Source organism: Pan paniscus, chromosome 1, assembly GCF_029289425.2.
Source record: "Pan paniscus chromosome 1, NHGRI_mPanPan1-v2.0_pri, whole genome shotgun sequence".
In the NCBI taxonomy this organism is placed as follows: Eukaryota; Metazoa; Chordata; class Mammalia; order Primates; family Hominidae; genus Pan; species Pan paniscus.
Window position 1 is genome coordinate 34,709,689 of NC_073249.2, and position 121,896 is coordinate 34,831,584.

General features: G+C 40.7%; 2 protein-coding genes, 1 long non-coding RNA gene and 1 pseudogene across 5 annotated transcripts; 3 read left to right on the top strand and 1 right to left on the bottom strand.

Annotated features, from left to right (window-relative positions):
* Positions 1 to 29,011: 29,011 nt before the first annotated feature.
* CENPF (centromere protein F) lies at positions 29,012 to 90,175 on the bottom strand. 2 transcript variants are annotated; one of them, XM_003814155.5, is made up of 20 exons: positions 89,974 to 90,175; positions 79,436 to 79,638; positions 78,316 to 78,512; positions 74,665 to 74,786; positions 74,139 to 74,230; positions 72,417 to 72,708; positions 71,082 to 71,284; positions 64,409 to 64,534; positions 62,908 to 63,036; positions 60,982 to 61,104; positions 55,614 to 55,749; positions 50,291 to 53,694; positions 46,212 to 49,055; positions 44,787 to 44,939; positions 41,731 to 41,907; positions 40,592 to 40,753; positions 38,179 to 38,341; positions 36,172 to 36,648; positions 34,557 to 34,735; positions 29,012 to 29,998 (listed from the first exon to the last, which is right to left on the bottom strand). In XM_003814155.5, the coding sequence occupies exons 2-20, from the start codon at positions 79,595 to 79,597 to the stop codon at positions 29,795 to 29,797; spliced, it is 9,345 nt and encodes a 3,114-aa protein (XP_003814203.4). In that variant the 5' UTR covers positions 79,598 to 79,638; positions 89,974 to 90,175; the 3' UTR covers positions 29,012 to 29,794. The 2 variants fall into 2 exon arrangements, with proteins under 2 accessions (XP_003814203.4, XP_034802737.3); XM_034946846.3 differs by lacking the exon at positions 41,731 to 41,907.
* Positions 79,955 to 80,394, top strand: LOC100993212 (ubiquitin-conjugating enzyme E2 variant 1-like; annotated as a pseudogene).
* LOC117977121 (alpha/beta hydrolase domain-containing protein 17A-like) lies at positions 84,114 to 89,494 on the top strand. Its single transcript, XM_034946859.3, has 2 exons — positions 84,114 to 85,001; positions 87,247 to 89,494. The coding sequence occupies exons 1-2, from the start codon at positions 84,478 to 84,480 to the stop codon at positions 87,638 to 87,640; spliced, it is 918 nt and encodes a 305-aa protein (XP_034802750.1). The 5' UTR covers positions 84,114 to 84,477; the 3' UTR covers positions 87,641 to 89,494.
* Positions 90,176 to 90,321: 146 nt separating the features above from the next.
* On the top strand, positions 90,322 to 120,087 carry LOC106634153 (uncharacterized). Of its 2 annotated transcripts, XR_010110093.1 has the most exons (4): positions 90,322 to 90,453; positions 105,140 to 105,301; positions 107,036 to 107,219; positions 118,210 to 120,087. It is a non-coding gene; the product is annotated as an uncharacterized LOC106634153 (long non-coding RNA). The 2 variants fall into 2 exon arrangements; XR_001337519.5 differs by lacking the exon at positions 118,210 to 120,087 and having other exon boundaries at positions 107,036 to 107,438.
* The last annotated feature ends 1,809 nt before the right edge of the window (positions 120,088 to 121,896 follow it).

Genomic DNA, 121,896 nt, shown 5'->3' on the forward strand with positions numbered 1-121,896 from the left:
AAAATCATTCAACAAATATTCATGTACTGCCTACAGTGTGCCACGTATAATTCCAATACTTGGAATATATCAGTGAATAGACAAAATGTCTGCCTTCATATAGCTTACATTCTGCAGGAGTGGGGGATGAGAGACAGTCAATAAACATGATAAATGGGTGAATTACATATTGTGAAAAAAAGCAATTAGTACTGTGAAAAATTGATCAGGCTAATGTCATTGAGAATGCTAAGGAAAGATAGCCTGTCATTTAAATCAGGTGTTTATAGTGGGCTTTTCCGAGTGGGTGATTGCCTTAGTCCACTTGTATTGCTATAAGGGAAAACCTGAGGCTGGGTAATTTATAAAGAAAAAGTGTTCATTTGGCTCACAGTTTATTTGGCTCACAGCAGGCTGTACAAGAAGCATGACACTAGCATCTGCATCTGGTGAGGGCCTCAGGAATCTTCCATTCAAGGTGGAAGGCAAAAGGGGGCAGTTATCACATGATGAGAAAGAAACCCAGAGAGAGAAGAGGAGGTACCAGGCTCTTTTCAACAAGCAATTCTTGTGGGAACCTAGAGTGACAATTCACTCCCATGAGAATGGCACCAAGCCATTCATGAGCGATCCATCCCCACAATCCAAACATCTTCCACCAGACCCCACCTTCAACACAGGGGATCAAAGTTTAACATGAGACTAGGTGGGACCAAACACACCATCTCTGAACCATAGCAGTGATATTTGAAAAAGGAGGTTGTTTTAAAACGTAAGTCTGGGCCGGGTGTGGTGGCTCATGCCTGTAATCCCAGCACTTTGGGAGGCCAAGGCGAATGGATCACCTGAGGTCAGGAGTTCAAGACCAGCCTGACCAACATGGTGAAACCCTGTCTCTATTAAAAAATACAAAAAATTAGCCAGGCGTGGTGGTGGGCACCTGTAATCCCAGCTACTTGGGAGGCTGAGGCAGGAGAATCACTTGAACCTGAGCAGCAGAGGTTGCAGTGAGCCGAGATTGTGCCATTGCACTCCAGCCTGGGCAACAAGAGCTAGACTCCATCTCAAAAAAAAAAAAAGTAAGTCTGATCATGTCACTCCTCTGCTAAAAACTCTGCAATGGCTCCTAAACTCTGACTGCTGGGTCAAGAAACTATAAAGAGTAAAGATGGAAGCAGAGAACTGCTGAGTGGCTAGCGTAATACTAATCAAAGTGAGAGATGGTGGTGGCAAATGGTAACTGTAGGAGAGTTAAGAAGTGGACAGACTGGAGATATTTTGAAAGAGAATTTCCTGACTGGGTAGATGTGTGATGTGAAAAACAAGAGTCAAGGTTGACTCCCAGGTTTTGGGGCTAAGCAACTGGAATGCTGGAAGCAACTGGAATCTTGTCCATTGGGACACCAAGTGGAGTAGGATCGAATACATGGATCTAAAGTCCAAGAAAGAGATCTGGGCTGCAGTTACAAATTTGGAAGTAGAGATTAGAATTATCTATAAATTGCAATAAAACCCCCATAATAACAGAAAGAGCAGCCCATGGTAAACCAGCTTCAGTGAATAGTGAGATATCCAGAACCTAGATAGAAAAGAAACAAAATTGATTTGCATAAAATCTGAACAAAGATTTCGGCCATATCTCACTACTCAAAGAAATCTTGTATGTTTATACTTTGGTAATTTAGAAAGTTTTTTCATACTAGCTATTCTTCTTAAATGCTCAGGGTCTTTTGGCTTAGATTTTTGTTTTTTGATTTCTTAAAATGGGAAATGCCATGTATCCTCCATACTGAAGGGAAGGACAGACTGGCTAGGATGAGAAGCAGCTAGAAAATGTAATAAAACATCTCTACCCTCTACATAGAAAATGTTCTCTTATTCAATTTCTCTCTCCTGTTTCATCTATTCCTCTTTACTCTTAATTGACATAATAATCTGCCAATCATATCAGTGGCTTGCTGGTCTTGGAAAGGTGAGAATCCCACTGTGTCCCAGTGGCCTGTTTTTCTAGGGAATTAACAAGGCCTTCACAGAGTCCCAGCCTGCTTTTTGAGGTGAATATCCTCCTCTTCATCATGCCATCCTAATAAGCTTTATCAGAGCCCAGCCAGCTCTGTATCTCTTGCAACACAACTGACACAACATTTTTTGGTAGAACAAAAGAAATAAACATCCAAATCACTGTTCTCAATAAAACTGAGTAGGATGACTGCCCTTGCTTAGAAGTTGGGGTGAGGTCCTTCTCCAGCAATTTATTTAAAACTTAGAACACCACATTTCTCTTAAGTACAGACAGAATTTTTTTAATAGAAGAGTGTGTTAATTTCTTCAAGCCAAGTCAGTGAAGAATATTTTTGAAGTCTCCTCTGTCTATAAAGTATCACTTAGTTATTTAAGAATTTAGAGCTACATTCCTGCCACTGTTCCTTGGTGAGACCTCTAACCACAATAAAAAAGGATATTTTGTCTCCCTCTGTGTAGTTCAGACAAAGAAAATTGCAGCTAGAAGTCAGAGGGGCAAACTAAATGTCACTCTGACCCAAAGATCTGGAAAAAATGTAAAAATTCCATTACGAAAAATGAGGTAGCAATGAAAATGGTGCTAGTAATATCATACTAGGTATCCTCTGGAGCTGATTATGTTTTCAGGAAGGATGGGGATCAGTACACAGCAATATATAGACAGCCTGCTCAGTTGAATTCCAGACTGGAGGCAAAGAGACAAATTATACTACCCAGTCCTTAACAGTCCTATGGCTCTGAGACGATAAGTAATTAGGGTTATAGATTGTTATAGATCATTTTCAGTGAAACAAACACTGAAAAAAAAAAATAGATGTGAGAATAAACATAGCCAAACAAAGAAAAACATTTGTCATATATTCAAGCTCAGAGGACTTAGCCTCCACTTTGAAGGCAGTAGAACTGATTCCAAATCGGGCTGGGAGGGTTGTTTATTTTGCATCACTTGAGTCAGATCTAATGATCCTAATGACTTTAAATGTTCCTAAATTATTCCCCAGAGTGGTTAGATTTTGTATTTGGGCCATAGTTGAGACAGAAAATGCTGATTTATTTAGCATTCAATCAACCCAGCTTTCCATTTGCCAACATTCTGGCCCTCTGTCAGTACAGTGAGTATTGAAGTCATACTCCTACCCCTAAAATATTTCAAAACTATAACATGCCTTCAGATTTATGAAAGTACTATTTTAGAGGTAACTGTATCAGCTTCTTTTTTGTTTTCTTTCCTTTCTTTTTTCAAAGGATATGTGGTATTTCTCAGTTAACCAGAACAACCAACTGAATAGAATATTTCATTCTCTAGAACAGCACTGTCCAACAGAACTTTCTGCAATGATGAACATGTTCTACATCTGTGGTGTCCAATACGGTGACAAGTCATCATGACTATTGAGCACTTGATATCGGGCTAATGTGGCTAAGAATTTTTAATTTAATAATTTGAATTGAAATTTCATTTTAGACACCCACATGTGGCCAATGGTGTTTTGGACAGTGCAGCTCTAGAATAGCAGAGAGGGCATTATACTGTATCTAGAATCCGTATTGTAACATGGAAGGTGTTATCAGCCTATAGCTGAATACTGATTTTGTGTCCAAATGTGTTGGCAATATACTCTCTAAGCAGAAGCAGCTTACTTTGTTTTAGTTGGCCTGTGGTAGGCTGTAGGCTGACCTGCTGTGGGACTGTTGACAAAGTAAAGGAGGAGTATTAGTTTTCTGTGACTGCCTTAGCAAAGTACCAAAACACTTGGGAGCTTGAAACAATATAAATGTATTGCTTCACAGTTTTGGAGGCTAGAAGTCCAAAATCAAAGTGTCGACAGGGCCATGTTCCATCTGATGGTTCTAGAGAATTCTTTGCCTCTCACAGCTTCTGGTGTTTGTCAGCAATCCTTGGCATTCTTCGAATTGTAGATGCATCACTCCATTCCCATAACCATCATCTGCCTGTGTATCTTCACATTATCTTCCCTCTCTGCGTGTCTATCTCTGTCCCAACTTTCTCTAAGGACAGCATTTTATTAGATTAGGGCCCATCCTAATGACCTCATTTCAACTTGGTTGCTCCTGTAAAGACCCTACTTCTAAGTAAGGTCACATTCTAAGGTACCAGGGTTAGGACTTCAACATATCTTCGGGGGATGGGGGGCAAAATTCAATACATAATATTTGGTATGGCAGTAATTTCTTTATATGGCAGTAAGTGAATCTCTGAAAATTGACATGGCCACTTTCTCACTCTAATCCTTTAAAGGCAACAGGACCAGATCAGAGGTCCTGGCACACCCTCATTTCCATGTAAATAGCCTTGACCACAGAAATCTGGGAAAGAGACACACTGAGGAACGGCATCCACTCATCTACCCTTACCACATGTCTTCTCTGCTTGACTTAGTGCAGGTTTGGCAGTAAACTGGGGAAAAAGCAACTTGAATGGAATCCAAGGCATCGTTCTCTTCCACCTGTGAAACGGACCAGTCTCTATGGTGTGGCCTGCACAGAGCTGCTTCAGGACTCACCACTGTTCACAGCCTCTTAGAAGTTTAGAAGAGGGAAGCCTTTCCTTTTAAAAATTATAATTAAAAGTACATTTACCCTTCTCTCTTTTGTCTTTTTCCCCAGTTCCTTTTGCTAAGTCAGTCTGGTGCTCCTTTTTGTCAAGCAGCGTCCTTCCCTTATTGGATGTGGCATTTCACAATGCACCTAATCCTTTAGGAAACGTGTTAACAGTATGTCCCGGCCAAGGGCAGAGGGCACGGATCTCCCCAGATGAGGTGTGATCTCAGCTATAAAGACTCAGAGAAAGCCATAGGCCTTAGTGCACTGGGTTGATGAACATTTTCCTGGTGAAGTGGGAGATCTGAGGGTGCAGGAGGGCTCAGCAAGGGAAAGGGAATTTGGATTGACCAAGCAAGTCTGAACACCACAAAGGGAAAGGGGGAGGGTGCGGAGGGACTGGGAGATGACATGGTCCAGGGACTTCATAAGGACTATGAGACACAGAACAAGAACGAGGCCGTTGGGATGGTTAATTTTTTGTACTGCTGTTAAAACATTATTTCTGGGTGTGTCTGTGAGAAAGTTTCCAGAGGAGATCATCGTTTGAATCAGTAAACTGAGTAAAAGAAGATCTTTGCTGGGCATCATCCAGTACATTGAGGGCCTGAATAGAACAAAAGGGCAGAGGAAGGATGAATTCTCACTCTCTCTCTACTTGAGCTGGGACATGCATCTGCTCCTGCCTTCAAACATCACAGCTCCTGACTCTCAAACCTTCAGCCTCAGACTGAGAATTCTACCATCAACTCTCCTGGTTCTCAGGCCTCAGATTCAGACTCAATTATGTCACCATCTCTCCTGGGTCTCCAGCCCACAGATGGCATATTGTGGGACTTCCTGAGCTCCACAATCCTGCAAGCCAATTCTCATAATAAATCTTCTCATATATATATATATATATATATATATATATATATATATATATATATATCTACCTATGTATCTATTTCTCTGTATCCTATTGGTTCTGTTTCTCTGGAGAACCCTGACTAATACACCCCTGATGTGAGATGCTGAGGAAATCACTATGGTAGCATGAGGAAAGAGGGTAAACAAAGAGAGAGAGAGAAGACCATTCAATCAGCATCTCTAAGGATTAAATAAGACGATGGCAGCCAGAACCTCAATAAGACTTTGTCGATGGATAGTTGAGTCAAGTTTGACAGCAAGCTCCTCGATGGCTATAAGAAGCTGTCTTATAATTTTTTTTATACCAGCACCTAGCATGGTGCCTTGTGCATGGAAGTTGTCCAATAATTATTAAATGGAAATACAAAAAAATGAATTTTGAGAATAATAAGCAAAATAATAAGCATCACTGTATGATGTCAAAGTGCAGGAAAGTAAGGCTAGGTACTGTTCTGAGAGTTAATTGGGAGATGGAGATGGATAGCCTAACAATAAAGGTATTAGAAAATAAATGAAGAAATGTAAGGAAAAAGAAGTAGTCTTCAGTAGCGTTGGATAAATAAATGAAGAAATAGAGAAATGAATGAAAAGGTTAAAAGAAACCCTGAGGTTTCTTACTTGAAGCATTGGTGTTAAAATTCATTAGCTATTAAGATAGAAATCTGGGTATGAAGTCTCATGTAATGATGAATGCCCATGACCATCCTGCATATGTGTTTTGTTTCATCTGCACAGGGTTAAAGAGTCATTTTAAAAAAGGATATTTCCAATGCACATACAAATCCACTGGACTCCGTTCCAATGCACTCAGGGGTGCAGGCTGCGCAGGCTGCTCAAGCTTACTACAGTCGGCACCACACTCTATAGTCTCCTCATAGAGCCCACTTTACCCATGTGGAAAGTGATAGCTCTCTAGCACACATCTATTTAGCCAAACAGGTTGTTAAAACATTGAAATAATTTAGATGGTTGGTAAATGTGATGGTTCATATTAAGTGTCAACTTGATTGGATCGAAGGATGCGAAGTATTTTTCCTGGATGTGTCTGTGAGGGTGTTGCCAAAGGAGATTAACATTTGAGTCAGTGGACTGGAAGAGGCAGACCCACCTAATCAATTCCAGCACAGCTAAAATAAAGCAGACAGAAGGTGAGAGAAGCCCACTTGCTGAGTCTTCCAGTCTTCATCTTTCTCCCATGCTGAATGCTTTCTGCCCTCGAACATCAGGCTCCAAGTTCTTTAACTTTTGGACTCTTGGGCTTACACCAGTGGTTTGCAAGGGGCTCTCCGGTGTTCGGCCACAGACTGAAGGGTGCATTGTCAGCCTCCTTACTTTTGAGGTTTTGGGACTCAGACTGGCTTTCTTGCTCCTCATCTTGCAGATGGCCTATTGTGGGACTTCTCCTTGTGATCGTATGAGTCAATATTCCTTAATAAATTCCCCTTCATATATATTATACATCTATCCTATTAGTTCTGTCCCTCTAGAGAACCCTACTAATACAGTACATCAGCATTGTACTACAATGAAACACCGCCTCCTCCCTTTCTCTGGACTTTTCCCTACCCCATGATTGCTACTTTTTACTGTATTTGAATACTGAATTCTTGGGTATCTTTTGTTTACCTAAATGTATCTCTCCAAATGTACCTCTGCTTTGCCAACTGTTCCTGACCCAACCTCTGAGCACCCTCCAGACTCCCCTAACATTCAGCAGATAAAGAAGAAATTCTAGTGGCACAGGGAACCCATTGGCCCGGTTTCTGATTGGGAAGTGTTGGTGACTCATCAGCTGTTAGATGTTATCAATAGTATCTCTGCATGTAAGTCACCTCTGCTCCTTGCAGGTATTTCAGTTTGTCATCTTTGCTTAAACTTTAGATGCCTCTGACCCTTATCCACAGGTGCTTATCTGAAGTCCTGTCGTTCTTCTACTACCCCATAAATCTCAAAATATTTGTCTTGTTGACATTATCCTTAAGTGACCTTTAGAACATGGTTTTGTTATAGACCTCCGTCCCATGGAGGGCCCTAAACAACTTCTATGCTCAGTGCTCAGCGTCTCAGCACAATCACCCTTCTAATTCACTGCATTGCTGGTTGTCGATTTTTATTTGACATCTTCCCAGAAAACCCCCCCACCTCCTCCCTTTTTCTGGACTTGTCCCTACCCCATGGTTGCTACTTTTTACTGTATTTGAATACTGAATTCTTGGGCATCTTTTATTTACCTAAACTGTAGGCAAAATAAAGCAGGAAGAGGAAGGTTTAATTATAGACAGAGTTTCATCAAATAAAAGGTTACTATCAGTTTTCTAATGAAACTCCAATAATCTGAAGATAGGAAGGGAAATCAAAAACATCAGTTTTCTGTCCAATGTTTTAAGTGTTTCTGCCTAAGCCAAGAAAATATCTAATGTGTTAGGAGCTTCATCTTAACAGTGGACTCCTGTGGTGGCCAGAATTTGGCTGCATTTCAAAATAATAAGCATTTGCTTCCGAAGGCTGTTTAAAGGAAATAAAAAGGCATAAAAGCTCCACCATCCAATATGGTTTGTATTAGAATAAATTGATTATCTAAAACCTAACGTGATCAGAACTCTGCCAAAAGCCTGGCAAGCAACAATTGTTGACATAGCCCAAATCCTAATCAGCTATTTGTAACAAGTGATTATTTAATAAGCATTCACATTCATCTGTGCTTCTTCAGCCAATAAAGGAGGAAGAGAGGGGGAACCCTCAGAGGAAATCAAAAGAGCTGTAAGCCGATGTTTTTTTCTTCTTATGAATATTAAAAAATATGTCCATAGGCAAAGAAAAAACTCAGTGTTGTCAGTCAGACACTGCGCAGTTAAAAGTCTGTCACTCTTTCCATCTCTGAAACTCCTAAAGAGCAGTTGACTTACTAAACTGTTTCTAAAAGTAGAACTAGCGGGTGAGGAGATTCCACATCATGATGCTTTTCCTAAAGCACAAATTCTTTTTTTCTGTTGTTATTTATATATATATGTGTGTATGTATATATATATATGTATGTGTGTGTATATATATATATATATGAAACTATAGAATTACAAAAAGAGGTACAGAAAATATACAAGATGAGCCTGGAACAAGAAACAAGTTCCAGAAAATAAGGAAGTGCTCAAAGAAAAAAAAAGGCATTGATAAAGGGTTTGTTAAAGAGACACAGGGACCAACTGAAAGAGCTCCCAGTGTCCAAAGCTGGAATCATGTAAGCAAAAAATAAAATGGTACTGGATTAAAATCTAAAGGATGAAAGAAATACCCATCGTTCCACAATAATATAAATAAATAATTGAGTGCATTAATAAATGAGAGAGAAAAGTCTCCCATGCAGAAGAATTCCAAATAATTTATTTAGATATCTCACCCTCAAGGAGCAAGAACAAAATTCTCCACTCCTTAAGTGTGGGCTGCACATACTGACTTCCTTCCAAAGAGCAAGCTACGGAAAGGGGCCGGGGAAGCAGCTTTACAATGGAGAAACCTAACAAGCACTACCTTAGCCAGGTGATCAATGTCAATATCAACAGTCACGAGTCATGTTGATAGTATGTGCCCTTGGTATCATGTGATGAAAATGTCACTTTACCTCTGTGATCTTCTTCCCAGAAATCTATAAACCCATTCAAATCATGAAAAAAAAAATCAGGTAAATTTCAGTAAAGAGATGTCCTACAAAATGCCTGACCAACAATCCTCAAAACTGTCAAACTGTCAAAGTCATCAAAAACAAGGAAAGTCTGAGAAACTGTCACTGCCAAGAGGAGCCTAAGGAGCGATTATGACTAAATGTAACATGGTGTCCTGGATGGGATGCCGGAGCAGAAAAGGGACGTTAGGTAAAAATCCAAGGAAATCTGGGTAAACTATGGATTTTAGTTAATAAAAATGTATCAAGAGTAGCTCATTAACTTTAACAAATGTGTCATACTAATATAAGATGTTAACAATAGGTGAAACTGGCTGTGTGGTAGGGTATGTGGGAATTCTTTGTTCCAGTTTCTCAATTTTTCTGTAAGTCTAAAACTGTTCCAAAAAAGTGAAATTTATTTAGAAAAATGGGTGGGCCATTAGATTGTGGATCTCCAACACAATGCCCATGTTTTTTCTTTTCTTCAGTATTCCAAATAATTTTCTGACTCGAAGAACGTTCAAAAATTGTTAAAGCCAATTATTTTCCCCGTCAACATGCACAAGTATGATATAGTGGGCAGAATGCGGGATTTAAAGAAGCACAGGCCCGTATTAAGGAACATGTCTGTCCTTGACTAGAGGGATGGCTTTCAGTTAATTAACTCAAAGAGCTTCAGTTCCGTCATCTGCAAAATAGAGATCAAACCATTACTTCACAGAATTATTGTCAAGAAAGCCCCCAGCTCTTGTATCACATAGAAGACACTTAATAAACGTTGCATTTTCTCCTTTCTGTAACTCAGCTGTGCCTTCACTTAGTAAATTCTATTAAATTTACTGTGAATGAATTCATGCTTACCAGCCCACAATGTGGGGGGCGGGGGGGGAATCTGATGGAGGAGCAAAAGTAGCTATCAAATGTTTAAGAGCCACAAATACCACCTCTGAGCACAGAGCACAGATTTCTCAAGGGAGAAATTTTCTTCTGACCTCAGAATAGCCAAGTTCAAGCCAAAGTTTCTATCCTTGAAATCCATTCACGCTCATGCTGAGCCACATTGAAAGGAATATTTAAGTCAATTCTATTGCTCTCCCTGGGGCTACTCCTCCCCCTGGCAGGGCTAAGAAAGGCCCAGGGTCATCCGCTTCCTGGTGGTGATGAATTTCAGTGGCCTGTGCTGCTCCCTCCTGTGATTTGGAAATGTCACAAGAGTGGGGCTGACTTGGATATTACTGTTCCAAGTCATCCTCTCTCTCTAGGGTGTCGGGGACAGGGCAACACAGAACAATAGCAATTTTTACTTGCTGGAAATGGTAATTTTTGGATTATTTTTAAGTCTTGAGGTACAGTATTAGCATCAAGCCCGTAAGTAGGTGATTATAGAGAGGGAAATAATGACTTCTACAATATGGCACTAATTCAGATATATTTAGTGGAAATTTGGAAAGGTGAAATATATGGATTAAAGGATTTATTTAAAATAATTTTAAGCCAGGCACAATGGCTAACACCTGTAATCTCAGCACTTTGGGAGGCCAAGGCAGGAGGATCCCTTGAGCCCAGGGGTTCAAGGCCAGCCTGAGCAACATTTTGTAGAGACTCTGTCTCTACAAAAAATAAAATAAAATAAAAATAGTTGGGCATAGTGGTACGTGCCTATAGTCCTAGCTACTTGGGAAGCTGAGGTGGGAGGATCACTTGAGCCTGGGAGGTTGAGGCTGCAGTGAGCTGTGATTATACCACTGCACTCCAGCCTGAGTGACAGAATAGGAGTCTGTCTCACATACTCATATATATGAGAGACAGAAAAATATATATTAATATATATATAAACCTTCAAATACATAAGACAACCTATATGATCTGTATCAGTCACAGTCCAGTCAAGAGACAGAAATGCTACTAGTTATTTAAACAAGGTGAATTTAATATAAAGAATTGTTAACTGAATATTGAAGAATGGAAAATGCAAAAAAAAAAAAACCCACAGAGGATTCCCAAACTTGCAACCACACTAAGCAACTACTACACTCTTAAGTCCAAAGGAACAAATGGAAGGTGTAAAAATTATTAAAAAGCAAAAACTAGGCCGGGTGCTGTGCCTCGCACCTGTAATCCCAACACTTTGGGAGGCAGAGGTGGGTGGATTACTTGAGGTCAGAAGCTCGAGACCAGCCTGGCCTGCATGGTGAAACCCCATCTCTACTAAAAATACAAAAATTAGCTGGGCATAATGGCACATGCCTGTAATCCCAGCTACCTAGGAGGCTGAGGCAGGAGAATTGCTTGAACCCAGGAGGCAGAGGTTGCAGTGAGCCGAGATCATGCGACTGCACTCCAGCCTGGGTGACAAAGCTAGACTCCATCTCAGGGTAAAAAAATTAAAAAAGCAAAAACTTGGAAGAAGGACCTCACTGTTGCTGGTTCTGTAAGGGAGTACAATGAGGCTGGTGATTGTTGGGAAAATTGTAAACTAAATCGAGATGCTGCTACTGAAATAGACTGCCACTGCCAGAGTGAAGAAGAGAGGCTGAGGGTGATGCTGACCAGCAGCAAACAAGAAGGAGCTAGTTCCTTCTTCTAACTTTCCAGTATCCCTCAAGTGCTTATTACTGAGAAAGCCAAGTGCCAAATCACAAAACAGAAACATGGTTTCTTTCACAAAACAAGGATAGAAGGGGAGGTCTGAAGCAGAGAAAATAGGTTTTATAAACTACTATAGATGAAAGAGGAAACCTTTTTTTTTTCTTTTAGACAGGGTCTCATTCTGTCTCCCAACTGGAGTGCAAATGGCACAATCTCAGAGCTCAGTGCAGCCTCGAACTCCTGGGCTCAAGCAACCCTCCCACCTCAGCCTTCTGAGTAGCTGAGACTACAGGTGTGTACCACCAGGCCCAGTTAAATTCTTTTTAGAGGTAAGGGTCTCACTATGTTTCCCAGGATGGTCTCGAGGTTCTGGCCTCAAGCAATTCTCCCATCTTGGCCTCCCAGAGTCCTGGATTACAGGCATGAGCCACCATGCCTAGCTTAGGAAAAAAATTTAAAGCAAAGATGGAATCTTAAAAAATAAAAATAAACTTTAAAAGTTAATGTGATAAGCATTCCTCTTGATCTTATTTATCATTTTTAATTCATTTGGAAAACATGTTCTTCCCAGATAATGCAAAGACAGATGGTAATCTGTCTAGAGTGTATCACACATTTTCACAAATCCAATAGTTATGAGGAATGGATATATTAGGTCCTATTGTACTTGCAAAGTCATGTAAGGTAGTCTTATTAAAAGAGAAAAGATGAAATACATGTAACTCCCCGGGCATCAATTTCTTGACCTTTCTGTGATTCGATCCTTGAACTATATACTGTTTGAACTTATCTGAAAGAAAAGGTGAGAATTAGTTGTTCTGAGTGGCAAGTAAACAAGTGGTTTACTTATTTGTAAATAAGTAAATGGCAAGTAAACAATGGCTAACAAGTGGAAGGAAAGTGCTTTTCTGTGTACCTTTCTCTCTATCCAAGAGATAATGAGAATAACTCTGTGGATTCTGGGACAAGATTAATCACATGAGAATTTTCTGTGAGATGTTCGCCCAATCCATCAATTGAGGCAGCTATGGAAAAAGACGTGGTTGTTTAAGATGTATTTAGTCTGGCTTTAACAAAAACAAATCCTGTAAGGTAGCTCTTGCTACCAGCCAGGGCTAAGACTGGGAAGTCAGTACATCTTTGTCAATTTCTCATGCTTCTTGTGTCCAAGTAAAAGAGAGAAGCAACTGTCATCCAGGTAATAATCATCAGTAAATATTTATAGACTGGTCCCTACACTTGAACTGGGAGTATAAAAACATGTAGGACACTCTCCCCAAAGAAATGATGAGGAGGTAGAAATATACAGAGAAATACAGCATCTGTTACACTGTTGTGCTTAAACTGAAAACCAAATGGGAGGCCACTGTATCATCCCAGGAGGAAGTGATAACCAAGGAGGTGGTTGCAGAAGGCTATACCAAAAAAGCAAGACTTACATTGGGCATTACGGGATTAGGTAGGACTTGGAATCAGGAAGAGTCCAAGGAATGTTAGAAATAGTTTAAATGCAGGAATAGAAATGAGTAGATTAGGGAAGCATAAACCATCTAATTAGGTTACAGTAAGTGTTTGTTCTAAGGTTTAAGTAAAATATAGTGTTTTGAGAGGTGATCATGTTTACTGCTGCTTTAAAAATAAAACTCACATAACTCTGGAGTTTTCTTCTTTTTATAAAAATCTAAGACCACAATTACGTTCTTGATTTTCCAATTGGAAAAAAAAAATCTATATCTAGACTTTGAGCAATTATGGTTCAGTTTTTCAAAATTAATTGTTCAGCTATAGAGTGATCAATAACTATTTATTAAAGCTTTCTCCATGCAGGGTAGTGTGCTAGGGATGACCAAATCTACAAAAAATTTTAGGGTATGTTCTATTTAGTGACAATGGATGTGACAGGATAAGCAATACAAATTTAAGCCAATGCATGGTAAATAGAGAATGAGTAATGCAAGTAGTGATGCTTGCTGTGTTTTATAGCATGTCTGAAACTTAAGTAACTGCCACCAGGTGTACATTGGTCTTGGACTAAGTATAAGCCAGTATTGTGCCAGAGAGGAGGACGAAGAAGAAAAAGAAGGAGAAGGAGAGGAGGAGGAGGAGGGGGGAAGAGGAGGAGGAGGTGGAGGAGGAGGAGGAGGAGGAGGAGGAAGAAGAAGAAGAAGAAGAAGAAGAAGAAGAAGAAGAAGAAGAAGAAGAAGAAGAAGAAGAAGAAGAAGAAGAAGAAGAAGAAGAAGGAGAAGAAGAAGAATGGAGGCTGGGCACGGTGGTTCGTGCCTGTAATCTCAGCACTTTGGGAGGCCAAGACAGGCGGATCACCTGAGATCAGGAGTTCGAGACCAGCCTGGGCAACATAGTGAAACCAAGTCTCTACTAAAAATACAAAAATTAGCCGGGTGTGGTGGTACACACCTGTAATCCCAGCTACTCGGAAGGCTGAGGCAGGAGAATTGCTTGAACTCAGGAGGCGGAGATTGCAAGGAGCTGAGATTGTGTCACATCACTCCAGACTGGGTTACAAAGCGAGACTATGTCTCAAAAAAAAAAAAAGAATGGATGGAGTTGGTTAGATGGGGGAGACAGGGCATGCAAGACGACAGCAAGCCAAGGGATACAGGCAGACCCATTAAAAAGCTGGTGTGGTGAGCAATTCAGGTGGCTTGTACTAGGGTGGTGTCAATGGTCATGAAAATGGAATAAAGAGATTTTTAGAGAATAGAATCAACAATCTTTAGTGATTGCTTGTATATGGGATATAAGGCAGAAAAGCAACCAATGATGTCTTCTAGATTCCTAGCTTAAGACACAGAGTGGACGGAATGGCCATTTAGTCAATTGGAGGAGGGGGGTGAAGAGTGGAGGGAAAATGAGGCCATCTCTTAATGATAAATGATGAGACCACTTTTTGTGTTTATTTTTCTATATTTCCCAGATTTTCCCTGTTGAACACTCATTATTTGCACAATAAAAATTAAAAGGAGAATTCATATTTAAAATATCAATATATAGAATAAAGAGATTAAACAGGTGTTTGAGTCATGACTAAATGTTGGAATAATATGTGAATTCTTTTATTCCCACATTTTAAAAAAATTTTTAATTTGCCTACAATGAATATGTATGCGGAGAAGTTTTGTTTTTAGTTAGTCTGCTTTCTTAGGTAGAAAGTCAAAGCCATACTTGGGTTCAACAACAAATAAGTCAGCCTGGTCAGGAACAGATGAGTCACAGGGTCCAGGCCAAGGGAAAGATAAAAGGGAGCAGAACAGACAGACAGCAGCAGAGAACCAGGGTCCAAATGTTACATTCAGATGGCCTTCATAGCTGAGCCACCACCCTGTTGACACAAGAGCCAGTTCCTGAATGACTGTAGCCCTCCAGGCTGCAGAGAATAAACTGAGAGGAGTTTCTCAGAGAAGGGAAAAGTGGGTACACAGAAAGTTATCAAGTCTAGAGTCCAACTTTTATATGAAATTTGCCTTCCCTGCCTCTAGCTTTATTTTCTAATGAATGTTCGATTTCCATGGAGTGGATCTCATAGGTAACTGCTGCAATCACATGAAGATGTTAGTTTTCAGCATCACTTAAGGAATTATGAATCTTTGTATTAGTGAGGATTAGTTTTGGCTTCTGAAAAGAAAACAAAATAGTCTTCAAACAAGAAAGCAATTTAGTCCACAGTTAGAAGGTCCAGGGCTCCACAAAGCCACCTGGGATCCACCCTCCTTCTATTTCTCTGCTCTCCCACATATAGAGTGTAGCTCTCTTTCTCCTGGCCTAAGTCGGAGTTCTAGTCACCATATCCATATATTAGAAGCACAAAGGATGACAAACAGAAGAAAGCCATGTCCCCTCTCTTTAAGATTTCCCAGGAGTCCCAAAAGACAATTTTGCTTATATATTATTGGTCAGAACTTAATCACGTGAGCCTACGTATCGGCAAATGAGGCCGATAAAAATTTTTAATAAAGGCAGTAATATGCTCAGACAGAAAGTGGAGTTCTGCTGATGAAGGGGGAAGAAGAAGAAGGAGGAGGAGGAGGGAGGAGGAGGAGGAAGAAGGAGGGAGGAGGGAGAAGGGGGAGGAGGAGGGAGGAGGAGGAAGAATAACTATTGGGAACAACTAGCAGTCACTTACATAAGCTTTGATACAAAATATATCTCTCAACATTTAAATAAGGAATAATGTAATTGTAAAGCAGGTTGTGGAGATAGAAGAGTGAAATCAAAGGTAATTCAGAAGAATTCTGCCCAGAAAAGTAGCAGAGAAGGGATATGGAAATAGGAAAATTAGATGAGGAAGCCTTTGAAGGTTAAAGAGAGAAATAATACATTCTATTTTAAGGTGATTACAGGTCATTTTTCTCAGTCCTTTAGGGATTATCTGCATCTTCTGACTTTCCTCCTAGTTGTTTCCTAGACTATGGAAAATTGAATAGAATAAAGACTGAATGAAGAGGGTAATAGAGAAACTTCTTTTAGAAAATTAAGTAGTACTAGGGTGGAAGAATCTAAACTAGTCCAAGTCAATACTGGAAAACATCACTGGTCAAAAATGTGGTGGCAGAAGCTAAAACTATTAGGTTAGAGTTTGGGTTGAATTAATCTGATTTTCAGTTCAAAGCTAACCTCTTTAAATAAGCTGAGGGTTTTTTTTCTGTGCCCGGAAAATAGATGAGAGTAGAAAGAAATCCAAGGAGAGTGATGTAGTGGCCTCCATGTGTCTGTAGTGGTAAAATAAGGGTCTTAACAGGAAATAGCTATTAGATTGAGGTCCAACGTCTTCCCTTCCCAGTCTGCAATTAGCAGTTCTCCACAAGACAATCAAACTTCCAGTTCTTGAGCTGAAACTGGAACAGAGCAAATGCTCCTTTATTTGGGATAGGCATATCTCACCCCAACCTTGCATTCCTTTCTTACCCACATCGTGCCTCCTCTTCCCATCTGCTCAGTGCTCCTCTTTCCCACCTTGTGTTTTGTTTTGTTTCTTTCCTCACTGATCATCTCTCAGCTCTTCCTGACCCATCACCATTCATAGATCATCATTCATAGATTACCACCATTCAAAGATTATGACCACCATTCATTGATTATCAATTACTTGTGAAATGGATATGGTATCAAAGCAGACCAATCTTTAAAAAAAAAAATCCCTGGCTTATTTACCTTAATCAGTTTTATTTTATTTTGGACACGAGAAACCAGTTAAAGTGGGAATTTAATGCAGAAAACCAGAGAGCAAAGACTTCTTTAAAATGTTCATCTTTTTCAGACATTAAAAAAGTAACAATAAACAAAGGTCAGAGGAAACCCTGGTAAACAGCTATCTCAATAGACCATGTGGTAAAGATCTTGTAGTGGTTTTTTTGTTTTTGTTTTTGTTTTGAGATGGAGTCTCACTCTGTCTCCCAGGCTGGAGTGCAGTGGTGCGATCTCAGCTCACTGCAACCTCCGCCTCCCGGGTTCAAGAGATTCTCCTGCCTCAGCCTCCCAAGTAGCTGGGATTACAGGTGCACACCACCATGCCCAGCTAATTTTTGTATTTTTAGTATAGATGGGGTTTCATCATGTTGGTCAGGCTGGTCTCGAACGCCTGACCTCAAGTGATCTGCCTGCCTCGGCTCCCCAAAGTGCTGGGATTATTACAGGCGTGAGCCACCACACCCAGCCTTGAAGTTAGTTTTTATATATTGATCTTATATCCACCAACATTGCCAAGCCCTTACTTGTTCTAGTAATTTGAATGTAAATTCTTTTGGATTTTCTATGTAAAGAATTGTATCAACTGTGATTTATAAAGGCTTTTTTTCCTTTTTTTAATTATTATTGTTATACTTTAAGTTCTAGGGTACATGTGCACAACGTGCAGGTTTGTTACATATGTATACATGTGCCATGTTGGTGTGCTGTACCCATTAACTCGTCATTTACATTAGGTATATCTCCTAATGCTATCCCTCCTCCACCCACCCCAGGAAAGGCCCTGGTGGGTGATGTTTCCCACCCTGTGTCCAAGTGTTCTCATTGTTCAATTCCCACCTATGAGTGAGAACATGCAGTGTTTGATTTTCTGTCCTTGCAATAGTTTGCTCAGAATGATGGTTTCTAGCTTCATCCATGTCCCTACAAAGGACATGAACTCATCCTTTTTTATGGCTGCATAGTATTCCATGGTGTATATGTGCCACATTTTCTTAATCCAGTCTATCATTGATGGACATTTGGATTGGTTCCAAGTCTTTGCTATTGTGAATAGTGCCGCTATAAACATATGTGTCCATGTGTCTTTATAGCAGCATGATTTATAATCCTTTGGGTATATGCCCAGTAATGGGATGGCTGGGTCAAATGGTATTTCTAGTACTAGATCCTTGAGGAATTGCCACACTGTCTTCTACAATGGTTGAACAAGTTTACAGTCCCACCAACAATGTAAAAGTGTTCCTATTTCTCCACATCCTCTCCAGCACCTGTTTTTTCCTGACCTTTTAATGATCGCCATTCTAACTGGTGTAAGATGGTATCTCATTGTTGTTTTGATTTGCTTTTCTCTGATAGCCAGTGATGATGAGCATTTTTTCATGTGTCTGTTGGCTGCATAAATGTCTTCTTTTGAGAAATGTCTGTTCATATCCTGTGCCCACTTTTTGATGGAAAGGTTTTTTTTTCAACCCCTATATCTGATTTTTTTTTAAAAATGCTTTTGATGTATTTTTGTCATTATTATAGAGTTTTGATTGCTTAATGGGGTAAATAAATTTCCTTTCTATTTCTAGTTTGCTAGAAGCTTTTACCACAAGTGAGCATTGACACTTATCAAATGCTTTTTTGTTACCTGCTAAGATGATCATATGGGGTTTCTTTCATAATTTATTAGGTGAATTGTCTCAGTAGGTTTTTTGTTTTGTTTGTTTGTGATAAGCAAAGCTTGCATTTCTGGGATAAATCCAATTTGGTCAGAAAAAAAAAAGAAAGAAAAAAAACATACGATAAAGACCTTTCTCTATGGATGTGTCATGAACAGTTACATGAGAAGACCCTGTTCTCACTATTGATATTACAGATAAAAATCATAATTTTTTGAGTTGGAGTGGGTTGATAAACAATATTTTTTTCTATTTTCTGAGTTTTCTGTTGCTATAATATTGACCAAAAAGATACTTTGCTTTTCCAATGAACACTGCAGAGACTCTTCATTTGTATTTCAACTTGATCTTCAGTGGGGTACAACCCTTTAATACCTTACTGTTAAATTTCTCTCCAAAGCCCAATCTTTCTGTCAAGTGGTTAGCTATTTCAAAAATAATATGGTAGGGCTCATCCACTATTATTTAAAGGCCATACTAAGCAATCAAATGGAAAGGTCAATATTCATCCTCTGATTTTCCTCTGGTTTTCATAAATTGAATCTAATTCAAGTAAGTTCTATGCATAAAGGGAAGGAGTCTGGGGGAAGAAAAGAGAAGGTCTTATGGAGTCAACTTACATGCCCATGAATGGTGGACTGGAGAAAGAAAATGTGGTACATATACACCATGGAATACTACACAGTCATAAAAACAAACTAAATCATGTTCTTTGCAGCAACATGGATAGAGCTGGAAGCCATTCTTTTAAGCCAACTAATACAGGAACAGAAAACCAAATAGCACATGTTCTGACTTATAAGTGGGAGCTAAACATTGAGTACACATGGACACAAAGAAGAGAACAACAGACATCAGGGCTTACTTGAGGATGGAGGGTGGGAAGTGGATGAGGATCGAAAAACTGCCTATTAGGCACTATGCTTATTACCTGGGTGACAAAATAATCTGTATGCCAAATCCCATCCCCGCACCATGCAATTTACCTGCATAACAAACCTGCACACAAACCCTTGAACTAAAACAAAAGTTAAAAAAAAAAAAAAAGAAAAGAAAGAAAGAAAAGAGGAGATCTTAAAATTCTGACAGGCTTTATCCAAAGATATTTTTAAAAAATGTAAAGCCCAAATTGTGTAAAAGGCACACACTGCCGTGTTTGAAAACTACTAAAAAGAAGCCCCGGGATGCATAAAGAGGCTGGCTTTTAGCATGGGCTTTGGCTTGGGGAAAAGCCTGGCAAAGGAAGGAAAGGTTCTGTGATGCTGCCACTATAAACACTGGACATTCATACTGAGAGGTGACAGACTGCTGGCAGTCCCCACAGCCCTCGCTCGCTCTCGGCGCCTCCTCTGCCTGGGCTCCCACTTTGGCGGCACTTGAGGAGCCCTTCAGCCCACCGCTGCACTGTGGGAGCCCCTTTCTGAGCTGGCCAAGGCCAGAGCCGGCTCCCTCAGCTTGCAAGGAGGTGTGGAGGGAGAGGGGCGAGCGGGAACCAGGGCTGCGCGCTGAGCTTGCGGGCCAGCTGGAGTTCCGGGTGGGCGTGGGCTTGGCGGGCCCCGCACTCGGAGCAGCCGGCCGGCCCTGCCGGCCCCGGGCAATGAGGGGCTTAGCACCCGGGCCAGCGGCTGCGGAGGGTGTATTGGGTCCCCCAGCAGTGCCAGCCCACCCGCGCTGCGCTCGATTTCTCGCCGGGCCTTTGCTGCCTTCCCGCGGGGCAGGGCTCGGGACCTGCAGCCCGCCATGCCTGAGCTTCCCACCCCCTCCATGGGCTCCTGTGCGGCCCGAGCCTCCCGGACCAGCGCCACCCCCTGCTCCACGGCGCCCAGTCCCATCGACCACCCAAGGGCTGAGGAGTGCCGGCGCACAGCGCGGGACTGGCAGGCAGCTCCACCTGCAGCCCCGGTGCGGGATCCACTGGGTGAAGCCAGCTGGGCTCCTGAGTCTGGTGAGGACGTGGAGAACCTTTATGTCTAGCTCAGGGATTGTAAATACACCAATCGGCACTCTGTATCTAGCTCAAGGTTTGTAAACACACCAATCAGCACCCTGTGTCTAGCTCAGGGTTTGTGAATGCACCAATCGACACTCTGTATCTAGCTACTCTGGTGGGGGCTTGGAGAACCTTTGTGTCCACACTCTGTATCTAGCTAATCTGGTGGGGAAGTGGAGAATCTTTGTGTCTAGCTCAGGGATTGTAAACGCACCAATCAGCGCCCTGTCAAAACAGACCACTCAGCTCTACCAATCAGCAGGATGTGGGTGGGGCCAAATAAGAGAATAAAAGCAGGCTGCCCTAGCCAGCAGTGGCAACCTGATCGGGTCCTCTTCCACACTGTGGAAGGTTTGTTTTTTCCCTCTTTGCAATAAATCTTGCTACTGCTCACTCTTTAGGTCCACACTGCCTTTATGAGCTGTAACACTCACCGTGAAGATCTGCAGCTTCACTCCTGAGCCAGCGAGACCAGGAGCCCACCAGGAGGAACCATCAACTCCAGACGCGCAGCCTTAAGAACTGTAACACTCACCGCGAAGGTCTGCAGCTTCACTCCTGAGCCAGCGAGACCACGAACCCACCAGAAGGAAGAAACTCCGAACACATCTGAACATCAGAAGGAACAAACTCCGGACACGCCGCCTTTAAGAACTGTAACACTCACCGCCAGGGTCCGCGGCTTCATTCTTGAAGTCAGTGAAACCAAGAACCCACCAATTCCGGACACAATACTTTATGTGTCAGTCTTCATGACTATCCCATTAATATGTGCACACATATATCTCTCCAAGCTGGCAATCTGATAGTGGTTTCCCTACTAGTAGGGACTAATATATCCCCTGGTCTTAAAGGCAGGGCAGAGTAGAGAGCTATTCCACCTGCAGGGAACTCAAGATCCAATTTTCTTAATGTCATCAAAACTTATTACTCCTTCCATTGCCACAAATGATCATTTCTAGAAAAGAAAATGTGCAAATAAGTATTCACATTGACTGGCCATATGTTCTATTTCTTAAAAAGCACCATTCTGGGCAGCTGGCATATAGGTTTTAGGACATGGTATGGGGTGTAGAAAAAAACTATTTCCCACTTAGGATCTCAATTTCTTCATCTTCAAAGTGATAAGAAAAACCTAGATAATTAAACCATATTGTTATAATAGAAGTATGAACTCTCCAAAGTCATTTGATTTTGGATTTTTAGTGATTATAATTTAAATTATGTGATGTTTAGTAAAATCACAATAGGCAGAATAATGAATCGCCTAGTTTGAATCAAGTTTGAATCAAGAGGCATTGGAAAGTTGTATACTTCCTTCATCTATTGCCCTGTGTAACTCAGTCCATTTCAGAGGGTAAAATTAGGTTTCAGACAGGTGTCTTGTACCAATCTAAGTAGAATTGCTTTTCAGGACAGACTTGGAGAAATTAAGATCATTAAGCAACTGGGTTTTCAAGTGCTCTCTTGTTCAGTAGCAGGCCAAACCCAAAGCAAAGGTAAAGAGAGTAGATGTTGACTAACAAAAAATCTGAAAACAGGATTTGCAATTCGATCAGGAAGTTCGTGGGTGACGTAACAGGATTTCCTACTGGAAGTTGCTTTAGAAAATAATTTTTCATTTTCTGACATGACAAGTCCAAGGTTGGTTCAGAAGCTTAGCAAAGTAATCGAGGACCCAGTCTCTTCCGATCTTTCTGACCTAGCATCCTCAGTGTCTTGGAAATGCCTCATTTCTAGTCTCAAAATTAGTCATTGTAGGGTGGTTATCATAACCAATCACTGGCAAAAGACAATGGGATCACCTTAATTGGCTTGTGCTAATTATCCTTTACTGGGAATGGGTCCATATTCTCTGAGCAAACTGCTGCCCAACCCAATAGTGGGGTTCTATTGACAAGAAAGAAGGCAGAAGTGACCGTTGGATAGGCAATCACCATCTCTGCCACAGCAACAAAAAAATTTCTGTCTGGGGACAATTAAAAAATAGTTGAACTTGGTTTAAAAAACATCTCTTCATTGACTGCAATCTACACCAGATTTGGGAAATCAGTATGAGATGCTTCCTAACCAACATATTCTCTTCTTAAATGAGTTTATGACAATCTCAAGGGGGAAATAATCTAATTTTGCTACACATGTTGGAACAAGATTTAGGATGTAACTTGGGCTTCTGGTTTTCATATGAACAGATTGGTAGGCAGAATTTGCAGTAAATTTCAATAAGAACTTGTTCAACAAGAACTTGTTTTAAATTCTAGGAATGATGGGTATCCTCCATTTATTTGTCCTGCCATTTAAATAGGCTATATGCAAGTCCATGAACATCTGCTGTTTCTACATGGATCGAGTCTCTGATGGTCTCATAGGTTGAATGTCCAACCTCTGAAAAAGCTAGCTGGGCAGAGCCAAGATGTAGCTCATGGATATGGTCAAGTCTTGGCTTTTTTGGAAGGAAAATCATCTCCACACTCAGTACACCTGTTTACAAACCAGAGCATTGGCACTTCTTTCCTTCCCCACCTGTTTATGCTTCCAAGGAAAGTGACCATGCCTCTGTGTAGGCATACAATGTAGGCTGTGCATAAATAGCACAAAGGGAACAAAGCATTGTGGGTGAACACAGGGCACCCTCATGACCCTCTGCTGGTCTAAATCCAAGAAGATGACCGTTAAAACAACAAACAGCTGGTATCCAGGACAAATAACACCCTCATGTGAACTGCCCAAGGAGTCAGGGTCTAGCAGGAGGGAGTGGGCACCCGGCCAGCAAATGCTCTGTTAGATAACACAGCTGTGATTTCAACACCAAGAGGATCTATTCACATTTAAAACTCAGAAATATCCCAATGTTTCTCTAGAAAGTCTGTAACTATAGAAAGCTGCTCATTTTTCCACACTCTTGCAAAAGCAGTGTTGGAGAAAACAAAAGTAGGAGAAGTGAAATTTCTTATTATTACAACAGTGTAATTTTTGCTAGGAACCTGGATGCCAAATCAAAAGGTTAAATGAAGCAAATTTTCCTTTGGCATGGAGTTGACCTAAGCCCTAATAGAAGGAAACTTCCCCTATTGAGCTCAGAATTGGGTTCTGAAAAGAACCTACCAGGCTGGTAGTTTTCTTCCTAGACCAAATCCCCTTACTCTCTACTGGGAAGTTGTACGGTCATATATGAAGAACTTTGTGCTGCGGTCCAAGACTAGAACCCTCCTCAGTTTTGTTTTGACACAAACTTAACAACTTCATTGGGTCCCTTCTTAAATCAGGACCCACTTGACAGCATTATTAAATATCAAATGAGATAAAGCATTTGAAACTTCAAGCATTTGGTTTGGCAAATGGGGTATTTTTATACATTATTCTCAGGTCATCCTCAAGGCATCCTAGAAAGGGAGGAATAACAAAGTATAGTAATTTTATTCATCTGCCACCATCTTTGAATTGAGGGGATGGAGGCTGGTGGAAATTTTGGGGGCTGGAAGTCGACTTGCAAGTCAACAAAAGTGTACGAAGCTTGGGGATATGTATTTCCTTGTAATTTTCTAAAACATCAAAAATGTTAAGTAGTTTAACAAACCACTTAAATTTACACACACAAATACACCAACATTACATAAAACTGGCATTGCCTGCAGCATAAAAACTATCACTTTCCCTTTCAGCCTGGGAGCAGCTGCTGTTCTAGAAATGTGGTGGACAGGACTCTACATCTCGATTTCTCCATCCTGAGACTGCTAAATCATTGCTGTCCAATATCACAAAATAGAAAGGGAAGAGTGGGATACACTGGGAAGACAGTTGAGGAGTAAAAAATTGAGTTTATGGCAACTTCATCCTTAAAATACACTTTTCCAAAGAAACAATGTTATCAATGTAGGTTCCATATGGTTGAAATAAACTTAATTGTCATTTTAACATAGTAAGAGCTAACTTGGCTTCCTGGGCTTACACTTATGCACAACTTACAATGTTGTTTCTACAAGGAAATGTATTCTGAGTTCCAAACAACTAATTTATATTTGTACTTCAGGAGCACAACCCATTTGTAAATAAAATTGTAGTGATTGTTTTCTTTAGATATTTTTAATGACCCAAGCAAACAAAAACTAAAAACCTGTAAATGATTCATTTGCAAGATCAATAATCGAATGATATGTGCAAATCTGTAGTGATTAAACTCATTTGCAAGATAAGCATTATGGTATTGACATTAGTGAAGATTTCAGATCAGAACTTGACCTGAAAGAAATTATGTGTAATTATACAGAATAACCAACATTCTATTGAGTGTAAAATCATAAGTGTAAAGTATTAACAAATTAACTAATCATCATGACAACTCCAAGAGGTATTATTATTTATATCCAATTTTAACAATAAAGAAACTGAGGCCAGGCATGGTGGCTCATGCCTGTAATCCCAGCAGTTTGGTAGGCCAAGGCAGGGGGATCAGCAGAGGCCAGCACTTCAAGACCAGCCTGGCCAACATGGTGAAACCCCGTCTCTTCTAAAAATACAAAAATTAGCCTGGCGTGGTGGCGGGTGCCTGTAATCCCAGTTACTCAGGAGGCTGAGGCAGGAGAATTGCTTGAACACAGGAGGTGGAGGTTGCAGTGAGCCAAGATTACACTACTGCACTCCAGCCTGGGCGACAGAGCAAGACTCTGTCTCAAAAAGAAAAAAAAGAAAAGAAACTGAGGCACAGAGAATTAAGTAATTTGTCCAAGGTCAAATGGGACCCCAAGGCATTCTGACACCTTTCACTTTTAATGTCCACATTATACTAAACATTTGTATTTGAAATATTTTGTATTTGGTTTTCCAAACCAAACTTTTTTTAATACATAACTTCCACTTTTTAGATACAGGCAGTACATGCGCAGGTTTGTTACATGGGTATATCTCATAATGCTGAGGTTTGGGATATGATCTATCCCATCATCAAAGTAGTGAACATAGTACCCAATAGTTTTTCAACTCTTGGTCCCCCCTTCCTCCTTCCCCCATCTAGTAGTCCTCAGTGTCTATTGTTCCCATCTTTATGTCCACATGTACCCAATATTTAGCTCCAACTTATAAGTGAGAACCTGTGGTATTTGGTTTCCTGAGTTAATTTGCTTAGGATAATGGCCTCCAGTTGTATCCATGTTGCTGCAAAGTACATGATTTAATTTTTATTTATGGCATCATAGTGTTCCATGGGGTATATGTAGCACATTTTCTTTATCCAGTCCACTATTGATGGGCACCTAGGTTGATTCCGTATCTTTGCTATTGTGAATAGTGCTGTGATGAACATAGGAGTGCATGTGTCTTTTTGGCAGAATGATTTATTTGCCTGTGGGTAAATACCCAGTAATGGGATTGCTGGGTAGAATGGTAGTTCTATTGTATAAGTTCTTTGAGAAAGCTCCAAACTGCTTTCCTGAGTGGCTGAATTAATTTGTATTCCCACCATCACTGTATAGGCGTTCCCTTTTCACCACAACCTTGCCAGCATGTTAATTTCTGATGTTTTAATAATACCCATTCTGACTGGTGTGAGATGGTGTCTTATTGTGGTTTTGATTTGTATTTCTCTGATGATTAGTGATGTTGAGCAATTTTTCATGTTTGTTGGTCACTTGTATGTCTTCTTTTGAGAAGTGTCTGTTCATGCCCACTTTTTAATAAGGTTTCTTTGTTGAACTGCAAAAAAGACTCTTTGAAAGGATTTACCTCTACATAAATAATGCGTATGCATTCAGTTAGTAGACAACTTTTAGTTGGTAGACAACTTTTAGGAGTTAAAATGTATAGCTAGTCCCATTTTACATTTTTGAAATTAAATATAAGGTAACCCAAATCAGATGCAGACAGCCTAGATATCTTCATTGCCATTGCACACAGAAAGTGGAAAAGCTACTTAATATCATCTGAAAATCTATACTATCAGAATTATTCTGGAAAAGACTGCTTCCAGAGAAGCTACAGGACAAACAAGAGAGAGAATGGGCTTTGTATTTGCAAAGCTGAGGTCGAAACTCAACTCTGCTACTTCTGGGCCAAATACGCTGAGCCTATTTTATCTTCTGTTTGATAAGGATAATCTTCATTTTGCAAGGCTGTGGGGAGACACACAATTATCATTAAGCAAGATCTCCCCAGGCCTATGAGTGAGAAGTTTGACCTCTGTCTCTTACCTCACAAAGGTGGAAGTTTCAGCACACATGAAAATACCTTGTAAAATGTAAGACTTTCCATCCAGTATTTTAAGTAGCTGAGCCAAAGCTAAAGTGAGTAGTAGCATTAGATACATAGCTGGGCTTGCAGGTAGGATGGCAGCTTCAGGTCCTCAGACTTTTCAAATGAGAATAGCCAGGCTCTTCTGAAGCACTCAAGGCTCTATTCTCTCCTCAGTCAGTGAATTAGCATACAACCCCTTTCCCTTCAAAGAGAAGTCAGCTCACATGAACAGAAGCGGGAGAGCACAGAACTCTCAACTACCAAGTGGTAGTTAATTTTAGGTACTTACTGTTCTCTTCAAAAATAATTGTATCCCCCTCCTTAACTATAGAAGAGAAATATGAAAAACATGCTAATGATCAGTGCAACTTCCGACTGTGGTGCAATAAAACTATGGCTTACAAGAACTCATCAGTTTATTTACTATTTAAATTTCTTTCACGACATACTGCCCATAGCCTGAAGGATTTTGGAAGAACTTGGAAATTCTAAAATAACAATTGGTGTTGAGCCATGCTAAGAGAATTTAGAAACTTTTGCAGACTCAAACCAGTTGGAAAGTGGAAGAGGTCTCCCCTCCTTGAGTTAGGGGCCCCCAGGAAGAAGTGCCCTGACTTCTTCCCAGGTGCAAACAAATCTGTGAAAATTTAGTAGTTCCAACAACATAAATAAACTGGAATCAAATGAGAAAAATCACAAATCTCAAAGAAGGCAAGTGAGAGGGTGAGGGGAGGAGTGTCTCAAGAAATAGAAATCAGGCTACATTTAAATTTTGGTTCTTATTTCTTTCTTACTGAAGATGCAGTCCCCTTAGACTGCCAGCAACTCCCAATAACACAAAGGTCCATTTCAGCTCTTATCCAATATTTACGGTAAAAGAATCATCTCAACCAAGCTCCTCATTGTACAGATGAGAATCTGATTCCCAGATCTCTGAACTTGATTCATTTTCCCATATGATTTGTCAGCGGGGATCTTACTCATGACTCAACTGGCTTATAAGGTACTTGAAAGTTGGAACGGTAGCATGTTTACTTTCATCCCATATGCAGCTCAGCTCATAGCAGAACAAGTATTGTCAGCTTGAGGAAAAGAATGTCCTGGCTGTCCACTTACAAGATTTTGAACAATTCTCTACAATTATAAAGATGATCAAGACCAGCCTGGCCAGCATGCTGAAACCCCATCTCTACCAAAAATACAAAAAAACCTGCCAGGCGTGGTGGCACATGCCTGTAGTCCCAGCCACCTGGAAGGCTGAGGCAGGAGAATGGCTTGAAGCTAGGAAGCAGAGGTTGCAGTGAGCCGAGATCATGCCACTGCACTCCAGCCTGGACGACAGAGCAAGACTCCCTCTCAAATAAAAAAAAACAAAGAACAAAAAAACAAGTATCCAAGTAATAAGAGCAGCAGCTATGGCATACCTAGGAAAATACGAAGAGATGCTTTCAAGGACCCACGACGCTACCCAGCAAAGCCTACAGAGTGGAATCTTCCAATCACTGGAGACAGCCAATAAAGCTGATGGCCTGATCCCAACAATGTCTGCTCGGGGTCATGCCCTTGAGCACATGGCGGCCCTGGGATGATTTATGGTAAGGATATTGCACCAGACCTCAACCCCAAGCAACTGAAGAAACAAGAGGAAAGTCAGGATATCACTTTCAGCTGATGAATACTAAGTAGCTTAATATTATTGAAGCATTATCCAACAACAGAGGCCACCTTGCAAAGGACAACTTTTAAATATAAATGACGGTGCTTATCGGAATTTGTGCATCAATTTGGACTGAAAGCCAAGAACAAATGATCTTTTACTAGCGCATGCCCTGGGAAACTTTTTTACCCTGATTCAAGGATGTAAGAACTTGTTCAAATGTTTTTGGATCTGACATGGCTTATAATGCCTGCATGCTTTCAAAACTATATTATCATCAAGTGAGCTGGGAAATACCACATACTTGTATCCTTGATGATGTGGTTTAATGGGGACACAGAATGTAGGAGGCACAGGGCTGGACGTCTTATATTCCCATATACTCCTTATGACCGATATTCCAAATTGTGTCTTTTAATACAGCTAAATATGCTAAGATCATTTGTTTAAAGATCTGTATCATCTGTTCAAACATTTTTACTTGTATAAGAGGCTGTTGTAATTAGCAAGAAATAGTACCAATATTCGAATACCTTTACACTTAGGAATCATTCTTACAGAAAACGAAGGCAACTATTTTATTAGAAAACAAAGGCTACATGTTAATACATCACCAGATACGACAATGCTTACCAAAGAACTGTAAAAAATTGGTCTAAAAACAGAAAAAAGCACAATGACAGACACATGGTATAGCACACCTCTAGGAAGCCTGCAGCCCTAATTGGAAATAAACACATACCCACACACACATATGTACAGGTTACATAAGCAAAGATGTCTAAAACAGATTGCAAGAGAAAGATAAACACTCCTACATGTATATGTGTGCACATTTTCCTTAAAAACACATAACATGCTTTTCCTTCATTTTACTCAGCTCTGAGAAATTCCCGATACAAAACTATTCCATGCCTAATACTACAGATAGAATATCATAAAGCAAAAGTCTACATTTTCCTAGGAGCTGTTAATTAGAAGAATAAAATGTGTTTTGCATTTTTTTAGTGTAAAATCCACATACAAACAGAGATTGTTATACAGTGCTTGTCATTTTAATTGTAACATATTACCAAAAAGCTTTATATACATAGCTTTATACTATTTACATTACAGTAGAGGAATGTCAATGCTAACAGGTGATCAGTGCTTCCAAACTTTTTCAATACCTACACATGGGAGATCTAAAGAGTACAATATATTTAAGACTTCTAAGGAATTGTTTTCTCCTCACTAATAAAGCATGCCCTGACTAAAGAGAAGTCCTGTAGGCACAGCCTTATCTATTCAATGACTGGCACCTCCCAGGGGTACTGACACACAAAGTGCCTTCACTGGACCTTACAGTTCTCACTGCCCTTGGACTCCAGTCCAGCTTTGGGGCTGGGGACAAGTCGGCCTCGCTTGACCCTCAGGCCCTCTCTGGGGCTGTCAGTCGGACTTCTCTCAGGAAGATTATTGACTGGGACGGATTTCGTGGTGGGTTCTCGGAGGATGGTGCCTGAATCTACTGGGCTCTGCTGAGCAACTTTGACCTGCAACACAAACATCTCTGTTAGAGGTTCAATCACATTCACATTTCCACAACATGAAAAATAAAGCACTATGTCACTAAGTTTTAAATTAAGTTCTTCTTCTCTAGGAGTTATATATAATTGTAGTATTTCCTCTTCCTTGAGAACAGGCCCCATCTGACAGAGAACTTAGGAGGATACCAGGTACAACCTCTAACCAGTCATCAGACGTCCCTTGGCACCTCTGATGGCAAAGACTATGCCCTATTTACCTATGTATCCCTAGAGCCCACAACATGCTTGACCACATGGTACACATCCAGTGAATTCCTAAGTGAAAAACCTGCCTCTGTGGTCCTAACTAGCCATTCCTGTTGTTTAAAACAAGTGTAACCCAAATGAGTAATACTACCTCCACAGGGTGGAAAATTTTAAAATGACCGAGGACCTGTTCAGGGTATTTTAATCATTCTCCCTTTATGGCTGGCTGTTTCCATATTGAATTTGGACTAGAGCAGAAGGGCAGCTATCTAACAATAAAGTCCGGAAAGAATAAATCCCCTCTCAAACATCCTGCCTTTTAAAGGAAAGAGATATCTCAGAAAATTTGAGACTTTAAGTAGATAAGAGAGTAAGGTAACTGGTGAGTGAAGATTTTTTGAAATTCGGTCAGGCTTAGTGGCTCACATCTATAGTCCCAGCTACTCAGGAGGCTGAGGCAAGAGGACCGCTTGAGCCCAGGAGTTTGAGGCTGCAGTGAGCCGTGATAGTGCCACTGCACTCCAGCCTGGGGGACAGAGCAAGATTAAAAAAAAAAAAATGGAAATTTATATAGTAGTGAAAAAAGATACACGGTCAAAAAAGAGAAAAAAGTGCAAGAAAAATGAAGTATAGGAAAGCTTCACCTAACCAAAGTTAAAGGCAAGAGTGGAAGATTCAAGTAGGAAGATCTTTCAAAGAGAAAGGAGAAGGGCCTCTTGCATAATGGACACAAGGATCTGTGTCCAGCACAGTTGCTGGGAAGTAACTACGTGACAGACACTCCCTGAGCAACTGACTTCCAGGGATCTCCTTCTGATGCAAGAAGAAAAGGGAATGGAAATTATTTTCCCATTTATATTCTTTCCATAGGAAGCATGTGGTTTGAAAAAGGCAGTTAAATACTTTTCATTACATGAAACATAGTAAATCTGGCCAACAGATCAAATCCCAGGAAAGCTCACTTCTCCCTCAGAGTGTGTCCAGGACACTGAAAAGACGCAGCCTTGGAAGGTCAGGACTTAATGGAAAATTACCATCCATGGAAAGTTGAAGGAAAAAAATAAAACAAAGTTTTGCTGGTACTTTTTTTTTTTTTTTTTAAAGAGAAATAGTGATTCCAAAGACAAGGTTTCCCTGGAACCCACCAGATGTACAAGAAACAAATCTTTAGGTTTGCCATTTAAAAAGAGAGAGACAGATAGCCCATAGGAAACAGAAAGTTTGAGCCTATAAGACTCTTTATCCCAATCAAATGGCTAACGTCCACTCTTTCTGGCTTCTCCCCTCTAGACTCAATTTCTGATACTGAATTGAGGACACTGTAGCTGTGATCAGAATTTAAACTGTGGATTTGACCCTCCTGTTGGTTAGTTAGCTTCAGAATGGTCTATAACCAGACAAAGTCAAATTCACCAAGTATTTAATCTATTAAGATAGTACATCCTCCTAGAATAACACAGGGGAGGGAAAAAAATAGTGCAAGCATACCCTAATTGTCTCATAAATGATTCTGCAGTAGCAACAGAGAGAGGGCAAATATGCAGATAGTTCAGTGAAAATGACCCTCACAAGTAGGAAAAAATGCAAGATCCCCACAAAACTAACACCACCATCCACGATGGGCTCTACAGCTTACTGGCCGGTCCTCTGGAACTGATCACAAAGCCCAGGTTCAGGAGATCAGGTCTACAAGCGCTGTCTCCCTTGTTCCCAACAAACGAGGGGTTCCTGAGCTAATCCATCCCAGTGACATAATAGAGAATGATCCTTACCTCATGTGCATTTTGCCAGTTTTTTCCCCTTTGAACTTGTCAGATGTTACTAAAGGTCTTGCTAAATGACCTAGGAAACTGTCTCTCATAACCCAGCCAGTCACCTCAAAGGAGAACTCACAACCCTGAGTTTCTAAGCAACTGCTTTGGGAAATAATACCTCATTCTAGATTCTTAAAACTAAGTGATGTAATACGCTTAACAGATGAGGCAGCAAGCATTTTACAGGGCAACTCAGAAAATGCTGAATTAAATTAAAAATTACTGGGCTAGGTTTTGAAGAGTTTGAATCTAATCATGAATTCTCCTATAACTGCTCTCAAAAGGTCCCCCTCCTCATTTGCAAGTGCACAAAATTGCTTAGCCATTCATAACTGCTGGTGCCTACTGAACAGCATGTAGCTAATGCACTGAACAAAATCTGCAGAAACCATGGTTACTACTCCCTACTCAGCAGATTCAACAGCAGTGAGGAGAGCAGGCCCCCTAGCGTGCAAAGCTCTTTTTCCTAGATAGTAAGTCTGAACGCCGCATGCAAACTGCTTTTACCATCAGTTCTTCGCAACAGAAAAAAAATGACTCTGAGACCATTTCCTAGCATGCCTTTATAAACATCTATTAATGCAATCACTTCAGGACATTCACAGTTCCATTCATTCAGTGAATATTTGTTGAATGTCAGACACTGCATTAGACATAAACTATAGATGTAATCAGTAACCTCACAGAACTCAGATTGCAAATCAGAAGACAGATATTTAAACAAGAGATTACAATAAAGTGAGCTGCCTAAAGACAGCGGAGGCATAGAGTACCAGCTATATGTCATGGTTTTCTGTTCTAAGAGAGTCAGACAAATACTTCATTTGATCTCCATAAGTGTGAGACAAACAGGAATGGATGTTACTTTTTACTGAGGTTTGGGAAAGGGTGGCTCCCAGTCACCCTTCTAAGAAAATGGTATGGCCCATATCAGGACCCTAAACCTGACTCCTCCTGTATTCAGTATCCAGTGGATATCTTGTAGTTGACAGCTTTGGACAAGCTTGGTAGCTCCACTGTTTAGGGGCACTAGTTGCTTAAAAGAGAAGCTGTTCTCATGTTCATTGGAAAGTCAGTATATTCAGTATATTAAATATATATTCTCCAGTATATACTTCAGTATTTTGTTGTTGGCAGCATGCAAAAGTTAAATCCAAATGTGAGTAACAGAGAATTTGGTAGGGGAGGGGAGAAAAATTTGCACAAAATGGTAGACTATTTCTAATAAGAGTAACAAATGGGTCCACTTTAGTGAAAGAAAATCTCAGAGCATTCTTCTTCATACTTGAATAAAAATTTTATTATAATGTATATGATGAACAAATTTATTACTAAGCATAACTCCTTAATGCTTATAGCTCTTACACATCAACAAAAAGAAATTTGCGAATCTGTTGTTGTGATGTTTACATCAAGAAATCTAAATATATTGTACTCTTTAGATCGCCCACGTGTAACCACCAATGTGTTCATATTTGGTATCCCAAATCCTAAGAACGTGCTTGCTCACTTATGAATTATCACATTACACAAATAGGGGTTATTACACTTTCAAAGCTTTGTTTTCTGGTTCAAGGTTATCAGCTCGCATACTTGATCAAACTCTGACAAGTGAGCAATCAAGGTAAAATCACAGACTGTTCAAACTCTTTGAAGCTATTCCAGCAACTTCCAAAAATATCCCCCTAGTCCCCAGTCTGAGAAACACTGGTATCGTAGAAAGATCAAGACTGTGGAGTTGAGAGGAAGTAGGGGTTCACACTGGGAGGTTAAATCTTTATGAGTCTCACGTTCTTCACTCTTTTATAATACCACTTACTGTGAGAGTTCAATAAAATGAGAAAGATAAATAAAATGCATATACTTTGCATACTTAAATGGTAGCTGCTGGTATGGATCATAGTAACAGGAATAAAGATCTGTTAAGCAAATATTCTCTAAGCTCTACATAACATTTTCTGGGATGTTGTAGGGTACACAGAAGTCACTAAGATCCTGTTGTATCCTCAACAATCAAAATAGAGAGATCTATAAACAGAGTTCCTTTCCTTAGATATCTATTGAAATATGTGCTTTTTTTTTTTTTAAGAAAGTAAAGGATTAATAAAAACAATAAAGAATTAGCAGCTGGGGGCAGATAAGTGAGAATAAAGTTTGAAACAAACAATGACTAATACCAGTGGCGAAAAGGAAAATTACCTCTTCAAATCCTTCATCAGTAACGCCTGAAACTTTCTTAGAAATCCACTGAGTTTTGATGTAACAATGCCATTTTCCATCAAACTACATATAAGTGGCCTGTTGACTCAAGGATGAGATCATGTACCCTGATACTGTAATGCTCACCCGGTCACTTGCTCACTACTGACTGACTTACACCACACCAAGAAGGTCAGACTTTTTGAAAGCGCTCCTGAATCGGGGGTGCAGTGCCCAATCCTCACCCAGGTACTACTGCAATTTTCTGGATCTCAAACAGTAGACGGATGTTGACAGTAGTTTACCTTTTGTGATCTGCTGCCACCAGCTGTTGGTTTGGAGGACTCTGCAAGATTTTCTTTGCCGAGACTCAGTGGGGATAGCGCTAACTTCTGTGCAGCCAGGCGGGGGCTGGTCCGAGTTGCCATGGTTGTTCTTCGCAGGATATATGGGCTAGTCTTTCCTGTCGGGATGTCAGCAAACCCTAAGGGCAAAAAAAATAACTGTCAGCACTGCTAGGTCCAATTCTATCTACAGTGGAAAAGATATTCATTAGGTGGTTTTAACAAGGATAATGCAAACTCCAAAAAATACTTTGTCCTAGCCACTGTGGTCAATGGATTACACTTCACAGTTGCCCTGGGAGTCACCAAATTGAATCAAATAACTAACAGGTTTTCTCTTATTAGAAACATAGAAAACAACAATAGGAGAAGAAGGGGAAAATAACACTACACAGAAAAAATTTTTTCTGCTTCTATCTTCTATGTAGATGTTTTATTTTGCATTTTTCTAAGATCTAAAGAATGCCAGCAGGCCTTATTGTAAAATTGGGTTGGGGAAAAAAGGAGGGTATAATGGAAAAATAAAAGATAAAGAAAAAAAGAAAGGGAAAGGGGGGAAATGTAAAATGGTAACAGCTACTTCAGGCCAGCACTCTCATGTAGGTGGGAGGAGAGAAACTGACCTTTCTAAAGGTGATTTCACACTCACTCGCGTTGTCTCTTTCCACAGAAGGAAGTGACATGACTTTGGATGACCCAGGAAAGAAAGTCAATCCCAGGGATACTAAGAGTTAGTGTATCAACACACACTCCAGAACTGCATTCAGGGCTAACTAAAGCAGCATTTGTTTTTGTTTTTTACACTTTAACTACATATAAAAATTACCAGTGAGAGATAGATAACTATTTTTGGGCTAGAGTTACTCAGAACAATGCTTTTCAAACCATCAATGGCAAAGAATCAGTTTTGATATTTGGGGGCAGAGGGGGTTCGAAGAATTTCCAATCTGCTGTGGAATAATATTTTTGTATAATATAATGAGAACAAATCAATAGAAAACATGATATGTGCTTGGATGTTACAAAAATATCAAGTTGCTATGAAAATTTCTAAATTCCTACTTAATTACAATACATTGTTTCAGTTGGGAACCAATAACAAACAGTTCCTAGAATGGCACCAGTCCTTGGGCCAGACTTGGGGGAAAACCAAGATTAAAACAACAAAACAAAAACAAAACAAAGTGTAGTCAGTGGCTCCAGCCAGGGGGCCAGCATCACAGGGTGCACCCTCCAGCTCACCTGCTAGCTGGGTCAGACATGACCAAAGGGTAGGAAACTCTGACGGGCGTCCTTAATTTAATGATTTTTTTCAGCATTCAAATAACAAATTCCAAACAGATTTTAGACAGTCATTTTTCCAATCTACCAGCTCTTTTGTTAATGTGACACAAGTAATTAGATCCTAGAGGAAAATATATGCCTCATCCATTTAAAAGCAGACTATTGCTTATGAACGTCAATGAGATTATTGCACAATAATGTAAAAAAGCAAATACTTTTGTCTTTTTATATGTGAACCATTATATGGAATTTCAAAAGAACACAAATAATTTTGTTTTTAAATTAGGCATACCTTTCTTTACAACTTCTGGAAGTCCCTCTGGCTCAGACTCAGTACCTTCCATGTCTTCTGCAGGGTGAATACCACTCATGACTGCTTTCTTGCTTTTTTTAGAAAAGCTCTCTGGGGTAGCAGGTGTTGGTCCTCTACCATTCTCCCATATTCCACTGGATCTTTGCCTCTTGCCTGAAGCTTTATTTTGGCCAGATGATAACCTCTTTTCAGTAACAGAAGGGATTGGAGATGGTCCTGGAACAACTGGATCTAGCAAAGGAGACCCTCGGGAATCTTGTTTAGATTGCTGTGAACACAGATGGGCCACTTGTGTCTCTAACATCTCTTTAGCTTTCTCTAACTTTTCATGGCTTATAAGCAAGGAACAGTACTTATCCAAGTATTCATCTGCCTCCTTGGTTTTTTCTTCAAGAGTTTCTTTCAATTCTTTGATCTCAGTTGTTAATTCATCGACCTTGGTATCCATAACAGTACCTGTCCAAAGTAAAGCAACACATCATGTGCAACTTGATGCTTCTCTAGTTAACAATGGGCATCGTGAAGCAGATAATCTTAGACGTGTTCTTTCTTTGATTTTTTTTTTTGAAGAGGTTGGGGAGATATATCTGTATATGTTCTTATAGTTCAAACAACTTTTGTTCGGGAGGTATATCATATCAAGGCAGATATTCTAGTCCTGTGACACTCATTGGGACAGCTTAAATAAAATCCACCAAAGTCTCAAACTCGTATTTCAGCCAACTCGTTAAACGTTCTTGCAGCGTCAGTTATATCCAATCAAATAAATTCATTTTTTTACATCCTTATTTTCCCCAGTCCATTCTGTCTACCATAAGTGGATGAACAGAAGTCAGCAAAGATTATGAAGCTTCTGTTGTATGGCTTTGGGAGACAAGATTCTAACAGATGACCAGGCAAATCCAAAAAAACACTCTGAAAGCATCTGAAGGCAATGGAGGGTCTGATGAAAAAGGGTTTGGGGGAACACTATAAAGGTGGGAATCTTGGTCAACTTGTAGCTGCCATGGGTGTATTAAATCCATTAGAAAAATCCCCTGAAGCCCCAATCTACCCTGAGCACTGTTTCCAACAGGGAAGACTGTTGACCCACATCCTGCTACACTACAGACCAGAGAAGCCAGTCAGATTATGCTTGTCATCCTCTATCCACACAGTAAGCACATGCCACTCCAGGGGTATAAGTGGATAAAAGTGACAAGGAGAGTTATCATTTCTTTCCTTTTCTATTTTGCCTGCACAACTAAAAATATGCCTCCCACCCTCACCCGTTCCCTTTAGTTGACCCATACGAATGGACTGAGGATAACCAGAATCAGCTATTTATAAATTACCAAAGCCAATTCTGATGCCAATCTATTGACAAAGAAACCACGTAACTGGACATCGACATAAAAAACTCTTCTTAGAATGGCTCATTAGCAAAAAGTACCACCAGTTTTTTCCATGTTTTATAGAATGGAAGATGCGATAATTCTATTTCAAAATGGCTTCATTCAGGCCAGGCATGGTGGCTCCTGCCTGTAATCCCAGCACTTTGGGAGGCCAAGGTGGGCAGATTGCTTGAGCCCACAAATTCAAGACCAGCCTGGGCAACATGGCAAAACCTTGTCTCTACAAAAAATACAAAAATTAGTCGGGCGTGGTGGCGCCTGTCTATTGTTCCAGCTACTCGGGAGGCTGAGGTGGGAGGATCGCTTTGAGGTCGAGGCTGCAATGAGCCATAATGGCACCGCTGCACTCCCACCTGGGTGACACAGCAAGACCCTGTCTCAAAAACGAAACAAAAAAAGGCTTCATTCTGAGTCCTATAATGATCCCAAGATAAGCACAAAATTCAGAAATTGGAAAATGGATTAATGGTAAAAAATCAGCACTCAGTAATAGAACACAGCAATAAAAATAGTTCCTATGCACACACACCATATGTTATTTCACTATTGGAAAAGAGTTCTGGCTAGTTGATGTGCCCCAGTTAACACCCACCTGTTTTCTGCTTCTCCTGTGCAGCTTGAAGTTGAGAGAGTTCTTTCTGCAGTATCTCCTTTTCCTCTTCCAGCTGTTTACAGGATTTGATCAACAACTTCATTTTCCCCTGGGCACGTTCATTTTCCTTCTTCAACTGATTTACATATTTTAGATTGTCCATCTACAAAATAAAAGTAATTCCATTTAAAACCTTGAATTTCTTTTTATAAGCATATGGAAAAATAATTATGAGATATAAGATTCATATATTGTAAATTTAAGAATTATTAGATTCAATACAAAACATCTAAAGATGCACAAAACCATTCACCTTCTCTACTCAGTTTCCTAAGTCCCCCCAACTGACAATGTGGTTTTGTCATTCTCTTTCTTAGTATCACAAGTATAAACTACGGTTCCTGAGATATCTATTAAGTGCCCACTATGTCTGTATTTATCCAGTGGGAATCGCATTGGATTACTGGACAGGGAGACAAGGAACATATTCTTGGTGAGTCCAAAATTCTCAATGACAGAATTGTGTTCCCATTTGTAATCACACTGTTACAGTTTCAATACCTGCCTTGGTATTTGTTTTAGCCATACCAAGTGAAGGCCAAATGATATTCTAGCTCACTATACAAATTTAAATTTCATTGTGGCTCGAGTAGAAAGACAACAGAATGATGGGAGAATTGTGTCCTCATACGCTTCTCAGTGGTACAAGTTCACATTCTTATTCACAATTCCCAAATCAAAAAAACAGAACTATGAAAATGATTTAGAGGCAAAATCCAACCTGAATAGATATAAAGGTGTTCATGTCTTTATTAATTAATTAATTTACTTATTTTTAAGACAGGATCTCCCTCTGTCACCCAGGCTGGAATGCAGTGGCACCATCATGGCTCACTGTGTGACCTCCTGGGCTCAAGCAATCCTCCCACTTCAGCCTCCCGCATAGCTGGGACTATAGGTATGTGCCATCACAACCAACTATTTTTTTTTTTTTAAGAGATGAGGTCTCACTATGTTGCCCAGGCTGGTCTCAAATTCCTGGCCTCAAGTGATCCTCCTGCCCTGGCCTCCCAAAGTGCTAGGATTCTAGGCATGAGTCACCACACCTGGCCCAGTATGTATAGTCTCTATTTATCCTGCCTTGTGAGAGTATCCACACATTTTGCTGCAGAAATATGAATTTGATTATGCAATATTATAGCAGATCCCACTGGGATATTATATATGGCATATGCATTACATTATTAAAATGCAGAATTCTAAAACCATCTGATATGGCATCATGAATTTCCAAAGGAAGACCAAACAGCAGCAGGAGGAGGAGGGGGAACGAGGATGGCGGACGGAGAAGAACCCAGTACCATATTCATGTTGCAAGTAAACGTTAGAGCTTGGATCTCATCTTTGTATATTTCATCTTGAAATTATTTATTAGCAATGTTGCAGTAAACCTTACCCTTTCAGAACTCGCGACTTCTGATTCCAATCACAAATGCATTCAAGACCCATTTAATTCTATTTCAACAGTGCTACTTCCTTCTATTATTAAACCCAACATCTCATTTTGTAGCAGCAGAACATTATTAATTATTGTGATTTTGAATTTTACTACTTTGTATTTAATTGGTAAATTTCCTTTACCTTGATAGTTGTAATAAGAGCCATAAACATAATAAATTTATACCTAGTTTTCTGTTTGTATATATTCAATTAATCTCAAAATTTTAAAAATATAATCGTCTTCTAAGTAAAATATTTGCTGGAAGATATTTATTATCCAGGTTCATTATTATACACTGTGGGTATTTATCTTATGAAAAATATCTGTAGGAATGAAAACACCTCCTTTTCCAAGTAGAATTACAGTGGTACCATCTTGAGACTAGCAATCCTGAGACTAGGGTTCACCTTCATTGTTCCTAAAAAAAAAAAAAAAGTTCTATGATCCTTGCGTGAAGAGGAAGAGGAAAATATCCACACGTCTGCCTGACCAAGGTGCTCTGCCACACTTTGATCTCCCCGTAAGCCACAGGAAAGTGAGTATGGTGACAGTGAAGTTGGAGACAGCTCATTCAAGATTTGGTATTGCCCATCAGACTGTTTTCTATAGCTTAAGAAGCCTGCCCTCATCTGCTGTGTGGCTGGATCTTCAAATCTATCTCAAGAAGTCTTTAACATCCTCTAGTTTGAGAGGATGCATGAGGCAATGGATAGCTTATTCCAGCTATGAGACTGTAGGTGACCCACTGATTTTTTTTAAAGATAACTCAGCAGAGAACTGATGAATGACATCATTTTTGACTACCAAAAATTTTCATAAAATGAAAATGAAAACATTTAATGCTATACCATTAAAATCACTACCACCTGTATAAACCATTCGAAATCATGAAGCAAATTAAAGTGAACATACCTTGGTTTTCTTCAATTCTTCCAAAATCTGAGTAGTAGCTTTCAATGAATTATTGAGCTCTTCTTTACTAGACTTTAAAAGGTCTATCTCCAGCTTCTGTGAACTGAGACATTCTTCTTTAGAAGTCAATTTCTCTCGGTATGTCTGGATTTCTACTTCATACTAGAGCAAAACAAACAAAAAAAACCAAAATGTTACTTTAGCCAGGAGGCACAGCTAAAAAAACATAGTAAGAAAAACAAAAAACGGCTGGGCGCAGTGGCTCACACCTGTAATCCCAGCACTTTGGGAGGCCAAGGTGGGCAGATCACGAGGTCAGGAGTTCAAGACCATCCTGGCCAACGTGGTGAAACCCCGTCTCTCCTAAAAATACAAAAATTAGCTGGGCGTGGTGGCAGGCGCCTACAATCCCAGCTACTCGGGAGGCTGAGACAGGAGAATTGCTTGAACCCAGGAGGCGGAGGCTGCAGTGAGCCAAGATTGTGCCACTGCACTCTAGCCTGGGTGACAGAGTAAGACTCAGTCTCAAAAAAAAAAAAAAAAAAAAAAAGAAAAACAAAAAAAAACCCCTGCCTTTCCAAGGACTATTTCGACTTTGCAACTCTCCTATTATTCTACTCCAAAATGGAAATATACCTTTTTAAAAAATCAACTGGGCCAGGCGCAGTGGCTCACGCCTGTAATCCCAGCACTTTGGGAGGCCGAGGTGGGCAGATCACAAGGTCAGGAGATCGAGACCACCCTGGCTAACACAGTGAAAACCCATCACTACTAAAGATACAAAAAATTAGCCGGGCGTGGTGGCGGGCACCTGTAGTCCCAGCTACTCGGGAGGCTGAGGTAGGAGAATGGTGCAAACCCGGGAGACAGAGCTTGCAGTGAGCTGAGATCATGCCACTGCACTCCAGCCTGGGTGACAGAGAGAGACCCCGTCTCAAAAAAAAAAAAAAAAAAATCAACTGATAAAATAAGAGAGGGACCTGGGGAAAAGATCGTGAAGTTAATGTAAGACCTTTTATAAGATTATATAGCATAGTAATAACCCAGAATATTGATTTTTTTTTTGGAAAAAAAAAAAAGCCTTACCATGATCAAAATACACTCTCCAGCTCCCCTAGTAACCAAACCCCACATTTCACCTGTTTGTTTGTGTCCAAAAGCAAAGCCTGGTGTTTCTTTTCAGCTTCATGAAGCCGTAGCTGATATTCAGCTATTTCCTCTCTCACTTTCCCTTCCTTTTCCACCTGGTCTTTGTGCATGCAATCTAGGCTCTTCTTCAATTCACTATTTTCTAGTGTGAGCTCCTTCAATTGATCCTAAACAGAAAAATAATAAAATCATAATAGCACCTCCTCATAATTAAGAACCTGGAAATATTTTTAGGAAATAATGTGTACTGTGTGGAAAAAAAATGTTTATGGGCAAGATAAAATCTGTACAGAATAGTGCTATAATCCTTAGCAATGTATTCACTTTTAATTGTGACTTCACCTCCAATAACACTTTCCTCTGCTCCAGCCCAACCACCTCGCAAGGTCATATCCAGAGACCACAGAAACTCTGAAACCTTGAATTCAATTAAACCACTCTGGGACCACACCTTCCTATGCTTCCAACCTTGTTTATTAAAGTACTTCCATTGCAATAATTCCTGACTTCATCAACAGAACCACTACCATCTTCACACCAAATCCCCTCCGGACTTGCATTTTCTTCCTTGACCAGCTTAGACTCCAGTTCTGTCACTATAAGAATTTCCTTCCAAATGCCCTCCAATCTTTTGCCCCGTCCCTTCACTGTGAAGAACTGGCCAAACTCCAACCCTGGAAGCATTTGTCTTCTCCGTGCCTGACCCTGAGTAGCTGTCTCTGTATGTGTTTCTGTATGTGTGGTGTCTACTTCCTCATCTCCAATTCTTTAACCTGCTCCAATCAATTGGTCCCAGCTCTTCCTAAAAAAGCTTTCCATGGCATCATCAACCTCCACGCTGCAAATTAAAGGCACACTCTTCTAAGCTCATCTCAATCGATGTCTAAGTAGTATCTGGGGCTGCTGACCACTCCTTCCTTCTTTTGTTTTTTGTTATTATTGTTGTTGTTGTTGTTTGGTTGGTTGGTTGGTTTGGCTTAGTTTTCTTGAGACAGGGTCTCACTATGTTGCCCAGGCTGGAGTGCGGTGGCACAATCATGGCTCACTGCAGCCTCAATCTCCAGGGCTCAGGTGATCCCCCACCTCAGCCTCCCAAGTATGTGCCACCACGTCTGACTAATTTTACTGTTTTTTTGTAGAAACAGAGTTTTGCCATGTTGCCCAGGCTGGTCTTGAACTTCTGGACTCAAGTTATCAGCCCACCTCGGCCTCCCAAAATGCTGGGATTACAGGCATGAGCCACTATATCCAGCCACTCCCTCCTTCTTGAGACATTCCTTCCTCTTGATTTCCAGAACATGAGACCCCCCTGGGTGTTTGCCTCATCAAGCCTTCTCTCTGTCTTCTTTGCTGGCTCTTCTTCCTCCATCTCACCTTGTGTGCTAGAGTTCCTCCAGGCTAGGCCCTGAGCCGCCTTCTCTTCTCCATCATTTTCTACCATTCCCATAATTTCTAAATACTCCCTATATGTTGAACTAGCCAAGTGAATATTCCCATCCCAAACCTTTCCCACCCCCTCCATACCCTTCCTACCCCTCCAATCTTTGTGCATGTCATTTTCCATCTGGCTCCAGCCACAATGGCTTCCTTTCAATTTCTAAAAAAAATACAAAGATCTTTCTAGTCCCAGAGCTTTGACCACACTGCTCTCTAGACCTAGAAGCCTCCCCCAGACTGCCTGGTCGTTGCATAGCTGACTCGTCATCTTGCAAGTGACATCTGCTGACCACCCTATCTAAATCTGCTGACCACCCTATCTAAATTAGGTTGTTTCCTACCCTGATATCCCCACATCCCAATTATTCCACAGCAAAGAATCTTATTTGTTTCCTTTATAGTATTTATCCGCTTATTTGTTACATGTTGCCTATTTCATGATTTAGTATGTGTCTAGACTGTAAGCTGCATGAGTGCAGGAAACACAGGATAGGTATGGTTCAATAGTCTATCCCCTGACCTTACTAGCACTTATTATTTAGAGAATGAATAAATGAATGAATAAAGCCAATGCAAACTAACACATTCGTATGTATGGGGCTGAGGCCAAACTTCTCCTCTCAGTAGTGCCTATACATAAAATACAATAATGACGCACTTGGGACACTCCCAAGCTACTCAACACCAAAAGAGATTTCAGCAGACGCAATACACAAATATCATTCAGAGGAACTCCTTCCATGCATTATGGCCAGAATATGGTCTAAGTCCATTCCTGAGATTCGATGCCAAAACCTTTCCATTTTCATAGATTAAATACTATATTTAAAGAAAAGAACAAATCTCTCCAACTCTTTATACAGAATATTACATGTATCATTTCGAATTTCTGTGATTATTCAGGGTCGCAATCATGACTATCTTATTTTGCTGTTCTTTAAATACTACTCAGGGATGAAGTTGCATGACGACTAAACAGCTATAGGGATGTTTATAATTTAATCAGGTATGACAAACAGGTTTCATTTCATCTGCCAGCTCTCTCTGCATGGTAGCAGCTACCCAGAACACAGTGTTAGGAGACTCAGGAAAAAGGGAGGGTATGAATTAGTAATATCTACTATGGAAATGGCAGTGGGCAGTGGCAGCCCAAGTGCTATAGGTGTGCCACATTAACCCTGCCTAAAACTATGACTTTAGTTCTGTTACTTTGTTAGTTCCTAGCAGATCAATGAATGTGTTTCTAGCAACATTCCAGCCTGTAATATGTGGCAAGCTAGGAAGGCAGATAAACTTGTTGAAAGCGGCATGAGATCTACTTCTGTTGTGCGTTAATGTGGTCCAAGGGTCCTCTTCCGTGGAAACGTATTTGGGCTCTGAGACAGATATTTTCATGTGTTCAGAGGTTTCTCACGACTCCTTGTGGGCTCATGATAGTGCTGGATGGTAGAGATTACTATAAATCAGATTATGACATAAGCACAGGGCTATTTTTTTCAAGAGCTAAAAATAAGTTAGGTAAACAACAGAAGGTCTTACAGAAACCAATAAGGAGAGTGTGCACAATGAATTAACAGATCATAATAACATTTGTCACAAAGAAACTTACTTTGCTGCTCTTTATTTCTTCCAACAGTAACTGTAACTCTCCAGCTAGCCTATTTTTCTCTCCACTGAGTTCTTCTTGCAGCTCTGCTGTTTTCTGTGCCATCTCATGCATTTCCCTCTGCAGCTCAGTTTCCTTTGCAGTCATTTTGTTTACCTGAAATTTCATCTTTCATTAGAATCTGCTTTTTGGTGGTCTGTTTTGATCAGATCGATCACTCTGAAACAACATATTCATGCCATTTATTTTAGCCTTCAATCATAAAATGGAAGCTGGCTAATCCCCCCTTTACTAATCCACTCAACTCAACATTCTCAAAACCTACTAGTAAGCTTACCTTTTCTTCCCAGAAAAGATTTAATAGAAGAATAGCAATAAGGGAAGGAATGACAAAGAAAGATAATATCCCTAAGTCTTAAAATCTTTCACAAAGGTATTAATTTGAATTAAACTTAAACATCAAAGATTATCGTATCAGGCAGTATCTTATCAGTTCTTGGATCTCTACTAATCCCCCAGTGTCATACTAATCTGCAATAAACATGCTTATGATTAGTGAAAAACAGTTAAAAAGCTATTGTTTACATTTGTCCCTTGAAGTGAAACAGCTTGCTATGGTTTGTCTCATCATCTCTATACTGACTGCCATCTCTTGCAAGGTATACAAAACCCCAAAATTCTTAGAAAATACAGGGTGGAGATGAATTTTGTGGATACTCCTTTTATTCTTTAATATTTGTTCAGCAAGAATTAAGTGTGACAAAATCACTTTCCTAGATCACTAAGTAAGCTCACTGGGCCAAAACTTAATTTTTCTTTAATAATTGAGCCTCTTGATGGCAGATCTTCCCTTTAATCATCAACTAATACATAGAAGACTGCACAAAGAGAAGGTATAAGAGGGACTGAAAGCACGAAATCCCCAAAACACACCCTAGAAGCCCTGAGTGCTCTGTTGGTTACAAATCTATCAGTATCTTTAAAAGTGCTTTGTCCTGAAGGCAAAAAAGACACAGTAAGGCAGGCAGATCCTTTCTGATCCTAGATAATGTCTGTTATACTCTCTATAGCAGTGAGTCTCAACTGGATATGGGGAGGCCACTATTCTGATGTACTCTGAGAAAAGGAAATATAACTAGAACAAGGAACTGTGCACAAACCAAAGCTTTGCCCTTATGTAGGTGCCACATTAAAAACCTGGTCCAATCCATGAACATGTCCCAAAGAATCAGCCAGAATAGTGACTACTGCCAGAGCCAACTCAGTGTTTCTGCAATTCAAGACCCAGTAAACATAAAGCCTTTACAAAGTTTGGTCCAATATAGCAGACACGGTCTAGAAGTAAATATAATTCACAGTGTCTAGAAGAAAATATGGTTTCCTGCCTCATGACTACATATTTAAACATAAACAGATATAGCCACTTACTTTTTCAACAAAGGACATTTTGTCCATTTTTGTCAATTCAAGCTCATTCTCTAGATTCTTGTAAGAACTCTGCAGCACTTCTAATGTGTCCTGCAAAGAGGCATTTTTGGATTGTAGCACTTGGATCTTCTGCTCCAATTCCACTGTCAGATTTCTCAGTTCTAAGTTTTGCTCCTTCCAAAGTTGGTGCTCTCCTTCCACCTGGGACAGTTTAGAGACGAGCTGCTCTTCGTCTTGAATTTGATTTTTTAGTCTACTGATTTCTTCATCCTTCTTCTCTAGTTTCTGCTTGCCATCTTCTACTTCTTGAATGAGGCCATTCACTGAAGATTGCAAAACAATATAATTATTTTTGGCCTCATCAAGGCCTTGTAGCAACTGAGCCTTCTCAAGTTCAAGACACTCTACTTGACTACTAAGATTCTGCTCTTTGGCCTTACAGGCCTCTTGGTCATTATGCAGGGCTGCCACTCTCTCATTGAGCTCTTTTAATTGTGTTTGAAGCATCTCCATGGCAGTGCTTGATTTTTCTTTCATCTCTACTTTCTCTTGCTCTTTTTCTTGCAAAATATTTTCAAATGATGCATTTATTATTTCTAATTCAGATATTCGCTCTTGCTCTTTTTGTAATTCATTTGTCAGATTTTCTTTTTCTGACCTTATAGTAACAAGATCTAATTCCAGATCTCTCAGACTTTGGGTCATCCCTTCTATTTTTGCTTTTAGGGCCTCTACCTCTCCTTTGGAATTCTCTGCCTCATGAGCTGCATGCTCTTGGTTTGTCCTGGCTATCTCTAGCTCTCTTTCAAGGTTCTCCACTCTACCCTTAAGTAAATCTGCATGATGCTCACTTTCCTTCAGTTGTTGTAAGACACAGAGCTGCTTCTTTTCATCAGCTTCTAGGCGGGCTCTTAGCTTTTCAATGCTATTTCTCAGCTGATGCTCTTCCTCTATTGGTGGGTCTAGACTCTGTTCTGTGGCCTTCATAATTTCTTGGTCACCACACAAGGCTGCTACTGCCTCATTTAGCTCCTTTAACTGATTCTGAAGCATCTCCACTGCAGTTTTAGATTCTTCTTTGATCTGTATCTCTGCTTGCTCCTTTTCTTCTAACAGACTTTTAAATGAAGAGAGTAACTTGTCTAGTTCTGACAACTGACCTTGTTTTTCTTGTATTTGTTTTGTCAGATTTTCTTTTTCAGACCTTAACGTGACAAGGTCTAATTCAAAAACTTTCAGGCTTCTGGCCATCTCTTCTATTTGTGTTTTTAGAGTCTCTACTTCTGCTTTGGAATTCTCGGCATCAAGAATCACTAGCTCCTGGTTTTCTTCTGACATCTGCAATTCCCTTTCAAGGTTCTCAACTTTATCCTTAAGTGAATCATTCTCCCGCTCGCGTTCTTTCAGTTCCTCTGCGACGTGCAGCTGCTTCTTTTCATCGGCCTCAATGCGAACTCTCAGTTTCTCGATGCCTCTTCTCAGCTGATGCACTTCCTCCTGTGTTGAGCTCAGCCTCAATGCGAACTCACCTTTCTCCACCAGTGCGGCCTCCAAGGCCTTGGAGACATTCAGCTTTTCATAATCTGATTCACTCAGTCTGGCCTGCAGGCTTTCAGATTCCTTGACAAGCAATTCTTTCTCTTTATTCAGTTGTGCAATTTGGTTTTCCAGCTCACATTTTGTCAAAGACAGTGCCTGTGAGTCCTTTTCCAAACTCTGCAGCTTTTCCTGGAGATGAGTTTTGTCTTTTAACAGCTCACTCACATCAGAGGACAAAGTCTGAAGGAGTTCTGTCTTTTCCTTCACCTCTGCCTCTGCCACCTGAATGCAATGGAGACACTCACTTTGATGAGACTCAAGCTCTCGTGTTTTCTCCTTCATTTTTTCAGACAACTGATCCAGTTCCATGGTTTTTTTTGACATAGTATCTAATTCTCCACGAAGCTGGTTTCTCTCACTTGTGACCACTGAGAGTTCTTCTTCAAGGCAGACAATAACCTTCTGCTTATTTTCATTGTCTTTTTCTAAACATAGCTTCTCTGTTTGAACTATCTCTAAGTCAGCCTCCAGGTAGAGGGCTTGATGCTCAATGTTAGCTTTCTCAGATCTGATCCTACTCAGCTCATTTTCCACATCAAGAAATCTCTCCTTCCAGCTGTCATTCACCTTGGCTACATTATCTTCAATATCTTCACGTGATGATTTATCTGCATGCATTTCTAAATCAGAATTGAGGCCTTCAGAAGTTTCTACTCTCTGGAGTAACTCCTGGTTATCACAAGAAAAATATTCCAATTTTTCACTTAAATCTGAGTTTTCTTTCTTAAGTTCCCCAACTATTTTTTCCAATTCTATGCATGCTTCAATTTTGGTCATTAGTTGTACCTCCTGTAAATGGAGTTTTGAGTCTAATTCTTTCATTTCATTTAGCAAACTTTCAACTTTTCTGTCACGGTCCTCTATCACATGAAGTAATCTCAAATTCTCATTTGATGTCTCTTTTACCCGCAGTTGAAGATTTTGGATATTTTCCTGATTCCCCAGGAAATCCATAGGTACCGAAGCATTAGGACCAGAAAATGACAATTCAGAAATGCATTCTGAAGAGCCCTGGGTTTTATCTTCCCCTGGAGGCTCATAATTGGTGTCTGGGGACTGTTCCCCAGAGCACTCTCCTGTGGGTTTCACTGCACCAGTCTCAGTTATTTTCTCAATGTCTAGATTGAGGTCCTGCTGAGCATCTTTATCACAAATCTGATGAACATCATGCTTTGGTGTTCTTTCTGTAGTTTCTGAAGTATGTTCTTTTGATATGTCACAGCTCTCATTTCGGCCTTGAATAGCCTGTAATTATAATACGTAACAAGCATGCATTTTATTTTTCAAAAAGAATCAAAATAGAATAGTTTTAGTTATTACTTTTTAGAAACTGATGCGTGGCCTCTGCTAAACACTTCTCTTAAAGTGGTGAATTTCCCACTACATCTTTCTCTCTTCATTCAAATGTTCAACATAATTATACGTTCAGTAAGTGGCCCCTATGGGCAAGACACTGGGGTTAGGCATTTATCTTGAAGACAAACCCTTCGGCTCAATTACAATTTGTAATGTATTTAAATTTCATATTTTTCCCTTGCTAAGAATATTCAGGTAGCCTAAATATGAAATCTCTTTGTAATTATTAAATAAGAGGCTAACAAAATGCTCAGCTTCCACCTTCAGCATTTATGATATTCTTTAATAAGGCAGTAAAGTTTCATAACCAGATTCCCAGTCCAAGGACTTAATCCCCAATCCAGCACTTACTGTACATTATTGGATAAATTACATATTTGAGCTTCACTTTCCTCTCATCTGTAAACTGGGGATCTGCTGTTGCGCCTACACCTGCCATCACCTCACCATGACCTGCCTTCTCTACCTCACAGAGACAGACAGAGGAAATCAAGTGACATGCATACACTATATAGCATTATTAATTAAGCTAGCAGGCTAGAAAGGACAAAGTTATAAGCAATTAAACAAATATGTATTCAATTTTTTAAAAGTCCTTTTAAATGACTTATACCAAATCATATTTTTGTACCACAGTAAATTGTTAGAGAGAAAACTGTTTAATAATACATAAAGAATCTCCTGTATTTAGTTTCATGATGATAATGCCATAACATCAAAAATAGTCTGAAAAGTGGGAGAGATTAAAAATTTACATCATATTACCATTTGTAAGTTCTTAATTATTTCAGTATACTTTATTAATGCACAAAGGGTGGAAACACACATTCTAAAGACTTTCTGACTCCATAATATAATTTTCTCCAGACTTTAAAAACATCTTTAGTAATATTCTATATAATGCTATGTAAATCTAATCCCTATAGAAATTTATTCCTCAAATAAAGTTTACTCATTTTCCTCAAGTTCTGGTTTGTTTTGAAAATATTTTGGTGTATTTTATTTCCTTGAACCCTAAAAATATTTTAACTTAGGTTTAATGTACATTTCAATTAGACAAACATTTACTGAGTGTCTACTAGTCATGTAAACCGAGAAATGGCATTTAAATCCCAGGTACTTACATCTTCTGTGTCGATGCCAAGCAAAGACCGAGAACTTAAGTCCAGACCTTGTAGCTGGAGTCGTGCTACTTCCAGCTCAAGTGACAGTTGTTCCGTCTGTTTCTTTTCTGCCGCCAACTTGGACTCCATCTCCAGAGTCACGCTTGTCAGCTTCTGTTGCCACTGTTCATTTTCTGACAAATACTGCTTCCTAAGGCAGTCAAGCTCTTGCCTTTCAGAACTTAATAACTGCTCGAGCTCTTGAATTTCCTTATTTTTCATAATCCCTTGACTTTCCATTTTCTCTTCTAGCTTCTCGAGGGACTGCCGGTACACCTCACAGAGGGACTCAAGCTCTTCAACACCCTTCGCTGGGGCCGAAGGGGTTTCTTTCCTGGTCAGATTCTCCTCCTGCAGACTGCTGCAAAATACTTCATCTACACTGCACTGGTTTGCTGACACAGTCCCTTCTAAATTACTCAAAAGAGACATATCTCCTGTCTGTTCTAAAAGAGCTCTGTAAAAGCAGGAGTCTCCCAAACTGCTAAGACTAGAGCTGTCAGGCACACAAGAGGATGACAGGGATGGAACGAGCCCCTCCTCCAAGCCCAGCTGCATCTCCTTCACCAAGTCACCTTGAAAGTTTCGCAGATTCGTTGACAAGACCAAATTTTCGGCCTTTAATGAGTCAACATAGGTCTGCAGCTCTGACATTTTAGAGCTCATCTGACAGTGCTGATCATGTAAAATTTTGTGTTCACTTTGTAAAGATGAGAATTTCTCTTGCAATTCGGCAAAGTGCATTTGAACTTCTTTGTCTGACAATGTCAAGTGCTCGTAGGAATTACTCTCGTCCAATGGAGCCAAAGACACAGGGTGCTGTTCATTTGGTTGTTCACCAAATTCACCTCCTGGTATGTCTTCCACTAACTCACCATGGAGAAGACCACTGTCATCATTTAATATTTTAACTTCATTTAGTAGTTTCCCTACCTCTTCTGCCATTTTCCTAGTTGCTGTGATACATTCTGACCTTGAATCATTCAGCTCAGTTACGAGTTCATACTTTTCAGCCTGCAGTATTTCACATATTTTCTCTAGCTCATTCAGCTTGTTCATTGTTGTTTGCAGAGAGCACTGAAGGTGTGCATTGTCGTTTTGACTTGTTGACAACTCATGAGGCCCTGAAATATACTTTTCTTCCGCATCTATTTCACAGTCTTTAAGGCCACTAATTTCTTGTGACTGCATGTCTTGCAAATTGCTGGTTTCAAGATCTCCTCTAATTGTCTGTAATTCATGCTGCAGGCACTCCTTCTCCTTCTCACTTTCCTGAAGTTTTAATTCCTTACTTCTTAGCATAGCTTCTAATTGCACCAACTGCGCATTATAACTATCTAGAGAAATTTCTTTAACTTCAAGATCCATCTGAGGTTTAAAATTACATTGATTTCTCTCACTCTCTCTTTCTTTCACAGAGTTCCTAATTGGTTCCGATTCTAGATTTTGACATTCATGTTTAGTCTTCATTACCTTCATCAGCTGTTCATTCTCTTGTAATAAGTCATTAACTTCCTTTTGCATTTTGTTTTGTTCTTCCTTTAAAGTCATGATTTCTTGCTTTAAACCACCAGGCTCGCTCTTAGAATTGTTTTGGTTATCTGTCATCTCAGATCTCAGAGCTTGCTGCACTGTCTCCAACTCTAGCATCAGATTCTGATTTCTTTCTTCAGCAAATGCTAATTTTGTTAAGAATTCTTGGTGTTCCTTTGCAAATGCTTCCTTTAGCTGTTCCAACTCATTTTTTCTATTTTCACAAAGACTAGTGCATTCATTTAGCAAGCATTCTAATTTAGAATTCTTTTCTTGTGCTGCTTTGTATTTCTGACTAAGATCCTCATATGCATTTCCGGTTTCTTCACATCTTTGTAGTAAAATAAGTTTTTCTTGCTTGTACTGATCAGATAACTCTGAAATGCTTTTCTCCCTTTCATCTATATAGTTTGCAAAACTCTCACTTTTCTGGATTAAGTTCATCTTCTCTTGATTTAAGGATGCATTCATTTCCTTAAGAGTCCCATTCTCTTGGGTCAGCTCTTCAATTTCTCTTTTATTTAGAGAAATGATGGAACTCATTTCTTTCTTCTCCAAGCTTAGGGTTTCGGATAAAAGTTGTAGCTCCTTTAGAGAGTCTTCAAGTAGATGGTTGCTCTTTTTTAATTCTTGAATCTCTGCCTGCTCAGTTTCTAACTTATCATTTAAAAGTTGCAGCTCTTTTTCCTTGTTCTCAAGGGCACTTAAGGTTTCAGCAACAACATTCTGGTGAGCAGAAGTGTCTTCCTGTAACTTACTAATGCGCTGACTTGTTTCAGCCACAAAACTTTGATGCATCTGTTCTGCTTTCATGAGATTTTCTTCTATTTCTCCTTTGATTTGCACCAACTCTTCACACTGCTTTTGCAGGTCTGAGTTCATCTGTTTTTGAGACTCTAATGAAAATTCAAGTGAATCAACTCTATTTTGTAGGATGGCAGAATTTTTTGGACTTTGGTCTGCTTCTAAATGACATTCACTCCTCTCTGAGGGCATGCTTCCTTGTTCTCCAATTATATTTGCAAAGGAATGATGCATGGCAGGCTGCTGATCAAAAGCCAAAAGACTTCTCTGATGATCTTCATTTGTCACCAGAGAAGCATCTTTGGATTTTAGCAGATCCCTGAGGCTCTCATATTCGGCATGCAAGTCTTGGTAACACTGGTCTTTGTCCATTATTTCATTTGACAGTAACTGAAGCTTGTGTTCTAGATCTTCGACTTGCCCAGTAAGCTGAGAAGTCTTCAAACACATATTTTCTATTTCCTTCTGATGTTTCTGATCTGAGAACTCAGCTTTCTGCTGTAGCTCCACATAAGCTAGTTTCTGGGTCTCTACCTCCACTGACTTACTGTCTAACACGTTGTGAAGGTTTCTGATCTCGACACTTAGGTTTTCTCTGTCCATCTCCAGCGTTCTTACTCTCTCGTTGTATTCATGACTTTTTATTTGCTGTGTCTTCAGACAAGTTTCCAAGTGATTAATTTTACTCTGCAAGTTTTCCTTTTCTGATTCCATCTGAGTTAAAAGTTTTTCGTTTTCACTTTTCCAACAAGAAAACAGAGTTTTCTCTTCTTTCAATTCTTCATATTCTTTCTTTTTTAACTCCAAAGCACTCAGCAAGGCTTTGGACTCTTTCTCTGTCTTGCTTAACTTATCATTAAGTTGTTCAATGTGATGTTCTCTTTTCTTCAAAAGGTCTTGAGAACAATCTCGCTGCTTTTCCAGATCAGCCACAGCAAGCTTCAGTTTTTCTAAAGTCAAGGAGTTTTCTTGCTGATTTATTTTTTCTTGAAGATCTCTTAACATGGTTTCCTGAGAGGTATTCTTTGCTATTTAAAAATAAATAAAAGTCGTCAATGTTTGTAATAAATGTTTATTCTACAGAAACGCTAACCCCTCCCCCCGCCCCCTGGCAAAATCCAAACAAACTAACAACTACTCAAGCCCTGGAAAAACTGGCATTATTGCCTGGGTACCTCCTAGAAAGTGGATCACTTGGTAATTATCTTATATAAAAATGAGAAAAATGGTCATCTTAAGGAGAGTAACACATTTGTTCATCTTCTTTCTAGCAGCTTAAGAACATGTTATTGAATAAAATGCCAAGGGATGATTTTCCTAAGCACTGTTTCTTTTCTTTGTATGTGTTTACATATGTGTATATTTTTACCATCTTTTCAAATATTTATTCCAAGAGAGAAAACTGGGACAAGAACAGCACTGAAATGGGAACATCCCACTTTATTGTAGAGTAATTCTGATGTCTCAGAAAAGTAAATAAGTACTCCACCATTTTAGCTAAAACATCCATAGGATTAGACTTAAGTAGAAAAGAGTAAATGATGCCATATATCAGTAATTCTCAAGGCCTATATGTGAATATTCCTGAGGAACATTATCACCCCCATCCCAGCCCCTCATAGTAAGGGTGGCAGTGTCTATGAATGTCACAGTCATTTGGAAGCTTCTTCAAACTCCGTTACCCCCTGTCTTCTGCCTAATGACTCATCTATACATACTGGCCCCTCCTGGTTGGGAATAACCACGATGTTTTCATTAAACAGTGATAAGAAGGCTTCATGTTGCTCAAGTATGTTGGGGGAGATTGAAAGTTGAGAACCTCCACAGTAGATGATAAAGGTAACATGTATTACAATCTCAGACATCATATCAAGTGGAAAGCAGTATGAACTTCTAAGCTGTCAATCTCAATCTGCCTACTTATAGTTAAGGGCTTGTGTAGACAGCACCACAAGGGCTTCATCCCACTTTGCTGTGAGCAACTCAAACAATCACCTGGGTGATCAACATTGAAAAATGCCCCAACTGTTCCTTTTCTTACAGTTTCCCTTCAAGAAAGCTGAAGACTGACATTTCTATCTGCTGCTGTGGAAAAACTGACAGCTGTCTTGGGGAGATTGGGTTTTTGTTTTGTTTTATTTTTTTGAGATGGAGTCTCGCTCTGTCACCCCGGCTGGAGTGCAGTGGCGCAATCTCCGCCTCCTGGGTTCATGCCATTCTCCTGCCTCAGCCACCCGAGTAGCTGGGACTACAGGCGCCTGCCATCACACCAAGATTGGGGTTTTAAAAAAATAGTCACAGAGAAGTGTGACACACATTCCACAGGACAGAGTTCAAAGAAATCCTAGATATGCAAACACCCCAGGTGAGAAAATAAAGGGTATGTAGAAGACATCCGGCACAAACATACAAATATGAAACCAAGAGTGGATTCATTTGATGTGCAGAGCAGAATTCTTTGGCTTTAAAATAAGAAAATAAAATCATTCAGTCAAGTAAGTCATCAAAAAATAATGGTCATTAGGAGCTTGGAAAACATGCATTTAATATAGGGTTTTTCCATTATAAGGGAAATGGTAATGAGTCAGGAGACGAGCTGTCTGGATGTAACTAACAAGCACACTAGAGACACAGAGAATAGCACTCGGGGGTGAGAGACAGCACTGACAATTTAGCTTTGTGTGGAAAATATTTACCCTTCTGATTTCAAAGTGCTGAGCATCAGGCGTTTGGGACTCAATATGTTCCAATTAAAAAAAGTCCCACTCTCACTCTGGAAACTAAAAACTAGAAGAGGGAAAACTCTTCCACATCAACTGCGCACATCTTTTTGAGGGAATATATGAAAAAAAATCCAAAGAGTTTCTCTAATATGTTAATGCCAACCATCCCCTCTCACGGGAATAGTAGCTTAGAAAGGTAACTCTAAAATACTAAGTTTACTTACCTTTCATTTCTTCTGCAAAATTCTGGCTCTGATTTAAACACTGTTTGATGTTCTTGAGTTCTGCCTCCAGGTGGCAGACTTCTCTGGCCTTTTGCTCAGACTGACTCTTAAGGAGGTTGTTTTCCTTCTTCATTTCCTAAAACACACATTTAATTGGTTATAGCCAAAACGAATGCTCAAGTAAGTTATGACTTCTGCCTTAATAAAGGTCCCTAGCAGAACTGTTTGTGTATCTCACTAGGGAAAGAATCACAATTTCCCCGTTTGAGTACCTAATGAAGTCAGACATTCTTACTTAAATAATGTTATGAACAGAAGACAACAGCATCATACCCAAATCTGAAGATAATTTTTTCTTTCAAGAAGTTTCATTGAACTTTCTCATTGTTCATATGCCTATTAAAGAGTAAGCTCAAAAGGAAAATCCTATCTACAAGATCCTCAAGACAAAACCTCCAAGTTCCTATCACACCTGAATGGCCAAATATACCTTTGCAAACATTTGATTTGTTAATAAACCAAAAAAAAAAAAAAAAAATCTCAGCACATATGTTTACTTTTCATTGCAAAACCATCTTAAGGTTTGCTGTTACAGGAATGATTTTGTGGGAAAAATTACCTTCAATAAATGCTTATCAAGAAAACCAACAATATTCAAGATGCTGGAATGTGCATTACAAAAAATGCAAATATACATAAGACAGAGTCTCTGCCCTTGGGGCAGACATCCTCCAGTGGGGGAAGATGTGATACTAATCATTTAATACACAATAGGATGTGCTAAATACTAAAGAGACATTGAGTGTGCTATGGGCTGGAACACAGAGGAAGAATTAATGCTAGCTTCTGAGCTTTCACAGTGAAAACAGGTTCTTTGGGCATCTGATTGAAGAGATATCCACGCAACAGCATGCAATAAAGTAACACAGGTACATGTGTAGTTCCATTCTACTACTAGGGAGGCCTATATGTTCTGAATCTGAAAAGCAAGCAATATTTACATGCCAAAGAAAAACTTTATTGCTTATTAACCACATAAGACTCACATAACAAACAAGTATCTCAACCTATACTGTATGCCACCCTGTGGACCACAGGGAATTGGCATACATCATTACAAGCTAAGAGAACCAAGCACCTCACATCCTTAAGCAGGGAAAAATCGTATAAAGCTAACCTTTTTTCTAAACTGCATTTCAAACCTACCAAAATTACCCCTTTGTGAAGTAGAGGAAAAATTCTGAATCTTAAAGAAACAATTAAGACCCATCCTCCAAAACCCTACTGCACTGTTAGAAAACAGATGGCCATGGCAATACTGTGTTGGAAGGCTGCCTTCAATTATCAGTCTGGTTACTACCAGCAGATGGGTACCGATGTAGCAAAGCCAAATTCAAGAAGAGGGAGAATCTGGCTAGTAGAAAGTACTTGAAAACTTGCTGGCAGCTGCTCTGTTCATGTATATGCGTTCATTTCATCATTAAAATAAGACAGAACCTGTTGTAGTTATTATACTCCCATCTACCGTGTCCTGATCCTGCTTCCCTGCTGCTAAACTGACACTCTATCGAATTAAGATATCAATCAGAACTAAAGGGCAGCTCCAACCGATCTCAAGATTGATAGGCTAACATTCACACTAGTCAGTGTTAAATTTTGCAAAGCACGATCATTAAGGTGCAACAATGTTATTGATTTAAATTAGCATCATTAAACTATGGAACCTATAATGACTGGTTTGTTCTTCAGACTCAGAATAATCACCCCTCAAATGAGATCACAGATGTGAAAGGACAAACATCTTAAAGCACTTTGACAGGGGCAATGTAGCATTATTAGTAGTATTTCTTCCCAAAATTTAACAGTAGCCAGATCTCTGTAATCAATGCTAAGATCAGCTGAATGAGGTCAACGTAGAAGAGGAACTAGAATGTAATTACCTGGGTCTACTTAGCATTTTTATTTTGCAAATGAAAAAATATTTTCTTACTCTAAAAAAAAAAAATTTTAATCAAATCAAATGACACCTGCATCTGGAGGCTTGACAAGAAAGCTGGAAAGACACTGTGCAAAACTAGGAAGGAAGGAAAAAAGAAGAGAGAGAGGGCACCAGGGAAAGATGGGGAATTTTATGTTTATGTGTTTGTTGGTCTCGATCCATGTCTGTCCATAACTGGAGACATTTAAATGAATAGTAAGCTCAATGGAAAGATTAACATGACTTTCTCTATTCTGGCATTAGCTCCGTAAATATTTGTTTCTAACGAAGAAATGTTCAGCCAATCCTGGGACCCAGCAGGCTTATAATGCTATGGCTATGACCAACCCAAGAATTTTAAAAGGCCAGAATTTAGAAAATGAACATCTGAAAATGGATGTGCAAGCTGCCATCCATCAGCAATTAGTTTTCCACGAGGCTACAGCCACTTAAGACTTGATTGGCTATCTCATTATCAACAATGAGTTAAGCATACAAAGATACATTTTCCTAGGCATCTCCTGCATCCTCACATGATTTGCAAAATTGGGTACTATGCTGGAAAAGCACAACAAAAATCCCTATAACCACAAGCCAGCATTAGAGCTTAGCAAGCAATTCCACCCAGATCAACTTCACTTTAGGAGCAGCAAGGGAGGCATCATTTCCCAGGGCCAGACAAAACAAATTTCAGCTACTGTGGCATTTCATGATCCCATCCATGAATATAGCTTAATACGTCCCCTGCTGGGTGAAGCCTATATACTTGGATAAGGGATGGATGCAAAGAATGTGTTTTTCCCTTTCCTCCTCATCTCTCTTGCTTGCCAGAGCCAGCTCCTTAGAGGACCTAGTGTAATACAGATCCCTATGCTTGGAAAGGTCCCCAGGCAAGTGTTCCCTCATCTTGACTGTCAAACGATGGTATTTTATTGCCTAACCCCAATGCTATGGGGCTGGCACTGGATAGTGGATGAGCAGCTTATCTAAACCCTCCATTCACTTTGATACTAAATGTTAACTTTACCCTTGATTGGGCCATTAAATCACATTTCCAGTACTGATAATTTCTCATTGTGAGCAGCATGTTTACTAAACACAGACAAGGAAAATTTCAGTACAACTGTCACATTATTTCGGCATCCAAAACCTATAAGCGTCCTAAATTTGTTAGTGCTTACATATAATTAGACACAGAAAGATACCCAGAGTGACACAGTAATAGAACAGGCAAAATTATAAATATGAGAAATCTCAAGTGCACCGTCCCCTGATCACACTTTCTGTGCCTGTAGGTGACAGCAAACAATGCTAACATCAAAAGGTCATGGCAGTGATGAAGACCAAGGCAATGGGCAGGTGTTGGACTGCAACAACTGACTGAGCACTTATGTGCTGGGCACTGGGCTAAGCACTTCACATACAATATTTAACTTAACCAAGAATACAGCCTTGAAAAGGCAGGAGAATGATTTGTCCCTATATGCAGATGAGGAAAGTCAGACTGAGAAAGGGTAAGCCATTGTCTCAAGGCCACATCGCTGTAGGTGGCAGAAAAGCAACGCAATCTCAGATCTCGCTCACTCTAAAGCCACTACCATTTTCCCACTAAGTTACACCACCACTCTAACTGGGTTCATCAGTTATCTGGTCCCAATCCCAATGCAAAACACAAGAGCCAGCCAAACTCTTTGAAATCTTGCTATCACCCTCAAAAGATGACATATACATAAACATAACCATAAATTAAGACAAATATTAACTTCATCCCCAGGCCCAGTGCTAGACACAGATGCCCTCATTTGACACAGACATCAATGAAATACCAGTGAAATGTGATGCATGCACCTCAGTACAGGCTAGGGTTAACTGAGGACAGTGCTACAGCTCACGGACCAGACCTCGTGGGGATGAACGAGTCTTCAGAAACACCTGCAAGACAATGTCCAGCCCACTACTGCGACTTGGCCAAGCAAGCAGTTTTTAAAGTGTTTGGACTCTCTTAACCAGATGATTGCTTTTACAAAATGTTTCCACCAGGCAGCCAGTGGAGTCGCGGGAGAGTTCCTGGCTGAAAGGGAAGCTCACAGAGGGAAGAGTTCGATGCCAGTCTGCCTGTGGAAATGTTAGCAGAAGCATCTGTTGGTTGGTCCCCACTGGCCAAAAGGCAAACATTTGTTTTGCTGAAACAAACACTTCCATTTGAAAACGTTTGCTGATGAAACTATCATCTGATTTGAAGTCTTCTTCCACTTTGGTGGCTGGAGCTGCAGCCCCCTATCTCCAGCAGTATTGCCCCTTTGGGGTTAGCTGATTTAACAATCGCCTGTCTGCTACTGACAGATGTTCTGATTTTACCATCATGATACACTCTGCAAAGCGGTGGGGATAAATACATTTAGACTTTCCTCACCTGAACAAATAACTGTTCTTTATGGACAAAGTTTTCTTAATCTTTACAGCCTAAAAAGTGATCATAGAACATTTAAAGAATAAACAGAAAAACATTCTTTCCTGTGGGGTTTGATGGAGAAGAAATTTCTACAATTCTTGTGTTGTTCCTCTTCTTAAAATTACAATGTTGATTTATGGCTCTCTTCAAATTGTTTCAGTCTATTAACTGTCACTGAATGGTTCTTAATTAAGCCCTTTAAAATAAAATCCAGGCCACTAAATAAATTCAGAGAGAAGCCAAATTGAAGTATGTATGCATAAAATCCCATCAGGGCATCCATGCCATTCAGGAACCCTCATCCACCACTTTGTGGACGAAACAAAGTCTCCAAAGACACCGTCAACCAGGGCATGCACAGGCTGAACATTAAGGTCAGTGTCCACTTTTGAAGCCAGAGTCATATAATTGACAATTGCTTGATGTTTTTATAAGAATTTTTAATCTACAAACTCTTTATCTGTCACTACTTTTGTTTATTTAAATCTATGACTTTCCACGTGTTTTTAATATTGAAAGACACAAATGCCAACAGTTAGAAAAGGGATTTAGATGATACTTCCAATTTTGTTTCTTTCCATTTAAAAAATCCCTTCCTTCCTTTCCCATCTTTCCACCTCCCCAGGGGTCTAAAACAATCTTTAAGGAAGGACTACATACTCTTAATACAAGTCATGTTGTAGACACATATTGCTAGATATGCTATAATTGCTAGATGCATATTAGTAATTATATACAGAATAGAGAGTAGAAAAATAAGCAGTCATATTCTGTCATGGGTTATATACAGAAAATTCTGTAATACTTACTTCTGGTGAATAGAAAAGAAAAAGGCACATAGTCATGACAAGCAACTGACAAACGGAATAGGAATATTCTTTTCCCCTTGCGCTTGGTTCTTACATAAGTGGAGAAAATTCGGCATCCTCCTCCCTTACCTCCATGCTTCTCCTCAGCTCATTCTCCTTGATCTGACTCGCCTGGAACGCCTGTTCAGCTCTGCACAACTTTTGCTTAAACTCTTCCAAATTGTTTTCTAGCTGTTGCTTTACTGATGTGAGCTACAAAAAGAAAAAGAGACCAAGCGTCATTTTCATGTTCTTTACTTTTTCATTAATCATGTATTCTTAAACAATAAAATGGTCATGGAATATCAAAATGGATGCCATCTATTTTGGCTGAGATACAGTATACGTCATAGCTAAATATGTCGTAAAATACCATAATGTGACCTTGCGACGTCACTCAGCGGCAGCATATAGGAGATGCAAGAGGCTGGGTGTGGCAAGGAGACCACAAAGGAAAAAGATTTAACCACAAAAAATAAAACAGCTAGGTATTAATAAACAACCAAAAGGAAAATAAGTTGAGATAAGAAACAGGCTAAGAGAACACACTTTCAATATAGATAACAGAATAAAAGACAGTATATCTGTAATACAACATATACAGCGCTCTATGATTGAACAACAGGGCAATGGCTAGAAACAGAAAACTTTATACAAAAAATACAAATGGCTACTGAAAGAGATAGCTTCAATGGTAATCAAGGAAGTGTGAATTAATGATATGACAGTATTTTTCACTCCTTGATTAGCAACAATTTAAAAACCAAGACTACCTCCAATTAGCAAGGATGAGAGGAAACAGGCCCTCTCTTGTACCTGGTAGAAGAGTAACTGCTACAGCTTTTATGGAGGGCAATTTGGCAGTAACTGTCAAATGTTAGGATGCTGCCCAGGCAGGGCGGCTCACGCCTGTAATCCCAGCACTTTGGGAGGTCAAGGTGGGCAGATCACCCAAGGTTAGGAGTTTGAGGCCAGCCTGGCCAACCTGGTGAAACCTCGTCTCTACTAAAAATACAAAAATCAGCCAGGCGTGGTGGCAGGCGCCTGTAATCCCAGCCACTCGGGAGGCTGAGGCAGGAGAATTACTCAAACCCGGGAGGATGAGGTTGCAGTGAGCCGAGATCGTGCCACTGCACTCCAGCCTGGGTGACAGAGGGAGACTCCGTCTCAAAAAACAAAACAAACAAACAAACAAACACACAAATATTGGGATGCATATGTTCTTTAGGCTATAAATTTCACATGCAGAAATCTGACCTATAGAAACATCAGCACACATACACAAAGATACCTGCCCCGTGATATTACAAACAGTGCCACAGGGAACAAGAAAATGTTGATCACCTAAGTAGCCATCAGTAGAGTCAGCAGTTTCAAGTGTAAGAGAAAAAGAAGAATAGAAGTGACATGGAGGTTTTGGTCCCAGCAATGCGGGGAATGCAAGTGCAAGTTAGCAGGGTAAGGAAGACTAAGGGAGGAGCAGTTTTGAAAAAGAAAAATACCTAGAGTTCAATTCTTAGCATGTTACTATGAAGTGCCTTTAGACATGTGAGTGGACTGTCAAGCACACACCCACACACCTGAAGTCTAGAATAGACATCCAGGCTGGGCAGAGTCATCATCACATAGATGATATGTAAAGCCACAAAACTGGATGAGACCACTTTGGGAGTGAGTCTTAAATAAGTAAAGTGATTATAATTTTCAGTGCTTTAACTACTTGGGGGCATAAATTACTTGGGACAGCTCCCACCTGGTCATGGAACCAAGAACCAACAGATTATGAGAGAGCTCCACAGACTTTCGGATCTGAAATCCTAACTCACCCCCACTGTTTCTCTAGATGAGGAAACCTAGAGCCAGAATGGTTCTGTACATTCTCCACTTTGATAGGGAAAGTGAAGGTGGAGCGCTTTTTCTTTCAAAGTATCATATGTCAGTTATGGTAGAGAAGTAACAAGTACAAGGAACAAGAGGGGATGATTAAGGAGAGAGAGAGAGAGACATAGCCCCTACTTTATCCAGTTCAGCCTGCAGGACGTTGTGCATATTCTTGGCTTGCTGTAACTCCTGGGTGAGTCTGGCCTTCATCTGGATGCACTCCTGGTCCAGTGTTTGGAAAGAACGCTGTTGACGGGAGAGCTCCTGAAAAACAAAGGGCAGGTGCATCAGCCTGATGATGGTTCGCTAGGGAGACTCCAGGGTGAGGCATGAGCATCCTAACAGGCGACTGCACAGAGAGCACAGGAGACAGCAGGGAGCTGAGCCAACTGTCCACTTAACGATGAACATAGTCAGCCTTGGTGCTCCATGCTGCCCTCAGGCATCAAATCCAGGTCTCTGAGGGAAAGGGGAAGGACTCTTATCAGTTCACCACATGGAAAGTAGCCTGTTTCCACCTCATCTTCAGTCTTAAATTAATTACCTCTACTTTGAAGGATCAGGGGCAAGAGAGAAGAACTGAGCTACAACAGTCAAAGCTCAACTAAGAAACCAAACATACTCAAAAACGGCGTTTAAAACACAAAAAACTGTATACCACTTTAAATGGGCTTAAATGTAGAAGGACAGGAAATATATGCTACCCATTAACTTTAATAACCACAGAAAGATACCAGCTAACATTTCCAGGCATTCTTATTTAAAATCTATAGACTCTTAATCTGTATGGTACTTTTTCAGGCTAAATCACCTGAAAGAACCAAATTGGCAGATACTTATGGAAGGGCACCTTCCACCCTCACTCTTCTGCCAACCACTTTTCCCCACCACATCAACTACCCTCCTAATTTATTTACCAACCCACAGGTTTAAAAACAACTGGAGTTGGCCAGGCATGGTGGCTCATGCCTGTAATCCCAGCACTTTGGGAGGCCGAGGTGGGTGGATCACCTGAGGTCAGGAGTTCGAGACCAGCCTAGCCAACATGGCGAAACCCCATCTCTACTGAAAATACAAAAATTAGCCAGGTGTGGTGGTGCATGCCTATAATCCCAGCTCCTCGGGAGGCAGAGGCAGAATTGCTGGAACCTGGGAGGTGGAGGTTGCAGGGAGCCAAGATTGTGCCATTGCACTCCAGCCTGGGTAACACTGCGAGACTGTCTCAAAAAAAAAAAAAAAAAAAAAAAATACTGGAGTTATAAAGGAAATAGAGTGAAAGAAAAAAAAAATTTTAAAGCCTACTGGAAAATGTAATACAATTTCCTTCACAGCAGAGAAAATGTCCAAAAGAAGAAAAGTGATCCTTTCCTACTGAATATCAAATCTCAAACAAATCAGAAAACATGGATGAATTCTGAATACTAATTCCCTTCTCTAATCAAAAACTGAAAGATTAAAAAAAAAGTGCAAAAGTGAAGATGTGAAAGAAAATAAGATGACCTTTAGCTCACAAAGCATTTCTCCTCTAAGAGAATTTCCCAAATTGTGATAACAACTCCCCTTTCCAAGTAATCAAACTATGAAAAGCCCATAAAAAGCCTTTCAGACAAACACCTCATGAATCCATTTACCTTACCTCTTGAAACTCCTTTTCTTTTTCCTTAATTTTCTGTTCCAGAGAACATCTGGCACTTTCTGCATTTTGTCGCTGACAACTCAAATCTTCCGTCAATTTTTTCAGTTTTTGTTCCAATGCAGTATACTAATAATGAATAAAAATGTTCAAGACAAAATAAATATTACTCACGTAAATGAACAAATATTTTGTGTTTTAGAAAAACTGCTATAATTGTTTTAGCACACAATTTATGTTTAGGAACTATTAGCAAGGATGTAAAGCATTAGCCCACTTAAACAAATACTTCCTAATTTGTGCCATGAAAAAAAAGATCAGCATGTCTAACGATTCATCTAACATTTTGTTGCATGGAAATGAGAGGTTAAAATGCAATGGTGTTAGCCTATGTAATTTAAAAGCTGTAAAATCATCAGAGGGTGCCCATTACCCTCATATGATAGTCTGTTTCAAGCATAATGGATTTTGTGGGAAATTTTAAATATTAAAATGTTTCTTTCCACAATGTTCCAAATGCTGAGGCAACATGGTGAAACGCCGTCTCTACTAAAATACAAAAATTAGCCGGGTGTGGTGGCGCATGCCTGTAATCCCAGTTACTCGGGAGACTGAGGCAGGAGAATTGCTTAAATCCAGGAGGCAAGGGTTGCAGTGAGCCAAGATCGTGCCACTGCACTCCAGCCTGGGCAATTAGAGCGAGATTCTGTCTCAAAACAAAACAAAACAAAAAGTCACTGCTCAAATGATGGTTCAAAGTTTAACAAATCTCAGGAAAAAAAAAAAAAAACCTTGCACCACAGAGTAAATGAAATGAACCCGTGGCGCCCTCTACTGGCACTCCTTCAAACTGCAATACAGTCCACTAAAAGGGTCCTGGAATCAAGAATCCTTTTCTACTAAACACAGAAGGTTAAAAGAGTCTTTAGAAGGTACTTACATTTTATTTAAAAATTTTTAAACAACATTCTATTATCAGTGATACCTAATTCATATAAGAGTATCTGACCACTAGGTGTCATGAATGCTCCATAATACTCTGAAACAGTGCCCAGAGCTCAAGTCCTTGAAAATATGTAGCACAACATGACCCTGGGCACTCACTCCGGACCTTTTTATCTGTGAACTGTGGGTGCTGAACTCCAGGTCTGCTGCCAGCTCAACACTCTGTTTCTCCATGAATTCAAGCCTTGTATCTCACAACTTGTAAATACTTGGAAAAGACACTCTACAAACAGCATATGTTCACTTAAGAACACGGTATTGATTTTTGTTACAGTAATTCCATTTCATTTAATAGATAAGTCTAATGTTAGATCTGGAACCAGCATAAATATAGCATAATTTTATTTCAGTTACACATTTGACAAGGACATACTATCCTTAGGGACAAGACAGAAAAGAGTAGACTGAATTTTCAGTTAAATGGATTTCTAGCTCAATGGAAAAAAAGAACCCAAAAAGCACAGAACAAACAAGTATTAAGAACCTGGAAGGGCCGGGCGCAGTGGCTCACGCCTGTAATCCCAGCACTTTGGGAGGCCAAGTCGGGCAGATCACCTGAGGTCAGGAGTTTGAGACCAGCCTGGCCAATATGGTGAAACCCTGTCTCTACTAAAAATACAAAAAAATTAGCTGGGCATGGTGGCATGCACCTGTAATCCCAGCTACCCAGGAGGCTGAGACAGGAGAATCACTTGAACCCAGGAGGCGGAGGTTGCAGTGAGCCAAGATTGCACCATTGCACTCAAGCCTGGGCAACAAGAGTGAAACTCCATCTCAAAAAAAAAAAAAAAAAAAAGAGCCTGAGAGGGTTGGGTGCGATGTCTCACACCTGTAATCCCAGCACTTTGGGAGGCTGAGGGGGGCAAACTGCTTGAGCCTAGGAGTTCAATACCAACTTGGGCAACATGGTGAACCCCGTCTCTGCTAAAAATACAAAAATCAGCCAGGTGTGGTGGTGGGCGCCTATAGCCTCAGCTACTAGGGAGGCTGAGGTGGAAGGAGCCCAGAAGTGGAGGCTGCAGTGAGCCAGGATCACACCACTGCACTCCAGCCTGGATGACAGAGTGAGACCCTGTCTCAAAACAAAAACAAGAACCTGGAGGGAAGACTCTAATAGAAAGCCAGAGCTGTATTCTCAGCAGTATCCTAGTCAAAAATATTAATTCACGATTTTATGTGAAGAAACTTCATTATATGTGTCAGACAGAACAAGGATTTGGTGAACTTGTCACTCCAAAACCAAAGAAGTAAAGTGTAAAAGGAGAAATGTAATTCTTACACACAGGAAGGCCTAGCTTGGTAGAAATGCAACTGAAAATTAGCTTAATTAACTAGGAACTTGAAAATAAGCCATGATAATAACAGCTAATATTATTATAAGTTCACCATGTGCCAGGAACTATGCTAAAACCTTTACAAAAATTATCTCAATCTTTACAACAATCCTATGACACAGGCATTATTAACACAATTTTATTGATTAGACAACTGGGGCTCAGAAGTTCATTAAATAACTGAAAAAGCAATCAAACTGAGATGTGGCAGAGCCAGGTTCAAATCCAAGTCCTTCTAACTTAAAAGACCAAATTACTATTACATAGTGAGACTGCATGAAGATATTAAATGCATGGATCAAAGGAGGTCATAGTTCCACTGAAGTGCCATTGTTCCTTTATATATCTAATCAATCTTTTTCCAGAATTTCTCTGTATAAGGCACTGCACTAGGAGAATATATAAAAATGAACCTGATTTTTACTTCCAGGAAGATGGAATAATCACACTTTTCCCTATTCCTCCTAACTAGAACAAATAAAAACCCTGGACATTATAGTAAAACAAACAAGTTTGAAAGGTGGAGAGAAGAAGGCAGACTGACTAAGGAGCTGAGGACCTGAAGAAAAACACTATGGCACTGGGAAAAAAGGACTGTCAACACAGAATCCTATACCCAACAGAATATCCTTCAGGAATGAAAAGAAAATCAAGACATTCTCAAATAAAGGAAAACTAAGGATTTGTGGCCAACAGACTTACCCTAAAAGAAGGGCTAAAGGAAGTTCTCTAAACAGAAAGGAAATAAAGGAAACTGGAAGGAAATCTAGGAGGGAAGGAAGAACAGGCTTAGCAATGATTTTATATATATATACACACACGTATATATACACACACACACAAATATAATAGGCTTTCCTTCTCTTCCTCAGCTTTTTAAAATATGTTTAAGAGTTGAAGCAAAATGTAGTTCTAAATGTATGTACAGAAAACATTTAAGACAATTCTATTATAAATGAGGGAGGGTAAAAGGACGAAAAGGGAGAAAACAGTCTGTAAAATTCACTGGAACTAGTGAAATGAAGACACCAACAGACTGCGATAAATGTGTATAAATAATGTAATATCTAGAACAATCACTATAAGCTCTACAAAGAGATTCACTGAAAAATATATAGACAAATCAAAATGGATTTTTAAAAAATGTTCAAACAACCCGCAAAGGCAGGAAAAAAAAAAAAGAAAACAAATGAAAAAGCAGAAAGAAATAGAAAACAAAAAATAAAATGGCAGACTTAGGTCACAATATATCAATAATCACATTAAGTATAAATAGCCTAAATATACCCATTAAAAGATAGACAGTGGAGGACAGGTGCAGTGGCTCACATCTGTAATCCCAACACTTTGGGAGGCTGAGGTGGGTGGATCACCTGAGGTCAGGAGTTCAAGACCAGCCTGGCCAACATGGTGAAACCCCGTCTCTACTAAAAATACAAAAATTAGCCGGGCATGGTGGTGGGTGCCTGTAGTCCCAGCTACTCCTATTCAGGAGGATGAGGCAGGAGAATCACTTGAACCTGGGAGGCAGAGATTGCAGTGAGCTGAGATCACGCCTCTGCACTCCAGCCTGGGTGACAGAGTCAGACTCCGTCTCAAAAAAAAAGACAGATAGTGAAAGAGTATATTGAAAAACATGGCCCAATTATATGTTGTCTACACGAAAGTCACCTCAATATAACAAAATAGGTTGAAAGTAAAGAGGAAGAAATACATCATGCTAACAATCAAAGGAAAGCTGGAGTGGCTATATTAATAACAGACAAAGTAGACTTCAGAATAAAGAAAATTACCATGGACACTAAATAGTGATAAAAGGGTCAATCCACAAAGACACAGCAATCCCAAATGTATATGCGTTCACCAACAGAGCTGCAAAATATGTGAAGCAAAAACTGGAAGAAATCAAAGGAGAAACAGACAAATCACAGTTATAGGTGGGGACTCCAACATTCTCTCTCAACAATGAATTGAACAACTAAACAGAAAATTAGCAAGTATATTAACAAACTCAACAACATCATCAACCAACAGGTCCTAATGACATTTTTTTGAGCAATATAAACCTAAAGCAAGCAGCAATCAATGAAATTGAAAACAGAGAAAAAAAAATCAATGAACCAATGGGCTGATTATTTAGAAAGATTAGTAAAGGTCAACGAAACTGACAAATCTCTAGTAAGACTGACACAGAGATAGAGAGAAGACACAAATTACCAACATCAGAAATGAACAAAGAATATCACTACAAATATCAAAAGAATAAGAGAATACAGTGAATAACTCTATATACATAAAGGTGACAACTTAGATGAAAATACAAACTATCCTAATTCCCCCAATATGAAACGGATAATTTTAATAGTTCTATAACTATTTTAAAAATTGAATTTGTAATTTTAAAACTCCCAGAAAAGAAATCTCCCGATTCAAATGATTTCACTAGAGAATTCTACTGAATATATAAAGAAAGAAAAAAAATTCTACACAGTCTCTTTCAGACAACTGAAGAGGAAGGAATACTCTCTAATTTGTGAAACTAGGATACCCTGATACAAATATCAAACAAAGATGGCAGGGGAAAAAAAGAAAGCCAACCAATATCCTTTATGAATACAGACACAAAAAATCCTTAATAAGTTATTAGCAAAAAAAAATTCAGAAATATATTTTTTAAATTATACACCGTAAGAAATTAGGGTTTATTCCAAATATGCAAGGCTCATTCAAATGTGTGAAAATCAATCAGTGCAACCCACCACATTAACAAGCTATTATTTTGTACAACTGCATATGAATCTACAATTATCTTAAAATAAAAGTTTTAAGTAAACAAATGAAAGAACCTGCCCCAAGAAAGCAAATAATAGAAGTATGTCTACTACAATGGTTTTTACCTAAAGCCTCAGAAATATCTAAAGGGTTTATTAAAAGTCAAATAATTCATTTTTCTCTACAATACTTATTACCATATACCGTACTATCTATGTTACTTTATTTTTGTTATTTTCTGCCTCCCTCTATTAAGATGAAGCTCCACAAGGCAATGATTTTTGTTGATTTATCACTGTTCCAGCTCCAGGTCTGGAGATTTTTGTCTATTTATCACTGTTCCAGCCCCAGGTCTGGAACAGTGCCTAATACATAGCAGGCACAAATAACAATACATGCTTGTGAAATGAGTCAGTAAATGAATGAGTAATAGAAAAAAGAGAAGAAAAGACTGGCTAGAGAGGTAGGCTGGGACCAAAGCAACAACAAGAACAACAACAACAACAAAATAACAGGCTAAGAAGCTTGGCCTCCGTTGGAGTCTTAAGAAGATTCAATGGTGGGTGTACAGTCATCCCTCAGTATCCATGAAGGACTGGTTCCAGGACTCCCTGCAGATACCAAAATCTGAGGATGATCAAGTCCCTGATATAAAATGGTATAGTGTTTGCATATAACCTATGCACATCCTCCCACACACTTTAAATCATCTCTAGATTACTTATAATACCTAATACTATGTATATGCTATGTAAAATTTTTGTAATAATGTATTTGTTTAGAAAATAATGACAAGGAAAAAAAGGTCTGTATATGATCAGTACGGACAAAGCCATTCTTTGAGACAGAATCTCACCCTGTCGCCCAGGCTGGAGTGCAGTGGCACAATCTCTGCTCACTGCAACCTTTGCCTTCCAGGTTTAAACAATTCTTGTGCCTCAGACTCCCGAGTAGCTGGGATTACAGGTGTGCACCACATAGTGGAGACAAGGTTTTGTCATGTGGGCTAGCTGGTCTTGATCTCCTAGCCTCAAGTGATCTGCGTGTCTCAACCTCCCAAAGTGCAGGGATTCGGGTGTAAACCACGGGTGCCCGGCCTTTTTTTTTTTCCCCTAAATACTTACAATCCATAGTTGGTTGAATCCATGAATGCAGAACTCATGGGTACAATGGACCAACTATATATACGATCCCAAGAGCAGATTAATTAAATCCTATCAAATGTCCTAAAACTCCTTTAAAGTGCCATTAAGTGCCTATTTTAATGTGGCACACATCATGCTAGATGCTGTATATACATTTTCTTCATTCTCTATTACCCCCTGCAACATAAAAGAGATCAGTGACTTGCCCAACGTCACTCAGCTGGGAAAGTACGGCACCAGGCTTGATCCCGGATCTGCCCAACTTAAAACAGCTTTCTAGTTCAGTTGCATCAAGAGTACCTAATATATATTAACAAAGAACATTACTGACATTTCATAAACTTATGTATAAAATACTCTTTCTAAATAATTATATGAAAAGATGAAGATTTCTCCAGTAATTCACGAAAAGTCAAGTACCTTGGTTGACGCCTGGTCGTATTGTGCTGTTGTTCTCACTAGTTCATCCCTACATTTGTTCAAAACTTTCTCTTTTTCAATTAATTCCACTTTTGCTTTCTCCAGTTGGAGTTGGAGTTCTTGAAACTTATTCACTTGGCCTTTCATTTCTTTTTCATGTCCTTGCAGGCGTAGTTCCAACTCATTAATCTTGTTTCTTAGCTCTTAAACCACAAACAAAAATCACACTCCAATTCATATATATCTTTCCCAAAATGTTCATAACTTATCATTTGTTTTATTCTTTTCTGAAATCTTTGACGAAACAAATATTTACACTAAATACAGAAGCTACTTTAATTGGATTTAATTTCAATAGTTAGTTTCTATTGTCATTTGCATTCAAATACTCTATAGAAAGCAGGAGAAACAGATTTTCTTACATTTTAACAAAGAAACTTGGTGGGGGGAATGCTTTTCTAAAATCAGGAACGCTATCTTCTTATTGAGACTGTGAAAAGTACATCACATATGACACCCTTTGTTAAAATTACCATTTAGTTTTACACAACAGCAAACTATATTTGTTTTTTGCCCATATCAATGCAAATCAGTGCTAAGCAGTGAAAAGTTCACCCTCCTATATTCTCTGGTAGTTTTACCTCCAGTAAACATCAAGACAGTGTGAACCTCCCATACTGCCAAAATTAACAATGATTTTTTTTCCACTTTTTTCCCACATACGCACAACATTGGTTCCAATGGCATTGGCTAGGTGACAGCTCTCACCAGTGAACACTGACAGTGATTTTCAATATATCACAGCACTGGAAATTATCATCTTCTACAGAGTAGATTCCAAAACACCACCTGGTACCCTTGGCTGTCAGCTGCAGCGTGGCACAGCAGCCAAGGTTACAGGTTTGCTCCCATATGGACAACCTGGCAGGGCACAGCAAAGCTGTTCTGCAGACACACACACAACCTCTGGCCAAAGCTGGTCAGACCACAGCCTGGTTCTGTGGGTCACAAAAGGAGCCAGATGAGAAGCATGGGGAGTGTAAACTGTAACCAACCCACTCGCCCTGCTTCTGGAAAGATAAATCAAAGCCTCTCAACCTACTTTAGAGGCTTCCAGGCACCAGCTTTTCAATACAAATAAAACTACATTCCAACACTATGATGCCTTTTATCATTATTGAAAAGACAGTATATTTCACATAACCAGTCTAGGATGTTGAACACCGATGTGCCTAACAAAACACATAAGCACTTTATGGGATTAAAAATATCTGAAATCACCTGTGAAATTACCTCAAGCAAAGTGAATTTAAACTTAACTTAGCTCAATGTTACCTTGATTCTGCGCTTTTAATTGATCCAAAAGATGAGGACTGCTAGAATTGTCAAAGAAACTGCTATTAGCATCTCTTTTCCCTATTTGCAAAGTTGATCGACTTGGAGTCACCTCTTGTTCCCCAGAAAAGTAAGATGCAGAGAAATCTCTCCTAATTGGAGTTCTTTGAGAATTAGATGAAAGATGACTTGGGGTCTTCTCTTGCTGCCATGAGAACACAGATGATGAAGCCTGATGCCGGGCAATGTCGCGGTGATTCATAGTGGCTTGTGGAAGAGTCTGGCTTGCTTTCTGTAGAAACAGAATCTCTTTAGAGGCCTTTAAAGATCTTATATACTCAAGGCTATTTATTTTCAGATAGAATATAAAGCCATAATCCCAAGAAGTTAACAGTTGCACTGCATACCAACAAAGAACATTCATCAAGTCAAGTAAACCATAAGTCTAATACCCAGTGATGGAATGTTCTAATGCTCGACTTCTTAGCATTGAAGGAATAAGCTACTACCATCTCATGCCCAATCTATTCCAAATAGGCTAAGTCTTAGTATTTATTCTGCATCCTTCTTAGAACCCATTAAACATATGTGAGTATTCACTTTCATTCTGAATTCCAAAACTGGCTTTTCTTTGCCTGTCCTTGGTTACCTCCCCCTATAGCTTTGCCCAAGAGAATCAAAGTTAAACATCACACTAAAGAACTATTTCAAAAATCTCACATTCCACCATATCACTATCCCAAAAAAAGTCACATCGAGTGTTTAATAGTATATAATATACATTTGTGGATGATCTACCGCTTTGCATTGTTCTATGCTTCTCTCTGCCTCCATTCTGACAAATATCAAGACATGGAGGTGAATGCAGCATTAGATTTTTACAGCAAGCACTTTTTTTTGCCATAGGAAGAGGGTTAATGTTTACTAGAGACTCAAATTTTCCATACAACATCTCTAGGAATCAATGTCAAGGGAAGAATTGATACAAATGACAGAACTGGATGACAAAGCACACGATATTTCTAGGACAAACTAGAGAATGAGTACTTAATTTTTATTCATCTTGATAAGCAATGCCTTTGCTACATATCAGAATCCTAATGACATCAAAATGAGGGTTAAAGTCATGAAAAGAATAAAAATTGTTAAAGCTCTAAGCCAGAGGTACTTCTGCATTCTCAGCATTTAAGGTACCTACTTATAAATTCAGCCTTAAACGGCTTGCTGAATTGTGCCATCTCATCAAGTCCTTATGTTTAGTGGAAAGCCACCAGTAAGTGCCAAACTGGAAACTGTTTTCAGCAAATAACACGTGAACAAAAATGGTAGAGGTAAAATTCAATAGATCAAAAGGACTATATAGGAAGCAACTGCCTCCAGGTGATAAAGCCAGGCAGGGAGCATCACGACTAATTCTCTGGCCCCACTGTCTCCAAGAATAGCCCTGATCACTAGGTCTTAATAGGGAAATAATTAAGTGGACATTATATGAACATTTAATATTTAGGGATAAACTAACCTCCCCACTCTATTTTACTCATTCCACCCTATTTTTAAAACTAAAAAATAATCACCTCCACTGAGCCCAAAACCTTTTCTCAGCACACACACACACACAAAGGCCAGCTCTATGTAAAACAGATTTTCCTCTAACCTTGTTCTATTCTATATCAAAGTATTCTATAACTGCATACTCTATTATAGGGCCCATAATTAACTTACTTTAGCCTGCAAGGCTTTAACCTCTGCCTCTAATCTTTTTCGTTCTTCAACCTCTTTATTATATTTTTCTTTTAGATCTTCATACTTGGAACCTAGAAACAGACAATCAAATACAGTTTTCTTTCAGTCATTGATTCCATGAAGGAATTCACAGATCAACAACGATTTTGACAGTCTAGAAATGAGTATCTTAGTAGAAACAACATTTTGGTTAGGGAAATAGATCAAACTATTGATCAAATTACTCAAATATCAAAACACATAAAAACATAAGTGTTTTAAATATTCTGAAATTGAATTTCTTTGAAAATATACCACAGAAGGATAAAGTAAAAAGCTTAAAAGCTCAATCCAGTAGCTCAACATAATTCAACAGATATGCAAATGGATATGTAACAAGTGGCTGCAGTTTTTAAACATATACATTAAAAGTTTAATTCAAAGTTGAATTAATTCATTTATTTTGCAGAATTAAAATCTCAAGCTAAACAAAAAGCTGTCTATACCAAGGAAAAAAATGCATTACCACTATAATATTGACTTGGTGTTAGTGGAGTTGTAAAAATTTTTTGTGGTGTATTGCATGGATTCAGAGAGACATCTGCAGACTGCGCAGCTTGTTGGCTTCTTTCAAGCTCAGATTTACACCTGTTAGAAAAGGACCCAAGAGGCAGACAAATCAGTTAGAGCAAAGGCTACAGAATACCAATGCCTTACATTCCCAGAGAGTAATAAACTTACAAAGAAACCCATCCACTAAGAATTCTTAACCATTTCATTTATCCAACAGGCATTTCATAAGGTCTAACTTATGTGCCAGACATAAACACAGTCCTGTGTCTTCAAAGGAACTCAGTCTAGTAAAAGAAACAGAAATATAAACCAGTAAGTACAACGTTATAAAGGCTATAAGGAAGATCTATAATAACCACTATGACAGTGATATGGTTTGGCTGTGTTCCCACCCAAATCTCATCTTGAATTGTAGTTCCCATAATCCGCATGTGTGGTGGGGTGTGGGGGACCTGTTGAGAGGTGATTGAATCATGGGGGCAGTTTTCCCATGCTCTATTCTCGTGATAGTGAGTTCTCACAAGATCTGATGGTTTTATAAGGGGCTTCCTCCTATGCTTGGTTCTCATTCTTCTCCTTCCTGCCACCATGCGAAGAAGGGTGTGTTTGCTTCCCCTTCCGCTATGATTGTAAGTTTCCCAGCAGAAAAGAAAAGCCCTGTGGAACTGTGAGTCAATTAAACCTCTTTCCTTTATAATTTACCCAGTCTCAGGCAGTTCTTTATAGCAGTGTGAGAACAGACTAATACAGACAGCAAAGAAGAGTTGGAGGATTGGAATATATTCCAAGCAAATTTCATATTCTAAGCCAAAGACAGGGACATAAAAGAACCTAGAACTTCAGAAACACGGGAAGAAAGTGGTGTCATTGAAGCATGGGCTCAAATCGTGAGAATAAATTACATTACTTAGGTTAGTCAGTTATTTCAAAAACATAGACTTGATATATAGATCATATATTATATGACATTTTTAAAACACAGATATAAAAATTAAATCAATATAATGCATCTAGAAAAGATATGGCTGGAAATAGTTACAAGAAATGGGAAACATAAGTTATATATTGTATATATGTATACCCTGTATAAAGGTATTCAGAACTATCATGCAAGTAAGCTCTGAACACCTTTCAAAACCAAAAAACCCACATTAAAAGAGGGCTCAATTCTTCCAACTCTCTTAGTCTCTGACTTTAGTTTAACATAAAAAATAAAATGAAAACTCTTTTAGAATGGCTAATGGTGTGCACCGGTCTCTTTGCCATGACATATTACTTAAAACAGGAAGTAAAGAAAGTAATGCCGGGCCCAGTGGCTCATGCCTGTAATCCCAGCACTTTGGGAGACCAAGGCGGGCAGATAACCTGAGATCAGGAGTTCGAGATCAGCCTGGCCAACTTGGCGAAAACCCCTCTCTACTAAAAATACAAAAATTAGCCAGGCATGGTGGTGTGCACCTGTAGCCCCAGCTGGGAGGCTAAGGCAGGAGAATCGCTTGAACCCAGGAGGCGGAGGTCGCAGTGAGCTGAAACTGTGCCACAGCACTGCACTCCAGCCTGGGCAACAGAGCAAGACTTTGTCAAAAAGAAAAAAAGAAAAAGAAAAAGAAGAAAGAAAGAAAGAGAAAGAAAAAGAAAGAAAGAAAGAAAGAGAGAGAGAGAGGGAGGGAGGGAGGGAGGGAAGGGAAGGGAGGAAGGGAGGGAGGGAGGGAGGGAGGGAGGGAGGGAGGGTGGAAAGAAAGAAGAAAGAAAGAAAGAAAGAAAGAAAGAAAGAAAGAAAGAAAGAAAGAAAGAGAAAGAGGAAGGAAGGAAGGAAAGAAGGAAGGAAAGAAAGAAACAAAGAAAGCAAGCAAGCCCTTAGCTCCATTTAGCTCCAAATTTAATCTGAGAAGAGGCAATGTATGAGCTAAAAATGACTTCTCAGCAAATCAAACCACCACATCTGAGCTTACAGTAGGAAACAGCAAGGTCCAATGGAAATGTTCCACTAGTATTTAAAAAGCACCGAGAAATAAGTAAAATTAATATTTAATTTAACTTGCTATTTTCAAGATACTCTCATTTCAACTTGTAATTAATAGGAAAGTTACTAATAAAATATTTTACATTTTTTCATACTAAATTTTCAGAATTTGGCATCCGTCATACACTACAGCTCATCTCAATTTGCACCAGCCACATATAAAGTACATCATAACTGCCACATGTAGCCAGTGACTACCATATTGGACATTGCAGGTCTACAGATTAGCAAAGATGTCACAAATCTGCTGATTCGAGGTGAATTTTGAAGAATCTTGCAAAACCAGTGTTTCTTTTCCACTTTAAATTCGTATCTTATTCTCTTTTCCCTATCCTTTCATTTTAAACAAAGTTATTTATTACTTAAACAAAAGTATACCCTATTATTTTCATAAACCATTTTTTCTTCTTCCCCCTAAGAAGAAAAACACAAACACCATCACCAAAAAAGCACTACAAAGCTAAAAGCATTTTCTACTAGGTTGAACTATATGAGATTGCCAATCTCCACAGTTTTAACAAACATTCCAAACGGTTCAACCTCACTTGTTGAAGACCTTCCAGAAACCTAATCAGTGGCAACTGATGGAAAAAATAAGTTTCTGCAATGCATTTGGAAGTTAGCAGTGTACATTTTAAAACCATATTCAGTAGTTTTTGTAGTCTACTAGATAAGAAGAATATTTTAAAACCAAATGTGCTATAAGGATATGGCACGAACTCGGCTCACTGCAACTTCCGCCTCCCAGGTTCAAGCGATTCTCCTGCCTCAGCCTCCTGAGTAGCTGAGATTAGAGGTGCCCGCCACTACACCTCGCTAATTTTTGTATTTTTAGTAGAGAGGGGGTTTCACCATGTTGGCCATGCTGGTCTCAAACTCCTGACCTCAGGTAATCCACTTGCCTCGGCCTCCTAAAGTGCTGGGATTACAGGCATGAGCCACCTATCCCAGCCAAAAGGAAACATTTTTTAAATTATCACACAACCTTGCAGATTGGGCCTGCTTATATTCTGTCTCCAATCTCAACTGGGCCCTCCATGCTATTCCATCCTTTTATAATTCCCTAGTTCTCCCTCTCATTCTCTACAGCAGCTTTTCCACCCAGAGAAAACACGAGCCATCAGTATGCTTCAACTAATTTCCATCTTTTCGGTAACAACTGTCGATAGTTTTATTTTAACAAGTACTATCATACTATCAAATAATGCTATGTAACCAGTATTATCATACTATCAATTTGATAGTATGATAGTACTATTTATTATCGTATTACCCAGTGACCAACAGTGTCTGAATCATGGTACAGCTTAATAAACATATACTGAATGAATACATGAGTAATGCAGCAAACATTTGATAAACTTATATCGTACTGAGCTATGCAATGATAAAACCAAATCACTGTTTGTTTGTTTTTAATCTTCCACTCTTTCAAGTTACGGTACAGAGACCGAATCATTACTTATTCTACCGGGAAAAAAAATTGCAAAGTATAATAATTATATTGTTAAAGGAAAAGACAAACGCATCTGATTAATACATACAAACATCATCCCTATAAATACCATCCCAAAATATTACCTTTTAAGTTCCTGTTCCAGTTTTTCTATTTGTTTTTTGCCTGAATTCAGTTGTCCTTCCTGGAAATTCACTTGTGACTCCTTTACTTGAAGTTCATGAGAAATCTTCTGCTTAGTTTTCTCCAGACTTTCACATATTTCCATCAATCTTTGATTCTCCCTTTTCAGGTTTGTACCCTCGGTTTTTTCATTTTCAACCTAATGAGAATTGTTCAGAAGACAATAACTCCCTTATTTTGTGAATTTAGCAAGTATTATTGGTAAACCTGAGTCTAACATTGACTACTAAATTCCTGAGATACAGCTGCAATAAGCCATATGAACACAGAAATTTTAGGTGATCACACTTTGAAGCCAATAGATAGGAAACTTCTTTGAAGTCATGTAGTATATCATCTTTGGCCAGACACACCCATCCTAGAAAGGGAGTCTTTACTATCCTTTCAAAAATTAAAAAATAGGAAATAAATCCTATAAATCTCCCTTAACAATTCATTTTCAAGTTTGGCTGCTAAAACCAGTTATTGTTAGAAACCAGAAAATTCTCCCACAAGCAAAATCCTTTTAGAAGCAATGACTGTATCACTATTTAGTTGGCTAATAGAGTGGTAATTTTTAAAAAGTACTGTTTACTTTTCATTTTCTAGACCTGAAAAAGTTGAGGAATACCAAGGTAAAAAGCCCAGTCTAAGAAAGCCACAACCATTTAACTGCAAAATGCTCTAATACTGTCCCCAGATTAGGAGCAGACACCTTTTGCCTTGCTGCTATGCAGTGCAAAAGCAATCCCCAATTCATGGTCCCACATGGAAGTTGAAATGGAACTCAATAGCCCTAAATATTAGCAGGTAAGCAGAAATGAGGACAGAAATGGGGAAAATTAAAAGCAATTAAAATAAAAATGACTCAAAAAAAAAAAAAAAAAAAAAGAAGGGGATTGGGGCCTGGGGCAGGGGTGGGGGAGGGGAGAGGAATTACCACCTGAAGATAGCAAAATCATTTTTCTCTAAATGTAAAGAAGATGAAATAATTAATCCAAAAATGAGTGAACAGTTTTAAATACCAGCACTTCTTTGTCAATAATGAGTGAACAGCTACAAATACCAGAGCTTCAGGGGTACCTTCTGTTTTTGCTTCTGCAGCGCAGCCTCCAGACTGTCAAGCTGAAACTGCCTTTGCTGCTTTTCCTTCTTCAGTTTGTCAAGCTGTCCTTCAAGCTCTTGAATTTTCTGAAGAGCTCTTGTAGGCAGGCCTTCTTTCCATTCTTCCAAAGCCCAGCTCATTTTGTTCTGCCTTCTTTATTACTCCAACATTTGTAAATAAACTGAAAAGAATAACCAGACTGTTGGTCTTACCATAGTAAAAGGAAACAAAGTCTCAGAAATTAATGAATCTATCTAACCACCCCTAAAAATCAAGTTTCAAGACCACATTTCAAAAGATAACAAAGTATAATACCTATCTTCTCCATCCTCTGAAAGGTGGCAACCAATAATTGATTCTGAAGTATATACTGTCCTGCTTAGTTTCCCTTTGCTTTCTGTTTTTCTTATTTCTCGGTGTTGACTTCTTATATCACTACCTGCTTTCTATTGCTCAGTTTTTTCATTATACAAAACATGGGGCAACAGTGATGCAAGATGGCAGTCACCACAGGATCAGGAGTAAAAGTCTCTCGAAGTTTCCAACTGATGGAAGAACTCAAAGAAGGCCAGAAAAGGGTAGGAGATGGCACAGTTAGCTGGGGTTTAGAAGATGATGAAGACCTGGGACAAGATGGACAGGGATGATAATTGGGCCTCCAAGAATGATTTATGAAAATCAAGTATACAGCCTTAAAATAGAATGTATCCTAAATGCCCAGAAGCACCCTGCCTTTGTAAGATTTGTAACAAAAATTAATATAAATAGGGTTAATAGTTCTAATGGAGTGGTGGACCAAAGAGCCATATCAGTGCTAGCAAAATGGCAGAATTCATGTAGCATCAAAGTTGTCCTACAAGAGCTTTGGTACCTAATGATGTCTAAAGAAAATGTGACACTCCTTCAGCTGCCCGAAGGACAGGGTTACAGCAGTTAATCAAAAAGAAAAACCATAGGCCCTTCCCCTTCCTGCCCCCCATTCAATTTAAACAGTCTTCATCTTCCACAGTAGTAAATTTTCTAGATATGTCTTGTAGACCTCAAAGGACTGGAAAGGAAGCTCCCATTCAAAGGAAATTTATCTTAAGATACTGTAAATTATACTAATTTTTTGTCCATTTGAAACATGTTAGTTGCGCTGTAACAATCATCCTGCCATGTGTAACATCCTGTCCACATACTTGAATTTCTGGGATCAAGAAAGTATATTTAAATTGATTCCCATCATAACTGGTGGAGTACATCTAACTCAACTGTGAAAAGACATATCACATAATCACCTTGCTGCTGATTAAATGGCCTGGGGCCTCTGCCTTCTCCTGTGGGATTACTGTTGGGTGTACAGGGTACTTTGTCTGCACCCCTGGTTTCCAAAAAAATTAAGGAGGAGGGACGCCTCCTCAACTCATTCTATGAGGCCAGCATCATCCTGATACCAAAACCTGGCAGAGACCCAACAAAAAAAGAAAACTTCAAGCCAATATCCTTGATCAACGATGCAAAATTCCTCAAAAATATACTTGCAAACCAAGTCCAGCAACAGATCAAAAAGCTAATCTACCATAATCAAGTAGGCTTCGTCGCCAGGATTTACGGTTGGTTCAACATACGCAAATCAATAAATATGATTCATCACATAAGCATAACTAAAGACAAAAATGACATGATTATCTCATGCAGAAAAGCTTTCATTAAAAATTCAACATCCCTTCACGTTAAAAACTCTCAATAAATTAGGTATTGAAGGAACATACCTCAAAATAATAAGAGCCATCTATGACAAACCCACAGCCAACATCATACTAAATGGGCAAAAGCTGAAAGCATTCCCCCCTTGAAAACTGGCAAGGAGGCCCTCTTCCACTACTCCTATTCAACATACTATTGGAAGTCCTGGCCAGAGCAACCAGGCAAGAGGAAGAAATAAAAGGCATCCAAATAGGAAGAGAGGAAGTCAAACTACCCCTGTTTGCAGACAATGTGATCCTACATCTAGAAAACCCCATAGTCTTGGCCCAAAAGCTCCTTCAGTTGATAAACAACTTCAGCCAACTCTCATGATACGAAAATCAATATACAAAAATCACTAGCATTCCTATACGCCAACAACAGCCAAGCCAAGATCCAAGTCAAAAATGCAATCTCATTCACGATTGCCACAATATGAATAAATCACCTAGAAATACAGCTAACCAGGGAGGTGAAAGATCTGTACAATAAGAATTAGAAGGCTGGGCTCAGTGGCTCACGCCTGTAATCCCAGCACTTTGGGAGGCTGAGGTGGGCAGATCACCTAAGGTCAGGAGTTCAAGACCAGCCTGGCCAACATGGTGAAACCCCATCTCTACTAAAAATACAAAGATTAGCTGGGTGTGGTGGCAGATGCCTGTAATCCCAGCTACTCAGGAGGCTGAGACAGGAGAATCACTTGAACTTCGGAGGCAGAGGTTGCAGTGAGCCGAGATCACACCACTGCACTCCAGCCTGGGCAACAAAGAGCGAAACTCCATCTCAAAAAAAGAAAGAATTAGAAAACACTGCTCAAAGAAATCAGAGATGACACAAATGGAAAAACATCCCATGCTCATGAATATGAAGAATCAGTGTCATTGAAATGGCCATACTGCCCAAAGCAATTTGCACATTCAATGCTATTCCTATCAAACTACCAAAGACATTGTTCACAGAACTAGAAAAAACTATTTTAAAATTGATATGGAACCAAAAATAAGCCCAAATAGCCAAGACAAGCCTAAGCAAAAAGAACAAAGCTGACAGCATCATGTTACCCTACTTCAAACTATACTACAGGGCTGCAGTAACCAAAACAGCATGGTACTGGTACAAAAACAGACACATAGACCAATGGAACACAATAGAGAGCCCAGAAATAAGCCGCACACCTACAACCATCTGATCTTTGACAAAGCTGACAAAAACAAACAATGGGGAAAGGATTCCCTATTCAATAAATGATGAGATAGCTGGCTAGCCATATGCAGAAGAATGAAACTGGACCCCTTCCTTACACCATATACAAAAATTAATTCAAGATGGATTAAAGACTTAAATGTAAAACCACAAACTATAAAAACCACAGAAGACAACCTAGGCAATACCATCCTGGACACAGGAATGGGCAAAGATTTCATGACAAAGACACTAAGAACAATCACAACAAAAGCAAAAATTTACAAATGAGATCTAATTAAACTGAAGAGCTTCTGCACAGCAAAAGAAACTCAACAGAGTAAAAAGACAACCTAAAGAATGGGAGAAAATATTTACAAACTATGCATCTGATAAAGGTCTAATATCCAGCATCTATAAGGAACTTAAATTTACAAGAGAAAAACAACAACCCCATTAAAAAGTAGGCAAAGGACATGAACAGACACTTTTCTAAAAAAAAAAAAAAAAAAAAAAAAAAAAATGTGGCTAACAAGCATATGAAAAAAAGCTCAATATCACTGATCATTAGAGAAATGCAAATTAAAACCACAATGAAATACCATCTCACACCAGTCAGAATGGCTATGATTAAAAAGTTAAAAAATAACAGATGCTGGCCAAGTTGAGAAGGGAACACTTATACACTTTTGGTGGGAGTGTAAATTAGTTCAACCATTGTGGAAAGCAGTATGGCAATTCCTCAAAGAGCTAAAAACAGAACTACCATTCAACCCAGCGCCTGGGTATATACCCAGAGGAATATAAATCATTCAGCCATAAAGACACACGCATGGCCAGGCACATGGGAGGCCAAGGCAGGTGGATAACTTGAGCTCAGGAGTTCAAGACCAGCCTGGGCAACATGGCAAAATCCCGTATCTACCAAAAAAAAAAAAAAAAAATTGCACACACAAATGTTCATTGCAGCACTGTTCACAATAGCAAAGACATGCAATCAATCTAAATGCCCATCAATGACAGATTGGATAAACAAAATGTAGTACACATATACCATGGAATACTATGCAGCCGTAAAAAAGAATGAGATCATGGTTTTTTGCAGGAACATGGATGGAATTAGAGGCCATTATCCTTAGCAAACTAATGCAAGAACAGAAAACCAAATGAACACAAAGAAGGGAACAATAGACACTGAGGCCTCCTTGAGGGTGGAGAGTTGGAGGAGGAAGAGCAGAAGAAAAAATAACTATTGAGTATTAGGCTTAGTACCTGGGCAACAAAATAATCTGTACAAAAATCCCCCATGACATGAGTCTACCTATATAACAAACCTGCATGTGTACCCCTGAACCAAAAATAAAAGCTAAGAAAAAAATAATATTTTGCCATAAGGTTTTCAGGTGAAATAGGTCCTATAAACAAAGAAAATGCATGACAAGATATTCTGCATGTGCTCCTCCTTCCCTCTTCACATGGTTAATTACCACTCACACTTTGTCCCTCTTCCTCTGGGAAACTTTTCTGAGATCCCTGACCCGGCCATAGTTTCCCATCATAGTTACTCACAGCACAGGTAGCCCATCTCCTTCCAAGCAGTTATCATTTTTTAATAATGAATGCATGCATGAATGAAGAGTGAATGCCGTATTAGTACTAGAATCACTGCAAAAGGTGGTAAAGTCATGCTCCAGACAGACACTGACCAGGAAAGACATATACAGTACAACCTTAGAGATTCAAAGCGGATTCTTCGGGGGGAGCTGCGGCGGTGGCGATGCAGGAGGCCGGCCGGGGCGCGGAGGGACCGATGGACGCACGGGCAGGTGGCCGGGAGCCATGGAGTGCGGCCCTGGGGCCCGGGCCGGGGTGGGCTTCCCACGGCATGACATGGAGACCTGTGGTTGCGAGGCTCCCTGGGGCTCGGCTTGGACCGCGATGGGGCTGGGCCCTGGCCTCCTAACGGGGCTGCCGTCTGGGGCGGTAGCTGGGGGGGCGCCCTCCCCCCTGCCCGCGACTCGGAGCACCCCCACCCCTCCCCTGCTGGGCCAGGCCGGGCGGCGTTGTTGGCGGGGGCCCCGGTGGAGGCCTGGCCCGGGCGGCGCCCGCCATGAACGGGCTGTCGCTGAGTGAGCTCTGCTGCCTCTTCTGCTGCCCGCCCTGCCCCGGCCGCATCGCTGCCAAGCTCGCCTTCCTGCCGCCGGAGGCCACCTATTCCCTGGTGCCTGAGCCCGAGCCGGGGCCTGGTGGGGCCGGGGCCGCCCCCTTGGGGACCCTGCGGGCCTCCTCGGGCGCACCCGGGCGCTGGAAGCTGCACCTGACGGAGCGCGCCGACTTCCAGTACAGCCAGCGCGAGCTGGACACCATTGAGGTCTTCCCCACCAAGAGCGCCCGCAGCAACCGCGTCTCCTGCATGTATGTTCGCTGCGTGACTGGTGCCAGGTACACGGTCCTCTTCTCGCACGGCAACGCCGTGGACCCGGGCCAGATGAGCAGCTTCTACATTGGCCTGGGCTCCCGCCTCCATTGCAACATCTCCTACGACTACTCCGGCTACGGTGCCAGCTCGGGCAGGCCTTCCGAGAGGAACCTCTATGCCGACATCGACGCCGCCTGGCAGGCCCTGCGCACCAGGTGAGGGCAACCCTGGGGGCAGCTCAGCCTGGGCACACCCAAGAGGGGACCAGGCCGGGGGCCGGGGGGCGGGCTTCCCTGGGAGGAAGGTGGGCGGCCCTGCAGGAGGGGAGCCACAGTGGATGCACAGGGCCAGAGGGCCGGACAGGCGAGCTTGGGTGTGCAGGTGCAGCCTCCACATGGCTGAGGTGTGGCCAGGCGGTCCTTCCACACCCTGGCCTGTGGAGCCAGGCTCCCTGGGAACCCCTGGCCTGAGGACGGGAAGGGGCTGAGCTTGTCACAGGGGCGTGGATGCCACCCGGCGGGAGGGAGTGGGTGGTGTCTGGGGGTCTGTGCACGTGTGGCTGGGGCCCCATCGGCCGAGGCAGCACTTGGGGCCAAGTGAGGCAAGGCTGCTGCATCCAGGTCCCGAGGCCTGGCCCATGAGGCCCTGTGGCTGCGGAGCTTGGCCATCCCGGGGCAGGGCCTGCAGGGTCAGGTGCAGACCCCCAGCACACATCCGAGGTCTGGGCCAGCCTCCATTCCAGATCCAGCCCTCCTAGTCATCCAGGTCCCCAGCCCTGCGCTTGCCTGGGCCCTTCACCGGTGTTTGAGCACCAGCCAGGCCAGTGCTGCTTTGGACGAGGAGACCCGGGTGGGCCTCTGGTGACCTTTCCTGCTCGCCATCCACTGGGGCTGTCTCGTCCTGGCCCTGCCCAGCCCACTGGTCTGACCTGCTCCCGCAGGGACCAGGCATAGCTCTGAGAAGTCAGAGGCCCTGGGGAGGTGGGGTCCTCGTTGCCTTGGTGATATTGCAGGCAGTCCCTGCTGTGGGCCTGGGAGCTGGTCCCCTGGCACCACCCTGGCTCTGGGGGCCTCCCAGCAGTGTGGGGCGCTGACACCAACCACTTCATGCGACTTCCTCGGCCCCTCCTGTCTCTACTGCCTGGGCCACTGGCAGAGTCACACCCGCCATGGCCAGCTCTGAGCTCTGTCTGCTCAGCCATCTGTCCTGCTGCCACTTTGTCCTGTAGGAACCTAGGCCCAGAGCTGTGAGGCGGAGGCCAGAGCGTGCCCAGGGCCTCCACTGGGGATATGTCCTGTTCGTTTGAGTGGTGACATCCAGGTGGCAGCTGGGGGCTCCTGCCTGTAGCAGATGACAGGGCTGGGCTGGCTCAGCACACTACTGACCATGGCTGCCAGGGAACAGGCCAGGGAGGCTGAGGCAGAGCTGGGGCCACAGGCACAAGCCAGGCAGCATCCTTTGGGGCATGGGTGAGTGGCGAGCTGTGGAGTGCTGCCAGGAGGCTGGGATTCCAGGCCAGGGAGGGGGACAGCCCTGCTGGTGGAGTCCGAATGCCAGGCAGAGGGGACGCACACCTGCCCATGCTCCTGCCTTGCAAGAGGGCATCTGCCTGGGATCAGAGCCTGGAGCGTGTGGGAGGAGAGTTGTGAGGTCCCAGCATGGGCAGGGTGGCAGGTGGGTCCCGCGTGGTTGGGACTGGGCACGAGGAGGCCTTGTAACTGGAGCTGGATCAGCTGGGTCAGGGGCCGCACACCAGTGACCTGGGGGTGGGGGTGGCCCTGGGTGGGAGCTGGTGATACTGAGGTGGCCGAGAACTTGTCCACTCCCAAGGGAAGGTGCTGGTGGGAGGGGGTGCCACCTCCGCAGCCACAACCCTCGATGCTGACGTGGGTTGCACTGGCATCTCATTGGGCGTGGGGACTCCGAGAGTCCAAAATTGGGTGGAGACATTTGGGGACACAGCTGCCTGAATTCCTCATGGCCAAGGGGGTGGGCAAGGGCTGCAGGGAGGAAGAGTGTCCGCTGTCCTGGCCAGTGCACCAGGAACGGCTTTCTAACCCGGGCAGGAAGGCGTGAAGCATTCAGGATGTGGGGGGCACACAGTTCCCAGTGTGCACCTAGGGGTGATCAGGAGGAGGAGAGGCGCCAGGGCCTCCCCTACCTCCGCCCCAGGGCCACTCCGTAGGCGGGATCCCTGCAGATCCTAGCTAGGAAACGCCAGTGAACGGCAGCGCCAGGGAACGGGGGGCCGCTGGCTTCGCCCACCGCCGCGGTGTTGAGGGCTGGGGGTGGCCCTCGGGACTGGTGTGGAGCCTGGGCCTGACCCACTGACTTGGCTGAGTGGGGAGACTGGAGGGTGGCATCCGGAGCTGGGCCCGGGGACGCCCGCTGGCGGGAAGGGTGCGCGCGCGTCGGAGGCCGCGGCTGACCCTGCTCCGGCGCCGCCAGGTAGGGCACCAGCCCGGACAGCATCATCCTGTACGGGCAGAGCATCGGCACGGTGCCCACCGTGGACCTGGCCTCGCGCTACGAGTGTGCCGTGGTGGTGCTGCACTCGCCGCTCACCTCGGGCATGCGCGTCGCCTTCCCCGACACCAAGAAGACCTACTGCTTCAACGCCTTCCCTAACATCGAGAAGGTGTCCAAGATCACGTCGCCCGTGCTCATCATCCACGGCACGGAGGACGAGGTGATCGACTTCTCGCACGGGCTGGCGCTCTACGAGCGCTGCCCCAAGGCGGTGGAGCCACTGTGGGTGGAGGGCGCCGGGCACAACGACATCGAGCTCTACAGCCAGTACCTGGAGGGCCTGCGTCGCTTCATCTCCCAGGAGCTGCCCAGCCAGCTCGCCTAGCGGCGGCCCCAACCGGCCAGACCTCAGCAATAACGCGGCCCCCGGACCTCACCCCGCGCCGGCCCCCCAGGGGCTGCATGTGGACCCCCGGGCGGCCCAGGGGACCCCGCTCCGACCTAGGGGCTGTGGACGATGTACAGGCAACAGAGCTACGCACTCCTTTCCTTTTGGAAGCAACAAGAAAATACGTGAAAACGGAAATTAAAGATTTAAAAAAAAAAAAAAAACCGGATTCTTCTAGCTCAGGCACTTACGGATGTATGACTTTGGGCAAGTTATTTAGCTGCTCTATGCCTTGTTTCCCTTGTTTGTAAAATGAGGATAATAATGATGGTGACTTCCTAAGGCCTTAGAAACAGTAAGCTTTCCATATATGTTAGCTATTACATATTTTTTAAAAACACTTTTTCACTTGTATATTTCAGCCTATGGTACAAAGGGTGAAGTGGCCTACCTCCTTCTCAGCCACATCTTAGGAAATAGAAATCAGCTGGAAGAAAATATGGCAACTGTCCTTTATTTTAGCCTTCAGAACATAAACAAAAAGAAAAATCATTCATTTTCCAGTTACTTAGGCAAGAGTTTGAGAATTTGTTTTTTTACTAAATAAAGTTAACGGCCATTTTAATGGTTTTTTTCAATCGATTTTATCAATGAACCTTTTTATCAAAACAATAAGCAGTTCATGAAAGTACTAACAACAATAAAAAAATTAAGAGGGAGAAGCAAAGGTCTTAGACAACATATAAGTTGGATATCAAAGCCTTGGAAAGCTGTGTTTTGCTACCAGTTTTGTTTTGTTTTTTTTTCTAGCTCTCAGTTCTTGGAACACAGCATCTTGTATTCCACTCCCATTTATCCCAAAACTACTGAAAGGAGTCACATGCCTCTCAACCAACAAAGGACAACTGACCCTGTCTCAATATCCTCCATTCCAATCTAGTTTGTCAGGAGTCAGAGAACTGTACCCAGAGACACACAACTGTAATTGCCCTAAACAATTCAGCCAGCCACTGAAATCATTACATCAAGATGCTATAGCCAACAGAATATAAAAAGGAGCAATTTAGAAAGATGATTAGAAAATGAGGGGAATAAACATAAAGAAGACTGGCAAGCTGAGTGCTTTTCCATTCCAAAGTCTAAGATAGAGAACAATATAGATGTAGACCAAGCTAACTGTGATTAGAGCAGATTTTGGCCCATTAAGGGATCAGCTATCAGCCACCTGTATTGGGCCATTGGGGCAAAAGAACAAAAAAAATAAACCTCAGAAGTTTACTTTTGAGGAACAGGGAATCGAGGTGGGGAGTGAAGAAAAGCCCTGGATGAAGGTTCCTGCATGGAGGACTTGCAGGACTATTGTCCTTTCCGGAAAATGCTGTATCTTTATCTCTTAAATACGTGGAGGGCACTCTTCATGCCCGAACTACCCAGTCCCTTAGTCCCCACGGAAGCTCTTGTGTGACCTCCTCCTGCCCCACCTTCACCACTGCTTTCCCGTTGTCAGAATTCCCCACCTCCTCCAAAAAGCCAGAGTCCCCGTGCACTGTACCAAGGCTGGGTCTGAGAATGATAACCCTGCCTTCTCCTCTAGATCAGGCTCAAGGACACGACCATGCCTTTTATTTCTGGGTCCTCATTACACAGCCGAGCCGGGCACACAGGCGCGTTCAAATAAATGTGGAAGGGAGGACCGGGCGTAGTGGCTCATGCTTGTAATCCTGGCACTTACAGAGGCCAAGGCGGGAGGATCCCTTGAGCCCAGGGGTTCCAGACCAGCCTAGGCAATATAGGGAGGCCTAACTCTATTTAAAAAAAAAAAAAAAAATGTGGACGGGAGGAAGAAGAGAGGGGAAAGAGAAATGCTCGCGTAACTAACCATAGGCACCCCACGTCGCCAACCAGATCAAAACTCAAGCTTACATCTACTCAATAAAACAAAGGACCAGGGCCCGAATTTCAATAAGGTTGGTTACGGGACTGGGAAGGCGGCTTGGAAATACCTAGTCATCTCCAAATCTTTTACGGAGGAAGAAAATGATCCCCTAAAGTGTGAGTCCGTGACCGAGTAGGGTCTGGGACACTAATCCGAGACCAGTTTGAACCCGAGCAGAGGGGCGCCGACACCCCTACGAAACACATCCCGGGGCGGATTCTCCAGTTCCGTCGGGTGGGAGGGGGCGGTCCCCGGCACCTACAGGGCCGGGAGAGTGATCCCAGAGGCCTCCCCGCCCAGTACCCGCCGGCAAAAAGCCAGCGGCACCCCCACGCCGCCCGCCGCCTACCGCCCGCCGCCAGGACCAGGATCCGGACCCAGTCAGGACGCTCACCTTGCTCTCGGGGACGGGAAAACAACCTCTCGGAGAGTACAGTTATGGCGCGGCTTCCGCGGGCTGGAGCCCAGAGTCTAATTCAAACTGCCCGCAGCGGCCACCGGTGCCCAATTCGCCCGCTTCTGGTCTCAACCAAACTTACCTCCACGCCTATTGGTCACTCTAAGTAGCGGCGGACCAATCCGCGCCTGCGCACTCAGACTGCCGCCTCTGATTGGCCCTTTCGGATGGATTTTAAAAACAAGCCCTCTACTGGAGGTGCCTGCGCCAGAGTTACTGTTCTTTTTTGTTGTTGCCGGGAGACGGAGACCACGTGCTTTTGCTAATGCTAGACGCGGTTTTGGACCGCTATTTCCGCAAAAGTCAGGGAATGCGCCCGCTGATTAGGAAGGCGTGGTCTATCGCCTACAGCCAGGGGAACTGTGCTGCCTGGTGAAACCTCTTTTAAACTGCACGTACCAATCTACTTAATTAAACGTAAGTTTAGGACATAGATACTAGGTGCTGTGTTTGTCATGCATTCTTTATCCGGTGTCGTTCTTAACAATTCTTTGAGGAAAGTATTATCCACATTTTATTAAAAAGTTAACAGGCTCATAGAAGCTAAGTACAGTAATTTGAAATTGAATCTACGCAATGCAGGATGTCGCTCTTAAATGCTGTCCTTTATGGATCATATTTCTAAGACGTGATTCTGAACACTTATTTTCCAGGATTAAGGCGTGGGGGGAGGACACTGCATCAGAATTTAAAATTCAGAAGAATCCTCAAAACGGGGTGTAATGCTTTTCGTGAAGCCCACTAGTTTTCTATGTATGTTATATACTCGTTTCATTTCCCTATTAAACTATAAATAAGCTTCTAAAGGCAGAAGCAAAACAATTAATTGTTAAAGTAATAGATCTCTAATGCTGTTGTCTGCCTCAATAGGTACCAAACTTTCCAGCCCCCTGACTTTACCTTTCATTAGACTGTTCCTGCAGTACCCAATTCAAGTGTCACTTTTTTTATAAAACCTCACTAATCCCACCCACTCCTTAGAGATAATTATTTCCTAGACCTTTCCTAGAACTTGCAAACTTCATGTTTAGGATTTTCGCTGTGTCTTGTCTTGTATTTATGTCTACGTCTGACTCCCCCATCAGACTCAAAAATTCCTTTACAGTAAAATCTGTTTTAATTCATTTTTGCATCCCTAGTAACTTTGCACATAGTAATTTAAAATCCAGATCATCTTGGGAGATAAAACTGCTATTTGGGGAAAGGCCTTGTTCTTACTATCTTCTACCTTCGAATCCCCAAAGGGAGGGGAGAGAGCAGGTAGGGGAGGAAAACTTTTGTCAGACATTGCCATGATCAGTCTAGTGTCTGGTAGTTTTAGAATTTGAACCAAATTGTGTCTGGCTTCAACACAAATTACAATTCCATTGCTTCCCAGAGTAATTATTCAACTATGTATAGGCTGCTTAAGGAAAAATAAACAGCTAGAAAGACCCATAATAGAGGATTTTTTTAAGGTTTGAATAAGAAATTTGCATTTACTATTCATTCATTCGTTCTTCAGCGGATATCTATTGAGTGGCCACTGTATAGTCAAGCCTTGTGCTTCGTTTTTCTACAATGAACAATAAAGAAATACATTCATTTCTTGAACAAGGGAAATAGGATGGATACCATTCTAGTAACTCCTGTGATATTTCTCTGACTTTAATTTTATGCTTCCCTTCCCCTCCCTTTATTTTTCCCCCGGTTGGTTTGTTTGTTTTATAGGGGGAGGATCCCGTCCAACCAAAGACAGATGTTCTCTAAGCGTCCATTTTTCGCTCTCTGCTCTTCTCTTTTTAAGTCCCTTCCCTCAGTTAGCCAGCCTACTCTCTCTGGATTGTTCATCCACTACCTCGATATTCTGCTTGTGGACCAGTGTCTTTGAGTCTTCCCATCTTTTCTACAGATTAGACTGCAGGTTCATCACTGAAATCACTCTTTTGCCAGTGTCCTCAACTCCCTTGCCTCTTGTTCTATCTCCCAAACTTGTATGTGTGCAAATGTCCATATCATCCCTTGGTGCACTATTGCTGCAGAATGGGGCTGGAAAAAAATCCCAGCACTGTGCAAATACTTTAAATGTAGGACGTCTAACTGGGCCTCAATGCTGCTCCACAGCCCTTTCTCCCAGTTTCAGGATTTCTCTAATCTCCTGCAACAACCATCTCCATTCTTACTCTCAGAAGATGACTTTATTTTCTAGTTCACAGAAAACATAAGATTTCTGACAGGAACACCTTCAACTTTCTGAGACCCAAATCTACAAATGTGTGAAAATCTATACCCATTCTTACCTCCTTTCTTCCTGTTACAACCATGGGAAATGTCTTTCTGACTACTCCTAAAACTGAACAATCATACTGTGTTTTGAGGCAACTTGCTTCTCAGGAACTTCACTCTCCCAGTTATGCACTTGTAAACAAGAATCTTTAACTGCTTCTACCTTCCTAAGTCTTCCTAGTAGCATTTAAACTGCTCAAATATTTCCCTTTAAAAAGAAATATTTTCTCAATCTCATGATCCCCTGAAGGAATCATCATATCTCTCCTCATATTCCATTTCCTTTTCAGATTTGATTAAATAAGTTGCGATACTACTTTTCATCAATTATTTTTCTCCAAAAGAACCCCACGAGTACTTTCAATAAATGAGAGCCGTCTCTATAGCTGCATCATGAAGACAATATAATCTATTATTTTAAGCAGCAGTTTACTTTTCATTTCATATTATTTTTCATCTTATTAGAACTGTAAATATTTTATAATTACACGATTTTATTTTTTTATCTATTCTGAAATTTTCTTTTCTTTCCTTGAGATGGAGTCTGGCTCCGTCACCCAGGCTGGAGTGCAGTAGCACAATCTCGGCTCACTGCAACCTCTGTCTCCCGGGTTCAAGCGATTCTCCTGCCTCAGCCACCCGAGTAGCTGAGATTACAGGCACGCACCACCACGCCCAGCTAATTTTTGTATTTTTAGTAGAAACGAGGTTTCACCATGTTGGCCAGGCTGGTCTCGAACTCCTCACCTCAAGTGATCCACCCGCCTCAGCCCCCAAAGTGCTGGGATTACAGGTGTGAGCCACTGTGCCCGGCCTGAAAATCTGTATGCTTTTTTTTTTTTTTTTTTGAGACAGAGTTTTGCTGTGTTGCCAGGCTGGAGTGCAGTGGCAAATCTCGGCTCACTGCAACCTCCGCCTCCCGGGTTCAAGCGATTCTCCTGCCTCAGCCTCCTGAGTAGCTGGGACGTCAGGCGCACGCCATCACGCCCAGCTAATTTTTGTATTTTTAGTAGAGACAGGGTTTCACCATGTTGGCCAGGATGGTCTCGATCTCTTGACTTCGTGATCTGCCAGCCTCGGCCTCTCAAAGTGCTGAGATTACAGATGTGAGCCACCGCACCTGGCCGAAAATCTGTTATCTTTAAAAAAATAAATAAATAAATAAATAAAAATAAAAACTTTAGGGCCGGGCGCGGTGGCTCACTCCTGTAATCCCAGCACTTTGGGAGGCCGAGGCGGGCAGATCACGAGGTCAGATCGAGACCATCCTGGCTAACATGGTGAAACCCCGTCTCTACTAAAAATAAAAAAAATCAGCCTGGTGTGGTGGCACACGCCTGTAGTCCCAGCTACCCGGGAGGGCGAGATAGGAGAATCGCTTGAACCTGGGAGGCGGAGGTTGCAGTGAACCAAGATCGCACCACTGCACTCCAGCTTGGGCGACAGAGTGAGACTAGGTCTCAAAAAAAAAAAAAAAAAAAAAAACACTTTAAAAAGATAGACGTTACGTAAGATAAAATACACTCATTTTAAGTGTACAGTGCAATACATTTTGACAAATATATTCACCTCTATTAATACCACCAAAGTAAGAATATAAACATTTCTTGACATTACAAGTATCTTTATACCCCTTCCCAGTTATGCACCCCAAAAACTCCCAGACACAAGCAACCATTGATCTGTTTTCTGTCACGTACACATTAAATTCATATTTTCCTAGAGTTTCATAGAAGTGGAATTACAGTGTGTACTCTTTTATGTCTGTTTCTTTTTTTTTTTTTTTTTTTTGAGACGCAGTCTCACTGTCGCCCAGGCTGGAGTGCAGTGGCGCGATCTAGGCTCCTTGCAAGCTCCGCCTCCCAGGTTCATGCCATTCTCCTGCCTCGACCTCCCTAGTAGCTGGGACTACAGGCGCCCACCACCACGCCTGGCTAATTTTTTGTGTGTTTTTAGTAGAGACGGGGTTTCACCGTGTTAGCCAGGATGGTCTTGAACTCCTGACCTCGTGATCCACCCGCCTCGGCCTCCCAAAGTGCTGGGATTACAGGCGTGAGCCACCGCGCCCAGCCTTATGTCTGTTTCTTTTACTCAGCATAATGTTTTAGAGACATATCCTTGTTGTTGCACATAACTGTGTTTTTTTAATTTCTTAGTAGTATTTCTTTGCATGGATATACAATTGGTTTATCCGTTCACTTGTTGATTTGTATTTATGTTGTGTCCAGCTTGAAGCTTTTATGAATAAAGCCTCTATGGACTTTTATGTACAAGTCTTTGCATTGACATGGGTTTCATTTATCCTGGGAAACACATAAAGTGAAATTGCTGGGTCAAATAAGTAAGTGGGGGCCGGGTGTGGTGGCTCACACATGGAATCCCAACACTTTGGGAGGCCAAGGCGGGCAGATCACTTGAGGTCAGGAGTTCAAGACCAGCCTGGCCAACATGGTGAAACCCCGTCTCTACTAAAAATACAAAAATTAGCCCGGCGTGGTAGGGCGCACCTGTAATCCCAGCTACTCCGTAGTCTGAGGCAGGAGAATCGCTTGAACCTGGTAGGCGGAGGTTGCAGTGAGCCAAGATTGCGCCACTGCACCCCAGCCTGTGCAAAAAAGAGTGAAACTCCATCTCAAAAACAAAACAAAACAACAAATAGTAAGTGGATATTTAACTTTTTAAGAAATGTCCAAAATCCTTTTCAATATCTTACATTCCCATGATGTATGAGTGTTCTAGCTGATCCACATCCCCGCCAACACATGGTGTGTCTGTCTTTTCAGTTTATGCCAATCTAATTGATGTGACTGTTATCTCACAGTGAACTTAGTTTTATCTCTCTGATGACCAATGATGTTGAACATCTTCTGATGTGCTTATTGGCTGGTTACAGATTTTCTTTTGTAAAGTGTCTTAAAATCTTTTCCTATATTTTTACTGAGTGGTTATCTTCTATGATTTCTCATATATCTGGATACAAGTCCTATATCACATATATGTTTTACAAAAATTTTCTCGCAGTCTATTGCTTGTCTTTTCAATTTCTCAGTGATGTCTTTCATAAAACGCAAACTAAACTTTGATGGACTCTAATGATTCACTTTTCTCTCGTGTCATGCTTTTTGTGTGTCTTATCTAAGAAATAAATCTTCACTTTTGGCTAGTTTAGAAAGACTTTCTCTCATATTTTCTCCTGGATGTTTTATAATTTGAACTTTTACATTTAAGTCTATAATCTATTTGGGTAAATTTTTCTGTATGGTGTGAAATAAAAGTTAAAGTTTATATATTTTCCCATACAGAGATCTAGTTGTTCTGACACCATTTGTTACAAAAATTATCCTTTCCCCACTGAATTACCTTAGCATCTTTGTTGAAAATTAATTGACCATATAAATATAGATCTACTTTTGCCTTTGTATTCTGTTCCACTGATCTATATGTCATATCTTTACATCTGTATCACACTGTATTCATCACTGTAGCTTAATGATAAGTCAAGAAATTGGGTAATGTAAGTCTTCCAATGATGATCCTTTTCAAAATTGTATTGTCTATTCTAGAGCCCTTACTTTTCATAAAAATTCAAAATAAAATGAGAATATTAATTTTCCCAAAAGCCTCCTGGGATTTTGACAGGGATTACTTTGAATCTATGGATCAGTTTGGAGAACTTAAGAATATTGTGCCTTCTGACACAGACGGCATTCATCTCTTCCATTATTTAAGTCTTCTGAATAACACCTCTCTTAGCAGTGTTTTGTAATTTTCAGTGTACATATACATTTTGTTATATTTATCCCTAAGTATTTCATGTATTTGCTTGCCATTGTAAGTGGGTTTTTTAATTTCCCTTTTCATCATTTTGTGGCTTGTAAATAGAAATCAATTTATTTTTGTAAAATGACCTTGTATCTTTTAAGCTTGCTAAACTCTCTTGTATTAATGGATAGGGTTGTTGTATAAACAAAAGAAATGTCTTGTCTCACAGTTCTGGAGGCTAAAAGTGCAGAATCTAGTTTCTGAAGCTGGGCACAGTGGCTCACTCCTGTAATCCCAGCACTTTGGGAGGCCGAGGCAGGCGGATCACCTGAGATCAGGAGCTTGAGACCAGCCTGGCCAACATGGTGAAACCCCGTCTGAACTAAAAATACAAAAATTATCCAGGTGTGGTGGCAGGCACCTGTAATCCCAGCTACTAAGGAGGCTGAGGCATGAGAATTACTTGAACCCAGGAGGCGGAGGTTGCAGTGAGCCGAGATCATGCCACTGCACTCCAGCCTGGCCAACAGAGTGAGACTTCATCTCTGGGGGGAAAAAAATCTAGGTTTTGGGAGGATTGGTTCCCTGTCGGGGCTATGAGGGAAAGATCTGCTCTAAGCCTCTCTCCCTAGCTTGCAGATGGCCATCCTCACGTTCACATGGCATTCTCCCTGTATGCATGTCTATTTCATAATGTCCCCTTTTTATAAGGACTCCAGAAATAGTGGATTAGGGCCCAACCTAATGACCTCATTTTGACTCTGTAAAGACCCTCTCTCCAAATAAAGTCACATTCTGAAATACTGGGGACTAGGAGTTCAACATATACATTGGGGGAATGGAGGGAGCACAGTTGAACCTGTAACATCTCTTTATAGTTCTAGTAGCTCTTTTGTAGATTGATTGGTATTTTCTACGTGTGTTATCTGTGAATCAACACAGTTTTACTTCTTTCTTTCCAACCTGTGTGTTTCCTCTTTATTTTTCTTCCCTATTTTCTTTTTTTTTTTTTTTTTCTTTTTTGACCGAGTCTCGCTCTTTCGCCCAGGCTGGACTGCAGTGGCGCTATCTTGGCTCACTGCAAGCTCCGCCTCCCGAGTTCACACCATTCTCCTGCCTCAGCCTCCCGAGTAGCTGGGACTACAGGTGCCCACCACCGTGCCTGGCTACTTTTTTTTTTTTTTTTTTTTAATTTTTAGTAGAGATGGGGTTTCACCGTGTTTGCCGGGATGGTCTCTGTCTCCTGACCTCGTGATCCGCCCGCCTTGGCCTCCCAAAGTGCTGGGATTACAGGCGTGAGCCACTGCACCCGGCCTTTTCTTCCCTATTTTCACAGGGTAGGACCTCAAGCACAATGTTGAATAAATGTCATGAGAGTCCCCATCTTTTTTGTCCTCCAGATATTAACGAAAAGCATTTGGTCTTTCAGCACTAATAGCTGTAGGTTTTTGTAGATGCCCTTTATCAGACTGAGGAAGTTTCCTTCTATTCCATTTTGTTGAATTCTTATCATGATTAGATGTTGGATTTTATCAAATGACTTTTCTGCATCTATTTAGATAATCATAGAGTAGTTCTTTTTTATTTGATTAATATGAAGATGTCATTGTTTGATTTTCAAACGTTAAAATAACCTTGTATTTCTGTTATATGTCTGACTTGGTCATAGTATATTATCCTTCTTATATATTGATGGATTTGATTTGGTAATATTTGCTGATGATTTTTGCAGCTATGTACAGGTAAGATATTGGTTCATATTTTTCCTTCTAATTATGTCATTAAGCATGATTACAAACTGCTCTGGTTTAAGTATCAGGTATATATATATATATAGTTTGTTTGTTTGTTTTTTGAGACGGAGTCTAGCTCTGTCACCCAGGCTGGAGTGCAGTGGCACCATCTTGGCTCACTGCAACCTCTGCCTCCCAGGATCAAGCAATTCTCCTGCCTCAGCCTCCCAAGTAGCCAGGATTACAGGTGTGCACCTGGCTAATTTTTGTATTTTTAGTAGAGACAGGGTTTCACCATGTTGCCAGGCTGGCCTTGAACTCCTGACCTCAAATGATCCGCTCGCCTTGACCTCCCAAATTACTGGGATCATAGGCGTGAGCCACCACACCCAGCCTCGGGTATAATCTGACCTCATAAAATTAGTTGAGAAGTGTTTCCTCCTCATGCCTTTTCTGAAAGAGTTTGTGTAGAATTGGTATCATTTATTCTTTAGTGCTTGAGCCTAGAATTTTCTCTGTGGGGGGTCTTAATTGGAAATTAAACTTTTTGCTAGGAGCAGAGGCTCATGCCTATAATGCCAACACTTTAGGAGGCCGAGGCATGAGGATAGCTTAGGACCAGGAGTTTAAGACCAGCCTGCGCAACATAGGAAGACCCTGTCTCTACAAAATCAAAAACACTTAGATGGGCATGGTGGCAAATGCAGCTACTTAGGAGGCTGAGGCAGGATGATCACTTGGGCCCAGGAGTTGAAGGCTGCAGTGAGCTATGGTCATGCCACAGCACTCCAGCTGGGGTAAGAGAAAGATCCTGTCTCAAAAAGAAAGGGAGATAAATTAAATTTTGTCATTGAAAAAGCGTTTTTTGAATGTTCTATTTTATTTTACACAGTTTTAGTAGGTTCTGTCCTTCAAAGATTTTTTCTATTTTATCTATGTTGTCAAAATTATTGGTACATTGTTTTTTAGATTATTCTATCATCCTTTTAATGGACTTGTAATATGTAATGTTCTCTCTTTCATCCCTGACGCTGGTAATTTGTGTTCTCTCTACCCACTTCCCTCTCATCATTCAGCTAAAATTTTACCAACTTTATTGATCTTTTCAAAGAACCAACTTTTAATTTTATTGATTTATGTATATGATTGTCCATTTTCTATTTTATTGATTTCTGTGCTCATCTTAATACTTTAAGTTTTTCTTTTTTTACTAGCTACTTAAACTGGAAGCTTAAATAATTGATTTTAGACCTTTCTTTTTTTTAATATAAATATTTTAGCTTTACCTGACCCCCAAAATTTGTTTGTTGTCTTTTCCCCTTTTCCCCCCTTAGAAACAGGGTCTCGCTGTGTAGTGATGTGATCATAGCTCATGACAGCCTCAAACTCCTGGCACAAGCAATCCTTCCATCTCAGCCTCCTGAGTAGCTAGGACTACAGGCACATGCCACCATGCTCAGCTAAGCTTTTTGCTTTTTGTTGAGATGGGATCTCACTGTGTTGCTCAGGCAGGTCTCAAACTCTAGGCCTCAAGCTAGCATCATGCCTCAACCTCCCAAAAGTGCTGGGATTACAGGCATCAGCCACAACTCCCCCGTATTTTCATTTGTATTCCTTTTTAAATATTTTCTAACTTCTCTTTATGATTTCTTATTTGACCTGTGGATTATTTAAAAGTATAATGCTTAATTACCAAATATTTGTAAATTTTCTAGACATTTTTCTATTGTAAATCTTAATTTAATTCTGTTGCGATTAGAGAACATACTCTGCATGGTCCCAGTCATTTTAAATTTAATGAGACTTAACCAAGTCTCAGTATGTTGTCAAGCTTGCTGGGTATTCCCGATGCCCTTAGGAAAATGTGTATTTTACATTTTGTGTATGAAGTGTTCTATAAATATCAATTATGTCAATCTTGTATTCTCTATCATTAAGATTTTCCATCTACTTGCTCCATCAATTACTGAAAGAGGAGTATTGAAATTTCCAACTATAATTGTGAGTTTATCTATTTATTCCTGCCAATTCAGATTTTGGTTCATATAACTTGGAGCTGTTATTAGAAGTGTACACAAATTGTTATTCTTACTGAATTATACTTTTATTATTATGCAATATCCTTTTGATCTCTAGATATATTCCTTGTTGTGAAATTTACTTTCTCTAATACTGACATAGCTACTCCAGCTTTCTTTTGTTTATTGTTTATATATCTTATTTCATCCCTTTACTTTTATTTATATACTTATTTATTTATTTGTTTTTAGAACTCAAGGTCTGCTTACTAGGATGGAGATGTCAGTGCTTTATCAAAGATGAAGAGGCCACCCATTTGTGTCTATATTTGAAGTATGGTTTTTGTAGGCAGCATAGTTGAGTTCTTTTTTATTTAGTTTTGCGATCTCTGCTATATTAGTTGAGCTGTTTAGAATATTTATATTTAAAGCAATGTTTGATATGGTTCTTTTAAATCTTGCTATTTGTTTTTGTTTTCCTACCTATTATTTGGGTTTTTTTCTAGGTTTCTTTTTCTTTTTTTTTTTTTTTTTTTTTTTTTGAGATAGAGTTTTGCTCTGTCACCCAGGCTGGAGTGCAATGGTATAATCTTGACTCACTGCAACCTCCGCCTCCCAGATTCAAGCGATTCTCCTGCCTCAGCCTCCCAAGTAGCTGGGATTACAGGCATGTGCCACCATGCCCAGCTAATTTTTGTATTTTTAGTAGAGGCAGGGTTTTACCCTTTTGACCAGGCTGGTCTCAAGGTTTTTTTCTAGGTTTCTTATGGAATACAGTAATGAGAATTTTTATGATTTATTTTTCTCTACAATATTGGCTTATAGCTATAGCTTTTTGGTTTTGTTTTTATTCGCAGTGGTAGCTCTGAGGTTGATCGTATATATCCTTAACTTATCAGAGTCTACCTTCAAATAACATTATACCACTTTATATGTAATGTTACCATATGTTTTATTTTCCCCTTCTCAGCTTTTATACTATTGTTGTTATACATTTTACTTCATATATTGTAAATCTTATCATATTATTATCTTTTATTTAAACCATTAATTATCTTATAAAGAAACCTTTAAAACTACAGGAAATTACTGTTATATAACCCAACTATTTATAATTTCTGATGAACTTCATTCCAAGTTTCTATCTATTATCATTTTCCTTTTGCCTGAAGAAATTCTTTTTTTTGTGGCAGTAAATTTCCTCAGCTTTTACGTGTCTGAACATTTTTGATTTATCCTTATTTTTGAAAGATATTTTTGCTGGGAATTCTGTGTTGTTGGGTGGTTTGTTTTGTTCTGATTTTTTCTTTCTTTTTTTTTGACTCTCGCTCTGTCACCAAGGATGAAGTGCAGTGACGCAATCTCGGCTCACTGCAACCTCCGCCTCCCGGGTTCAAGCAATTCTCCTGCCTCCACCTCGAGTAGCTGGGATTACAGGCATGCGCCACTATGCCCAGCTAATTTTTGTAGTTTTAGTAGAGACAGGGTTTCACCATGATGGCCAGGCAGGTCTTGAATTCCTGACCTCAAGTGATCCATCCACCTCGGTCTCCCAAAGTGCTGGGATTACAGATGTGAGCCACTGTGTCCAGCCTGTTCTCTTCTTAAAGTGCTTTCCAGGAGTCATCCATTGTCTTCTGGTTTGTGTAGTTCCTGATAAGAGGTCCATATTTTCCTTATTTTTATTCTTCCCCACATATCCTTTTACTCTGGCTACAATAAGATTTTCTCGTTATCCTTTTGGTTTTCTAGTGTTATGACTTGATATGATTTTATTTGTATTTATTCTGCTTGAAGTTAGTTGAGCTCCTTGAAGCTATACATTTTTAGTTTTTGTCAAATTTGTAAAAATTTTTAACATTATTTGTTCACATATTTGTTGTCTCCTACACTCTCTTCTGCTTCTGGTACTCAATTACATGTTTTTTTACAAGATTTTTTTTTTTAAGACAGAGTCTTGCTCTGTCACCCAGGCTGGAGTACAATGGCACAATCTTGACTCACTGCAAACTTCGCCTCCAGGGTTCAAGCGATTCTCCTGCCTCAGCCTCCCGAGTAGCTGGGATTACAGGCATGCACCACCACACCCAGCTATTTTTGTGTTTTTAGTAGAGATGGGGCCTCACCGTGTTGGCTAGGCTGGTCTCGAACTCCTGACCTCAGGTGATCCACCAGCCTCAGCCTTCCAAAGTGCTGAGATTACAGGCATGAGCCACCATGCCTGGCCTTAAGATGATTTAATGTGGTTTTAGAGGCCATTTTCCCAGCCTTTTTTCTGTCTGTATTTCATTTTGGATAGAACCTATTGCTTCATCTTCAAGTTTACTGATTCTCTCTTCTGTAATATCTAACCTGCTATTAATCCTGTCCAGTGAAATGAGAGTAATGATAAATTTAGCAGACACAGATCTTAAAACAGCTTTTATAAATACTATTCAACATGCTGAAAATTTAACAGAAAACATGACATTTTGAGAAGAGAGGTGAAAAAATATAAAAGAAAAGCAAAATTGTTAAAGATAAAACATACAATGACCGAATTAAAAATTCACTGGACAGCCACCAGGTGGGAGGATTACTTGAGCCTAGGAGGTCAAGGCTGCAGTAAGCTGGGATCACACCACTGCACTCCAGCCTGGGCGACAGAGTAAGACTGTCTTCAAAAAAAAGGAATTCCTCCACACCTGCTCTTTTTACTACTTCCCCATCTCCGTAAATAATATCCCCATTCACTTAGCTAACTAAGTTTGAAACTTTAGAATCAGCCCCCTACTCCTTTCGTATATCCTATCAATTATATCTCCCACAAATACACAAATATTCCCCGTCTCTCCCATGTTCTCCATTCTCACTGCCCAGTACCTTGTCCTGACTACTGTCAATTCTTGCCTTTATTACTCAACAGCCTTCTGGGTGGTCTCATGGCAGAGTTTTCCTTGCTAATGTTAGGGCCTTGATATGGATGGGGTAGAATTGTGAGATCTGAGGTGAGAATACGTCAGTGGGTCCACCTAAGGCTTATCCTTGCATGATCACTTTCCTAGTCACTTTTCTCCTGTGCCCACTTCCACCTCCCCCAGTTGTCTCCACACCTCTTCCTACTCTGGGAGGGAATAGTTTCCTCACCAAAAGAGTTGCAGGACCTGGGTAATAAGTACAAGCAGGAATCAGGACATGCTTGAAAGCTGATCTTGAGGAGGCTGGGAGGAGAGGGAGTACAGAATATAAGGTTGGACAGGCTAGGGCTTACTGACATGGGAGCACTCTCGTGATTTGGGATTTAACGTTCTGGCAAGAATGTTAAATTCTGAATGTGCCATTCTGGATGGCTTCTTGAAGTCTGAACGTGATGATGACCTTTAGCAAGTAGGGTTGATATGCTAAAACCATAGTTACCAGTACTAAGGGTAGGAATAGCAGTCTTTAGGGGCTGGGCATGGTGGCTTATGCCTGTAATCTCAGCACTTTTGGAAGCCAAGGCAGGCAGATCACCTGAGGTCAGGAGTTTGAGACCAGCGTGACCAACATGGTGAAACTCCATCTCTACTAAAAATACAAAATTAGCCAAGCATGACGTCACATGCCTGTAATCCCAGCTACTTAGGAGGCTGAGGCAGAAGAATCGCTTGAACCTGGGAGGCTGAGTTTGCTGTGAGCCAAAATCCCACCACTGCACTCTAGCATGTGCGACAAGAGCAAAATTCCATCAAAAAAAAAAAAAAAAAGCAATCTTCATAAGGTGGGAAAGTTAGACTGGATTTATTACCTAAGACCACCAGATTATTATTTCTAGAAGGGACCAAAGGATATTGCCTCCTCTAAGACAACAAAGAATGTCTAGAAAGGGGGACACCAACATCTTTAAGCTGTCCAGTGGTGGCTGACCTCTATAGGCCAGGGTTGACAGTAGAAGATGCTGCTATAGAATGGCATGAATAGAAATCTAGAATGGCCTAGGCCAGGGCCAGTGCTTAATAACCTTGTCAATGGCAAGGTGAAAGTAGTTGCTGCAATGGACAGCACAGCTGGAATAGAAATAGAGTCCAGGGATCTGTGGTTATGACTAATAGACTATTATGTTTCTAGGTAAGAGATGGCTAACACACTTGAGTTTTGCTTGATTTCTATAACAAGAAAAACTCACGTATTGGCCCAGCAGAAAGCTGAAAGCAACTACAGTGCAAAATGAAGCAAGCGTCCAGCACTTGGCCATATCATCTGGCAGATCTACAATGCTAGAGATACCCATGGCAAATTAAGACCGACCCTCTGGCATGTCTCAATGAGAGATTCATTACACAGGCTCCCTAGTATTCTGGAACAAGGTCATGTTTTCTCCACTAGAGAATGACTTATCATTTGAAAAGCAGCTCCTGTTGTGCTACTGGGCCAGCAGACACTGAGCACCTGACCTTGTAACATCAGGTGTATAACCAGAACAGTCCATCACTACCTGAATATTGTCAGATCTACCAAGTCATGGGTTCTAGTGGATGTGGCAGCAAACCATCCTAGGATGAGGCCCAAGCAGGTTGAAAACGCATAAATAACATAAATAGCAAGCCATAAGTCACCTACTCTGTTTCACAAAGGCTTTCTCTCTCAATACCCATCTATGGCCTTGTGGTGAGTTCCCCAAAAGTAGCCCACCTGAAAAACACCTGATTGTGGTTCACAGATAGGTTGGCTTCATATGTTGGTATGTCTTGAAAATAGGTGGCTGCTCCCTACAACACCACAACAGGGGACTTCAAAGGGCAGAGCTGTGAGCAGAACAGCAGATCATCTACTTCATATGGAGAAAAGGTGGTCCAAGGTTAGAATATGTTGCTGGGCAAATAATTTGGCTGATAGGAACAACATTAAATTATTGTAGACATAGAGATTTAAAGAAGAGGATTGTAGATAGACCTTTTAGGAACAGAAAAAGATTGTGGGGGTCTTGCATCTTTTGTCAATACCCACTAGAGAGCATCCACCATAGGTAAGACAGGAAACAACCAGGTGGACAAGACAATTTTTCTGGTGGATTGTCCAGTGAGTGTCCTTCATTACCAAAGTGTTTGCACAACGGTCTCATCATCAGAGCAGCTATGCTATCAGGGCTAGTGGCTATAGATGCGTCGAACAGCATGGACTGCCTCTCATCCTCTCTAAACTGGTCTAGCCACCATTTTTGCTAAATAACCACCCTGTCAGTAGCATACTGACACTAGGTTCTCAGTATGGAACAATCCTAAGTAAAAACAACCAGCTTCTTGGTGGCTAGTAAATTGCATTGGATCCCATCCACCTTGAAGGAAATGATACCTACTCTCTCTGCAGTAGCTGTGCCAGCACTGCCCTCTGAATGTTGACAGAATACCTGATTCACAGCCGTGGGATCCTGCATAAGATTGCCTTGGACCAAGGGACCCATTTGACTGAGAAATATGTACATGATCATAAGATTCACTGGTTCTACCATCTTCTACCTATTTCTTGAAAGTAAGTGGTCTGATACTGATATGGCTTAAGTTGTGACCCCAATAAATTCATATTCTGAATTCTTCAGCTTCTGAAATCCTAACCCCAGGTACTTCAGAATGTGACCTTAATTGGAAACAGTGTAGTTGCAGATGTAATTTGTTAAGATGAGATCAGTAAGGTGAACCTTAATCCAATATGACTAAGTCATTATAAAAAGAGGACATTTTGACTGGGAACTATGCCTTACACCCATAATCCCAGCACTTTGGGAGACCAAGGTGGGAGGATTGTTTGAGGCCAGGAGTTCAAGACCAGCCTGAGCAACATAGCGAGACCCCATCACTACAAAAATTTTTAAAAAATTAGCTGGATGTGGTGGAATGAGCCTGTAGTCCTAGCTACTTGATAGGCTGATGTGGGAGGATCACTTGAGCCCAGGAGTTCACGGCTACAGGGAGCTATGATTGCGCCACTGCATTTCAACCTGGGTGGCAGAGTGAAATTCTATCTTTTTAAAAAATAAAAAAGAAGACATTTGGACACAGAGACAGAGACACAGGGAGAACGCTGTATAAAGACTGTCATAAAGACTGTCATTACACTGTCACAAACCAAGTGACAGCAATGATTGTTGGCAAACTGCCAGAAGCTAGGAAGGAGGCATGAGACAGAATTCCCTTCCCAGCCCTCAGAAGGAACCAATTCTCCCAATACCTTCATCTCAGACTTCTGGCCTCCAGAACTGTGAGACAATAAATTCCGTTATTCTAAGCCTCCAGGTTTTTGATACTCTGTTATAGCAGCCCTAGGAAACTAATATAGTAATAAGATACCATATTGGAATGGCTTATTTGTGGCTTCACTAAAGCAGGAGTTCATCCTATAGAATGGGAAAACTATCAGCATTGAACTAGTGTATCAAGCTATGTCCCCAATAGCTAAAATATACAAGTCTAGAAGCCAAGAAATGGAAAAAGAATTGGCTCTTCTCACTATCACTACAAATAATCCACATGGTCTTCCCTTTCCTTCTACCTTAGGCTCTACTGGGTAAAGTGGGGAGTGGGGAACACTAATCCTAGTGACACATAAGGGTTCCACAAAACCTGATGCTATAACTCGTCTCTTTGTTTTCCTTATGTGGGTGGACCAGCAGGAAAAGAAAAGAGTTATAATACTGGTAAGGTTAGTCAATCCTGATTATCATGAGAAACTAGACTTGCTGCTACATAAAGGGACATGGAAGAATATGGAACTCAGGGCATCCACTGGGGTACCTCCATATGCTTTTATGTCTAGTGAAAACAGTGAGCAAGCAAATGCAGCCGTCACAGCCCAACAAAGGAAAGGCGACCCAAGGCCAGACCCTCTGGGATGAAATTCTGGGATTCCCCCATCAGGCAAATAAATTATTAATAGATCAGATAATGCTGATCAAGGATAGGGAAATCGAGAGTGGGTGGTGGATGAGACAACTGACAAATGTCATTTGGAGCTTGGGACCAGTTGTAATAGCAGGGACCACAGCTCATTCCATTAACTCTCTGTACAAAGTCTTTTTTAGATATTATGGCCACTATATAGGGACAAATAGATCTGAACAGGGTAAGAGGTGGACTAACAATTACCTTCATGTCACCTACTTGGCCCATTTCTGATTTCAGCCACAGATGTGCTAGGCAATTTTTGTGGGCACAGACTCTTTCCAGCTCAAGTGCAAGTCACTGGTTTCTTGGTGTGTCTCTACTCCAGAGCTTTCTCAGAAGATAAAGGAGCCTGCTCAGCCAGCACACAACCATGGCCTGGAAATGTGGAGACAGTTACAGCTTCCAGGGGCAATTCTCAACCAATGGGATCAGAAGCCAGTGAACAAATGCCCCAGTGTTCCATCTTTCACTTGGGCAATTCCGAGAGATCCAAAAGAATCAAACCCCAGGTACTTACTGCTACAAATGGTGACATTGCATCCTTATACTTTTCCTTCTTCCCTGTCTCACTCTCCCTGACCCCACCCCTCTACCATTTTGCTTCCTGGAATCATCACCCAAATAAACTATGTCCACCAAATCTATCTTAGTCTCTGCTTCTGAAAGAACCCAAAGTAAATGGAAGGTGCCATACACTTGATGTATTCTTTTTGACCAGTGAAAAATCTATCTTGGTCCTCCAAATATTGCAAAAACTTACATTATGTAGATGGAACCTCAGTGACCTTACCTGTGAAATTAAAAGTGTAATCATAATGGGATTTGCCTGTTACTGGTAATTTAAGAGGGGGCTCTGGTAGATAATGATCATGCTTTCATGCTGGTTTTGCACATTTCTAGACTTCTTTTGATGATAAAACAATGAATTTAACACACTCTTTGGAGCAATAATTAATTTTCAAAGCTTGACATTAGGATATTCTGAGTCATTTTAGAGAAGAAAGGCTTGGAAAAAACATTAAATATTCAACATATTGCCATAATTTAAATAAAGTCAATTACAAATAGATAAATATTCAACATCTTGGTACATTTTAAAGAAATTGATCACAAACCATATGACTACTACTCAGTGATATGAACTGAAGCCCAAGAAAAAGGACCTTACACTTTTAAAAAGCTTTTTCTATTCCTACCACTAGGTGATTCTCTATACCTAAAAAAGTCTTTGAAAGTAACCGATTTTGTCCCACACACTCTGACTCACTGCATTCTCTGTCTTCCTCTGTCTTTTCCCTCAGTGTATCTAATGTGTTTGCTCACACTTTCTTTAGAATAACATTTGGTTGTTTAAAGTAAGAAAAAAAAAGAAAAAAAGGCTCATAATCCTACAGCTTAAATAATCTTTCATATTAACAAAATCATACAATAACACACAATATGAAATTCCAGATATTCAAAAAAGATATAAAAGATGAGTTTGGGAAACTAGAATGAACACTGAACATCCACTAGTCTAGATCCTCATTTTGCAGCTGAAGTCAGCAAGATTGAGATACAGTCAATGCTTGAACAACACAGTGGTGGGGGGAGGGAGTGGTTAAGGGTGCCAAACCCACCCTGTGCAAAACTTTTGACTCCCCAAAAACTTAACTACTAATAGCCTACTGTGGACTGGAAGCCTTACCAATAACATAGGCAGCTGATTAGCACATATTTTGTATGTTATGTGTATTATATACTGTATTCACACAGTAATAAAATGAGCTAGAGAAAAAAATGTTGGCTGGGCGCGGTGGCTCACACCTGTAATCCCTGCACTTTGGGAGGCTGAGGTGGGTGGATCATGAGGTCAGGAGATCAAGACCATCCTGGCCAACATGGTGAAACCCTGTCTGTACTAAAAGTACAATAATTAGTTGACAGTGGTGGCATGTGCCTGTAATCCCAGCTACTCAGGAGGCTGAGGCAGGAGAATTGCTTGAACCCAGGAGACAGAGATTGCAGTGAGCTGAGATAGCGCTACTGCACTCCAGCCTGGCGACAGAGCAAGACTCCATCTCAAAAAAAAAATTGTTATTAGGAAAATCATAAAGAAGAGAAAATACACTTATAGTACTGCACTGTATTTATCAATATCATAAGTTTACAAGATGAATCATCTGTCTGAAATGGTGGACAACTGCAGCTGCCAACCTCAATCTACAGACTGTGCAATTCAACTTTTATATCAAGCAATTCAGCTTTTTCTTGTAATGTCATGACCTTCTCTGCTTCCTGGGAGTACTACCAGTATCACTAGCAGCACTTTGTATGGGTTCCATGGTGTTATTCAAAGTTTACAATATTACACTAAACATGATGAAAAATACACAACAACCACGAAAGGTAACTTTTTATTGTGATATGAAATTTACTAGAGATGAACTGCTCCCGTGGAGATGAATAGCCTCACACAGCATTTTAAGTTGATACAACACTTGAGCTCAATGCAATAGCAACAGAAGGTGGTTGTGAAATTATCACAGTAGTACAGTATGTACTACAGTTAATTTTATGCAGTTATGATTTAATACTGCATTTTTACATTGGTTTACATTTCTCTCGACTGAATGGTACCATGCACAGTCTGTGTTCGTAGGCGTAAGTTTTAATACATTTTAACTTTTTATAATAAATTTGGGCATATTTTATGGTAGTAAATGATAAAATAGACTAGTAGCTACATATACGTTATGCATTTGTAACATATCTTTTTCTTAATGTTTTGATATTTTTAAAATATGTGGTTTCTCTGCAAGTTTTTTCAAGCTGTCAAAAATCTCCAAAATTTTTTTCAATATGTTTATTGAAAAAAAAACCCTCATATAAATGGACCTACACCATTCAAACCCACGTTGTTCAAGGGTCAACTTTATTTCTAAAAATTAACACAAGTTAATCAGGGAAGAAAAGCAAATTTAAAAACTTTGAAAAGAGAAAACATCATCATTCTGGAATCAATTACTTCCCAGAAATTTAAAGCACATTCTTATAACTCTTGCAATAGTCATTTTTACGAAGGAACTAAAATAATTTATATATTTTTAAAATCTCGGTAGCTCCTTAGGAAAAATGCTTATCTAATGCTTATTTCTTCCAAAGTGTGAAAATCAATGTATGTTACATTTTCCCTTTCTTGGTTGGAAGCTTGATCCTCAAGAAAAGTGGCTTTTACGAGCCCAAGTTTCCAAAAAGACAATGTTACAGCCAAAATAAACCTCGCGACTTGCAAGACAAGTTTGCTCAAGGAGCAAGTTTTTATCATCGTGTGACTAAGTTAAGGATCAATTTGTCTCTATCTCATTTTCAATAATAGTTTTGACCCAGGTGTTAGATTAACCATGGGCTAAGGTGCATGATTCTCCTGACCTCTATGATCACGTGTCTTCACATCTTGGAATGAAAGTGAAGGAATTCCCTAAATCAGGAATACAGCTTTAGTGCCCCTAAGAATAACATGGAAAATTTTTTTTTTAATGTTTAATTTGAGGCCATACCTAGGTATTGGGGTAGATTACAGAAATCCATTTTATGAATGAAGCAGGCATCTGTGTGGTCAACAGATAACATATACATATTTCCTGGTTGACTTCTATTTCCTGGCACCTCTCTGGTTTAACATGTGTCCCAGAGTTATTGCTGTTGTTGCTTTAACAAAAGATTATTATTATTAGCTGCGTTAAAATAAGCCAGGACTGGTTTAGTGGATAACTTTGAAATAGGAGGTAGGACTCGACTCTGGAGGCAGGGCTCAGACACCTGACCTAATTGAGGACTAGTTAAAACAGGGATGGGGTGGAAACACCTTTCCATATAAGACATGCCCACCAGTGTGCCATGTCAGTTTACCATTGCCATGGCAACACCCAGAAGTTACCACCCTTTTTCTAGGAATTTCTGCGTTAATCACCTCTTAGTTTGCATGTAAATTAAAGTGGGTATAAATTTGACTTCAGAACTGCCCTCAGCTACTACTCTCAGCACACTGCCTGTGGAGCAGCCCTGCTCTGCAGGAGCAGTCACAGAGCTGCAGGACTGCTGGAGCTGTAACTCCGCCACTTCAATACCTACCGCTGGCTTGCCCTTGAATTCCATCCTGGCTGAACCCCAATTTGGGGATCATCTGCCCTGCATCAACTTTGTACTTCCATATTGTAGCATAGTCTTCCCTAGTAGTGTGTGAGATACATGTGCCGTAAACAGAGTTCAACACTTAACAAGTGGTTAAGTCTGAGCTATGAGTGATAACTTCTTTCATCTTTCTTAAACCTTTCTTAAGGCACAGGTAACTAACTCCTCCATTTTAAGGATAGCGGCATATCTCATGCTGGCTTGAAAAAACAAAGTGTGGTTGCATACGGTGACTTAGGACAACTAACTTTTCATCCCAAAGGATGTGGGAGAAATATTTGTTGCTGCTGTCCCTGGCACCCATCTGGTGTATGAGTCAGTTGTGCCTTGGCCCCAGGTGGGGCCTGCAAGATGATTAAGGCACAAGGCTGCCAATCTGCCAGACAGTGGGGTCAGTGTGAAATGTGGGAAATTAGAAACGTGGTGAATGTGAAATACATGCAGGAAGTGGAGGCTAAGCATGCCTACCATAAAGCTTACACAAAGTAGTGTGAGCAATCCTGCTAAAATGGTTTTGGCATATACTAGATAGGGTAAATCTACAACTATTTATTTACCCTATCATTTGGTAACACTTTTCAAAAATGTTGTGATGAACTCTCTCAGCAACAAAGAGCTCAAAAAACAAAACAAAGCAAAAAAGGCATGTTTAATGAAATTTCAAATGCAGATTTCTCATTTCTAAATAAAGTTGACGATGAAATATAACGTGCATAAAATATTTGCCAACATTTACCAGCCTCCTTGGGGCCTATAGTAATGAAAATTAGAAGACATAAATATGTTAAGGAGGCCCCAGAATTTACTTCAAACCTTAGCTGTTATTTTAAGCTTTTCTTCGACAGGCATGAAATATGAAGCAATAGCTGCTAATATATTTGGTTTAATTAACAGAACTCTGCAAACAGCTCATGATTTCTGTTTATGTGTCACCAGCTGCTTCAAATTAAAATTTAATTAATTCCAATAATTGTTCAATATTTTCATGAAATTCAGTGACTCAAAGCTTTTGAAAGTTCATCTGACTTTATTGTGTCTGCTATTGCAAATTCAGTGACAAAATTTGTGAGGATCATATAAATACAAATTCTGGTGATGCACACATTATATTTATTGTCTATTAGTTTATTGATAAATAAGAAATCTATAAAGCAGAAATGTTCTAGAAAGCTTTTAGAGAAACGCTATTATTAAAAACAAAACTTGGAACCAAGCCAGACATGGGAGAGTGTCTGTAGTGCCAGGCGTTCAAGAGGCAGAAGCAGAAGAATTTCTTGAGCCTACAAGTTCGAGTCCAACCTGGACAACATAGTGAGACCCTGTCTCTAAAAACAAAACAAAAACTTGGAAGCAAAGAGATATTAAAATTTATCCTATAAAAGCAAGGGAAGACTTGAGTGAATAAATAAGGAAAGCTTAATCCATTTACAATGTTTAATTTTGAAATTCTATAATTGTGCCTTAGAATATCTACATTTCTGGAATAATCTTTTGATGAAGGTTTTTGTAAAAACAATTTCATAAATTTGTATTCTATGCCAGAATGGAATGAAACTGCAAAAACTAATAATTGTGAAGCATCTATATACAAAATATTTTAAAGTATGGAGACAACTTACTAACAAGTTTTGTCTTATAAAACTATTAGTTAAAGACGTCTACTCAGAATGGAGGCAAACAGGAGGTATCATATCTGGGAAAATACTTATGCTGAAATATTTACACATTTCAAATAAAAAGAATAATATTGAGAATTTCCTTCATTTAGCAGAATTTGTTCTGAGCTTACCATAAGCCTCACCACCTGAAGAAAGAGTAATTTCTCAATTGAAAATATTGTAAGCTAGATGGTAGAGTCAATTGAAAAAGAGTATAACAGGCCAGGTGTGATGGCTCACGCCCATAATCTCAACACTTTGGGAGGTCGGAGTGAGCCGATCACTTGAGTCCAGGAGTTCTAGACCAGCCTGGGCAACATGACAAAACTTTGACTGTACAAAAAATATAAAAATTAGTTGTGTGTGGTGGTGTGCAACTGTAGTACCAGCTACTTGGGAGGCTGAGGCAGGAGGATCACTTGAGCCCAGAAGGTCAAGGCTGCAGTGAGCCGTGATTGTGCCACTGCACTCCAGCCTGGAAGACAGAGTGAGACTCTGTCTCAAAAAAAAAAAGTAGGCGATTTTATGAAGAAAATTAAAACGATAAGACCACATTAAAAAAAAATACACTCTGTAGAAATATCTCAGTAAGAGAGTATTGGCAAAAAACACAGCTATTCAAAGTACTTTATTTAAAGTACATGAATATGGGCCGAGCGCAGTGGCTTACACCTGTAATCCCAGCACTTTGGGAGTCCGAGGCAGACAGATCACCCTAGGTCAGGAGTTTGAGACCAGCCTGGCCAACATGATAAAACCCCATCTCTACTAAAAATACAAAAATTAGCCGGGCATGGTGGCATGTGCCTATAATCCCAGCTACTCAGGAGGCTGAGGCAGGAGAATCGCTTGAACCCGGGAGGCGGAGGTTTCAGTGAGCCGAGATCACACCACTGCACTTCAGCCTGGGCGACAGAGTGAGACTCCATCTCAAAACACACACACACACACACACACACACACACACACACAGAGTACGTGAATATGTACCAACAATTATTCTGTTTGTATTATTTTTAAATTCAGGTAATCAACATAAACGTTTCAAAACTTTAATGTACATGAGTTACATGTTTTTAAGAGAGATTTATATTTTTGAAAAAAAATTTTTTTTTTTTGAGACAGAGGCCCGGTCGGCATGTGGAGAAGGAATGTCACAAGAACTGATCCTCTGAGCTGTAGTTACAGGGAAGGTGCTCCTTACCTTTAGTGTATCACCAAATGAACAGACAGCAACTTTTGTGACTTCCTAATACTCCAGTCCTTACTTCTCAAACCAGAAAAACCCTAGACAAATATCTTGCAACAATTTACTTCTTTCCTCTTTGTCCTCAGGGGAGTCCTGACTCTGGTTTCTTTATCCTCCCAATCCTAAAACTACTTCCTCTTTTGAATAGTAATCTACCTTCTGAGGTAAACTTACCTTATAGTAACTTTATAAGCTTTTATTAGCCACAGGAAAGGTTACACACTGAGGTGTTTTTTTGTTTGTTTGTTTTTTGTTGTTGTTTTTTTTTGAGATGGACTCTCACTTTGTCACCCAGGCTGGAGTGCAGTGGTGAGATCTTGGCTTACTGCAACCTCTGCCTCCCAAGTTCAAGCAATTATCCCACCTCAGCCTCCCAAGTAGCTGGGTTACAAGCGCCTGCCACCATGCTCGGCTAATTTTTTTTTTGTATTTTTAGTACAGGTGGGGTTTTGGTATATTGGCCAGGTTGCTCTCAAAGCCCTGACCTCAAATGATCCGCCTGCCTTGGCCTCCCAAAGTGCTGGGATTACAGGCATGAGCCACCATGCCCAGATGTTTTTGTTTTTGTTTTCAATTCTGTGTTGAAAATAGAAATTTAGGAAATTTTGAGAGTAGATGCAATATTTGATCAGTATCTGGGGCCTGCCTGACTTCACAGGAATCTAGTTCCCACTATATCCATCAAAAAAGCTGAGCAGGGACCAGGTGCGGTGACTCATGCCTGTAATCCCAGCACTTTGGGAGGCTGAGGCAGGCGGATCACCTGAACTCAGGAGTTCGAGACTAGCCTGGGCAACGTGGTGAAACCCTGTCTCTACTAAAAATACAAAAATTAGCCAGGCATGGTGGGGTGCGCCTATAATCCCAGCTCCTCAGGAGGCTGAGGCAGGAGAATTGCTTGAACCCGGGAGGTGGAGATTGCAGTGAGCCAAGATCGTGACACTGCACTTCAGCCTGGGTGACAGAGCGAGACCCTGTCTCAAAAAAAAAAAAAAAAAAAAAGCTAAGCATTGAAAGAACACCTAGTTCAATGCCAGGCACATAGTGAGTTTACAACAAATATATGTGAAATTTGTGAATGAATGAAAGAACTCCCAAATAGTTGAAAATCGTCTAACTGTACACTTTCAGCTATTTGGTAAAAGAAAGTTGTCAGGAAATGAGAAGCAATAAAAAGTTGGTGGATAAACATTTTTCTTTCTGCCTCACACTGTATTAGTCCGTTTTCATGCTGCTGATAAAGACATACCAGAGACTGGGAAGAAAAAGAGGTTTAATTGTACCTACAGTTCCACATGGCTGGGGAGGCCTCAGAATCATGGCCAGAGGTGAAAGGCCCTTCTTACATGGCTGCCACAAGAGAAAATGAGGAAGATGCAGAAGTGGAAACCCCTGATAAAACCATCAGATCTCGTGAGACTTATTCACTACCATGAAAACAGTATAGGGGAAACTGCCCACATGAATCAAATTATCTCCCACTGGGTCCCTCCCACAACACATGGGAATTATGGTAGTACAATTCAAGATAAGATTTGGGTGGGGACACAGAAACAAACCATATCATTCCTCCCCTGGCCCTCCAAATCTCATGTCCTCACATTTCAAAACCAGTCATACCTTCCCAACAGTTTCCTGAAGTCTTAACTCATTTCAGCATTAACCCAAGTCTACAGTTCAGTCTCATCTGAGACAAGGCAAGTCCCTTCCACCTATGAGCCTGTAAAATCAAAAGCAAGCTAGTTACTTCCTAGATACAATGGGGGTGCAGGTATTGGGTAAATATAGCCATTCCAGATGGGAGAAATTGGCCAAAACAAAAGGGTGTACAGTGCCCATGGAAGTCTGAAATCTAGCAGGGCAGTCAAATTTTAAAGTTCCAAAATGATCTCCTTTGACTCCAGGTCTCACATCCAGGTCATGCTGATACAAGAGGTGGGCTCACATGGTCTCTGGGCAGCTCTGCGCCTGTGGCTTTGCAGGGTACAGCCTCCTTCCCAGCTGCTTTCACAGGCTGACATTGAGTATCTGCTGCTTTTCCAGGCACACAGTGCAAGCTGCAGGTGGATCTACCATTCTGGGGTCTGGAGGATGGTAGCCCTCTTCTCACAGCTCCACTAGGTGTGGGGACTCCAATTCCACATTTTCCTTCTGCACTGCCCTAGCAGAGGGTCTCCATGAGAGACCCACCCTTGCAGCAAACTTCTGTCTGGCATCCAGGCATCTCCATACATCTTCTGAAATCTGGATGGAGGTTCCCAAACCCCCATTCTTGACTTTCTGTGCACCCACAGGCTCCACACTATGTGGAAGCTGCCAAGACTTGGGGCTTGCACCCTCTGAAGCCACAGCCTGAGTTCTGTGTTGACCTCTTTCAGCCACAACTGGAGCGGCTGGGATGCAGGGCACCAAGTCCTTAGACTGCACACAGCATGGGGACCCTGGGCCCTGCCCATGAAACCATTTTCTCCTCCTAGACCTCTAGGTCTGTGATGGGAGAGGCTGCCACAAAGGTCTCTGACATGCCCTGGAGACATTTTCCCCATTGTCTTGAGGATTAACATTCAGCTCCTCGTTACTTATGCAAGTATCGGCAGCTAGCTTAAATTTCTCCTCAGGAAATAAGATTTTCTTTTCTATTGCATTGTCAGGCTGCAAATTTTATGAACTTTTATGCTCTGCTTCCCTTTTAAAACTGAATGCCTTGAACGGCACCCAAGTCACATCTTGAATAATTTGCTGCTTAGAAATTTATTCCAGCAGTTACCCTAAATCATCTTTCTCAAGTTCAAAGTTCTGCAAATCTCTAGGTCAGGGGCAAAATGCTGCCAGCCTCTTTGCTAAAACATAACAAGAGTTACCTTTGCTTTAGTTTTCAACAAGTCCCTCATCTCCATCTGAGATCACCTCAGCCTGGATTTCATTGTTCATATCATTATTAGTATTTTTGTCAAAGCCGTTGAACAAATCTCTAGGAAGTTCCTGTCTTCTGAACCCTCCAAACTGCTCCAACCTCTGCCTGTTACCCAGGTCCAAAAATTGCTTCCCACATTTTTGGGTATCTTTTCAGCAACACCCCACTCCTGGTACCAATTTACTGTATTAGTCTGTTCTCACACTGCTGATAAAGACATACCCGAGACTGGGAAAACAAAGAGGTTTAATTGGACTTACAGTTTCATATGGCTGGGAGGCCTCAGAGTCATGACAGGAGGCAAAGGCACTTCTTTCATGGTGGCGGCAAGAGCAAGAGAAAATGAGGAAGATGCAAAAACAGAAACCCCTGATAAAACCATCAGATCTTGTGAGATTTACTCACTACAAGAAAAGTATGGGGGAAACCACCCCATGATTCAAATTATCTCCCACTGGGTCCCTCCCACAATATGTGGGAAATATGAGAGTACAATTCAAGATGAGATTTGGGTGTAGACACAGAGCCAAACTGTATCACCCACCCTAGAGCTCAGTGCACAAGGTGAAATGCAAATGAGCCACAAATAAACTGAGGCAATATTTCTATCTCTTTTGCTTGCTGAAAGTTGGAGAAGGAGGAGCAGCTGAAGGAACCCAGCTTTTCTCTCTTGGCTGGTACTAGAGAGAGAAGGGGTATAAAATTATCCCTATAGTTCCTTCTGGGAGAAATTGCTTCTGAGATTCTAGAACCAGAAAACATTAACACTTCAATATTTTAAAAAACAATGAAGCAACACTTTTCGGATTAGCATGACTGTTTGTTTGTTTGTTTGTTTGTTTTGAGATGGAGTTTCACTCTTGTTGCCCAGGCTGGAGTGCAATGGCACGATCTCAGCTCACCACAACCTCTGCCTCCTGGGCTCAAGCAATTCTCCTGCCTCAGCCTCCCAAGTAGCTGGGATTACAGGCATGTGCCACCACACCCAGCTAACTTTGTATTTTTAGTGGAGATGGGGTTTCTCCATGTTGGTCAGGCTGGTCTCGAACTCCTGACCTCAGGTGATCCACTTTCCTCGGCCTCCCAAAGTGCTGGGATTACAGGCCTGAGTCACCATGCCCAACGACTCTTTAATTACCAGAGAAAAGGTGTTATTTAGTGAAAGTCAAATAAAACAGAATATATATTCAGGATATGTAAAGGTGACCTGTTAGCCATAGCAGTTGAGGAGTGATTTTTTACCTTCTAGATCCGTATGTAGTCTGATAACCAGTAAGTAGCACAGCCTAGAGTGTAGGCATTAAACCAAAGACAGGTCCCAGCACTACAACTTGCTAGCTGTGAGGTGTTGGGCAAATTACTCAACCTCGCTTCACCCTTATCCAGCTAAGGGGGTTGTTCTAAGGATTATGTGAAATAATTTGTGTAAAGCTCTTAGCACCACGCTACATGGTGAGTACACAAAAGATAGTTATTGGTACTTACTCTCCTGCTCTTCTGCATAGGTTGTGTCATCTAATCAACTATGATTTCTGCTGGAAGAATGGAGGCGATTTTTATACCTCATAGCAAGTTCATAAGGTATATTAACCACAGGAAAGGTTATATGGTGAGTTGATTATTGCCTAATTTGATGAGTCAGATTGTTTTCTTTTTTTCACTTCTGTGTTGAAAATAGAAATTTAGGTCAATGTCTTGCTTCGGGCAGAAAAGCATTCTTTTTTGGTTACCTGTCTAAAGTAAGAAAGTAACCACTCTTCATGTCTCACCACCTATCTAGACCCACAGCTGATGTTAACAGATTTCCTTTGGAAACTTGAAGCAGGAGTTTTAGGACAATATCTGTATATGGCCCTTAAACCAGGAAATGTAGATTAAAGTAGAGTTCACAGTCTTATCTCCAAGTGCACCCAAAATGAAAAATTTAAAAACCTAGAACACAGAGATTTTTCAGTTGAAATAATAGACAATTTATGTTTGTGGGCAGTTATACCAGATCAGAGTTCATTACTTCACTCAGCCCATGGTGCAATGTAAAAGAAAGCTTCACAGTGAAAGACACAGTTGATGGGAATCTTGAGGATAGCTAGGAATAGCCAAGGTAGTCTTCCCATTAAAAGGAGCTAATGTAAAGAATTACTCAGTAGGTTTCTAGGTTGCTAATGATCATACAGCCCTCATTAGCAGTAAACAAGCACCTATTTAATCAATCCAAGGTCTTAAGGTATTATGAACTCAAGAAAGGTGAATTGCCTGTTATTTCTACTAAGCAGCATAACTTTAACAAAGCTGATAGATTTTAAATGTTCCCAATCTTCTCTCTGGCTCATGAAACTGGGTGCTGGCTTAATAACCTTAGGCCATAAAGTACTGTAACATGTTGGCTCATGCTGGGTGGCAACAGGTTTGTTTTTCATGATTATGTAATCTGAATTCCTTTTCCAAGAAAGGATTTGAAAATGAGCTATTAAATTGGATTGCCAGCAAGCGTATAGTCGAAATGCACATGTATGTTAACCCTGGTAAGCCCAGACCCTTCCTCTCAAACTGCCACCTCACCACACCCCTCTATAAATTGGTAAACTATAAATCGAGTGTGACCCATGAGAAATGTTATGCAGTAGCTTGTTGAGGTATACATAAAGGCTGAAAATGCCTACTAAGAATTTTTAGAGAGGATATTTAATCTGCTGAGTCTTAAATAGCAACCTAATCAGCCAGGCAATATGGGCAATTTGTACACTAGTACTCATATTAGATTTGCTTTAAAAACTAATATGTGTTAAAATGTTGTGCTAAGGTACAGACTACAGCAACTTCAAAGGCTTGAGGTGCCAGGTAGGTATTTATTGACTAGAATGCTATTTAGAAGAGAGGTTCACATTGTTCTTAACTTCCAAGACAAAAACTTAAAACCACAGCAAGTAACTGCTTGGAGTTTCGCATTCCGTACTCCTGCAACTCACAAGCGAACTTCCTGTTCCTTCTTGGCTGGCAGACGTGAAGGCTAGACGATGATGAATGGTTTGATTCTTGTAGTTGGAGAATCTGCCATGGCTTTCAGCCCTTAAGGCTTTGTGTGCCAGGCCAGGTGTTATTAAAAAAAAAAAAAAAGTTCTGCGCAGAGATTTGGATTTCACTTGATGATAACAGAGCATGGACTGAGGCATTTGGGCAAAGATCATATCTAATAAAGATCCGCACACCCATGTACATCCCAAAAAGGAATGTTTCAGAACACTTGAGAACCAAACCTGGAAACCTTTAAACATTACCTGGAATCTTGTTAGTAGGTTTCAAGAACTAAGAAAAAATAAGAAGAATGGAGGGTGGGGAGAGGAAGAGAAAGAGGAAGAAAAGGAAGAAGATGGCAAGATTCTTGGGCCAACATGTTTTTCTTTTTCGTGGGGGAAATGGCAGAGTTTTTCCAAGTGAGAAGATAATTCTGTGCTTTCCTTTGCAGCTTGTATACATGGACATATGTTTTTTATGAGCTGAAAGTTAAATGCTAGGATTTCCTTCATTGCCTTCACCAGCTAGTGCTATATTAAATGGATCTTAGGTCAGAACCTACTAGAAACTGTGGGTGAGGGGGATAGGTTGTAATGCCAGCAGTGTGTGTGTGTGTGTGTGTGTGTGTGTGTGTGTGAGAGAGAGAGAGAGAGAGAGAGAGAGAGAGAGAGAAACAGGAAGAGAGGGAGGTAGAATTCCAGAACTGGTCTTTGTCTGGAGTAGCTATGAGTCTGCTTTGAAATTTAAGTGGAAAACAAGTTGAGAGAATACTAGAACAGTAGTTATTCAAATAGCAGGCTCAAATTAATTGCTTAGGAAAAACAGTTCACGTTTTCTTTTCTGCCCCATCACTTCAGCAGTTTTAAAGATCTTATGGTGAAAGGACAGAATCTTGAAATTAGGTAATGGGGATAGGGCAGGTGGAGGGACAGGAGGAGCTGAATTTTAACTCAGCTGAATTGGGGACTAATTTCCTTGGCAGTTCAAAAGTTCTTAACGAAGGCTTTCTGCCAGAAAGAACCAGCGCAGGCCACTACCCAGGCACGCTGAGGCCTGTTCCTGCCCCTCTTTCAGAGAAGAGGAGGCTTATAGCTGTCTCCTCTGAGGCAGCCCCTCCCTTGGGGAGGGCATTCCCTACCTGAACCTTCTGACCCTTCCCCAGTTCTCCATCACCACCACTGTGCTCATCCTGACTTTTATGCCTTCTTTCAAACGCTGCTTGGAATTCTCTTTCCCCACCTCTCTTGAACCCAGCCCTTCACCTCCTTCCAGGCCCAGCCCAGGTCCTCTAAAAAGCCTCAACTCACATGGCAGTCTCCTCTCTGTAAGCCAACATCAAGTTACTACAGTTTTCACTATTTCTGGTAGAAGCTTTGGGCTAGCTGGTCAACTAGAGACAAAGGCCTTTTCTTTCCTGGCTTTAGTTTTTTCTTTAAAAAAAATCATAATTTTATGATCTCTCTGCCTGACTTTTATCATTGTTTACCTGCAGAATCTAACTGATGGACTTTTCACAGCTGTTGCGTCCAGGCAATATGTTATTTCAACTTCTCAATCTGTTGCACGTCAACCTAGGCCCATATTTGGTTTTTACTGAAGTTCTCTGACATTAGAATTTAAAAGCAATCCAAAAGAATGGAAGCTATTTCTCTGACCAGGACAAGACAAACCAAGGAAGAAATCAGTGCATCGAGGGCATATGATGCTACTTACATTCGTCTTCTCTGAGGGACATATGCAGAGGATTCACGGAGAGGGACTTTTCAGAAATGTGCTCCAAAAACAGTAGGGAAAACCCTTTCTCTATTGGCAAATGATGTTTTAAAGTCTTTTTCGAAGAAACAAATGTAGAAATGTTTTTCTACTGAGGCCTCCTTAAGTTTTAAAATCTCCTTTAAAAATAATACAGGGAATAGAGCTTCCAGGAGAGAAATTATTCTTTCTCATGAGTGTAGACTTCTCTACCTAGGGAAGTCTAAAGGAAATTGAGTGCAGTCAACCTGCAAGGGTGAGCAGAGATGATTAAAATGCACTGATAATTCAGAATCCCATTTCCACCTCATTAATTTCAACCTCTGTTCCCTTCTGTTGGTACTTCTAAAGATAAGAAAAGCAGACCAAATTGAAGATAATATCCTGTCACCACTCCTGCCTTCTCCCAACCCTGAGTGTTCAATCAG

Excerpts from the sequence above, each read along its gene's own strand:
- LOC117977121 (XM_034946859.3), top strand. The coding sequence starts at position 84,478 with ATGAACGGGCTGTCGCTGAGTGAGCTCTGCTGCCTCTTCTGCTGCCCG. Across the intron at positions 85,002-87,246 it reads TGGCAGGCCCTGCGCACCAG|CCCGGACAGCATCATCCTGT; the intron begins GTGAGGGCAACC and ends GTAGGGCACCAG.
- CENPF (XM_003814155.5), bottom strand. The coding sequence starts at position 79,597 with ATGAGCTGGGCTTTGGAAGAATGGAAAGAAGGCCTGCCTACAAGAGCT. Across the intron at positions 53,695-55,613 it reads TTTTGCAGAAGAAATGAAAG|CAAAGAATACCTCTCAGGAA; the intron begins GTAAGTAAACTT and ends ATTTTTAAATAG. Across the intron at positions 41,908-44,786 it reads AAGAAATAAAGAGCAGCAAA|GATCAATTGAAGGAGCTCAC; the intron begins GTAAGTTTCTTT and ends TTTTCTGTTTAG.